General features: G+C 44.9%; 6 protein-coding genes and 3 long non-coding RNA genes across 13 annotated transcripts; 8 read left to right on the forward strand and 1 right to left on the reverse strand.

Moving 5' to 3' along the window:
- Positions 1–45,861: 45,861 nt before the first annotated feature.
- Positions 45,862–56,205, forward strand: LOC124647344 (probable glutathione S-transferase DHAR1, cytosolic). 3 transcript variants are annotated; one of them, XM_047187305.1, is made up of 6 exons: positions 45,862–45,953; positions 46,040–46,130; positions 54,132–54,278; positions 55,219–55,336; positions 55,575–55,715; positions 55,837–56,205. In XM_047187305.1, exons 1-6 carry the CDS (start codon positions 45,896–45,898, stop codon positions 55,921–55,923), a joined length of 642 nt encoding a protein of 213 aa, XP_047043261.1. In that variant the 5' UTR covers positions 45,862–45,895; the 3' UTR covers positions 55,924–56,205. The 3 variants fall into 3 exon arrangements, with proteins under 3 accessions (XP_047043261.1, XP_047043263.1, XP_047043262.1); XM_047187307.1 differs by lacking the exon at positions 46,040–46,130 and adding an exon at positions 52,379–52,469 and having other exon boundaries at positions 45,870–45,953; XM_047187306.1 differs by lacking the exons at positions 45,862–45,953; positions 46,040–46,130 and adding exons at positions 52,158–52,286; positions 52,379–52,469.
- Positions 56,206–57,347: 1,142 nt separating this feature from the next.
- Positions 57,348–59,834, forward strand: LOC124708146 (11S globulin seed storage protein 2-like). The gene is made up of 3 exons (XM_047239835.1): positions 57,348–57,561; positions 58,625–59,354; positions 59,444–59,834. Exons 1-3 carry the CDS (start codon positions 57,366–57,368, stop codon positions 59,592–59,594), a joined length of 1,077 nt encoding a protein of 358 aa, XP_047095791.1. The 5' UTR covers positions 57,348–57,365; the 3' UTR covers positions 59,595–59,834.
- A 6,296-nt stretch (positions 59,835–66,130) lies between these two features.
- Positions 66,131–70,133, forward strand: LOC124650523 (U-box domain-containing protein 35-like). Its single transcript, XM_047190034.1, has 9 exons — positions 66,131–66,332; positions 66,461–66,582; positions 67,026–67,144; positions 67,244–67,431; positions 67,567–67,832; positions 68,149–68,271; positions 68,355–68,717; positions 69,037–69,798; positions 69,922–70,133. The coding sequence occupies exons 1-9, from the start codon at positions 66,131–66,133 to the stop codon at positions 70,105–70,107; spliced, it is 2,331 nt and encodes a 776-aa protein (XP_047045990.1). The 3' UTR covers positions 70,108–70,133.
- Positions 70,134–76,749: 6,616 nt separating this feature from the next.
- On the forward strand, positions 76,750–82,836 carry LOC124706939 (beta-hexosaminidase 1-like). The gene is made up of 15 exons (XM_047238606.1): positions 76,750–77,094; positions 77,199–77,285; positions 78,102–78,137; positions 78,444–78,555; positions 78,671–78,741; positions 78,839–78,969; positions 79,114–79,130; positions 79,363–79,411; positions 80,443–80,543; positions 81,208–81,267; positions 81,590–81,623; positions 81,722–81,820; positions 81,960–82,019; positions 82,127–82,377; positions 82,474–82,836. The coding sequence occupies exons 1-15, from the start codon at positions 76,750–76,752 to the stop codon at positions 82,647–82,649; spliced, it is 1,629 nt and encodes a 542-aa protein (XP_047094562.1). The 3' UTR covers positions 82,650–82,836.
- Positions 82,837–85,160: 2,324 nt separating this feature from the next.
- Positions 85,161–88,399, reverse strand: LOC124706940. 2 transcript variants are annotated; one of them, XR_007004627.1, is made up of 6 exons: positions 88,202–88,398; positions 87,602–87,728; positions 86,979–87,235; positions 86,692–86,795; positions 86,225–86,531; positions 85,161–85,227 (listed from the first exon to the last, which is right to left on the reverse strand). It is a non-coding gene; the product is annotated as an uncharacterized LOC124706940 (long non-coding RNA). The 2 variants fall into 2 exon arrangements; XR_007004628.1 differs by having other exon boundaries at positions 85,216–85,248; positions 88,202–88,399.
- Positions 88,400–93,374: 4,975 nt separating this feature from the next.
- Positions 93,375–96,272, forward strand: LOC124706941. The gene is made up of 3 exons (XR_007004629.1): positions 93,375–93,815; positions 94,434–95,496; positions 95,768–96,272. It is a non-coding gene; the product is annotated as an uncharacterized LOC124706941 (long non-coding RNA).
- A 457-nt stretch (positions 96,273–96,729) lies between these two features.
- Positions 96,730–98,655, forward strand: LOC124706942. The gene is made up of 3 exons (XR_007004630.1): positions 96,730–97,009; positions 97,191–97,304; positions 98,359–98,655. It is a non-coding gene; the product is annotated as an uncharacterized LOC124706942 (long non-coding RNA).
- Positions 98,656–100,405: 1,750 nt separating this feature from the next.
- Positions 100,406–105,642, forward strand: LOC124646847 (beta-hexosaminidase 1-like). The gene is made up of 13 exons (XM_047186896.1): positions 100,406–100,496; positions 100,649–100,806; positions 101,803–101,901; positions 102,000–102,130; positions 102,275–102,291; positions 102,501–102,549; positions 103,289–103,389; positions 104,074–104,133; positions 104,472–104,505; positions 104,599–104,697; positions 104,795–104,854; positions 104,951–105,201; positions 105,284–105,642. Exons 1-13 carry the CDS (start codon positions 100,406–100,408, stop codon positions 105,457–105,459), a joined length of 1,326 nt encoding a protein of 441 aa, XP_047042852.1. The 3' UTR covers positions 105,460–105,642.
- A 2,982-nt stretch (positions 105,643–108,624) lies between these two features.
- On the forward strand, positions 108,625–116,937 carry LOC124706944 (protein-tyrosine-phosphatase MKP1-like). 2 transcript variants are annotated; one of them, XM_047238607.1, is made up of 3 exons: positions 108,625–108,640; positions 108,714–110,945; positions 116,437–116,937. In XM_047238607.1, exons 2-3 carry the CDS (start codon positions 108,735–108,737, stop codon positions 116,488–116,490), a joined length of 2,265 nt encoding a protein of 754 aa, XP_047094563.1. In that variant the 5' UTR covers positions 108,625–108,640; positions 108,714–108,734; the 3' UTR covers positions 116,491–116,937. The 2 variants fall into 2 exon arrangements, 1 of the variants encoding a protein (XP_047094563.1); XR_007004631.1 differs by lacking the exon at positions 108,625–108,640 and having other exon boundaries at positions 108,720–110,945; positions 116,437–116,598; positions 116,705–116,937.
- The last annotated feature ends 19,981 nt before the right edge of the window (positions 116,938–136,918 follow it).

Raw genomic sequence — 136,918 nt, forward strand, 5'->3', positions numbered from 1 at the left:
ACGTCACGGATGGCTGCTTGTGACGTTACCGTGACGCTTTTCAAAACGTCGAAAGCTGGGAGTCAGCAGTGAGTGCTTAAGACGTTTCACTTGAAAACGTCGTAAATCTTTGTGACGTTTTAAAATGTCACTGACGGCATGACGTTCCCAAAACGTCATGGGCACCTGTCCCCGAGTCCAGCGTGGCAATCCGACGTGGCAAAATTGTGACGAATTAGAAACGTCGTTATCTGAATTCAGCCCGGTCCATTCAGCTTCTTATGTGGGCTGAGCCCATTAGTTCTGACTATTTTTTCGGCTTTGTTGGGCCTTGGCCCGTAACTGGCCCAATTACCTCAGCCTTTTTAGCTTATTTTTTTTCAACGGCCTTTTTAGCTGCTGTACTTACTGGGCCTGGGCCAATTTTCATTGGGCCGTGGCCTTTTTAGGACCCATTACACTTTTGGGCCATGGCCTTTTTAGGACCCATTACAGTTTTGGGCCGTGCCCTTTTTAGGACCCATTACACTTTTGGGCCTTGGCCTTTTTAGGGTCCATTATGGTTTTGGGCCTTGGCCTTTTAGGGTCCATTAAGATTTTGGGCCTAAGCCTTTATAGGGTCCACAAAGGTTTTGGGCCTCAGCCTTTTTGGGGTCCATAAAGATATTGGGCCTTGGCCTTTTTGGGTCCATAAAAGTTATGGGCTTTGGCCTTTTTACTGTCCTGCAAGTTTTTTGGGCTTCGGCCTTTTTTGCCTTTTCAACTCCCATTTTTCGAAAATGCAATTAATTATTTGTTGGGCTCTAGCCTTTTAAGAGCCCATATATTTCTAGGCTACTTTGGGCCTTGGCCTTTTAAGACCCCACAATAGCCCAACAGTGCATATATTAAACTAAGAAATTTAACAGCAAAATATAAAAGACAACATTTCAAATCCGCAAATTTCACGACAGAGTGACGAGCAGCAACATGACCAGGTTCACGGATTCACCAACATGTCAAGAAAGTTCACAGATTCACGAGTAAGAAGTTCACGAGATATGACCAAGTTATTGTCACGCTGCCAGGATATGACCAAGTTCCATGGCGGGACACAAAAAGGGATGCGACCGAGCGAGCGGGAGCTAATTCGCGGATGCTCCGAAGATGGACATCATGTGAGCAAGCCTCCTATCACTTTCCTCGATCCGCTTGAGGAGCTCCATGTAGTCCTTGTCACGCTGAGCTTGTGCGGCTTCATTTGCCGCTTGCTTCTCCTTCTGGGCAGCTGCTTCTTCCATGATGGCAGCAAACTGCTGCTTCATCTGTTCAGCTTCCTCCTGGGACCTCTTCAGCTGTGCTTCCAGGTCATGAACATGCGCCGATACAGCAGCTGCGGTGGGCTTGTTGAGCTTGACAGTGGAACTGGGCTGAAGTCCAGCATTCTTCAGGAAAGTGTTGTGCTTGGCTTCCTTGCTAAGAACCTTTGCAACAACAGCGACTGCAGACCTTGGCGGTGCACCTTCTGGCACAGGAATAGCCAACTCGGCTTCCATATCAGCCTGGAGATCCATTTCCAAAAGATTCATCAATTCGAGAAACGCACAGGTCCAAGAATGGTTCACAAAAGTGAAATGAACAAGTCACTTACTATTGCAGCTAGAGCTTCCTCAGACAAACCGTCCTTCTTGCTGTGATGGGTCGCCTTAAAGATGTCGACTGCATCTAGCTCTTCACCTCTGCGCTCCTCCCTCTGGAAATGATGTTCACCAAGAATCAGAACATAAGCTTGTGGAGACAAGAGTAAGATGCAAAAGGAAATTCTGTAAGAGTGTTCTTACAGTTGCATACAGATGAGCAGCATAGCTACGAGAGCCAGTCTTTTGGCCAAATTTGACCGCAGCACGACTGTCCTTGTTCTTGGTACATGTGTTCTGCAGAAGGGCACAATCATGATATTCAGTAATGTGCACACTATAACGATGAGCATCATGTCTACCATGCAAGCACTAATGACTGCAACTGAAGCAATGTGTCTTGGGGTTACCCACAGAGCAGTTAGAGCTTCCCATTCTTCATCTGAGACATCCTTAACAGGGGACTTGATGCTGACTTCATTTGCTGGTACTTTGTCGAAGTAGTCCCTTTTCAGGATGTAGCGCCTGTTCTTCGACACTTTCCGCAGTACGTCATAGCAAGCCTTCTGGATGACTTCCGACTACGTGTCCATGTTGAAATTTGCCTACAAAGCAAACAAGGGCAAGGACGAGGTTAGTTATCATGAACTATGAACAATCAAGCAAGCACTCCTATCATCTAACAAATGAACTGGTGATGAAGAAGATTACCCCCATCTTTCCAACAAAGTCGGCCAACAAATTCTCATCCCTCTTGTACAACTTGAAATGCGGAAGGAGCGGCATATGGCCTCTTGCAAGCATTCCACCCTCCGATGCAAACTTGGCAGCAGGCAAAGGCTTCTCAGGACGTTTCAGCCCTGGAGGAATCTCAATGGTAAGCTTGACTCCCATCCCCTTGCAAATCTGCTCCAGCCCGGTGCCCTTCCTTTTACGGCCACCTGCAGCAGTGGTTCCACCTGAATAGCATACATACAAAGATCATGTCAGAAAGCAGCACCCACAACCAAAAGAGTTTATAAAGATAAACAAAAAAAGGCAGTAGATAGTGTGGACAGCTGTCCAACAAAAACTTGCCTTCATCATCCTCAAGATCAAGAAAACCATCAGAATCAAAGTGCTGATGGACCATGACATCAGATGCAGTAGGACATGTGTCCCTACGAACAGTGCTTGCTTCATCGATCCTTTCATCAATCTGCAGTGAGCTACTGCGATTGTTGCGGGGCGGAGTATCTTCATTGTTGGTTGCAGACGCTTCACTTGATGTCCTCCTGGTGGCTCTTTTGGAAGGAGCTTCAGCAACAGGTTCCAGATGCCTCTTTCTCCCTCCTGGAGCATCAGCAAACACTCTAACAGGAGGCATTGAACTTTGTTCCTTTTGCAACCTCTTACTCCTCCTCCCTGGGCTTGTCTTTCTAACAGAAGCCTTTTTCTTTCTACTCTTGGGATCCTTCAATGCCTCGCAAAAATAGCAAAACAAAATGGCATTACATCACAGGGTATAGCAAAACATAAATAAGAAAACAGATACAAGTAATGCCAGCCCTCCAAAGATGATAAGCAGAATGCACCTTCTCAATGTGTTCCCCTATACTCCCTTCAACCTCCCCATCCTCCTGGTCAACCAATTGGTCATTGCTCGGATGATAATCTGAGTTGTCGCCTTGTGTTATGGCGAGATGACTCATCATTTGAAAGTGTGGAACGACCTCCACCTCGACCACCATGTGACTTCCTAAAAATTGACACTACGGCGGGGATACCCAGGGATTGTAAGACACAGTTGTTCCGCATCATTGTCCTAGCCCTGTCCTTCTCTATCTCGGTGAGTGGCGCTTCTTTACATGTATGAGAGAAATATGTAACCATTAGATTGATGGTTGAAATGCATAGAAGCAAGCGAACTCGAACAACTAAGGTAAATTGTTTAATCATAGCAATTTTCAACTTTTAGTTTCATTTAATCCTAGGGTACGAAATATTCGAGACAGGGCCAAAAAAACCCAGCACCCGATTAAAAGCATCAATTAGACACAATGATGTTAGGATGAAGCCGCATACCAGCCAACTTGCTTCTTCCCGATCTTTGCCATGCCCGATGTTGATGGGTTGGATATGTGCTGGCACGAAAAGAATAACAATTAGTGACAGCAGATACAACATATGGATGCAATTAAAGAACCAAGCAACATAGGTTCATGTCGATCAACAATCACCTGGTTCACCTTGCTCCTTGAAGTAGGTCAGACCTTGGTATTACCTACGAAGATAACAGGTTATAATCATTAGACATATCCCTTCATACAACAATAGACATGTACACAGAAAAAGCTGTAGGCATGTACAGATAAACAGGGCTCCCAAACTTTGTTTGGGAGAAGTTTCATCAACACAGGATAGAAGGGCAATATAAATGTTCATCAACGAAATATAAAAGGGAATGCCTTGGTAAAGATCTGTACCAAGCAAGATCCGCAGACGGGTAATCATATTATGTACTAGTTGCAGCAAGAAAGATCTGTAGAAGCTAATCATATATGGACTGCAGTAAACTAGATGTACAATCTACAGAGCCCAAGCCAAGTAAAATCCCCCAACAATCACGGACTGGTTGCAGCGAGACCCACGCCAGGCAAGATCTGCATCACTAATTGACTCGGTTGGATACAGCAAGCAAGATCGGCAGCGAGGTAATCATATAGGGACTGCAGTAAACCGGATCTAAATTCTACAGAGCCTGAGCCAAGCAAGATCCGCAGCAATCATCGACTGGTTGCAGCAAGACACATGCCAATCAAGATCCGAAGCAACCATGGACTGCTTGCATATAGCAAGCAAGATCGGCTGCAGGTAATCATATAGGGACTGCAGAAAACCAAATCTAAAATCTACAGAGCCTGAGCCAGGCAAGATCCGCAGCAATCATCGACTGGTTGCTGCAAGAACATGAAAAGCAAGATCCGAAGCAACCATGGACTGGTTGCAGCAAGAACCATGACAGGCCGAGCAACCCTGACCCTGGACAAGCCAAGGAAACAAGCCATGCCACGAAATCCCTAACCCTAACCATGCCATGCCAAGCAAACCGTAACCCTAGCCATGGCCGACGAAACCCTAAGCGAGGCCAAGAAAAGGCCATAGATCGAAGAGGGGGGAGGGGTCGGGTTGAGGAGGGAACTCGCCTGAAGATCTTGTGGCGAGCGTCTACGCACGCGCGGCCGTCGTCGGCGGGTAGCTCTCCGCTCGTCCGCTCGTCGGAGCGCCGCTCGTCGGTGGTCGTCGGCGGGTGGGGATGAGCGGAGTGGGAGGGGAATTGGGGTTCGTATTGCACCTGAGTGGGAGGGGAATTGGGGAATTGAGGGAGCTCGTACGGGATTTGACTGAAATGTCCCTCCTTTCCAGCTTAGGTTAGTGGCGTTTCGGACATTTGCCCTCCTTTCCGGCTTAGGTTAGTGGCGGGCGGATTCAAAACATTTCGCTGGAGCTGGCGGGAGAAGCTGGGCGGGAGAGTTTTGGGGTTTTGGAGGGTTTTGGGGTTTTGGGGTTTTGGAGGGAATTTTTGGGGCTTTTTTGTGCAAAACAATAATAATTAAATGCGCAATAATGCATATAATTTGGTGTAGATTAAAATATTTTTAAAAACATAATATCATGTAATTAAACGTGTGTCACCTTCATTCCTTTAATGATAATAATATAGGGATATATGAAACTCCTAGAATCCTTAATAATTAAATTATTTAAAAAAAATCAGAAAATGTTTGGTTAATTAGGTCAAATAATATATGTCCCTTGCACACACTAATTATATGTTATCATAAGGCATATGCAAGCTTTATCCCATTCTATATACATCAAGATTCCGAACGTGGCAGTTCGATCGTGAAGGATTCTAGCTCCTAGCTAGAATGTACGTCGTCTCCGCTCGACTTTTTGGCTCCGTTTAATTTGCCAACTGCGCAAAAAGGGGCCGCCGGGACATGCGGTATGGCCGTACCGGGCGCGCGCGTGCACCCATCCGCCAACGCGCGAAACGGAAAACATTTAGCACATAAAATGACGCGTCCTAGACCTAAAAACATTTTTCACTCCATTTATTGAGCCAAGGAAAGTGTGGCCCCGAGTTCAAATCCTCCCGGTCGGTTTCCGGCGGATTCGGCGGGACACCGCGAGAAGCCGGAGGGATTCCTAGATGGCTACCGCGCGCATACGGCATGTGATAGGTGGTGCGTAGGAGGTATCCTGCCGCTGCGCGGAGGTCTCGCGCAATACTAAAATGCGCACCATGTAGCTCCTTCACAAAAAAAAGCCCTTCCGGCACCCCGAAAATGGAAAAACCATCGCCCGTGGTTCGGATTGGAAATCCGCGACGGGGGCCTTGCTTCCCATCCTAAGGTCCACGCACGTGCCAAATATGGCCTCGTTCCGACAAACTATGTGGTGAAACGGGCCGTTTCCTACTCATTTTCCCTAAAAGCCATAGAACTCCTGACGTGATAGCCCTACTCGCGAAGGGTTTTTCAAGATAATTGCCGTATCCCAATTCCGTCTTTTGAAGAGGTTACTAGGACACATAAAATGACGCCACGCGGCTCCGCTCGATTTTTTTGGCTCCGTTTAATTTGCCAACTGCGCAAAACGGGGCCGCGGGACATGCGGTATGGCCGTACCGGGCGCGCGCGTGCACCCGTCCGCCAACGCGCGAAACGGAAAACATTTAGCACATAAAATGACGCGTCCTAGACCTAAAAACATTTTCCCCTCCATTTATTGAGCCAAGGAAAGTGTGGCCCCAGTTCAAATCCTCCCGGTCAGTTTCCAGCGGATTCGGCGGGACACCGCCGGAAGCGGGAGGGATTCCCAGATGGCTACCGCGCGCATACGGCATGTGATAGGTGGTGCGTAGGAGGTATCCTGCCGCTGCGCGGAGGTATCGCGCAATACTAAAATGCGCACCATGTAGCTCCTTCACAAAAAAAGCCCTTCCGGCACCTCGAAAATGGAAAAACCGTCGCCCGTGGTTCGGATTGGAAATCCGCGACGGGGGCCTTGCTTCCCATCCTAAGGTCCACGCACGTGCCAAATATGGCCTCGTTCCGACAAACTATGTGGTGAAACGGGCCGTTTCCTACTCATTTCCCCTAAAAGCCATAGAACTCCGGACGTGATAGCCCTACTCGTGAAGGGTTTTTCAAGATAATTGCCGTATCCCAATTCCGTCTTTTGAAGTGGTTACTAGGACACATAAAATGACGCCACGCGGCTCCGCTCGATTTTTTGGCTCCGTTTAATTTGCCAACTGCGCAAAACGGGGCCGCCGGGACATGCGGTATGGCCGTACCGGGCGCGCGCGTGCACCCGTCCGCCAACGCGCGAAACGGAAAACATTTAGCAGATAAAATGACGCGTTCTAGACCTGAAAACATTTTCCCCTCCATTTATTGAGCCAAGGAAAGTGTGGCCCCAGTTCAAATCCGGTCAGTTTCCAGCGGATTCGGCGGGACACCGCAGGAAGCCGGAGGGATTCCCAGATGGCTACCGCGCGCATACGACATGTGATAGGTGGTGCGTAGGAGGTATCCTGCCGCTGCGCGGAGGTCTCGCGCAATACTAAAATGCGCACCATGTAGCTCCTTCACAAAAAAAAGCCCTTCCGGCACCCCGAAAATGGAAAAACCGTCGCCCGTGGTTCGGATTGGAAATCCGCGACAGGGGCCTTGCTTCCCATCCTAAGGTGCACGCACGTGCCAAATATGGCCTCGTTCCGACAAACTATGTGGTGAAACGGGCCGTTTCCTACTCATTTCCCCTAAAAGCCATAGAACTCCGGACGTGATAGCCCTACTCGCGAAGGGTTTTTCAAGATAATTGCCGTATCCCAATTCTGTCTTTTGAAGTGGTTACTAGGACACATAAAATGACGCCACGCGGCTCCGCTCGATTTTTTTGGCTCCGTTTAATTTGCCAACTGCGCAAAACGGGGCCGCGGGACATGCGGTATGGCCGTACCGGGCGCGCGCGTGCACCCGTCCGCCAACGCGCGAAACGGAAAACATTTAGCACATAAAATGACGCGTCCTAGACCTAAAAACATTTTCCCCACCATTTATTGAGCCAAGGAAAGTGTGGCCCCAGTTCAAATCCGGTCAGTTTCCAGCGGATTCGGCGGGACACCGCAGGAAGCCGGAGGGATTCCCAGATGGCTACCGCGCGCATACGTCATGTGATAGGTGGTGCGTAGGAGGTATCCTGCCGCTGCGCGGAGGTCTCGCGCAATACTAAAATGCGCACCATGTAGCTCCTTCACAAAAAAAAAGCCCTTCCGGCACCTCGAAAATGGAAAAACCGTCGCCCGTGGTTCGGATTGGAAATCCGCGACAGGGGCCTTGCTTCCCATCCTAAGGTCCACGCACGTGCCAAATATGGCCTCGTTCGGACAAACTATGTGGTGAAACGGGCCGTTTCCTACTCATTTCCCCTAAAAGCCATAGAACTCCGGACGTGATAGCCCTACTCGTGAAGGGTTTTTCAAGATAATTGTCGTATCCCAATTCTGTATTTTGAAGTGGTTACTAGGACACATAAAATGACGCCACGCGGCTCCGCTCGATTTTTTTGGCTCCGTTTAATTTGCCAACTGCGCAAAACGGGGCCGCCGGGACATGCGGTATGGCCGTACCGGGCGCGCGCGTGCACCCGTCCGCCAACGCTCGAAACGGAAAACATTTAGCACATAAAATGACGTGTCCTAGACCTAAAAACATTTTCCCCTCCATTTATTGAGCCAAGGAAAGTGTGGCCCCAGTTCAAATCCGGTCAGTTTCCAGCGGATTCGGCGGGACACCGCAGGAAGCCGAAGGGATTCCCAGATGGCTACCGCGCGCATACGGCATGTGATAGTTGGTGCGTAGGAGGTATCCTGCCGCTGCGCGGAGGTCTCGCGCAATACTAAAATGCGCACCATGTAGCTCCTTCACAAAAAAGCCCTTCGGCGCCCGAAAATGGAAAAACCGTCGCCCGTGGTTCGGATTGGAAATCCGCGACAGGGGCCTTGCTTCCCATCCTAAGGTGCATGCTCGTGCCAAATATGGCCTCGTTCCGACAAACTATGTGGTGAAACGGGTCGTTTCCTACTCATTTCCCCTAAAAGCCATAGAACTCCGGACGTGATAGCCCTATTCGTGAAGGGTTTTTCAAGATAATTGCCGTATCCCAATTCCGTCTTTTGAAGTGGTTACTAGGACACATAAAATGACGCCACGCGGCAACGCTCGATTTTTTTGGCTCCCTTTGGCACATATACCCGCAGCTAGAGCCATTATCACACGATCGAGGGTGTGCCTGTGATCTACTGGTTAGGGTTTGGTGTAGGGTTAGGGCTAGGGTTTAGGGGGTAGGGCTAGGGTTTAGGTTAAAGGTAAGTATTTATGGTTAGGTATATGTTTAGGGTATAGGGTTAGGGTTAGGGTTTATGATGCATGGTTATGCAGCTCCGGTGTCTTGGTTTAGGGTTTTAGAGGGGTTTTAGTGCTCGAAGCCTCCCCAGTTTAGGGTTTAGGGTTTAGGGGAGCTACTTTTGCACCATTAGACCTTGCACCACACTTTGACACATATCATAGGTCCACATGCAAGATTTGGTGGGGTTCCGGTGCTCCGGCGGTCGTTCTCCCCTCCTTCCCCCAAAACAGCTGAACGTGTCCCCGGCGGGTCTACCCCCTAGATTTCTCCGCGCGAGGGTGCACCAATGTAACTTTTCATTCTTTTAGGTTTGTTTAGGACATATACACATTGAGAACCAAGATTGGGACCCTTTGGCACATATACCCGCAGCTAGAGCCATTATCACACGATCGAGGGTGTGCCTGATCTACTGGTTAGGGTTTGGTGTAGGGTTAGGGCTAGGGTTTATGGGGTAGGGCTAGCGTTTAGGTTAAAGGTAAGTATTTATGGTTAGGTATATGTTTAGGGTATAGGGTTAGGGTTAGGGTTTATGATGCATGGTTCTGCAGCTCCGGTGTCGTGGTTTAGGGTTTTAGAGGGGTTTTAGTGCTCGAAGCCTCCCCAGTTTAGGGTTTAGGGTTTAGGGGAGCTAATTTTGCACCATTAGACCTTGCACCACACTTTGACACATATCATAGGTCCACATGCAAGATTTGGTGGGGTTCCGGTGCTCCGGCGGTCGTTCTCCCCCTCCTTCCCCCAAAACAGCGGAACGTGTGCCCCGGCGGGTCTACCCCCTAGATTTCTCCGCGCGAGGGTGCACCAATGTAACTTTTCATTCTTTTAGGTTTTTTTAGGACATATACACATGGAGAACCAAGATTGGGACCCTTTGGCACATATACCCGCAGCTAGAGCCATTATCACACGATCGAGGGTGTGCCTGATCTACTGGTTAGGGTTTGGTGTAGGGTTAGGGCTAGGGTTTATGGGGTAGGGCTAGGGTTTAGGTTAAAGGTAAGTATTTATGGTTAGGTATATGTTTAGGGTATAGGGTTAGGGTTAGGGTTTATGATGCATGGTTCTGCATGTCGTGGTTTAGGGTTTTAGAGGGGTTTTAGTGCTCGAAGCCTCCCGGTTTAGGGTTTAGGGTTTAGGGGAGCTACTTTTGCACCATTAGACCTTGCACCACACTTTGACACATATCATAGGTCCACATGCAAGATTTGGTGGGGTTCCGGTGCTCCGGCGGTCGTTCTCCCCCTCCTTCCCCCAAAACGGCGGAACGTGTGCCCCGGCGGGTCTACCCCCCCTAGATTTCTCCGCGCGAGGGTGCACCAATGTAACTTTTCATTCTTTTAGGTTTTTTTAGGACATATACACATGGAGAACCAAGATTGGGACCCTTTGGCACATATACCCGCAGCTAGAGCCATTATCACACGATCGAGGGTGTGCCTGATCTACTGGTTAGGGTTTGGTGTAGGGTTAGGGCTAGGGTTTAGGGGGTAGGGCTAGGGTTTAGGTTAAAGGTAAGTATTTATGGTTAGATATATGTTTAGGGTATAGGGTTAGGGTTAGGGTTTATGATGCATGGTTCTGCAGCTCCGGTGTCGTGGTTTAGGGTTTTAGAGGGGTTTTAGTGCTCGAAGCCTCCCCAGTTTGGGGTTTAGGGTTTATGGGAGCTACTTTTGCACCATTAGACCTTGCACCACACTTTGACACATATCATAGGTCCACATGCAAGATTTGGTGGGGTTCCGGTGCTCCGGCGGTCGTTCTCCCCCTCCTTCCCCCAAAACAGCGGAACGTGTGCCCCGGCGGGTCTACCCCCTAGATTTCTCCGCGAGGGTGCACCAATGTAAATTTTCATTCTTTTAGGTTTCTTTAGGACATATACACATGGAGAACCAAGATTGGGACCCTTTGTCACATATACCCGCAGCTAGAGCCATTATCACACGATCGAGGGTGTGCCTGATCTACTGGTTAGGGTTTGGTGTAGGGTTAGGGCTAGGGTTTAGGGGGTAGGGCTAGGGTTTAGGTTAAAGGTAAGTATTTATGGTTAGATATATGTTTAGGGTATAGGGTTAGGGTTAGGGTTTATTATGCATGGTTCTGCAGCTCCGGTGTCGTGGTTTAGGGTTTTAGAGGGGTTTTAGTGCTCGAAGCCTCCCCAGTTTGGGGTTTAGGGTTTAGGGGAGCTACTTTTGCACCATTAGACCTTGCACCACACTTTGACACATATCATAGGTCCACATGCAAGATTTGGTGGGGTTCCGGTGCTCCGGCGGTCGTTCTCCCCCTCCTTCCCCCAAAACAGCGGAACGTATATTATGGAGATGTACATGTAATTTTTTTTGTCAAAATCTTTCCACACTTCGAAATACGTTTTGTTGGTAGAGGTAGCATACGCACCCGGGAGCCGAATTGAATTTCCGAAGCCTGAAAAAATGACAACACACATCTATGTTATATATGCAATGCCAAAATCTGGGTGTGAAATATTCAACCAGATCTGACACTATTCACATCAGCAAAAGTGTGATTTCTCTAAGTTGATCCTATGATCCTACCTAATGGGGAGATCCTATACAAGTCTACCCCGAGCTGTGCCTCATAAACAAAGAGACGATAGAAGCAAAGTTTCTTAACAAGCAAATACAAATAATTAACTAGGCATGGATCTTGGAGAAGTCGTCAGTAATTGCCTGGCTTCGTCAGCCACGGATTATCACTCTTCGGGCTCTGCTGATCACTCTCCGTCGTCCACGGATCATCACTCCACTGATCAGCACCAGTCCACGACTTCTTCCTCAGGTCCTGCCAATAATCACTACTCTTCGGCGCATCACTACCCTCCAGCCACTGCTCATCATTCATCTTCGTCCGTTTGCCATGAGGGGGACTTGTCTGCTGGGTGTTGTCGCTGGAAGCTGGTGCCTTCAAGATTGCTAGTTCAGCCTGCGCGCTTGCAAGTTCAGCATTTAACCTTGCTATTTCAGTCGCGGCATTTCTCCGTGCATGTTCAGCTTCGATCTCTGCTGCATTGCATTTGCGACACAGACGTCCCCTCAGCTTGTCTTCCTTCTTGCAACCGGGGCAAAACACAAGGTAACGCAGGAAGAACCATATCTTAACGTAGAGCTGGTAGCTCACGTAAGCATCTTTAGCTGCATACTCCGGGTTTAAATCGGACAACGGCTGCTCTTCCCGATAATTGTGCCTGTCTCGAGGGAATTTGCTCTTCATCTCGGCTGTACGACTCGTCCAAGATGCTAGTTGCAAGACTAGCCATTCCATCCCTCATTAATTTTCCTCTCTCGTTGAGACCTTTGACGTTGACAATTTCCTGGATATCGATCCAGTTCTCCCTAGGAATTATAATCTTCTCGTAATATAACTTTATAAAATCTGTTCTCTTGTCAACGCTGCAGAACACAATTTCTTGATTTTGAAGGAATGAGCGCAGCGCCGGACATTCCCCGTTGGTCCTGAAAACAAAAATTTAGTACTTGCGAGATCAACACTTGAATAAAATTTGGGACTACGAAGCTAGTCTATATGCAATCTCATAGCTTGAATATAAAATTTGAAACTACATAAGTTTAGTAAGTTCATGATCAACAGTCTGAATATTATCTAGTCATAATTCATTTGGTACTAATAGAATGCATGAACAACACTTTTATGAAATGTGTAAGTGCAATTGTTTAGTCATTGAAATTTCATTTTGCATCATATAATTTTGAAACTAACAAAATTCTATTAAATGCAAGATCAAGACTCCGGAAATTTGCTTGTGATAATTAATTTGGTATAATGAAATCCAAGTACATGCTAGATGAGCATATGGATAGATTCAATTTGATGCAAAAATTTAGTACTTGCGAGATCAACACTTGAATAAAATTTGGGAATACGAATGTTTAGTCTATGCAATCTCATAACTTGAATAAAATTGACATAAGTTTAGTAAGTGCATGATCAAGAGTCTGAAAATTATCTAGTCATAATCCATTTGGTACTAAAAGAATGCATGACCAACACTTTTATGAAATGTGCAAGTGCAAATTTTTTAGTCATTGAAATATCATTTTGCATCATATAATTTTGAAACTAACAAAAGTCTATTAAATGCAAGATCGGGACTCCGGAAATTTGCTTTGTGATAATTAATTTGGTATAATGAAATCCAAGTACATGCTAGATGAGCATATGGATAGATTCAATCTGCAAGATCGGGACACCATGCTTTGTGGCTTTTGTTACACAAAACAAGAAACAAAACTAGTTTTGCAGCTAGCACGGTTTGTAGTTTAATTTGTTGCACCTAGCCCAATGAACCAATTTGTAACTTGCTGTTGCACGAATTCCCAGTTAGAAAACACAGAAATATGACTCGGTCTGAAACTAAATTCACAATTCAACATCATATAGCTAAGTACACGGTTCATTAACACAAGAATTCCCCTCTCCACAATTTCTTTCAATAAAATGCACAATCCCATATTCTTGAAACTGCCTTGCGAATTATGGTGCATGTGAGTTGCAATTTTCTCTCAAACAGAGAAACCAGAGCACTCGAGATTAACTAAAACAGATCAAGATTAACTAAAACAGAGCACTCGAGGGTGACTTGGTTCATCATGCACTAGCGATTAACTAAAATCTGAGCAAGATTAACAAAATCAGAGCAAGATTAAGTAAATCAGAGCAAGATTAAGGTCTACAAACCAGGAAAAGTGGCAGACGAGGACGTGGTTCCTCATGCACAGCTGAGCGACGGCGAGGTAGTTGTCTACTTCGTGATTGGGGTCCTCCCGAGTGTACTCGAGATCCAATCCTACAAATTTGTTCTCTTCTTCTTCCGCATACCACTGCGCGTACATCTTCAGGTACTTGCTCATCGTCTCCTCCTCGTTTGTGTAGACCACTTCGATCTCCTTGCCGCCATGGACGGTGAAGGTCCTGATCTGAGTAATGGGCTGCAGCGGAACAGAGGAAGAGGAAGAAGAAGCGGCGTCCATGGCGCGGAGGAGGCGAAGCGGCGGAGGAGGAAGCGGCGGAGGAGGAAGCGGCGGAGGAGGCGAGCGGCGAGGCAGAAGCGTCTTGGCGCGGAGGAGGGTTTTTCGTGTAGTGGGAGTAGTGGAAGCGGAGTGGAACCGTCAAGAAGCGGAGAGGCGGAGGAGGGAATTTCCGATTTATTATAATTAGTAAAAACAGAGAATGAGGGTTCCATTTTACCTGCTGGCCCCTAATCCACATAAAATTACCCGAAATGGCCCAACCCAGTGGTATCTACTGCTAGATGGCCCCACACGTCAGTGGGTGCCATTTTGCCCCACCCACCCCAAAATGTCCCCATAAAATTACCAAAAGCAACTTTCTCCCCTGTCTCACTCTCTCTCTCTCCCAACCCAGCCGCCACTGCCGCCTCTTCCTCTCCCAACTCCGTCGGCCGAAGCTCCGTCAAGCTCCGTCGGCCGAAGCTCCACTGCCTCGATCCGTCGGCCGAAGCTCAGGTTAATTTGGGGGATGAGCGGGGGATTTTCTAGGGTTAGCCGTACTTAATCTCGGGGGATTTTAATTGGTTTTTTTTGTCCGAGCGGCGATTTTCCTAGGGTTTGATCGATTCAAAGTAGATTCTAGTGCTAGAGTAGATTTTCCTGGTTTAGATTGATTCAAAACATGTGTAGTGCTTGCTAGTGCGAATGTCAATCTGAAACTAAACATCCCAACTTAGTTTTAATTAATGTGTAATTAATAGTTTCATAGTTCTCAAATTGATCACCGCTTGTTATTAGGTCGACACCATGGACCCCTATGACTATGAAGTTGCCATTTTGGTCCCATCCAAGAAGGCCGTGGAGACCATCGACATCAGCTCATCCTCCGAAGGTGAGGATGGTGCTCTAGATAGGGTTCATGTCAAGCAAGAGAAAGCTGATGATGCTTTGCAGCAATGGATTGTGCAGGCTGATCATGAGGAAGTTGCTCCTCCTCCTCGCTGCGATGTCCATCCGACTCGTCGAGGTAAAATATATATATAGTAGTTATAGATGCGGGATATAGGTCAAATGCTTAATTAGTCTCGGTTTGGCATAATAGCTAGTCAATTTGTAGCATTCAAGGAATACTTCGGTTTCTATAAATACTTGTTGGTTTGATATATACTTCAGTTTTAGGAAAACTTTAAACTAGGCCTTATTCCCTGGTTTCTTTATATGTAGGTCCCGAGGATAGAGGCGGGTGAGGAATGGGATGACTTTTGCATGTATCCCAATCTAGTGGAAATGAATCCTACACAAGTTGAAACCCTGAGATATCTTGTTGACCAAAAGCGCCCCGCAATTCCTTTTTATGTGTGCACTATAAAGAGTGCAAGTTCCGTGGAAGGCAGTTCCTCCAGAATGGTAAATAATTACTCCATCTCAAGGATGTTTTTGCATCTTTATATGTTGACAATTACTTCATCTGAACGAAGTTTTGCATCTTATAATCTGCAGTACTTCAACCGGAAGTTTACCCAGCAGTACATCTCGACGAATATGCAGCTTCCAGACAATGACTTTCTTGTCTCTTACAGTGAGAGACATGGTGTGAAAGTGAGGATTTTCCAGGGCAAAGGGAAGTGTGACGGTGCAGTGATCACAACAAACTGGAGTGTTGTGGTGCGGAAGAGCAAGATGAAGGCAAATGATATCTTTGTGTTTTGGTTCCGCATTCGCGCCGGGGCGGTCTCAAGTTGTATGTCAGGAAGCTCGAGAAATGAGCTAGCAGGCTGAACCTCTCTAATTAAGCTAGTAGTACTATATATATGTGTGTATGAGCTCAAGTAATATGAGCGTTGAACCTCTTATCGATCGATCTGGTACTATCTAATGGCCTGTTGGTCGATGTAATGTGCTCAAGTAAATGAGCGTTGAACCTCCTCGGTAGTATCTACAATTAACGTGTCCTTTTGGTACTATGTTATTGAGCTCAAGGCTGCACTATATATGTGTAATATAATGTGCTTTTGGTGGTCTATATATGCTGGAGTATATATAGATATATATAGTTTGCTAGCCGTAATTAATTATTAGTCATATATTAGCCTGTTGCTTAGCTAATGCTCCTGTACAAATTAACTGTTGTCCTAAATCAGTATCCCCTCTGATAGATTATGTAACAAGATCATATCCATAACTATAAAAAAAAGAAGTTGCCTTAGTTCCACTATGTAAAGGATAAAGGATGGTAAGCTGACAAGATCTCTCCAATAGCTCCACTGGTTAACTGGCACGTTGACACATCTAGAGGTGCTGGGTTCGACTCCCAGCCCTCACACTTTTTGATTTTTTTTTGGCGCCCAGGAGAGGCCCAAATATCCCTTCCGAATCCAACTCCCTCCGATAACCTAGCAGAAATTCGAATCCAACTCCCTCCGCAACTCGGCGGCGGCGGTGGCGGTGGCGGCGGCGGCGGCGGCGGTGGCCCTCTCCGACGACGAGCCCTCTGGTGGGGCATCTCCCAGTCTGCACCCCTCTCATCTCTCCCCTCTCGATCTGTTCTTCTTCGTCAGTTCACAATATCGAATCTCTGTGATCCGAGGTGACGGCGGTGGTGGGTGTGCCAGCGCTGCGTCCGAGCAAGGGATCTGCTGTCCATCTGGCTCGCCGACGACGAGCCCCTCGCCCTCGCCGACGACGAGCCCCTCGCCCTCTCCAGGACGAGCCCCGTCCCTCTCCAGGACGAGCCCCGGCCCTCTCCCACGACGAGCCCCTCCGCATCTCCCGGTCTGCACCCCTCTCATCTCTCCCCTCTCGATCTGTTCTTCTTCATCAGTTCACAAAATCGAATTGAACTGCTGTGCATTGCTTGAAATTGGAACTCGCTGTGCGGTTAGGTGTGTGCTAATTGCATCATTTTGTTCTTCCGCGAGATGGACGGACGCTGGATTACAACAAGAATTAGAAGGCTTTCCCCTGAACACACAAAGGGAGTGGCGAGTTTATGCGGTTTGTTCGCTTGAGTGCTTGCCAATGATGATCGGGTCTTGTGCCCATGTCGTAGGCTGTCTTAACCGGTGCACAAAACCTCTAGATGTAGTAGAGGCTCATTTGCTTCTTTTTGGAATGGCAAGCACTTATGACCGATGGGTCTTCCATGGAGAACCATTACATCCTGTACTGAAGCTGGACATGGAGGACAAGGAGGTGCACACGAAGCCGGACATGGACATGGAGGTGAACTCGAGGTCTGGACATGGAGGTGAACTCGAGGCTGGACATGGAGGTGATGCGGGGGCACACCATGTTGGTGGAGGTGATGCAGAGGCACACTATTTTGGTTTGCAAGAGGAAGATGGTTACGAAGATGATAGAATTCCTGATCTGCTTGCTGATTTGTACAAGTCAGAACCGCAAGGTGCTGGAAAGGACACTATATTTGCTGAGTTGATAGAGGAAGCCAAGCGCGCAGCCAGCGATGGGGGTACAATGTCAAGGTTTTCACTCACGGTCAAGTTACTTCAGGCCAAGTCGTACTACCGGATTAGCAACGTTGCATTCAACGCGATACTCCTGATTTTGGCCTTGCAATACCCTACTAGCTCAATACCAAAGTCATACGAGGAGGCACTTAGCATAATCGGCAGGTTGGGACTTGGTTATGATAGTATCCATGTGTGCCCGAATAACTGTGTATTGTTCGGAAGGATTATGCCAAGGAGAATAATTGCCCCAAGTGCAAAGCCTCCGGATGGAAAGATGCTGATGGTAGGAGACAGATCCCGAGAGAAGGTGCTTGAGGCACTTCCCATTGATTCCAAGGTCTGCAAAGAATGTTTCTTTCAAAGGAGCAATCAAAGGAAGTACGAGTGGCACAAGCCGAAGCGGCAAGACGTGGAGAATGATCTCGGTCATCCGGCAGACGGGGGATGCATGGAAGGATTTTGAATATTCATAAAGACTTTGCCGCCGATGCCGGGAACATAAGGCTTGGACTTGCCACGGATGGTTTTAATCCCTACGGGAATATGAGCAACTCCTACAGCATGTGGCCTGTATTCGTGGTGCCATACAACCTTCCGCCGTGGGCATGTATGGATCAGTCCAACTTCATGCTTGCATTGCTAATCCCTGGTCCATCCTCTCCAGGAAAAGATTTTGATGTCTTCATGGAGCCTTTGATGGAAGAGCTGCAGGAGCTGCGGAAAGGTGTAAAATCATATGATGCCAATAGTACGGACAAGTTTGATCTCCGTGCTGCAATCTTATGGTGTATTCATGATTATCCGACACTGCACACATTGTCAGGGAGGGCCACAGCTGGTTACCAGGCATGTGTGCGTTGTGACAAAGAGAATTGCTCCAAGAAATTAAGGAACAAAATCTGCTTTATTGGGCACCGCCGTTGGCTACCTCGGCACCATCCTTGGAGAAATAGCAAAGAATTCGATGGTGCTTCTGAAAGCCGTGAGAAGCCAGCGGAATTCACTCCGGAAGAGTCGAAGCAACGGCTTGATAGGGTTAGAGATGTGATACCGAGGCAAGCTTCGAAGAAAAGGAAACGTGAGGACGGTCGGTGTTGGAGCCGTAGATCATATTTGTGGGACTTGCCATATCGGGAAGATCTAAAGCTGAGGCATAATCTCGATGTAATGCACATCGAGAAAAACATCTGTGACAATTTGATTGGTACTTTCATGAACATACAAGGCAAGACCAAAGACACTGTCAATTCAAGGCTTGATTTGGAAGACATGGGCATAAGACGTGACTTGCATTTGCAGCCTATTTCAGCTGACTCTTTTGAGATGCCACAGGCGTGGTATACAATGAGTAAACAAGAAAAAATTGCTTTTTGTGAATTCATAAAAGTCTGTGAGGTTTCCGGATGGGTACGCGTCTAACATATCCAAGTGTGTTGCTTCGATAAGTGCAAGCTTCAAGGGCTGAAGACCCATGATCTGTCATATATTGCTTCAAAGGATCTTACCGGCTGGCCTTCGAGGAACAATCCATGAAGACATATATGAAGCGGTTGCTCGAGCTTGGAAATTTCTTCGAGAGAGTCGTGTCTGCAAAACACCGAAGAGAGACGTTCGGACGGACTTGAAAAGGAAATCGTAGTTATTCTTTGCAAACTTGAGAAGATCTTCCCCCATCTTTCTTCGACGTGATGGTGCATTTGGCCATCCATTTACCAAAAGAGGCAAGGCTTAGAGGCCCGAGTGCATTACGGTTGGATGTACCCGATCGAAAGAAGGTTGCTAACATTGAAGCGTTATGTCCGGAACAATGCCGGGCCGGAGGGATCGATTGCCGAAGCATATATTGTTGATGAGTGCCTGACATTTTGCTCGAGATACTTCGACGATGTTGAAACAAGATTCAACCGTCCAAGTAGAAATCCGGAGCGGGATGATTCACATATTGGTGATCTGTCTGTTTTCAAACACGGTGTGAAATTTATTGGAGCCTCTCAATATGTGTATGCAGGTGAGGACTATGACAACATGGTGTGGTATGTGCTCCGAAGTTGCCCTGAGGTTGATCCATACATCGAGTACGTTTCTCTTCATCCCCATATATAGATAGGTTATTGCAGCATGTCCAAATAATAATTAGGATCTATTTTCTGTTGCCATTCCAGCCTGTGCAAACAAGAGTTGAACCAATGATATATCTCCAACGTATCGATAATTTCTTATGTTCCATGCTACTTTATTGATGATACCTACATGTTTTATGCACATTATATGCCATATTTATGCATTTTCTGGAACTAACCTATTAACAAGATGCCGAAGAGCCGATTCTTGTTTTCTGCTGTTTTTGGTTTCAGAAATCCTAGTAAAGAAATATTCTCGGAATTGGACGAAACTTTCGCCCGGGGTCCTATTTTTGCACGAAGCTTCCGGAAGACCGAAGACCTAACGAAGTGGGGCCACGAGGCGGCCGGAGGGAGGCCGGCGCGGCCCGGGCCCCGGCCGCGCCGACCTACCCCCTGGGCCCCTCGTGTGGCCCCCGCGTTGACCCTCCGCCTACTTAAAGCTTCCGTCGCGAAACCCCCGATGCCGAGAGCCACGATACGGAAAACCTTACGGAGACGCCGCCGCCGCGAATCCCATCTCGGGGGATTCCGGAGATCGCCTCCGGCACCCTGCCGGAGAGGGGATTCATCTCCCGGGAGGACTCTACACCGCCATGGTCGCCTCCGGAGTGATGAGTGAGTAGTTCACCCCTGGACCATGGGTCCATAGCGGTAGCTAGATGGTCGTCTTCTCCTTGTTGTGCTTCATTGTTAGATCTTGTGAGCTGCCTAACATGATCAAGATCATCTATATGTAATTCTATATGTTGTGTTTGTCGGGATCCGATGGATAGAGAGTACTATGATTATGGTGATTATCAATCTATTGTTCATGTGTTGTTTATGATCTTGCATGCTCTCCGTTACTAGTAGAGGCTGCGGCCAAGTTTTTACTCTTAACTCCAAGAGGGAGTATTTATGCTCGATAGTGGGTTCATGCCTCCATTGAATGCAGGACGGTGACGGAAAGTTCTAAGGTTGTGGATGTCTTGTTGCCACTAGGGATAAAACATTGATGCTATGTCTAAGGATGTAGTTGTTGATTACATTACGCACCATACTTAATGCAATTGTCTGTTGCTTTGCAACTTAATATCGGAGGGGTTCGGATGATAACTCTGAAGGTGGACTTTTTAGGCATAGATGCGGTTGGATGGCGGTCTATGTACTTTGTCGTAATGCCCAATTAAATCTCACTATATTTATCATATCATGTATATGCATTGTTATGCCTTTCTCTATTTGTCAATTGCCCGACTGTAATTTGTTCACCCAACATGCTTTATCTTATGGGAGAGACACCTCTAGTGAACTGTGGACCCCGGTCCTATTCTTTACATAGCATACAATCTACTGCAATTGTGTTTACTGTTTTCTTTGCAAACATCTTCCACTCGATACGTTTAATCCTTTGTTACGGCAAGCCGGTGAGATTGACAACCTCAGCATGTTTCGTTGGGACAAAGTACTTGGGTTGTGTTGTGCGGGTTCCGCGTTGGCGCCGGAATCCCTGGTGTTGCGCCGCATCACATTTCGCGACCATCAACCTTCAACGTGCTTCTTGGCTCCTACTGGTGATTAAACCTTGGTTTCATACTGAGGGAAACTTGCTTCTATACGCATCATACCTTCCACTTGGGGTTCCCAACGGACGTGTGCATCTACGCGTATCAAGCTAAATTTCTGGCGCCGTTGCCGGGGAGGGAAGGTAAACGACACTCACACATTGGCAAGCCCGGCAACTAAGCACTTTTCCTCCCTCGTCAACTACGCGCCAAGCACTTTTCTGGCGCCGTTGCCGGGGAGGAAAGGTAAAAGGCACTCATACTTCGGTTCCAGGTAACAATACTTTTCTGGCGCCATTGTGTGTGTACTCGAAGCTATTTCCTTTAGACTCTGCAATTGCGACATTTGGTTTCTTGTTTACACTAGTTAGGCATAATGGAAAACAACAAAAATATGAGAGATCTTTATGAACTTTATCTTGAATTAGGACATGATGTGTTTAAAGAGAGAATTAAAAAACCCATGGAACTTTATATGCATGATAATGGGAATGTTATTAGTATGAATGCTTTGAACACCATTGTTGCTAATGCTATGGAAAATTCTAAGCTTGGGGAAGCTGGCTTTGATGAGCATGATATTTTTAGTCCCCCAAGCATTGAGGAGAAAATTTACTTTGATGATACTTTGCCTCCCATTTATGATGATTATAATGATAGTAGTCTTTTGTTACCACCTGTTATGGAGGAAAATTTTGATTATGATTACAATATGCCTCCTATATTTGATGATGAGAATAATAATGATAGCTACTTTGTTGAATTTGCTCCCACTACAACTAATAAAATTGATTATGCCTATGTGGAGAGTAATAATTTTATGCATGAGACTCATGATAAGAATGCTTTATGTGATAGTTATATTGTTGAGTTTGCTCATGATGCTACTGAAAGTTATTATGAGAGAGGAAAATATGGTTGTAGAAATTTTCATGTTACTAAAACACCTCTCTATGTGCTGAAATTTTTGAAGCTACACTTGTTTTATCTTCCTATGCTTGTTACTTTGCTCTTCATGAACTTGTTTATTTACAAGATTCCTATGCATAGGAAGCATGTTAGACTTAAATTTGTTTTGAATTTGCCTCTTGGTGTTCTCTTTTGCTTCAACTTTTATTTCTTACGAGTGCATCATTAAAACTGCTGAGTCCATCTTAATGGCTATAAAGAAAGAACTTCTTGGGAGATAACCCATGTGTTATTTTGCTACAGTACTTTGTTTTATATTTGTGTCTTGGAAGTTGTTTACTACTGTAGCAACCTCTCCTTATCATGTTTTTGTGCCAAGTAAAGTTTCTATGTCAAAGTTGATGTTATATTTGGGATCGCTGCGCAGAAACAGCATTGCTGTCTGTCACGAATCTGGGCACAGGCCTCTGTAGAAAATTCGAAAAAATCTGCCAATTTACGAGCGTGATCCTCAGATATGTACGCAACTTTCATTAGTTTTGAGTTTTTCCATTTGAGCAAGTCTGGTGCCAGCTTTAAATTCGTCTTTACGGACTGTTCTGTTTTTGACAGATTCTGCCTTTTATTTCGCATTGCCGCTTTTGTTAAGTTGAATGAGTTTCTTTGTTCCATTAACTTTCAGAAGTTTTGTGCAATGTCTAGAAGTATTGAGAATGATTGTGTCACCTCTGAACATGTGAATTTTGATTGTGCACTAACCCTCTAATGAGTTTGCTTGAAGTTTGGTGTGAAGGAAGTTTTCAAGGGTCAATAGAAGAGGGTGATATAATGTGATCGAGAAGAGTGAAAGGTCTAAGCTTGGGGATGCCCCGGTGGTTCATCCCTGCATATTTTAAGAAGACTCAAGCGTCTAAGCTTGGGGATGCCCAAGGCATCCCCTTCTTCATCGACAACATCATCAGGTTCCTCCCCGAAACTATATTTTTATTCAATCACATCTTGTGTTCTTTACTTGGAGCGTCGGTTTGTTTTCGTTTTTGTTTTTGTTTGAATAAGATGGATCCTAGCATTCACTTTGTGGGAGAGAGACACGCTCCGCTGTTGCATATGGACACATGTGTCCTTAGGCTTTATTCATAATGTTCATGGCGAAGTTTCTTCTTCGTTAAATTGTTATATGGTTGGAATTGGAAAATGCTACATGTAGTAATTCTAAACTGTCTTGGATAATGTGATACTTGGCAATTGTTGTGCTCATGATTAAGCTCTTGCATCATATGCTTTGCACCCATTAATGAAGAAATACATAGAGCTTGCTAAAATTTGATTTGCATATTTGGTTTCTCTAAGGTCTAGATAATATCTAGTATTGAGTTTTGAACAACAAGGAAGACGAGTGTAGAGTCTTATAATGTTTACAATATGTCTTTTATGTGAGTCTTGCTGCACTTGTTCATCCTTGAGTTTGCTTCAAATAACCTTGCTAGCCTAAACCTTGTATCGAGAGGGAATACTTCTCATGCATCCAAAATCCTTGAGCCAACTACTATGCCATTTGTGTCCACCATACCTACCTACTACATGGTATTTCTCCGCCATTCCAAAGTAAATTTCTTGAGTGCTACCTTTAAAATTCCATCATTCACCTTTGCAATATATAGCTCATGGGACAAAATAGCCTTAAAAACTATCGTAGTATTGAATATGTACTTATGCACTTTATATTTTATTAAGTTGCTTGTTGCGCGATAACCATGCTTCGGGGAACGCCATCAACTATTGTTGAATATCATGTGAGTTGCTATGCATGTCCGTCTTGTCCGAAGGTCTATCATTTTAGTGGTTGGAGCATGCAAAATTGTTAGAGAAGAACATTGGGCCGCTAACTAAAGCCATGAACCATGGTGGAAGTTTCAGTTTTGGACATATATCCTCAATCTCATATGAGAACAATAATCATTGCTACATGCTTATGCATTTAAGAGGAGTCCATTATCTGTTGTCCATGTTGTCCCGGTATGGATGTCTAAGTTGAGAATAATCAAAAGCGAGAAATCCGAAATGCGAGCATTCTCCTTAGACCTTTGTACATGCGGCATGGAGGTACCCTTTGTGACACTTGGTTGAAACATGGCATGCAAAGATCCGGTAGTCCAAGTTAAGTAGGACGAGATGCGGGCACTATTAGTATACTATGCATGAGGCTTGCAACTTGTAAGATATAATTTTCATAACTCATATGCTTTATTACTACCGTTGACAAAATTGTTTCATGTTTTCAAAATAAAAGCTCTAGCACAAATACGAGCAATCGATGCTTTCCTCTTGAAGGACCTTTCTTTTACTTTTATTGTTGAGTCAGTTTACCTATCTCCTTCCACCTTAAGAAGCAAACACTTGTGTGAAGCTGTGCATTGATTCCTACATACTTGCATATTGCACTTGTTATATTACTTTATGTTGACAATATCCATGAGATATACATGTTATAAGTTGAAAGCAACCGCTGAAACTTAATCTTCCTATGTGTTGCTTCAACACCTTTACTTTGATTTATTGCTTTATGAGTTAACTCTTATGCAAGACTTATTGATGCTTGTCTTGAAGTACTATTCATGAAAAGTCTTTGCTTTATGATTCAGTTGTTTACTCATGTCATTACCTTTGCTTTGATCGCTGCATTCATTACATATGTTTACAAATAGTATGATCAAGATTATGATGGCATGTCACTTCAGAAATTATCTTTGTTATCGTTTTACCTGCTCGGGACGAGCGAGAACTAAGCTTGGGGATGCTGATACGTCTCCAACGTATCGATAATTTCTTATGTTCCATGCTACTTTATTGATGATACCTACATGTTTTATGCACATTATATGCCATATTTATGCATTTTACTGGAACTAACCTATTAACAAGATGCCGAAGAGCCGATTCTTTGTTTTCTCGCTGTTTTTGGTTTCAGAAATCCTAGTAAAGAAATATTCTCGGAATTGGACGAAACTTTCGCCCGGGGTCCTATTTTTGCACGAAGCTTCCGAGAAGACCGAAGACCTAACGAAGTGGGGCCACGAGGCGGCCGGAGGGGAGGCCGGCGCGGCCCGGGCCCCGGCCGCGCCGACCTACCCCCTGGGCCCCTCGTGTGGCCCCCGCGTTGACCCTCCGCCTACTTAAAGCTTCCGTCGCGAAACCCCCGATGCCGAGAGCCACGATACGGAAAACCTTACGGAGACGCCGCCGCCGCGAATCCCATCTCGGGGGATTACGGAGATCGCCTCCGGCACCCTGCCGGAGAGGGGATTCATCTCCCGGAGGACTCTACACCGCCATGGTCGCCTCCGGAGTGATGAGTGAGTAGTTCACCCCTGGACCATGGGTCCATAGCTGTAGCTAGATGGTCGTCTTCTCCTTGTTGTGCTTCATTGTTAGATCTTGTGAGCTGCCTAACATGATCAAGATCATCTATATGTAATTCTATATGTTGTGTTTGTCGGGATCCGATGGATAGAGAGTACTATGATTATGGTGATTATCAATCTATTGTTCATGTGTTGTTTATGATCTTGCATGCTCTCCGTTACTAGTAGAGGCTCGGCCAAGTTTTTACTCTTAACTCCAAGAGGGAGTATTTATGCTCGATAGTGGGTTCATGCCTCCATTGAATGCAGGACGAGTGACGAGAAAGTTCTAAGGTTGTGGATGTGCTTGTTGCCACTAGGGATAAAACATTGATGCTATGTCTAAGGATGTAGTTGTTGATTACATTACGCACCATACTTAATGCAATTGTCCGTTGCTTTGCAACTTAATACTGGAGGGGTTCGGATGATAACTCTGAAGGTGGACTTTTTAGGCATAGATGCGGTTGGATGGCGGTCTATGTACTTTGTCGTAATGCCCAATTAAATCTCACTATATTTATCATATCATGTATATGCATTGTTATGCCTTTCTCTATTTGTCAATTGCCCGACTGTAATTTGTTCACCCAACATGCTTTATCTTATGGGAGAGACACCTCTAGTGAGCTGTGGACCCCGGTCCTATTCTTTACATAGCATACAATCTCATTGCAATTGTGTTTACTGTTTTCTTTGCAAACATCTTCCACTCGATACGTTTAATCCTTTGTTACAGCAAGCCGGTGAGATTGACAACCTCACTGTTTCGTTGGGACAAAGTACTTGGGTTGTGTTGTGCGAGGTTCCGCGTTGGCGCCGGAATCCCTGGTGTTGCGCCGCATCACATTTCGCGACCATCAACCTTCAACGTGCTTCTTGGCTCCTACTGGTTCGATTAAACCTTGGTTTCATACTGAGGGAAACTTGCTTCTATACGCATCATACCTTCCACTTGGGGTTCCCAACGGACGTGTGCATCTACGCGTATCAACCAACGAGGTGGTCAGATCAATGTTGATAGATGGCTTGCCAAGAACTTTGCTAGATGGTTTCAGACTCATGTGAGATCTTTAGCTGGTTTATTTCTGAAGATTGGAAAAGTTCATGATATAAATTTTACGTGTGTGTTACTCACCCCCTGGTTGATTTTTTGCAGATTGGAAAAATGCGAAATGATGTACTGTCACGATCTCTATGCTTTGGCGTGCAAACCAGATTTTAGAGTGAGACTATATTCGGCATGTGTTGTTGACGGTGTTCGGTACCATACTTGTTGACCGCGAGAAGAACGAGTGAGACACAAAATAGTGGAATCGTTTCGAGGGAGATCATGATGGCAACGGCATTGACTTCTTTGGTCGGCTGAAATCCATCATCGGATTGCAATACAACTCCGGCGGTGGCATCCATCGGTCGGTTGTCCTCTTCCGGTGTGATTGGTTTGACCTTGGTGGTAGGAAACCCGGATTCGACGATGATGGACACTTCAAGAGTGTTAACACGAGAAAAGTTTTGGTACAAGACTGATCCTTTCATTCGACATCACAAGCAACCAAGGTCTTTTATGTGCCGGACACTAAGTTGAAAGGAAAATGGCAAGTTGTGCAGAAATTTCACCATAGACATCTATGGAGTGTAAAAGAAAATGAACGGGGACCCGGTGTTCTTTGTACTATCATATCAAGATGAAGATTCCAGTCAAGTTCCTGTGCAAGAAAAAGAAGGCACTGCACGGAGTAGGACGAGAAGTGACCAGGAACGTGTGCTACTTGAAAAAGTCATTGTGGACAAACTGAAGAAACGGAGCAAGGAGGTTGTGCCTGAAGAAATCGAGGAGGTTGATCAGACAATGTACCAATATTGCAGTGATGATGGTGATGATGGAGGAAATAGGACTAGGAATCGTCCAGTTTCCGAAGAAGATGAATAGCAGTTTGAATCTGTAGTTTGTGTAATGGATGAATAGCAGTTTGAATCTGTAGTTTGTGTAATGTCAGTTTATTTCAGATTATGTGTCAGGTTGTTTGGCCCAGAATTTATGTTGAACATGCCAGCTTGTTTTCCCCAGAATTTATGTTGAATATGTCAGCTTTTTGTTCCCAGAATTTGTGCCCAATTTTTTTGGGGAATCCATGCCCAATTTTTAGGGGAATCCATGCCCAATTTTTTCAATACATGGCTGACGCCGGCGACCATATATGGGCGGCGCCGCCGTGAATGGCTGACGCCGGCAACCATATATGGGCGGCGCCGCCGTACACATTTTCAACAGAACTCATTTTCAACAGAACACATTTTCAACTGAACAGAATTGCACACATACATAGACATGGTTCAAATTCAGGAACTAAACATTGTGGCACGAACAGACAAATGTTTGGAATTACAACACAATAACTCTAGCATATACTCTAGCTTCTTCTCCTCCTAACCAACATATCACTGAATTCACCCTAATTTCAGTTTGTACACATCACCCAGGTACAACAGATGACAAAAGCTACATATAGCACCCAAACCATGAAGCCTCTCATTTTCTTTGGTTCAGGGTTGCTCTGTTTCCTTGCAGCAAGCAGAAACTTTTCTTCCTGGAGCCTCTCAATTTCTACCGGAGCCTCTCAATTTCTTCATCTCGATCCCAAACGAGCATCACGCAGATCACGAACTAACTCTTTGTGACGTGCATCCAGCGGATCATCAATCCACTTAAACACTTTACACCCTATTCCACCAGCAATCTGACAGATGAAGAACAAAAGAGGATAAGTAAGGCATAGTAGAAAAGAAACTTCAGAAGACGGCGGGCTCCAGGAAATTCAGAATGGGGGCTCGAAGACTAACCGAGCGAATTTTGCAGTTCCGGTATCTTCTCCCAGGATTCGGATCACTCCAAGAAATCCATTGCGGCATCTTCTCGCCACAGTCACATACGTCGGCGGGCTCATAATCGAATGGCCGCTGCCGATACGGAATGGGCGTGCCCGGCCGCCGCCGGCGACGCGACGACGCTCCTGACCTAGAAGAACCGCCCGAGCAGGCCGGGAAGCTGCGCCGCCATGCAACAGATGCACCTGGTCGGAGGGATTTTGGTCGGAGGAGGAACCCTAGCTAGATGCACCTGGTCGGAGGGATTTTGGTCGAGGTGGAGGGATTTTGAAGACAACTGATTAGTCTATCATGTCTATATACATGGACAACCATACTTTTGTCAACAACACTATTGTAGCAAAGCGGTAGGGAGTGGTAGTGCGGCAGCGCCGAGTCGAGGGTTCGAGTCCCCGCAAACGCAATTTTTGCCAGTTATTTCCATCGGGAGCCACTCCAACCCCGGATGGGCCGTCGGGCCAGCAATTCAACCCCCGGATGGGCCGTCGGGCCAGCAATTCAACCACCGGATGGGCCGTCGTGGGGTAGGCCAGCAGCCAGCAGCCCAAAATGGTGGACGGCACAGAGAAAAAAAATAACAAGACGCCTTTGTCCCACAAGTATCAGTTGGTCCTACATGTCAGTTAGTTCAAGCCAGTTGCTTCCAGTGACACGTGTGAGGCGCGTGGGACCCGAAAAGGGACACATAGGCAAAATGGATGACATGGCAGCCAAACACATACCATTGTATTGAGCCAAATGCCAATGACGCTATTGATTTGTCGCAATCGGCATCGGGAAAACGTCGTAGGCCACTTAATTTTGCTAATGACATTTTGACCTAAATTGCCAATGACGTTTTTGCCCAATAACGTCACGATTTTCTAGGGTTTTGCCCCCCCCCCCGGAGTGGCCAAGGACGGTCAAAGCTAGGAACGTCATAAAGCTATGACATTTTGATTTCCAGTCATAAAAAAACGTCATATTATGGCAGATTTCTTGTAGTGTTAGAGCTAGGTCACCATAGCATTTAGCTTCTCGACGAGATCTTAGCCGAACTATTCGGCACCCCATTGTAACCTAATATCTTCATAATCAAGAACAGACAGGCAGGACGTAAGGGTTTTACCTCATCGAGGGCCCCGAACCTGGGTCAATCGCTCTCCCCGCTTGTCCGTGAACCGATGTCTCGTGTCAGCTTGCAGGATTCCATCAACCCTAAGCCCCAGAAAAACTTCGGCAGAGCAAAACGTTCGAGTGGTACAACTTGAGTCTACGCACGGATTGCAAGCATCTGTACCTGGACTCGGGGGCTACTCCCATCGGGAGCGCTGACGCGCACCCGACAGAAGAAGATGATGTTGATACAAGATGGACAAAAACAATCAAGGAGAAGAACTTTAGGTGGAGGCATGTTTTAGTCTCTACCCGAACTATCTTCGGCTAGACACTCGGGGGCTACTGACATGGGCATTACCTTGCGGGTAACCGATGTTGTTCTACCCTGTACGGTCTAGCTGGAGGCCCATGAAGGTACCCGACGGCAAAGTGGGCCACTAGGTCGGTGCATCAGAAGAAATCCTTGGTGGGTGATACGTCTCCAACGTATCGATAATTTCTTATGTTCCATGCTACTTTATTATGATACCTACATGTTTTATGCACACTTTATGTCATATTTGTGCATTTTCTAGAACTAACCTATTAACAAGATGCCGAAGTGCCAGTTCCTGTTTTCTGCTGTTTTTGGTTTCAGAAATCCTAGTAACGAAATATTCTCGGAATTGGACGAAATCAACGCCCGGGTTCCTATTTTGCCCGGAAGCATCCAGAACACCCGAGAGCCGCCGGAGGAGGGCCCTGTGGGCCCTGGATGATAGGGTGGCGCGGCCTGGGCCCTGGCCGCGCCAGCCTATGGTGTCGCCGCCCCTTCGACCTTCTGACGCTGCCCTTTCGCCTATATAAAGCCCCTGCATCGAAAACCCTTACGGAGGAAGCCACGATACGGAAAACCTTCCAGAGCCGCCGCCATCGCGAAGCCAAGATCTGGGGGACAAGAGTCTCTGTTCCGGCACCCTGCCGGAGCAGGGAAGTGCCCCCGGAAGGCTTCTCCATCGACACCGCTGCCATCTCCACCGCCATCTTCATCACCGCTGCTGCTCCCATGAGGAGGGAGTAGTTCTCCATCGAGGCTCGGGGCTGTACCGGTAGCTATGTGGTTCATCTCTCTCCTATGTACTTCAATACAATAATCTCATGAGCTGCCTTACATGATTGAGATTCATATGATGATGCTTGTAATCTAGATGTCATTGTGCTAGTCAAGTGAGTTTTACTTATGTGATCTCCGGAGACTCCTTGTCCCACGTGTGTAAAGGTGACGGTATGTGCACCGTGTGGGTCTCTTAGGCTATATTTCACGGAATACTTATTCACTCGTTATGAATGGCATAGTGAAGTGCTTATTTATATCTCTTTATGATTGCAATGTGTTTTGTATCACAATTTATCTATGTGCTACTCTAGCAATGTTATTAAAGTAGTTTTATTCCTCCTGCACGATGTAATGGTGACAGGTGTGTGCATCCGTGTTAGTACTTGGTTTATGCTATGATCATGATCTCTTGTAGATTGCGAAGTTAACTATTGCTATGATAGTATTGATGTGTATTATTCCTCCTACATAAGCATGAAGGTGACGAGTGTGCATGCTATGTTAGTACTTGGTTTAGTCGTATCGATCTTTCATGCACTCTAAGGTTATTTAAATATGAACATTGAATTGTGGAGCTTGTTAACTCCGGCATTGAGGGTTCGTGTAATCCTACGCAATGTGTTCATCATCCAACAAGAGAGTGTAGAGTATGCATTTATCTATTCTGTTATGTGATCAATGTTGAGAGTGTCCACTAGTGAAAGTCTAATCCCTAGGCCTTGTTCCTAAATATCGCTATCGCTTGTTTGTTACTTGTTTTACTTGCGTTACTACTGCATGTTTACTTCCTGCAATATTACTACCATCAACCGCACGCCGGCGAGCTATTTTACGGCGCCGTACTACTGCTCATATTCATTCATACCACTTGTATTTCACTATCTCTTCGCCGAACTAGTACACCTATTAGGTGTGTTGGGGACACAAGAGACTTCTTGCTTTGTGGTTGCGGGGTTGCATGAGAGGGATATCTTTGACCTCTTCCTCCCTGAGTTCGATAAACCTTGGGTAATCCACTTAAGGGAAACTTGCTTGCTGTTCTACAAACCTCTGCTCTTGGAGGCCCAACACTTGTCTACAAGAATAGAAGCACCCGTAGACATCAAGCACTTTTACAGGCGCCGTTGCCGGGGAGGAAAGGTAAAAGGCACTCATACTTCGGTTCCTGGTAACAGTACTTTTCTGGCGCCATTGTGTGTGTGCTCGAAGCTATTTCCTTTAGACTCTGCAATTGCGACATTTGGTTTCTTGTTTACACTAGTGAGGCATAATGGACAACAATGACCTTTTTATTCTATTTCCTGATTTAAGACATGGATGGTTTGATGCGAAAATTAAAAAACCCATGGAACATATTAATATGAATGCTTTGGACACTATTGTTGCTAATGCTATGGAAAATTCTAAGCTTGGGGAAGCTGGCTTTGATGAGCATGATATTTTTAGTCCCCCAAGCATTGAGGAGAAAATTTACTTTGATGATACTTTGCCTCCCATTTATGATGATTATAATGATAGTAGTCTTTTGTTACCACCTGTTATGGAGGATAAATTTGATTATGATTACAATATACCTCCTATATTTGATAGCTACTTTGTTGAATTTGCTCCCACTACAATTAATAAGAATGACTATGCTTATGTTGGGAGTAGTAATTATTTTATGCATGAGACTCATGATAAGAATGCTTTATGTGATAGTTATATTGTTGAGTTTGCTCATGATGCTACTGAAAGCTATTATGAGAGAGGAAAATATGATTGTAGAAATTTTCATGTTACTAAAACACCTCTCTATGTGCTGAAATTTTTGAAGCTACACTTGTTTTATCTTCCTATGCTTGTTACTTTGCTCTTCATGAACTTGTTTATTTACAAGATTCCTATGCATAGGAAGCATGTTAGGCTTAAATGTGTTTTGAATTTGCTTCTTGATGCTCTCTTTTGCTTCAAATACTATTTCTTGCGAGTGCATCATTAAAATTGCTGAGCCCATCTTAATGGCTATAAAGAAAGAACTTCTTGGGAGATAACCCATGTGTTATTTTGCTACAGTACTTTGTTTTATATTTGTGTCTTGGAAGTTGTTTACTACTGTAGCAACCTCTCCTTATCTTAGTTTTGTGATTTGTTGTGCCAAGTGAAGCCTCTAATCGAAGGTTGATACTAGATTTGGATTTCTGCGCAGAAACAGATTTCTATCTGTCACGAATCTGGGCTGTTTTCTCTGTAAGTAACTCAGAAAAATATGCCAATTTACGTGCGTGTTCCTCAGATATGTACGCAACTTTCATTAGTTTTGAGTTTTTCCGTTTGAGCAAGTCTGGTGCCATTTTAAAATTCGTCTTTACGGACTCTTCTGTTTTTGACAGATTCTTCCTTTTATTTCGCATTGCCGCTTTTGTTAAGTTGAATGAGTTTCTTTGTTCCATTAACTTTCAGAAGTTTTGTGCAATGTCCAGAAGTGTAAAGAATGATTGTGTCACCTCTGAATGTGTAAATTTTTAATTATGCACTAACCCTCTAATGAGTTTGCTTGAAGTTTGGTGTGAATGAAGTTTTCAAGGGTCAAGAGAGGAGTATGATATACTATGATCAAGAGGAGTGAAAGCTCTAAGCTTGGGGATGCCCCCGTGGTTCACCCCTGCATATTCTAAGAAGACTCAAGCGTCTAAGCTTGGGGATGCCCAAGGCATCCCCTTCTTCATCGACAAAGTATCGGGTTCCTTCTCTTGAAACTATATTTTTATTCGGTCACATCTTATGTACTTTACTTGGAGCGTCCGTGTGTGCTTTTATTTTTGTTTTGTTATTTTCATTCTCTGAATAAGTTCATCCTTGTGTGGGAGAGAGACACGCTCCGCTGGTTCGTATGAACACATGTGTTCTTAGCTCATAATATTCATGGCGAAGTTTCCTCTTCGTTAAATTGTTATATGGTTGGAATTGGAAAATGCTACATGTAGTAATTGGTAAAATATCTTGGATAATGTGATACTTGGCAATTGTTGTGCTCATGTTTAAGCTCTTGCATCATATACTTTGCACCCATTAATGAAGAAATACATAGAGCTTGCTAAAATTTGGTTTGCATATTTGGTCTCTCTAAGGTCTAGATAATTTCTAGTATTGACTTTGAACAACAAGGAAGACGGTGTAAAGTCTTATAATGTTTACAATATGTCTTTTATGTGAGTTTTGCTGCACCGGTTCATCCTTGAGTTTGCTTCAAATAACCTTGCTAGCCTAAACCTTGTATCGAGAGGGAATACTTCTCATGCATCCAAAATCCTTGAGCCAACCACTATGCCATTTGTGTCCACCATACCTACCTACTACATGGTATTTCTCCGCCATTCCAAAGTAAATTGCTTGAGTGCTACCTTTAAATAATTCAAAATTTATCACCTCTTATTTGTGTCAATGTTTTATAGCTCATGAGGAAGTATGTGGTGTTTTATCTTTCGATCTTGTCATTTACTTTTGACGAGACTTTCACAATGGACTAGTGGCACATCCGCTTATCCAATAATTTTGCAAAAAGAGCTGGCAATGGGGTTCCCAGCCCCAATTAATTAACTTTCATTAATAATTCTCTTCACATGTTTTGCTCTGATTCATCTGTAAGCAACTTAATTTTGCAAATAGACACTCCTCCATGGTATGTGAATGTTGGAAGGCACCCGAGGATTCGGTTAGCCATGGCTTGTGTAAGCAAAAGGTTGGGAGGAGTGTCATCCATAAATAAAGAAAAACTAAACTAAAATACATGTGTAAACAAAAGAGAAGAGGGATGATCTACCTTGTTGGTAGAGATAACGTCCTTCATGGGAGCCGCTCTTGAAAGTCTGGTTGATGAGGTAGTTAGAGTGCCCACTACCATTCGTTGACAACAACAAACACCTCTCAAAATTTTACTTTTATGCTCTCTTTATGTTTTCAAAACCAAAGCTCTAGCACAAATATAGCAATCGATGCTTTCCTCTTTGAAGGACCATTCTTTTACCTTTATGTTGAGTCAGTTCACCTATTTCTCTCCATCCCAAGAAGCAAACACTTGTGTGAACTGTGCATTGATTCTTACATACTTGCTTATTGCATTTTTTATATTACTCTATGTTGACAATTATCCATGAGATATACATGTTACAAGTTGAAAGCAACCGCTGAAACTTAATCTTCCATTGTGTTGCTTCAATGTCTATACTTTAAATTATTGCTTTATGAGTTAACTCTTATGCAAGACTTATTGATGCTTGTCTTGAAAGTGCTATTCATGAAAAGTCTTTGCTTTATGATTCAGTTGTTTACTCATGTCATTACCATTGTTTTGATCGCTGCATTCATTACATATGTTTACAATATGATCAAGTTTATGATGGCATGTCACTTCAGAAATTATCTTTGTTATCGTTTTACCTGCTCGGGACGAGCGAGAACTAAGCTTAGGGATGCTGATACGTCTCCAACGTATCGATAATTTCTTATGTTCCATGCTACTTTATTGATGATACCTACATGTTTTATGCACACTTTATGTCATATTTGTGCATTTTCTGGAACTAACCTATTAACAAGATGCCGAAGTGCCAGTTCTTGTTTTCTGCTGTTTTTGGTTTCAGAAATCCTAGTAACGAAATATTCTCGGAATTGGACGAAATCAACGCCCGGGTTCCTATTTTGCCCGGAAGCATCCAGAACACCCGAGAGCCGCCAGAGGAGGGCCCTGTGGGCCCCAGATGATAGGGTGGCGCGGCCTGGGCCCTGGCCGCGCCAGCCTATGGTGTCGCCGCCCCTTCGACCTTCTGACGCTGCCCTTTCGCCTATATAAAGCCCCTGCATCGAAAACCCTTACGGAGGAAGCCACGATACGGAAAACCTTCCAGAGCCGCCGCCATCGCGAAGCCAAGATCTGGGGGACAGGAGTCTCGTTCCGGCACCCTGCCGGAGCGGGGAAGTGCCCCGGAAGGCTTCTCCATCGACACCGCTGCCATCTCCACCGCCATCTTCATCACCGCTGCTGCTCCCATGAGGAGGGAGTAGTTCTCCATCGAGGCTCGGGGCTGTACCGGTAGCTATGTGGTTCATCTCTCTCCTATGTACTTCAATACAATAATTTCATGAGCTGCCTTACATGATTGAGATTCATATGATGATGCTTGTAATCTAGATGTCATTGTGCTAGTCAAGTGAGTTTTACTTATGTGATCTCCAGGAGACTCCTTGTCCCACGTGTGTAAAGGTGACAGGTGTGTGCACCGTGTGGGTCTCTTAGGCTATATTTCACAGAATACTTATTCACTGTTATGAATGGCATAGTGAAGTGCTTATTTATATCTCTTTATGATTGCAATGTGTTTTGTATCACAATTTATCTATGTGCTACTCTAGCAATATTATTAAAGTAGTTTTATTCCTCCTGCAAGATGTAATGGTGACAGTGTGTGCATCCGTGTTAGTACTTGGTTTATGCTATGATCATGATCTCTTGTAGATTGCGAAGTTAACTATTGCTATGATAGTATTGATGTGTATTATTCCTCCTACATAAGCATGAAGGTGACGAGTGTGCATGCTATGTTAGTACTTGGTTTAGTCGTATCGATCTTTCATGCACTCTAAGGTTATTTAAATATGAACATTGAATTGTGGAGCTTGTTAACTCCGGCATTGAGGGTTCGTGTAATCCTACGCAATGTGTTCATCATCCAACAAGAGAGTGTAGAGTATGCATTTATCTATTCCGTTATGTGATCAATGTTGAGAGTGTCCACTAGTGAAAGTCTAATCCCTAGGCCTTGTTCCTAAATACGCTATCGCTGTTTATTCTTGTTTTACTTGCGTTACTACTGCTGAGTTACTACTTGCATGTTTACTTCTGCAATATTACTACCATCAATCGCACGCCGGCGAAGCTATTTTACGGCGCCGTACTACTGCTCATATTCATTCATACCACTTGTATTTCACTATCTCTTCGCCGAACTAGTACACCTATTAGGTGTGTTGGGGACACAAGAGACTTCTTGCTTTGTGGTTGCGAGGGTTGCATGAGAGGGATATCTTTGACCTCTTCCTCCCTGAGTTCGATAAACCTTGGGTAATCCACTTAAGGGAAACTTGCTGCTGTTCTACAAACCTCTGCTCTTGGAGGCTCAACACTGTCTACAAGAATAGAAGCACCCGTAGACATCAGTGGGCAAGACAAGCAGGCAACCGAACAAGGAAAGATTAGATTTAAAACTATTGTAAACCTAGTCGTACTCGGTGAGACCTCTTGAGACATGGCCACCTATATAAAGGCCAGGAGAGGGGCTGCCGAGACACAATGAATCTTAGCAAACCTTAGCCACCTAAAGCTTAGAGCTAGGTCACCATAGCATTTAACTTCTCGACGAGATCTCAGCCGAACTATTCGGCACCCCATTGTAACCTAATATCTTCATAATCAAGAACAGACAGGCAGGACGTAAGGGTTTTACCTCATCGAGGGCCCCGAACCTGGGTAAATCGCTCTCCCCGCTTGTCCGTGAACCGATGTCTCGTGTCAGCTTGCAGGATTCCATCAACCCTAAGCCCCTATCGGAGGGCATTGTCGAGGAGCACCCTCGACAAGTGGCGTTGCCAAGTAGGAACGGTCGCTGGCAATACATTTGGCTTGAATTACTGCTTGTCCCCAAGCAGGAGCTCGAGGAAATTATTGACGGGGCGAGTCGAGCATCTAACGCAACCAATATGTATTTAAATCTCATCGACCACCAAGTGAAGAGTATATTGCCAAGAAGTAAGGATAGCTTTCAGATCTTGCAACTATAATCACCCTTCGCATGTGCATGCACAACTAAAATCATATCCTAACTACTAGGATTGCTTTCTCGGCGGCAGAACAATTGACATATTGACTTTCAAGGGTCACAACCAGGATCTTATTCACCCCCTCTAGAGCGATGATGCGAACTCCCATTTCCTCTATAATGTTTTCCAACTGAGAAATGTACTCTTTGTGAAGCTTGTTAGTTTCTTCAAGGGTTGCAATTACACGCATGCCCATGTGCAAGTTACCATATGTGTTCATTGCAATATTCTTATCGAGGTGATCAAGAATCTAGCAAAAGTAAGTTCATATGATTAGTTGACCGAGGGGCATGTAGTTCAAACCTTTTTACTCATTCCTCGAGGGCGTTGATCGTGGTTTGAAATTTCTTATTGCGAAGTTTGTACTCTTCATCTTCAGCGGCATCCCCTTTCCTATGTGGCACATACCTAATCTCCCCGGTAGCTTTGTTTGTGAAATTGATAATGTCGTTTTCCTCCTTTTCGTTCACAACTTGGGAAAACATTTCGCGTCCATTCTCCGCCATCTCCAGCAAGGCGCACCCGTCCTTCTCGAGGTTTGTCATGGCTCAGGGAAGCTTCCCGTCTAGGTTTGATATTGTTCGAAGAAGAGACCTATCACATGCCCATGCTTGATGAGATTAGGTCTGAAGTTATGAACAAAAGAGAGCCCCTTGGTGTGTATATAAAGGGGCACGTCAAGAGTCACTTAATATTTGTGCCTGACTTGTCCAAGATAAAAATCTCAGCAATTTTGGAAAGAAATAAACATATTCGCGGTCGTCAGAGACGGTAATGATCATTGGTACGGTCATGGCTAGGAGGATTTGCCTAGCTGTGCGGATCGCCTGATTAGAGTTGTCATCGAGCCTTCTGCTACTAGGTCGGTGAGTTAACATGGATCTAATCTCGTTGTTGATTGTCCACAGGTAGATCTTGGTGGTTCGTGTATGATAATTTTTTTTTGTTTTTATGCATGTAAGCCAACAACGTTAGCCTCTTTGGCAATGTACGTCGATGTTGGTGCTTCTTGGTCGATTGCTTCCTCTGGACTGGCCGGTCTGATCCCGCCGTCCACTCACAGACTCCTATTGGCGCTTATGAGTGTGAGTACTTCATGTGGTGTTGAGTTAAGTTATAGCCATTCATCGAGTTGTATCCATCGGTCTAGACTTTTTCTATACGATTAATACACGTTTTAGGATAATTCTCGAAAAGCATTGCACTGGCGAGAAAGAGATTCCAATAGCAGGTAAACCTTTTTTTACGAAACACAATACAGACGCATGCACTCACAAAAACATACATACACTCACCCTTACGAACGCACGCACACACAACCTACTCTATAAGCATCTTCGAGAGATCAAGTCCAAAAAAACTAATCCGAATGATCTTAAGATTGATGAAGTCACCACGAAGGTTTCACTGTGTTGACGGAACATCACCTACCACTAAAATGTATTCCACCCTTTAATAAAACATCAAAGTATCAAATCTGAAATTTAAACTCCGGTGGACTGGGTTGCCCTCGTAAGCATCAGGTTGGTTCTCGGTAAACTTTTATTTATTTATAGGGCCACTTTCACCGTGAGCATGGACACACATCCAAATATCGCAAGGCACACTCAACCGGGAGTTATTCTAGCAGGGCCAAATCGGAAGCAAATTTGGTGCACATGAGCACCAGTGCTCTCAGTTTTAAAAATATTTTAAAATTATATTTCTGTGTTTCAAAAAATCATCACATTTATTCCATAAATACATACACTTGTTCTGAATATTCGTGCGAAGTTTCGGTAGAAATTACATTGTATTTTGAGCTACAGGAAAAAGACAAATTTGTGGCTACGTATAGCGGTATATATTTGTCAGAAATTTGTCTTTTTTGTATAGCTTAAAATATAACATATTTTTCTCCAATTTTTTTACCGTACCTTCAGAATGTTTTTATGTATGTGGGTATTAAATTTTATATTTTTTGAAATCCAAAAAATATGATTTTTAGAAATCAGGAGCACTGGTGCTCATGTGCCAAAATACTTTTTGGGCCAAATCATGCTTGAAAATAACTAAACAAAATACGTACGTCAGCAAACACCAAATCCTTGTTCTCTCGCGCTTTTCACCAGCAGCCGAAAGCAGCACGATTACTCCAAACCATGTACAGTACGTGTGCTGCGTCTGCCGCTCCGGTCCCGGATCCCGAAGCCTCCAGAGAAACGAATCGATGCTGCCTCCCACCACGCGGATCATGTCTCCCTTCCTCGCTAGATAGATAAATAATCATCCCCCGCAACCTACCCCTCACTATCCCCCATCGCCCCAACCTCGCCGCGGATCAACTCTCAGCACCACCAGCATTCCGCCGCTGTCGTCGTCGCCATGACTGTGGAGGTGTGCGTCAAGGCCGCCGTCGGCCACCCCGACACGCTCGTCGACTGTGAGTTAAGAGAGAGAGAGAGAGAGACGGAGGCTTTTGTGAGATTTACATCGATTCCTTCATAAAACACTAATTAAATGTGAGATTCGTAGAGCAAGCTGCAGCTTGCAAAAGGAACAGTCAAAAAACCTGGATCAATAGCCAAGTCCACGTCTTGGTTGTCAGGCTTCACTGAAGTACATTGGCGAAGTACCCAGGAGTACTCCTAGCTCACAACTGGGAAAATGGGCATGTACTATGACCGAGCCACGGATATGTAGATAGTATGATCTCATTTGGCATTGCAGCTCGGATTACAAAAGCAATCAGAAATAATACAATTCATTCAGTTCAGATTAGAAAACACTCCCAGTAGAAGAACAAAAAAGTCACCAGACTGGAAGCAATTGCCAGACTTGCAACATTCCTAGAAGGACAAAAAAATATAACAGTTCTATTTATTTGGCTCGCAATCGCCAGAAGAGGTGTCTGTTCGCTGCATCGGTCGGTTTTGGTGTTATATCCTAGTCTATCGAAATGGCGTACACCATGGTACGCTTTCACCGAGTAAGAGCCTTTGGAGACCTTTTTGGTTCAGGTCTTTCAAAGTTTGCCAATGTATGGTGTCCTTCCTTCCAGCCGTGTAAACCCGCCTGAAACGCGTCCTAGTGTCCAGTAAGTATTTCACCTCTTCCTTTCGAACACTGAACACTTTCACCTTTGCATATTCATTACATACTGGTTCCAAGCGTCTTGCTAACAACTCGGACAAACTCATCGCTCTCCTCATAGCTAGCGCCTTCACCAAGTCTGAAAATTGATAAGAGTAAGATTCATGCTAGTAATTTGAGTTTTAAAGAAATTAAACAGAGCTACTTTTTTCATGCCATACAAGAGTAATAATGTGACATTATTTTCAGTAATTGTAACAAGGCACAGAGGCTAGCTCTAGAATTCAGTAGCATAATGAAACAGAAGAGTTTCAGCATAGAGTATATCAGTATAAGTTCATTTTGCGGGGATGTTTGTTGATATCAGGCAAGAATAATAAATCTTTTCAATGTAAGATACTACACCGAGAGGTCACAATCTCTTGTACATGGGTTGATTCTGTGATGCGGCACACCTGCAACCTATTTTGAGCATTGGAAAGAAGTTGCAGAGCATAAATCTTGTAGTACTAAGATATAATCTAGTCATAGGGAGGTGGCGTGGGCGGTATCGGTTGATTTAACACTACTATCACGAACAGTATCGGGTTGATTTAACACGGCACATAGGCTAATTATTTGAATCACAAGTGCAAAGTACAGGGATTCAGCAACTGATATAGGTTCAGAAAATCAGCAGATTCGTCTTCTCAACATCACACATGCCTCGTGGTGACAAAATTACCTGCTATTGGGAGGTGGCGTCGGCGGCGGCTCCGTCGTCCTTGTCGGCCTCCATCCTCTTGTGGGCGCATGGGATGTGGAGGAGGCGGCGACGTCTAGGAGGAGGAGGCGGTGACGTCTAGGAGGAGGAGATGGTGGCAGCATCTAGGAGGTGCAGGCGGCGGCGTCTACATGCCGGCGGCTCGTATAGTTGGCGGCGGCGGGTAGAGTTGATTGTTCTGATCTATGTAACAGAAAAGCAACCGTGTGATTTGCCTTCAAAGCAAATCAAGAGCAAAAATCTCACGAGCGTATATGGAATAGCATAGAGGTGGAAGAGCATGGTGTGTTGGACTTCGGAAAGGCCAGGTTAACTGAACCGAACCACACAAATGTATGGTCGACAGGTTGACTGTACACATGGTTCTGCCCCTTTGATGCTAGAATTGTTGGTTTTCTCATCGTGTGGTATGTTGATGACCACTTGAGTGCAAAACTCATTCAATTCGAAGGTTTGCTTAGCTTCTATGCCGTCACCTCCATCACCATTGGTAACGGGTGCAAGACGCCTTTTTGGACCGCCTCTTGGTTAGGGGCCGAAAACCTATCGCCATCGCCCCCCCTCATCTACAAAATTTCCAAGAGAAGGACTTGGAAGGTTTTCCATGCGCTCAAAGAGAATGCTTGGGTGCACAAAATCACTTTGGATGAGAACTTCAGTATGAACCACCTATCTCAATTTATTGACCTTTGGACTATGCTTCTTGAGGTGCACCTTGACGAGGATGTGGAAGATTCCATCTCGTGGAAGCTTACGGAAAATGGGCTCTATTAGGCAAAGTCCGCTTACGAGGTGTAATTCCTTGGCTCCACCTTTTCTATTATGCAAGACGATGTACGTGGAAGGTTTGGGCCACTCCTAAAGCAAAGTTTTCCGCTTGGCTCTTAACAAAAAACCATATTTGAACCGCCGATCGACTTCAAAAACATGGTTGGCCAAATTGTGGGTTGTGCCCTCTTTGCAAGCAGACGACAGTGTGCCATCTCTTCGTTGAGTGCTGCTACACGATGCGGCTTTGGACCTACATACGGACGTGGCTTGCCATCCCTGACTTTCAATTGTCCCAATGGGGGGGCCTATCGATCAAGCATTGGTGGTCCAACATGACTAGTGGTTCCACGTCAAACCGCAAAGCCGCCGCCTCTCTCACACTCCTCGTCACTTGGGAAATTTAGAATGAGCGGAATGCGCGAGTTTTCCGCAACGAACATACACCTCCTTTAGCCTTGCTAGATAAGATCAAGAAAGAAGTCCGGTTATGGGTGTATGCGAGCGCTAAACGCTTGGGTGAAATTATACCGGGAGAGTGAGACATTGTATTTTCTTGTTTGTATGGACTATCGTGTCCAAACAATTTTTTTAATTAATTGAATGGGGCAAAGCTTTTGCCTCCGTTAAAAAAAACTTATAGGGTATTACCTCTGCTCTAAAATATAAGCCTTTGTAAAAGCTAAACTAGCTTTTTTTAAAGTTCATATTTCGGAAATGGGGTAATATTTTAGTGTACAATCATCTTTAAGATAAAGAAATGATAAATTATTATGACCGTTGTGACGCGAAGAGAAGCGATCAACCATATGCTCTCTTGCACATAGCCAACAAAAAAGTACTGAACCGATGATGCGTCATCATTTTCCATTTAACTCTCAGCATTCAATTACGATTTTATTTGTTGAACACTAGTATGCCCAAGCCCATCCAAGCGCAAACTGTCATAAAAGGGGGCTGAAACCAAACACGATGGAGACTAGCGCGAGTGGGGAAGGAAGGAAGAAAGAGAGACACATGTTCATTTACCATGATCCGAACATGATTTGGACATGCCATCCTGAGGTTGAGAGGCATCAGGAACTCAGCCGTTGTATCGGTGAATATAGATAGCAGCAATTGGGGAAGGACAAGCCGATCCCTAGATCTAGCCTACCGCCCAAGCACCCTCACAGCTGAATCTAACGGTTTCGATGTTTCTTTCGTCCATTACGAGCCAAGTTTCTCCCTAGCACAAACCTCGCTTAAATGACCCTTGATGCTGGTACAACTTACATGACCTAGTTTGGGCTGGTCATCTAGGCTGGAGCCTTCTTGCTTATCCTGGGTCTTGGTGCATTGGCATTACCATCGCCTGTAGCCTCGGTTGTCGATAGAGTAGTGGCGTTGCAAGGTAGAGCACGGTCGCTGGCAATCCCTCCGGCATGAATTCCTACTTGTCCAAAGCAAAGCAGGAGCTCAAGGAAGCTGTTGACGGGGCGAGTCGAGCATATAACACAGCCAGTATATATTGAAAGCTCATCAAGTATTACCAAGTACAATGGATAGCTTTCGGATCCCGCAACTACAATTTTCCTTCACACGTGTAGGCACAACTAAAATCAAATTGGTTAGAATCTGGCTACCAGGATTGCTTTCTCAGAGGCATAACGATTGACATGTGTTGACGTTCAAAGGTTGCAAAACAGTATCTTGTTCACCCCGTCCAAAGCTATGATGCGAACTCTCCCTACCTCGATAAGGTTTTCCAACTAAGAGATGTACTCTTTATGGAGCTTGTTGGTCTCTTCAAGGGTTGCAATTGCACGCATGCTCATGCGGAAGTTGGCATCTGTGTTCATTGCAATCAAGATATACTATCAAAGTAAGTTAATATGATTAGTTGAGGAGTGTCATTTAACGAGTTCTCCATCTTTGGGTGTGACGTGTCCATGGGGGCCATGTGCCCTATCCCCTCGCCATTCTCTGTATGTGACCGTGCAATGCGAGCCTTCGTGGTCGTGTTTCTTTGATTTGCGTTGTAAGCTGTCTATCATGTGGTGTTAAGTTCTAGCCATTCTTCGAGTTGTACCCACAGTCTAGATTTTTTTTTTGTACGATTAATACATGTTTCAGCAAAAAAAAGTGTTTTTGGCGCATGAACACCAGCTCTTGATTAAAAAAAACATATTTTTACATTTCTAAAAAAAATGTAAAAATAAATGTGCACATACATATAAAAATTCTGAAGGCACGGTGTAAATTTCGGATGAAAATATGTTGTACTTTTATCTATACTAAAAAGACAAATTTTTGACAAATATTGAAATTTTCCATCCCTATACATGGCCACCAATTTGTGATTTTTCTAGAGCTCAAAATACAATGTAATTTGTACCGAAAGTTTGCATGTGTATTTAAAACGTGTGTATTCATGAAATAAAATTCATGATTTTTTAAAATGTAAAATTATTTTTTCTAAATATTACGAAAATTTGAAGTGCTGAAGCTCTGTTGCACCAAATCTCTATCAAATATTAGGATGTATTCTCAAAAAACATTGGACCGGCCAGAAAGAGATTCCAATAGCAGGCAAACCTTTATTTGTAGTGTCACTTTCACCGTGAGCATGGACACACATCCAAATCGCAAAGGCACACTCAACCGTGAGTATTCTATCAAAGTCAATCATGCTTGAAAATAAATGAAACAAAATCCGCACGTCAGCAAGCACCAAATCCTTGTTCTCTCGCGCTTTCCACCAGCAGCCGAAAGCAACACCGTTACTGCAAAATCCAAATCATATAGGGTGTGTTTGGCAGCCCGTATCAACCCAGAATTTCCCATCTCAACAGAGATTTTTGGCCATACCTATGTTTGTTAGCCCGGGTGAACACAGATGAGCTATGCCCACCTCATACAGAAAATGCCCCTCGGCTGGCCCGGTTGTGAAGCTCAAATCGAGCTTCACAATCCAGCTCGAGCTGAGTCCATCCCGCAAACCTCCTCGGGGCCCCGCCGCGAACCCCCGGACCACGGCCGGCCTCGTCATTTGCTCTCGAACGAAAGGAACGGAAAGTGGTCTCGGCTCCGTACCCGTCCCCGAGCCGTCGCCCGTCACCACGCCACTGGCCGCCCGCCGGCCGCCGGCCGCCGCCCGCCACCACCCCCGGCCGCCGCCCGCCGCCACCCCTTCCACGGCCTCCCCGGACGCCGCTCGCCGCCCGCCGCTGCTCCCTGGTCGGCGCCTGCCATGCCGGACGCCGCCTGCCGCCCCGGACGCGCGCTCCCGCAAGAAAGCCCGCCGCCGACGAGCCACCGCCCCACGGCCCTACTCCCGCAACCGCCGGCGCCCCACGGCCCTCCGAGCCACCACCACTGGCGCCCCACGGCCCGCCATGGCCGGCGATCTGCTCCCAGCACGGCTGAGGACCTGATTGCTTTTTAGTTGTTTTGTTTAAGGTCCTTAGTGCAAGAGTTTGGACCTCTTTGTTATTTCTTAGGTCTTGGGCAAAATCTCCACCCATCCGGTTGCCAAACAAAGTATCACTTCGAATTCTCTCAACACATACAAGCTAACAAACACATCACAAAATTCCAAATCAGCTTGTATGGGTTGAGATATCTCAAGTGGTAAAGTAAATCTGAAGTGACACGGGCTACCAAACACACCCATACAGTACGTGCTGCACCTGCCGCTACGGTCCCGGATCCCGAAGCCTCCAGAGAAACGAATCGATGCTGCCTCCCACCACGCGGATCATGTCTCCTTCCTCACTGGATAAATAATCGCCCGCAACCTACCTCCTCACTATCCCCCATCGCTCTCAACCTCGCCGTGGATCCCTCAGCACCACCACCAGCATTCCGCCGTCGTCGCCATGACTGTGGAGGTGTGCGTCAAGGCCGCCGTCGGCCACCCCGACACGCTCGGCGACTGTGAGTGCCCCCGCGCCCCGCCCCGTCGCTCGTGCCCTCGCCGGCCCTGGGTGGATTCGGTGCTGATCTGTTCCGATTTTGGCCAGGTCCCTTCTCCCAGAGGGTGCTGCTCACGCTGGAGGAGAAGAAGGTGGCCTACCAGATGAAGCTCATCGACGTCAGCAACAAGCCCAAGTGGTGCGTCACTCTCTCACCCCCTCCCGCTCCTCACCAAATTGTTCCACCCACAAAAGTCCAAAACCCTTCCATGAGTGGTTGACGGATTACTAGTCGGCCGGTGGCTGATTTCTGAATTGTTTGAGCCACCTCTGCACAAATCGTTTCTAGTAGTTGGTTCGCCTTTGGTGAAGCGGGAATTGAACTGCGAGGCTGAGATTTTTTTGGTTGTTGATATGGATGAGAGAGGCTTGTGGCGCTGGCTAGATAGATACTTTCTCCGCTGTGGTGGATTTGGTAGATCCGATGCGGAATGTAGCCGTCTCTGAACTGGGACTGAGGTTGATACTTGGTACTAGGTTCAGTCGTTCTACAGTTTCTGCAATTTTGGATGCAGAAGAAAATCACACATGAAGTGGTGGCTTCTCCTAGCAGATCTGTCCACTGTGATGTTTGGAGCACAGTTAAATCCCAGCCTGCTTCAGAAATCATATACTAGTTTCTCTTGGTGGTTTTGGTTTACTTCAGCAGAAATGGGGCTTCAGCTTCAGTATTTTGGTTTTACTCCACGGGAAACAGAGCTTCATAGCATCATCATGGGTTTGAAATCTGATTCTTGGGCTACTACATTCCCAAAAGAATTTTATCTACCCCAATGCACTACAAGTTCCAGTGAAGCGTACAAGAATGATATCTAGAACTAACTAGCAATCGATATAGTATAATACTACAAGTATTAGTAGTCTGATTTAAAATGCTTGGATTTGTTTTTTTTTTTGTGGGGAAACATTGCGGCCTCTCGTCAATTGAGTAGCAGCAAGCCTTTACAAAAATTGTACTGCCAGATCACTGTTCTGCTGCAGTGTGTCCGTGAGTGCAGCGTCGAGTCTGAACACATGTCACATGGGTTTTGTACCAAGATGATAGGCGGGCCCTATGATGCAGATGCTTGATTGTGCATTTGATGCACTCTATCATGGAGCTGCTCTGTAATCGCACGACTGGAGACTGGACCTAAAAAAAGACTGGAGACTGGACCTGCTCTTTAACACCGTTCTCTTTCCAAGTGTTAGACATTTCAGAGAAACTGCACACCTCGCAGACTTCTCACGTTAAAAATTATCACCGCGGTAGATCTGCAGTTGAGACTGTGAGAGTGTGAGATGAGTTCTTGTTATCTACTCCGTGTGTGACATAGTGTCATCATAATCCCCTCGTGTGGATGTTCTACAGTGCATGTACAGTTGTTTAATTGCTGGGATTGCTCCTCGCCTTAAGCAAGGCACGCAGCGCCTTGAGGCACCAGATCAGCCGCTGAAGCCCCATCCAACGGACAACAGCTTAAACTATCTGGTCAGCAGCAAGTCAACAGCTCTCACGGGAAAAAGAACGAGACTCACGCGCGCGCAAGACAGAGCAGCTCCGCGGGAAAAACGAAGAGCGCGGGCGGCTCTTCCCGGGCAGAGCAGCGCCGCCGCCCGTCGGCCGCTCGTCGCCGCCCGCCGCCGCGCCGCCGTCGCCGCCGCCACCTCCGCCGCCCGGCCCTCGCCTCCTCTCGCTCGCTCGCATCGGCTGGTCCTCCGCCACATCCGGCTAGCTACGCCTTCCGCCGGCCGCCGGCCGCCGGCCACCGGCGAGAGCCCTCCGCCGGCTTCGCTTTGCTCCTCCGCCGTCTCCGGACTCCACGTCGGCGGGGGACCGTCGGCGGGCGCCATCAAAATCGTCGGATTACGACGGGTAGTTGAGCTGCAGGTGTATTTTCGTATTTCTTTACATACATACTTCACGATTGTCCTTGTTAGTATTTGTTAGTTTACGTTTAGTTGCGGCTTATCGGTGATCTGTATTGTTTAGCTCTGTACTATACGGTTCTTACGAAATTTTTCTATGTCATATGGATTGTTCTTTAAGCTCCTATTGTCTTATTTGTAATTGATTGATATGGTTACTTGTCAAGACTGAAATCTTGCTGATTGAAGGGTTGTGTTATGCAGTGTGAGTGTTACGCATTTGCAAGTGTTGTGCAATGGGAGAAATTGACAAGGGGATGCCTCAAGTTGGTATGAAATTTAGAAATCCGGATGAAGCTTGGACGTTTTGGGTTGCATATGGGGGTCGTGCGAGGATTTGATGTGAGGAAGAGAAACAAACATACAAGCAAGATGGATGGTCAAGTGACCTCATGCACATTTGTTTGCGCCAATGAAGGCATACGGAAAAAAGGGATAACAATGGACCATGTGCCAAAGCGTATCGAAGCTGAAACAAGAACAAATTGCAAAGCTCGGATGACTATATCATTGGATCGAGTGCTAAAAAATTACGAAGTCACGGATTTTGTGCTTGAACACAATCATTATCTTCAATTGCCACAAACCTGCCACTTGATGGCATCGCAAAGGAAGATTTACGAAGTACAAGCTTTTGAAATAGAAGCGCAGAGGATTCCGGAATCATGCCCAAAGTTGCACATGAGTTAGCTTGTCGTCGAGTTGGTGGACCATTTAACCTCGGCTACACTTGTCGTGACCAAAAGAATCATTTGCGAGGCAAACGGCGGCGAGAGTTGGCTTTTGGACGGGCGGGTAGTATGTTGAAGTATTTCCATGACAAGATCCAGGAGAACCCATCTTTCCAATATGACTTGCGGTATGATTGTGAGGAGCATATATCCAACATATTACGGGCTGATGCTAAAATGGTTCTAGACTATGCACACTTTGGAGATGTTGTCACATTTGATACAACTTTTGGCACAAACAAAGAATATAGGCCCTTTGGTGTTTTTCTTGGGCTTAATCGGTTTAGAGAAACCACCATTTTTGGTGCTGCACTTCTATTTGATGAAACATGTGACTCATTTGTATGGTCTGTTTGAGACATTTCTAGCTACACATAATGGGAGGCGGCCTAGAACTATTTATACGAGATCAAGATGCCGCAATGGGGAAAGCTATAGGGAAAGTCTTCACGGAATCATATCATGGTTTGTGCACCTTCCATATAATGCAAAATGCCGTCAAACATTTATCTTCACGGAAAGAGAAAGATGAAGAGAAAGAGGAAGAGGAAGAAGAGGAGGAAGAGTCTCATATTCTCACAGATTTTAGTGAATGCATGTATGGCTATGAGGACAAAGCAGAATTTCAAGAAGCATTTGATAATATGAGACATAAAGTGCACAAGCAAACTTGGTTAGATAGTATCTACAAGTTGAAAGAAAAGTGGGCCGAATGTTATATGAGAGAAGTGTTCAGTTTGGGAGTCCGAAGTACACAACTTAGTGAGAGCTTCAACAATTCTTTGAAAAATCATTTGAAATCAGATTTTCATATTGTTCGGTTCTTGATGCATTTTGAGAGGACAGTGGAGGTAAAAAGAACACAAGAATTGCAATCTGAATTTGATGCAAGGAAGAATGTACCAAGAATCAAGATGCACACACCTATGTTGGTGCAAGCAAGCAAAGAGTACACTCCAATTATTTTTGAAGCTTTCCAAGGTGAGTATGAAAGATCCATGGTCAGCGTGTACTAGAGTTTTGGATGAAGATAACAAGTTTGCGGTTTCTATTGCAAGTTTCCATGGTGATTTAAAATTTGAGGAGGAGCGCATAGTGATTGGTGATCCTTTGACTAAAGCTGCTTCATGTAGTTGTGCAATGTTCAATAGGACGAGAATATTGTGTGGACATGGTATCAAAGTTCTTGATTTGATGAATATAAAGACATTGCCAACACACTATATCTTAAAGAGATGGACTAGAGAAGCACGCAATGGAAGCATACAAGATAGAAATGGAAGAAATGTGGTAGAAAATCCAAAGTTGGAAGCTCAACTCCGGTACAAGAATATATCTCACAAATTTCATAGTTTGGCACGTAAAGTAGCCAACTCCGTGGAGTGTTGTTTGATGTTAGAAAATGCACTTGATTGTGTTGGTCCCCAAATAGAAGATAAACTCAATGCAACTAACAATGCTATGGATAGGCCATGCAATGATCAAGAAAATAATGATCCAAATGTGCAACAAACAAATGAGTTTCTTAGTGCCGCAAAGCTAAAGAAAAAAGAAGTTCCGTCAAAGAATTTGAGAAGAAAGAAAACTTGGCTTGACAAGTTACTCAAGGGGAAGCGCAAGCCAACTAGAGTTTCCGCATCTAAAAACAAAGGAGCAAAGGTACATAGCAATTTGTACATGATATGTTCTTACCATTCATTCCGAAAGTGCTTACTATAATTTTCGTTGCAGCAAGAAAAGAAATATGATGGTGTAGAGCCTCAAGTAGGAGTGGAGAAGAAAGATGGCAGCGGTAAAGGAGCAAATGTGGAGCTTCATCAGTGTAACCCGATTATGAGTTTCACGGAACTCATGACAGCTCCCTCCTATGGTGTTTATGGTGAAGATATGTTCTAGCTTGTCCAAATTTGCTAGATAGCGTATTGGACATGGTTGACCTTAGTATAGTATTTTGGACAGGGTGACTATAGTATTTTGGATTTTGGGGCTAACTATAGTCTTTTGTGGCCTAAATGTACAAGTAGATTGGCCAAGTTTATGCACTTCAAGGAGTATGTAACAGCAGATTGTTGTGGGATTTCGAAGTGAAATTCCACAAAGTTTGTCTATTGTTCAATTTATATAATGTATGCATCAGGTTCCTGCTAAAACATGAGTTGAGCTCTGCCTTTTTCAGTTCATTTTTCAGTATTATATGTAGTTGTCTGTAGTTCATTTGCCTCTACATAACTGAAATTGCAATTCCTGTGTAAAACTTGCTGCTTCTCCTTGCCTTGTTCCTGTGAACTGCGGGATTGATGAACGGAGCGAGAGGAGGAGGGAGGATGGGGCCGGCGCGGCGGCCGGAGGGCGAGCGGCTCGGATGGGATTCGGCGGAGTGAGCCGGAGGTGCCAGCCATCGGCGCCGGATGGGAAACGCGGAGCGAGCACTGGATGAAGGGAGGCAGGTCGGAAAGAACCGCGCGCTCTCACGGCGGCAGCGGGCGGCGGGAGCGGGCGACGGCGGCGGGCGTCGGGAGCGGCCGACGGCGGCGGGCGGCGGCGGCGAGCGGCGAGCGGAGGCAGTGCTCTGCCCTGGAGGAGCCGCGCGTCGTTCTTTTTTCCCGTGAGGAGATGAAGTGGGCTGTTGGCCTGTTGACTTGAGTGCTGACCTGCTTCGTCCGTTGGATGGGGCTTGAACGGCTGATCCGGTGCCTCAAGGCGCTGTGTGCCTTGCTTAAGGCGAGGCACCGGATCTCAGTCCGCTATAGAAGGTTCTGAAAGTAGTTTCCTGTTTTTTTAGACCCAAACTGTGCATTGTTTTCTTTGCTAACTTTTTCCTTGTACAAATATCTGTTTCTTCTCCTTGTGCTGCTCTGTCTATGCTGTTTTATAAGCGCGTTATGTCTTCCCAGAAACACCTTGATTAGTAATTTAGCCAACAAAAGATTCCAACACTATAATTTGTATAACATATCTCTCATATTTTGTTGATCAAACTAATGTTTTAAAAAATTCCCAGGTACGAAATTGATTTATAAACCGGTATGGAGTCAGAAAAAATTAAACAAATCTAAAATTATACTCCCTCGACCCAATTACATTCTCAGATTTAGGCAAAATATTTTTAAAAAACTTTTGTTCATTTAAACCTTTGACTAGTAAATTTGGATCGGAGGGAGTTGCCTGGTTTGCATCCAAATCACAATTGCGCAATGGACACCCAAATCATACGCAAGGAAGCACGTCAACCGCTGGGTAAGCAGGCACCCAAAACCTGTTGACTTGCACAGCAGCGGAGAGCAACACGATTGGTCCCGATCATCCTGTCACACGCGGCTCACGCGCGCCCGCAAAATCTAACCAATCCCACACGCCGCACCCACCCGGCTCTCCGGTCCGGTGCAGAGCCCCGGATCCCGAAGATTCCAGAACCGAATCAATGCGTCAGGGGTCACGATCTCCGCCGCCCCGCCCGTCGGTCTCCGGCGAGCCACCACGCAGCCCCGATAAATACGCACGCACCCGCAACCCCATTCATCTTCCCCATCGCCCCAACCTTGCCGCAGATCAGCAGCACTCACTCTCTCAGGACCACTAGTAATCCGTCGTCGTCGCCATGACTGTGGAGGTGTTGGTCAAGGCCGCCGCCGGGAGCCCGGACACGCTCGGCGACTGTGAGTACTGCGTCGTGCCCATTCCGTACCGTGCTCTCATTCTTTGGCGCAGCCGCGCACAAGGCCCTGACTATTTTGGGGGGCGTGTCCAGGTCCCTTCGCACAGAGGGTGCTCCTCACGCTGGAGGAGAAGAAGGAGCCCTACCAGACGAAGCTCGTCGACCTGAGCAACAAGCCCGAGTGGTTCGTCCGTCTCCGACCCCCCTCCCCATCTCTAAATGTCCCACACACACGCACACACTGAAACCAAACGCCCTCTTACAAGTGCTTGGCGGATTTCCAGCCGGTAGATATCTGATCTTCAAAATTGTTTGAGACGTTTCTGCACTAACTGACTTAAATTGCTGGTGGGTTCGTGTATGGTGGAGTAGGAACAGTGCTGGGCTGAGAGTTATGGGTGAGGATTCGTGGCGTTGTCTAGATACCTTCTGATTCGGTAGATCCATTGCGGAATATATAGCCCTGGAACTGGGACTGAGGTTGATGCTTCGTAATGGTAGGCTTGGGGCTCTGCACGCTATAGCTGTCGTTTTGGATTGTGAAAACCAAATACATATGGGACTTCATCTGATCCAAGTTACACATATCCTTAATTCTGTGCCTACACACCATAGTAAATTATATGCTAATCTGAGTGGATTTTCTTCATCTTAGACATGTGCTGTATACCATAGTATAACCCTCTCAGAGGTGGTCTGCATATGGTGCATGCGTAGGAAAAATGCGATTAAATAGCTCAAGACAGAAAACAGAGATAAGAGTTAAATTCGTTTCTGGTAAACTGGGAGACGAGTCCACCAACATATCTGTAGCACATCAAATCCCAGAAGGCTTTGGGAATTAGATATGCTCTTGGTTTATTCATGCACACATGCGTCAGTGTTTTGAATTTACTCTGCTGGATACAAGTTGCAGGATAACTTTTTCAGCCTGATTATTTGGGCCACATTTTAAATGCGGTGTACTCAATGCACTAAGAATACAGTTTTGTAACTAACTAGCAATAGACAATATACTGTAATTATAAAATGCCCGCCTGGATTAACTTTTTTGGGGTAAAATGGGTCAACATTAGTTGCCAGATATTGCAATATCCTGTCTTGGACACTAAAGCTGTATAGAACTGGTATCATAGCATTTTTCTGCAACTGTGAGTACGTGTCCTATGTTAGCACACGTCACAGTTGTTTGCATTTTAGCATGTAACCAGAGGATGGCCCTATAATTCCAAAAAAAAAAAGGATAGCCCTGCAATGAAAATACTTGATTATGCACAGACAAGCTACCACGAAGCTTATTCTGCATGCATAAGCCACACTGGACCTCATCTTCAACACAAATCTCTATTTCCAAGTTCTAAACATGCTGGAGAAACTGCACTGGGATAACAAGACTTCTCAGGTTTAAATTAATCACCATTTTAGTTTGTCAATTGTGAGGTAGATTGATTATAAGAGATAGTTTAGTGTGTTCCCCTCATGTAGATAGTTCTTCTACCGGGCTTATCGATGTACATGTTCTTCTTGGGATAGCTTTGTATGCTGTAAGGTGTTGAGGTGATTCTGAAAGTATATTTTCTTAGTTTCTTAAACCAAAACAGTTTCGACGTTTCAAAACCATTAGAGATGTAAGATGGACCATATGGTCTGAGCAAAAGCATTTGAATTTAGATTATCAATCAGATTTGTGTAGTAGTTTGGAATTTCTTTGTTTTACTATTTCTAGAGTTTTTCCCTTTATATGCATTTCTGAGTTGTATTTTGAAAAATTGTTGGAGCCTGCGTCTTTGGGGGTTGGAGCTTATCCCTGTTTGATAACTTCTTGAACTAACCTGACTGTTTTCAGGTTTCTGGAGATCAACCCAGAGGGGAAGGTGCCTGTGTTTAACAGTGGTGATGGTAAATGGATTGCTGATTCCGACGTAATCACTCAGATCATTGAGGACAAGTACCCAACTCCATCACTTGTCACCCCTCCTGAGTATGCATCAGTGTAAGTTTTCCCAATGGCATATCACTTTATTTATCCAGAGATTAAAAGCTTTGTTATTTCTTGCATTTTGGGATCCTTGTTATATCGATGGTCTTCTAAGCAGAAAGGCGCAGCTGTTTCAGTTACTCTCATTTTTATACTGTTTACTTTGTACGTTCAGCAGATTATAATACTCATCAATTATACTTCTAGAGATCTTTTGGTCTCGAAATTGTGCAATTATTAGTTTCGCGGATGGTTTGAGCATGATCACCTATAAAAATAACTGAATTAGGCATTCCTCTGGATCACTTGATTGTGATAGCACAGTGAAATAGTACAGTGCCTTGATATCGCCCCGTAAATATACTTCTAGAAACCTGTGGATTCGAAACTTGCCACTGGTAGTTTCATGAACAATTTTGGCACAATGTGCTCCTACAGTAAGATAGTTATGCTTTGTCAAGTTGAAATACTTGATTTTGATACTAGTGAAATGATAATAATAATTTGGCCTGTCTACGGTTTGTATTTTGTTTATTTAGTATCTCATCTTTTATATCAAGGGTTTTGGGCATTTCTCTGCAGTTGGCTACAATAGGAACTGTATTACTTCATTGTCAGCTCAGTGAAATGCTAGTACTGACTAGATATCTTCTTGCATAAGATCTTTTTTTGAGTCATTTGGCTTTGACACTGGCAATTGTTATTTCCATGGACACTTTGGGCTTGATGTCCTCTTACAGGAAGGTAGTTCTGCATTTGTGGGAGTTAGCTAAATAGCACATGTCAAGCACTAAATGACTGTAATAACTTGATTTCCTTCCCTAAAAAAAGCACATCTTCACTTTCAATGTTGTCTCCTCTCACAAAAAAAGAAGCAGTTTCTTTGTTTGCCATACCATTTTTTTAATCATGTTCTATTTGTGTATGATGCCTTTGGTTGGACTTATGATAACAGGGGCTCAAAGATCTTCTCAACCTTCATTGCGTTCTTGAAGAGCAAGGATGCTACTGATGGCACAGAGAAAGCACTTGTTGACGAGCTGGAGGCACTGGATGCGCACCTAAAAGCTCATGTAAGTCAGCTGACTTCGAAGTCGATGTTCCATCCGCTTGCACAACCATTCCATTATATCCAAGCTCCACTATCTAAGCACTAGACCTGCCTGGATATGACATACTGCAATAGTTTCATTGTCTCGGTAGTGCCTTAGCGTGCAAGACGTGTGCCTTAGTTCAGTCTTAGCATCTGTCTGGCTTGATCTTGCTCGAACCAAACTTGTGCTAACACCATGACCCAAACTGTGCTTGCAGGGCCCCTACATCAACGGGGAGAACGTCTCGGCTGCAGATCTGAGCCTGGGCCCGAAGCTGTTCCATCTCCAGGTCGCCCTGGATCATTTCAAAGGCTGGAAGATCCCCGAGACCCTGACTAGCGTCCATGCCTACACCGAGGTACACAATTGGATAACTGAATTCGGCAGAATGGTTGCATTATCCCCAAAACTCGTGCCATTTCCAGAACTTATTCATAGCCGTTAAGTTGCTGAGCTTTGCGCTATGTTTGTTTGTGCAGGCTCTCTTCAGCCGGGAGTCTTTCGTGAAGACAAAGCCAGCGAGGGAGCACCTGATCGCCGGATGGGCGCCGAAGGTGAACCCGTAAGCTCCTGCTGCTCAGAGACCACCGTTCGTGTCTGTCAAGTCCTTATCAGTAGTGGTAGTGATGGGCGGTAGGCCTCCTACCTAGCCTGATCGCCTGATCTGGGTTGGAATAATGCGAAGCCTTGCTGGCTGTGGTTGTCGTAACGTGCACTTTCTGCGTGAACTTGTCTCCCTTCCTGTTCTGGTGCTACTAGAGTGCATGTATTGTGGCGTGAACCTGTTTTCGTGTCAATAATCGAGCTGCGGCTGTGAGCCTCTTCCTGCATAAAATTGAGATTTGTCATGTCTAAGAATATCAGTAGTAGTTCTTATGTAAAGAATAGGAGCAACTCCTCTTAGGTAGTAACGTAGCAAACAACTGCTTCTTCAGGGCAATGGTGCTGTCTCTGATGTGAGGAGGAGATGGGGCCATTTCAGTGTTCGCTGTATTCCGGCGACGACGATGTGTGAGCCGTTCCATTGCTGCGTCACAAGATGAAATGAACTGTTCTTAGGGTCATCGTCATTGCTGCGTGTGTCTAATTAATCATGTGGATTCCTCCTAACCAATCTCTGTCAGAAAAAGGTGAACGATGTGTGTATGTTTTATAGGTTTGTCGCGTCCCTGAACTATTCACAGATGCAAAGTACTGAACCGATATACTCCATCTTCTAGGATTTCAGAACAAGAGAAATACTCCTATTATCCTCTCGTTACTTTGGAGTCGGACTCATTCGAGAGGTGTGCGCTGAGACGATTCCTCACGGGTTCGCGGACGTGCACTTCAGTTCCCCGCGGCCACGCCAGTGCACGCCGTTCTCGTGTCGCACTTTCTTTTCCAGCGAGATTCGCCTCGTATAAAAATTCCGTTCGTTTTGCACGATGATTTTTCTTTAATTTTCTGCGTTCAAGAATAATTCCTCCACATCTGATCGTTACAAAAATCATCTCTATATCTACTCGTAAACAAATGAACAATTATTGAGCGGTTGGCCAGACTTTCGTCAGAAGAAATAGCGATCTTATCTAGTAGAAATTTTTAGCTTCTACAACAACAGCTACAAACCGATCAAAAATTTCTTTTTCTTCAAACAAAAGCCAACGGACGAACCATTTATAAAACACCAAACAGAAAGAGGATAACCCTCTGCCACGTGGGTCCACAAGCTCAATAATCTCCTCCCCGCTCGGGTGGGCCAGGCCAGTCAGCGAGCCATCTCCCAACATACTCCCGTGGTGAAAAGCGGAAATTAGTTACCGCGGATAAGATCATCACCCGGCAACCCCGGCCAACCCGATAAACCTTACCACGGTTAATCTAATCTAACCTTAATCCTGATCCAAACCACGGTTAGCACCTATAAATACCCAGCAACCCGAGCCCTGCTCTCCTCATCACGCCCTCCTCCTCCTCCCGGCACCTCCTTCCAGAACCTTCCGTCGTCCTCCAGCTCTCGCGCGCCATGGCCGTCGATCTGACCCCGAGGCAGCCCACCAAGGCCTACGGCGGCGAGGGCGGCGCCTACTACGAGTGGAGCCCCGCCGAGCTGCCCATGCTCGGCGTCGCCTCCATCGGCGCCGCCAAGCTCTCGCTCGCCGCCGGCGGCATGTCCCTACCCAGCTACTCCGACTCCGCCAAGGTCGCCTACGTCCTCCAAGGTACCGCCGCGCCGCCGATCCGCTCCCCTCGCCCCCGCGATCGCGGTTCTGTTTGCTTGCTGTTCTGTTCCGTTCCGTTCCGAGTGCGATCGATCCCATGTATTCCATGCGGGACCCGAATTTTGGTAGTTCGTTCACATCCGCGGATTATTCTGTTAAATTTATGGTTTTAGTTTGTAATTTAGATCGAATGTAGTAGTGGAGCTGCCGCTCTGCAATTATCTGTCGACTGCATGATAAGATCAGTTCTCAAGTCGTAGCTGTTTTGTTTCGTCAGGTTAGGCGTCTGTTTCAGATCCCACTTTTTTCATTCAATATTCACAACTGTTCGATACTGATTTCTGGGGGACTCGATATTTGGTAGTATCCCTGAAAAAAAAAGATCGAATGCAGTAGTAGGTTGCACTTGAACTGAGTTGTGGCTCTCCAGTTTTGTTTCGACTAGTGTTGTCGGTTCTGAACTCGTAGTTGTTTACAGTTTAGTTTCGTCAGGTTATCTGTCTGCGTCGTGTCCCACTTATTTGGATTAATAAAAACATTAGTTCTGAGCTGAATATTACTTTACTGAATTAGTTTAGTTTCGTCAGGCTAGGTGTCTGTTTCAGATCCCACTGTTTTTTTCTGTATTTATTCACAACTGTTCGATGATGTTCTGTGGGTGACTCCATCTTTGCTTCGTAGATTGCCATAGATTACTTGAATTAATTAGTTCGTTTCATTTTTTTGTTTGACTTGAGATGCACTTGAACAGAGTTGTCGCTCTCCAGTTATCTGTCGACTGGTCTATGTTGTCGGTTCTGAACTCGTGGTTGTTTACGGTTTCGTTTCGTCAGCGTATCTGTTTCAGATCCCACTTACTTGGATTAATAATAACGTAGTTGCGAGCTAAATATTTGTTTACTGAATTGTTATTGAAATTATTTTGATTATTAAATCTCTTTTCTCTCTGAGAGGTCGTGATCGCTATGTGTTTTATCAAATCAACGCACACTACTGTGTCCCAGCCTGTATATAATTTGTTTACAGAATTGTTATTGAAATTGCCCGTTGCTGGTTTTGACAGGCAAGGGAACCGTCGGCATTGTTCTGCCTGAGGCCACCAAGGAGAAGGTGGTTGCCATCAAGGAGGGTGACGCTCTGGCGCTCCCCTTCGGCGTTACCACCTGGTGGCACAACACCCCCGAGGCGTCGACCGAGCTGGTCGTCCTCTTCCTCGGCGACACTTCCAAGGGCCACAAGCCCGGCCAGTTCACCAACTTCCAGCTCACTGGCTCTAGCGGCATCTTCACCGGCTTCTCCACGGAGTTTGTCGGCCGTGCCTGGGACCTCAAGCAGGATGACGCCGCAAAGCTCGTCTCCAGCCAGCCTGCCTCCGGCATCGTCAAGCTCACAGCCGGGAAGAAGCTCCCGGAGCCCGTCCCTGAGGACCGCAAGGGCATGGCACTCAACTGCCTGGAGGCCAAGCTGGACGTGGACATCCCCAACGGTGGCCGCGTGGTGGTGCTCAACACCGTGAACCTGCCGCTGGTGAAGGAGGTCGGCCTTGGTGCTGACCTTGTCAGGATCGATGCCCACTCCATGTGCTCGCCTGGGTTCTCCTGCGATTCTGCCTATCAGGTGACTTACATCGTCCGTGGCAGTGGCCGTGTTCAGGTCGTTGGCCCTGATGGCAAGCGTGTTCTGGAGACCCGCATTGAGGGAGGCTCCCTTTTCATCGTGCCCCGCTTCCACGTCGTGTCCAAGATCGCTGATGAATCAGGCATGGAGTGGTTCTCCATCATCACCACCCCCAAGTAAGTAAAAGAAACCATCTGATTCTGACTTTGTTGGCATTGCATAAATCCATGATTGGTGAGCTAATTACAATGCTATGTTTGTGCAGCCCGATCTTCAGCCACCTTGCTGGGAAGACCTCGGTCTGGAAGGCCATCTCGCCGGAGGTGCTGGAGGCGTCCTTCAACACGACGCCTGAGATGGAGAAGCTCTTCCGGTCCAAGAGGCTCGACTCCGAGATCTTCTTCGCCCCCAACTAGAGTCAGCCATTCGTCCGGCGCACATCTGCGGCCGTCAATAGGAAATAAATAAATTTAGGAGATTGAAACTCGTTTGGTGCTTCGTAGCGTCTGAGTCTGTCAGTTAATCTTTTGCGAAACGAATGTTATTGTCAGACTGTCGTTGGTTAATTGAGCTGCATCGTGATGTGGCTGTAAACCTCTTCCTGAAACTGCGATCCTGCAGAAAAATATCGTATTTGCCATGCCAAGTTGTTCTTATGGAATGAATGTGAGTGCCTACGAGGAAGTAATATACAGTAGCTAAAATGCAGCTTCAGGCCCATGGCGAACAGGAGTGCCGCAGCTTAGTGGGGTCAGTAGCTTCTTTTGGCGAACACGCATTAGCTTTCTTTTCTTTTCTTTTTGAGAATTCAGTGGCCTCTTTATATTGATCTAAAATGTTCAAGGGGGTACAAGCCAACTCTGACGTCCCAAATTATTAGACAGGGAACCACGGGCCGTGGTTCAGAGTTTGAAAATCAACTCTCATGTGTAAACGAAACATCAAACTTGGGATCGACAGATCCAAGTATCTCTTGATGAAGATATGAGTAGAGAGCGGCCTCTGAAACTCGCCGGCCATGCATTACGATCGCCCTAACCTCAACATTAGCAAAACCTTCCTATTGCAGAAAAGCCAGTTCTATGCCGGTAATTCCTCAGAGCTGATCACATATTTAATCAGGGAGTGCCTCCATGAGTCTTCCTCCCCGCATATCGAACACACGCTTGACACTGCCATTTGTCTGTGACAGCGGATGTCTCCCATTGGTAAATACTGGTTTGCTAGACGCCATAAGAACCTGCACCTTCCACATCTTCGTGCACAACCTGCCTTATCTCTCTGAATTAGAGCCAGCAGGTTTTCCTTCTAGCCAGTCCACGTTTTTTTTGTTTGAACTATTAGTCCGTACATTGACTAATTTTACGCCCATGCGTCATCCATCCTTCGAGTGCTCAACGAGATGTACCATATTATTTCAGCATTTGTAGGGGACAGAGATGTGGTGCACATGGGCACCACTGATCTCTTTGCTCAAAAAATTGAAAATAATATTTGTAACTTTCAAAAAATTCTGAAAATATATCATGATGTAGTCAGTAATGTATCTCACAAATGAGTAAATTTTAATAAAAAAAATTATATTTTGGGCTACATAAAAAATGACAAAAGTGTAGATCTAAGCATAGTGATTTCAAATCTCTAAAAAAAGACATATTTTGTTATTTTTGTGTAGCTCGGAATATAAAACATTTGAAATTGAGATTTTACAAGTTAGTGGAATATATCGTTAGCTACATTTAGAAAAAAATCATAATTTTTAAAACTTTAAATTTAAAATTTTGAATTTTCTAACATGCCGAGAGCGCTGGTGCTCGGTAGCCAAAACGGATTTTCAATTTGTAGGAAGCAAATTCTCCGCTATAAGATCATACCTCCAAGTGGTGCTTGTTGCTTCGGTCAAAGACGATACAAGCATGGGAGGCCCATCCTTGCAGCACACGATCGGTCTGAGCATGAAATCACAAGCAAGCCAGTTTTAGTTCCGCATGTTAGTTGACTCATTTCTGACAATCCGCTGTATCATGACCTGCTGCATTGTGGCACGACCTTCCACGAGGTCCATCCACACTTGTGAAGGGAATGATTTTTTTTTTGGGAAAATACATAACTTTAGAACCCTAGAACTCATAGCTTCCGGATTCTGCAGAATACGCCACACTTGTCAAGCGAGCATCGACAAATTGAATAACTCGATATCACAAAAGCCCAAACCTCCATCATATTTTGTCAAAAACATGATTTGCCAAGAGAGCCACATAGGTTTTTGACTCCCAACCTTGCTCCCCCCCACCACACCAAAATTTTCGCAGAATAGAGGTAATCGTGTGGCATAAACACCTTGGCAACTTGAGGCAAGACAAAAGGAGAAAATCGGTATCGCTCGAGAGCCACTGCTTTGATCAAAACTTCTTTTCCTCCCAAGCAAGTGATTTTTCAATCCACCCTTTGACACTGTTCTAGATAGGTCCTTGAGGTATTTAAAAGCTCAATTTTCGGATTTTTTCGCATAACAAGGGCATTTCCAGATACTTCTCGTCCAATGTCTCATTGGGAACATTAATCATTCCCTTCACCGATTATCTCCGTTCTTCAAAACATCCATTGCTGAAAAATAAAAAAGGCTTTGCAAAATTTACACTTTGACCATATGCATTTCCTCGTATTTCTCCAACAGTTCATTGACAACATTTTCTCCTAGTTCCTTTCATGAACAACAAGCTATGGCGAAAAGGAGATGGTTCACTGCGGAGGTGGTGGTGGCCACCTTGATACATTCTAAGTGTGATGATTAATGGCTTTGTTTTAGTCCTCTACTGCAAGTAGAAACATGTAGGGGATATAGGATAATCACCTTGGCCTAGACCCCTGCATGGTTGAAACTCTTCTAATGGAGTACCATTCAAAAGAAGTGAAAGTGGTAAAGAATAGACTAATCTCATAATCAAGTCTACCCAAAGTATGTGAAGACTCATATGAAGCATGATAGCTCAGACATAAATCCATTCGACACAATCATAGACTTTCCGCATGTACAACTGCAAGGTGCAAATGTGCAATGCTGATGTTTTTACCCATTTTCTTCATAAAATGCATGCACGGCGTACGCTTAATGATATTACATGTCATTAATCTTCGAGGAACAAAATTAAATTTCTCCTCCAAGATAGTCTTTTGGTAGAATAACTTCCAGCCTATTTGCAAGGACCTTAGATGTAACCTTGTAAATCGCATTAGAAATGCTGATACGGATTAACTGCCTAAACACTTTCCGCCCTGCAACTTTGGGAATCAACACCACACAAAAATTGTCCATACCTGCAGGGTTATGTTCAGTAGCTCCCAAGAATTCTCAACACCACTTCAATAACTTCTTACCCACATAAATCCCAGTGTTTCTAAAAAAATGCGATGGGAAACCATCAGCCAATGCATTATTATTTTTAACCCCATGAATATTTTTTGAACCCTTCAAAGTTCTTCTGATTCCCCGTTAATATTATAATACCTCCCACAACACAAAAAAACATTTTGTACTATAAAAATAGAAAAATAAAAAAGTACACAAATGGGTCTCTACTAGGGCCACTGTCATCATTATCTCGACCTCGACCTCCAAAAGCCCCCCATGCTTACAAGCAAAACCTCATCCACACAAAGTTTCCCAAACGGCTTTAAGCCAATACTGTAGGGATTCGTAGCATAGAAAACAAAAAAATCCTACCATAAGAACGAATAACAATCCAAGATCTAATCTAGTAGATGGTAGCAACGAGATGAGATCATCATACCCTCGAAGATCGCTAAGCATTAACGAGATAAATCTCGTGGATGATGTAGTCGATCACTTGCCGCTTTCAAATGTGCGTAAAAGATCTTGACAGTGCCACAATCGGGCAGCACCTCCGCACTCGGTCACACATACAGTGTCAATGAAGACGTCCTTCTCCCCGGTCCAGTGGGCAGTAGAAGTAGTAGATCCTCCTCAGAATCCCGGCAGCATGAGGGCGTGGTGACGGTGGTGGTGGAGACCTCCAGCAGGGCTTCGCTGTAAGCCATGCGGGAGATAAATGGAGGAGTTGCTAGGGTTTAGAGAGAGGGGCTAGGGCCTCGGCTCTTGGTGCCCTTGGTGGTGCGGCCAAGTAGTGGCCAACCCCTCCCCTCCTCTCCCCTTTAAATAGGTGGAAAACCTAGGGTTCACCCAAAAACCACATTGAAGTCCAACTCCAAAACATACCAAATTTGTAAACCTAGATCAAGAGGGATTCATCCCTTTCCTTCTCATGTGGCCGGCCATGAAGGTGGAGTCCACCCACTGGGTGGGTCGAGCACCTTTTCGGCTGAACCTTCAAGATCTACTTTCCCTCTTCTTTCTACGAAACCCTAAGTCTACAATCCATAGGCATTGACAAGTTAATCCCATATATGAATCTTATTCTCCGGACCATTCCGGAACTCCTCATGATGTCCTGGATCCCATACGAGACTCCGAACAATATTCGAACTCCATTCCATATTCCACATCTACTTAAAACGACATCGAACCTTAAGTGTGTCACCCTACGGTTCGTGAACTATGCAGACATGATCGAGACACTTCTTCGATCAATAATCAACAGCGGGACCTGGAGATCCATAATGGCTCCCACATATTCAACGATGACTTCGTGATCGAAAGAACCATTAACATACGATACTGATTCCCTTCGTGATCGAAAGAACCATTACTTATCTGAGGTTTAATTGCCAGTATCTCTATACCTAGTTCAACCTCGTTACCGATAAGTGCTCTTTACTCGTACCGTGATATGACATCCCTTGTGAGCTAGTCACATGCTTGCAAGCTATATGGATGACATTCCACCGAGAGGGCCCAGAGTATACCTATTCGTTATTTGGATGGATAAATCCCACTATTGGTCCACGCGCTTCAATCTATATTTTCCGAACACTTAATGTCACCTTTATAACTACCCATTTACGAAGTAGTGTTTGATGTCATCAAAGCATTCATCCGGTGTAGGTGATTAACATGATCTCATGGTCGAAGGATTAGGTTACTATGTATGTTAAAGCTTGAAGCAAAACAAACTTAATGACTTGACCATATGCTATGCTTACTATGGGTGTATGTCCATCACATCATTCACCTAATGATATGATCTTGTTATTAATAACATTCAATGTTCATGATCATGAAACTATTATCATCTATTAATCAACAAGCTAGTTTAACACGAGGCTTACTAGGGATTCTTTTATGTTTATAAAACACACAAGTATTAATGTTTCCGGCTAATACAATTATAGCATGGGATGCAACATTTATCATAAACACAAAGATACAATAATAACCATTTTATTATTGCTTATTGGGCATATCTCCAACAAATACCCCCCATTCCCCACTTGAGTTTGTCCTCGTTGTGTTATGTGTTCCCCTATCCACACTGTAGGTGGGTATGACCAAGGAAGCCGCATGTACCACAAAACCTAGGTATTCTTTTTTCGAACTTGACTTGATAGAATTTCCCCTAACCCCCTCTTGATATTGTCAACCCGCGACCAAGAGTTTCCCGACATCTAATTTCGCCCTAACTCGTACAAAGTTGCCCACACCTTGCACAATTTGTAGCTATATCACTAATGAATTCAACTCTATTGTCTCCACGGCTGCCAAGCCATCATAAGGTTCGATGATAATAAAATTTTCTAAAACAACCATGGTCTGCCCTGATCTACATTTAACCAATAACCATGGAAGAAACACTATATGTAAACATATTATCTTCGAGGGGAGTAAATTTCACCTCCTTGGCCAGACTCCAAGCCGTCTTCATATGTTATTCGAAAGTTTGTGAGCTGAAGTAGTTCAAAGTGTGAAGCCTAGACAACTACATCCACTTGATACCATCTTTCAGAGCATCTGGTTCGTCCTCGGTCTTCCCCGGTTCCCAAGTGAAGGAGCATGTCATTCAGATTCTAAGATGTCTTGCATCAAGATCCGCTTGCTTGATCTGCCGTGGTTGATGCATAACCCGACAGCATCTTTCCCCACAATCTCTCAAAACTCTAGAAGCCTCTAACGACAAGGGATCTCGATCTTAAGGATAAGGAAACCACCTATCTGATCTGGAGAGGAAGGGATATGAAAGGGAGAAACCCAGCCAGAGATGGGTAGAACTCCTCACCGGAACAGATTATGGCGATGGAGGCTGAAAACCCTAGTCGCCTGCGCAAGGTCATTCCGTTTGCAACGGAAAATGAAAATATGAAAGAAACAAAAAGGGAAAAAAGAAACAGAAAAAAAACAAAAAAAAAGAAAGAAGTCGAACTGGCCGGCCCATATTCCTGGTGATGCGCGGGCCCCACGAACGTCCATACGAAGTGGGCCGATGTCGGTGCTGGCCCATCTCAGAAACTACTAGAACCTCCTCGGTGCCCGCCCGTCGCAACTCCGCATATCCTCCTCCTCCTCCCTGCCAAAACCAAACCAGAAACAATAGCTCTTCCTCTTTCGTAACGGCCGCGCACCGCCCGTACCCAGCGAAGCTCCGGTGGCCTCGCCGGCGGAAGGGAACCACCACCGCGCTCGCCGACGCGGGTAAGCTCCGCTCCATCCTCCACCGAACGCACGCGCGCGCGCGCAACTCCCCGCCCGCGCGCGCGCACCACGCCGACTAGCTAGCCTAGCGTACGCCGCGCGCGCGCCGGCCCGCGAGAAGGAGAAACCCTAACCTCGCTAGCGGAGGCGCCGGCGCGGTCAATCCGCGGGCGTACCGAGCGAGCGTCCGCGACGGAGCGGCGCCCTCGCGCGCGCGCGCTCCTCTCCTCTTCTTCTCCGACCAACGCCATCGGTAATTAATTAATCAACGTCTTCCGCCATTGCTGACTGCCCTGCCCCTCTTCTTCTCCGAACCAGGCACGCGCGCGCGCGCGCGGTGATCGAGCGATGGCCACCCAAGACGGAGCGGCGCGGGCCGGAGCGGGCGCGCCTCCCACGGTCGGGCTGGCGCTCAGCGGCTCCACATCCAGCGCCAACGTCCTCCGCTGGGCTCTCGCCAGGTTCGCCAACGACAACCCCGCCGCCCCCGCCGCTGCCGCCTTCAGGCTCATCCACGTGCTCACCCCGGTCCTGGCTGTGCCCACACAACGTACGCTCTTCTACACCCTCGATTCCCGTCTCCTTGCTCTTCTTGCTTACACGCGCTTCAGAGTTTCTCGCCGCGTTGCTTCCCACGTGTTTGTTGAAATGCCTCTTCGTTCTGTGGCGTAGCTCCAGTGGGGAACTACCTCCCGATCGACCAAGTGCGCCCCGAAATCGCAGAGGCCTACGTCCAGGAAGTGTGGGTCAAGGCGCAGAAAATGCTTGCCGGCTGCAAGGAAACCTGTGACGAAAACAAGGTGCGCGCGCGCCTGGTTCATTCGAGTTACCTTTTTTTATATCGATCCTAGCAAGTGCATTTCTGTTTCCTGTTCTCGACTGGTTTGAGTCAGTCCCCTTATCTGTTGGTTAAATCTGTGTTACTGATTACTTACAAGGTGCCTGGTTCATTCGAGTTGCCTTTTTTTACATATCCTAGCAAGTGCATTTCTGTTTCCTATTCTCGACTGATTGAGTCAGTCCCCTGATCTGTTGGTTAATTCTGGTTTACTGATTGCTTGGCCCAGGCTGAAGCTCAAGTAGTGCTTGTTATTGATCTCTGTTTCCTATTCTTGACTAATTGAGTCAGTTCCCTTATCTGTTGGTTGAATCTGTGTTACTGATCTCTGTTTCCTATTCTTGACTGATTGAGTCAGTCCCCTAATCTGTTGGTTAAACCTGCGTTACTGATTGCTTGGCACAGGTTGAAGCTCAAGTACTGCTTGTTAACGGGAACGATGTCGCGGATACCATTTCCAGTCTTGTTGCTCAGCACCAGATACAGATCCTCGTCGTCGGTGCCAGCAGGGGCTTCTTCAATAGGTAGGCAGCAGCTCATCATGCTTGTGCTGTACGGATTCATGCCCATGAATGTGCACGCTTCGGTTTGATCACAATGGATGACATGTCTTATGTATGTAGGACGTCCTCCAAAATCTGTAAGGGTGTCCCCAGCTTTTGCACAGCGTATATTGTTTCAAAGGATGGATCGTCTTCGGTTTACGCTCCTGGATCAGGGATTGACGCGACAACTGGCTCTGGGGTACCAAAAGGCAACTCCAGCAGCTCCGACACCGAAGTATTTTCAGAGGATTCGTCCCTGGTATCAGGTATGGCGTCCCCAGTTGTCAAGCTAACACCAAATATTTGCTCCGTTTTAATCTGAAACGCAAAGATAAGTTGGAGTTCCTTATCTCCCCTTCTCATTCATCATCTGAATGTTACTTGTTCCCTTGTCTCGTCAGATCTGAATGACAACAGTTCAGCACGAGGTCTCTCTGGTTTTCCAAGCCTGCCACACTCCAACTTGGCATCAGGGAATCTCCAAAGTACTGCATCTTCTGAAAGTCATGTCTCGTTTACTCTATATGATCATCTCACTGGAAGGGCAACAGCATACAACGACAATGACAGAATTGCTGAAAGCTCTATCGCAAGTAAATTGCGGGGTTCGGGCAAGGTGCCAGCACAAGATAACTCACTGCGGCAGTTAATGCTTTCAGACAACAAGGTTAGTGGTGCAATTTCTTGGCTACTGGTACAATTTTAATGATATGCATGTCTTCACTGAAAACTGTATTTAGACGTCCAACAGAAAGCTTCTGATCTGATAATTTTTTTCACAGTAATCCAGTTAAATGGGCTACAGTACTTTGCATGATAACGAGTTACCGTCAAGTTTATATGGGCCTTATGGTTCTTGAATTATTATAGTAGATGCATTCCTTGATTTGGTAAATTATCTGTTGCTCTGGAAATAAAGGTGAATGAAACATGGATGTCTTTGGAGATTGCATACTAACTCTGCTGAGACCGTTCCAATGCAGGATGCTGTCAATACAGAGCAGTTTAATTTCGATACAGAGCTCGAAAAGCTGAGGCTTGAACTGAGAGAAATACGGGGGGCATACAAACTCGAGTCTGTCGATGCATCTCATCAGGCAAGTCAGTGGTATTGCTGCTGTCAAAAAGGATGAATTTACCAATTCAGCACAAATGTTTAAACGATCTTACCTCTGATCCTTATTGATATCAGGTGGTTGAATCAACTGCAAGTGGCGTGGAAGGGGAAGGCCAATTAAGAGAGATACAGTCCAGGGTTGATAAGGCCAATAACGACACACAGGAAGAGATGGAACATAGGCTGCTGGCACAGACATCCAAAGACGCTGATAAGAAGCTGAGATTGGAGCAGCGCTCTGTACTTCAAGGCAACTCATACTTGACGTTCACTTGGGAGGAGATTGATAACGCCACATCATCATTCTCAGAGTCACGCAAGATCGGAACTGGATCTAATGGAACAGTTTACAGGGGTCATCTCAATGACCTAGAAGTAGCAATAAAGGTCCTCCATTCTAATGACAAGACCAGTACCAAGCATTTCAACCAAGAGGTATTGCCTACATTTTGTGCTTCTTCTAGTAAACAGTTTATTAAGCAACACTGTATTTTAACTGACTTTTCATAGCATAGTGGAACTGTGTGCCATCTTGTGAAGGTCATTCATTTTGGTGAAAAGAGAAACAACCACTTGGATAGATAAGGTGGTGTTCCCCGTATTTTTTGCTGAATGTTGCCTGTTTTGGCCTCTGTGTATTTCATTTAATTTGCTGAGAACCTGTCCATGTCTGATGTCTGTACTATTAAGCAAGAATTTTTATCTCAAGTGAAGTTAGATGTTCAAATGTTTAAACAAGTGACTATTTCTGCAGCTCGAAGTTCTGAGCAGGATACGCCATCCACACCTGTTGATGCTCCTCGGGGCCTGTCCGGACCGGGGCTGCTTGGTGTACGAGTATATGGAGAACGGCAGCCTCGCGGACCGTCTGCAACGCATAAATGACACACCACCAATCGCATGGTTCCACCGCTTCCGCATCGCCCAGGAAATCGTGTCAGCCCTTCTGTTCCTTCACAGCACGAAGCCCAACCCGATCATCCACCGTGACCTGAAGCCTGAAAACGTGCTCCTCGACACCAACCTAGTCAGCAAGATTGGCGATGTTGGCCTGTCAACACTAGTCCCACTGAAGGATACTTTGTCAAGCCTCACGGTGTACAAGAAGACCGGTGTGGCAGGCACACTGTTCTACCTAGACCCAGAGTACCAGAGAACTGGGCAGGTGTCCGTGAAGTCTGACACATACTCTTTTGGCATGGTGATCCTTCAGCTGCTGACGGCAAGGCCACCGATTGGGTTGCCTGAAGTAATGGAGCGAGCAGTGGAAGATGCCGAACTTTCAAGTGTGCTGGATGAGAGTGCAGGGAGCTGGCCCTTGAAAGAAGCGTATGATCTAGCTAACCTGGGCCTAAGCTGTCTAGAAATGCGGAGCAAGAGCCGGCCTGACCTCAGGAGCAAGGTGGCGGTAGAGCTGGAACGGCTGAATAATCTTGTGGCTGCTCTGTTCGAGCCAGTGCAGGCCGTGCCAGAGTTGCCCCAGCCGCCCAGCCACTTCATGTGCCCAATACTCAAGGTAACAATAGAATAGATGTGTGACTGAGATTATGTATGTGTTCAATGTTCCGTTGATAGATAGGTCATTTGATAAAAACAACACGCACGGATTTGTGACTGATAGTTTGTATGCTTGGTGCAGAGGATGATGAAGGACCCGTGCCTCGCCGCGGACGGGCACTCGTACGAGCGCAACGCGATGGAGATGTACCTGTGCGATAACGACGTGTCCCCAGTGACGAAAGCGCGGCTGCCTAACAAGACGCTGGTGTCTAACCTGCGGCTTCTGAGTGAGATCACGAACTGGAGGGCCCAGGCAGGCATTTGATTGAGGCTAATGGTAAATATAAGTGCACATATCATCGGGGTCGGGGGAGAAGGTTGGTTAACCCATGGTATACAAGAGGGAGTATAGCTGTTTTTGTCTCTATGTGTGTTAGTCTTGCCTGCCTTAGGCAGTGTCAGCCTCTGTGTAAAGTGAAGGAGCATTTTTTGCAACTATAATCACCATCCTGGGTAAGTAGTGGTGTTAGTCTCCAGGAGAGGATAAAACGGTGATTGAAAGGGCGATGATGCCTAGCTCGGCTCGTCGGTTTTGGGGTTTGCATTTGTGCAGTGCCAGGTTTATTCTTTGAGTTGGTTTACATAGTAATAACAATAGGATGAATCATGCAGAAATCTTTGTTGGCTTGGATGCTGAGGTTGTGTTGTGGCAATGTGAAAAAAAAACAGAGGTTATGTCCAGGTAGTGTGATAGTGTCAGCATTGGAACTTGGATGGTCTTATTTGCTGGTTGTCATGTGAATCAAGATTGAGATGTGATGAATGAAATTTTGGTACGAATGTACGCATATGAATGTGATTGCAGCTGGGTAAAGGAAACGGCCCAGCACACAGAGAATATGTACAAAAGACACAAAAAAAGAGGGAATAAAAAAACTTCAGATGGCTTAAATTTTTGGAGTTGCTAGAGAATAAATCGATAAATTGACTGCATCATCAGCAAAGACCAATCGATAAATTGATGTGTTGCAAGCTCGGTTTAGCCATTGTTTGAGGTCCTCTACCTATTTCAGGGCAAGAAATCCCTCACCGATATCATGATGACACGTGTGATTCTACACAACATAATCATCGAGGATGAGAAATAGATTTGGTCTTAGATTTCTTTTTCTATGATAATGCTTGTATCCATGTCAAACCTCGTAGCAACCCGGACTAGATCCAAGCTTTTATTGAAATGTACCTGCAGATTGAATACCTGGCTTCGCATATCAGCTTCATGATGATCCCATTGAGTATCAATGTTAGTTATTTGGGAGATAGTCTCCCAACTTACTCGTGTTTATTCACTTTTATTCATGCGTGATTTGAACCATTCTTTTAATTCGGAGCCATTTTCTATTTGTTTAATTATTTGAATGCAAATTATTATTGTAATTTGGATTGTTGTTCTATTGTGTGATGTTAAAATTAATAATTTTAATTTATGTTGCTCTTATATTGATATTGTTCTATCCAAAATCACAAATATTGGATAAGCCACTTTTACGGTATGGCATGAGCACCGCCAGAAAAGATCCCACAAGCTATATTGTAAAAGCAGTTTGTTATTTTTTCCGTATATAGCTTTTACAGTAGCGAAATCTTGGGATCTACTAGCGATGATCTTAGTTTTTTTACGTTACTTGCACATTTTTGAGATTCTATATTAATTGGAAATATGTAAATAAAACCATGAAAAACAATGTTATAACCTTAGACGGGTTCTAATTAGTTTGCATGTTACAGACACTTATGTTGTGTGCACAATACATGTTTCGGAACAAGTTATAAACTCTAGAGCAGCCCATTTGACCTCATAAAGAACAAATAATAGACAATGACTACCGTTGGGGCTTGGATAAGAGTATTCAAGAATGAACTAGTTGTTGGCAATCGCATACACTCTAGATTCTTTGAACCGATATAGTTGAACTAGACAATCATGGGGTACAGATAATCCTTACTAAGATTTTTTGTTGTTGTACTCACTCTTTCTAGTAGACTAAAATATTTAGAGATAGATGACGTGGGCATAGCTCAATGGTTGGGGTCGCAGTGGTGCACCCCAACGACCCGAGTTTGATCCATATTTAGAGATACCGGAATGGTAGAAAACACATATAAACATATTATTACATATAAATGTAAATTGTGATCTTGTCCTATTTCTATGTTTTGTTTAGTTTCAGAAGAAATACCGCAGACTTTGAAAAACATCATATAATTCCCACTAAAATTAATTATATATCTGTACATGTTCATTTTTGCAACGACGGACGTTCACATCATATAAAGATGAATTTTGGGTTTACATTACAAACATAGTTATGTCGGTAAGCTTTTAATTTGACTTAACAAATATATCTTCACCGTCGAGAGTAACAATCAGTTGAAGAACATCACGGGTGTTGAGGGCCCATATTGACTCTCTCTCGTTATTAAGTCTTGGATTAATTCTAGTGCACCACAGAGACACTCCGGATAACACCAGAATGACTTCGATACTCCATCGAAACTATTTCGATGTTGTTGAAACTATTCTGGACACTTTTCTCAATCACACATACCATATTTAGGAACTCTCCCAACAGATTGATAGACCTGAAGCGTGTGACTTAGCATGTTTGGTAATATGCGGGCATGGCTCCAAAACTTTTTTTTCCCATACACCACGGATAATATTGGTGACGTAGCGCCTTTTGGTGCGTCACTGGTATTGTCCTACCAACAACGTGGAAATGTAAGGGCCACGCCACTGGTATGTGGGACCCATACATCCACCCGGGAGAAATACACTTGTGGCGTTGAACATTTGCAACACACCACATGTGTATTGACATCCGGGCATATCTCCCCCAAGTACCGCTAGCTAGTGGCATGTCGTTATTTTGATACACCGCAAGTATTTCTGCGTTTGGCCTAGTTCGTGGGCTCCGTTTACCTATGGCATGTAATTTTTCTCTTAGATTGTCAAGCCTTAAATTGTAAAAGAACTAAAAACTTGTCAATGCCTATTCACCCTCCTCTAGTCGGCCATACGAACCTTTCATTATGCCCATGATCAGAAAAGTATGATCATCAAACAACAAATGAGTTAGTCCTAGAGGCGGGACTAGGAAACTTTATATACTTGTTTAACTCTTTACAATGCATATGGGATTTCCTTCGAATCTCATATTCGAGAACCATAGTAGTTATAACATAAAGAATAAAACATTAATCTTCGGACATGAGACTAGAATCTTCAGACACTCGGGCCGAGTCTCATGTGTCTCAGGCCGGAATCTCTGGACATAGGAATTCCAGCTCATGGTTGCGCCAAGTTGCAGCCCGCACAGAAGCCATGCCGGAAGTAGGCCGGAGCATTCAGGCCAGGCCAGAATCTCCGGTCCACTAGGCTGGAATCTCCGCCACTTAGGACAGAGTGTTTCTCGGGGTAAGTTACGTTGCAACGGCTATATTTTTGGGGACCCTATAAATACCACACTTCTGCTTCCTTTGAAGGTTGTGGCTTACATGCTCTCTCTTCCAATACTCCAAACCTTAAATCTCACAAATCTAACTCCCTAGCTAGCCACTTAATGTTGTTGCCCTTCAAGAGAGGAACCTTAGATCTACACTTCCACCAAAGAGATTTGAATATACCACCCATTCTATCGAGGAACTTGTTATTCGTAGGCTCTTGGAACCCTAGTTGGAATAAGTCGCCGACGAAGTTTGATTAGTGTTGTAAAAGCTTCGTGCTCGGTTGTTGGGAGCCTCGCCATTTGAGTTCAGGAGATTTCGCCAACCTTGTGTTAAGTGTTCATTTAGCACCTTGAAGGCCACCACTTAGTGGAGTGCGAGTTCTCCTTTGTGGCTTGCTCACGGGAGAATAGGGTGAGGCCTTTCTGGCGTTGGTTGACCTTCGTGGCATCACACTCCTCCAACGTAGACGTACCCCCCCCCCCAAGGAAGGAACTACGGGAATTTTAATCTCATGTACGTCTCTGTGTGCTTCCTATCGGCTACTTCTGTACTTTGCCATCATTTATTACTTGTATCTTGTTGTTTACTTGCTTGCTTTGCCATATAGGATTGCCAACAAAGTTTCATATCTACACAATCTATATTCTTGTCAAGCCTTAAATTGAAGAAGAACAAAAAAAAAAATTAGCACATATTTACCCCCTTTAGCCGCCCATATGATACTTTCATTATGACCATGATTAGAAAAATGTGATCATCAAACAACAAACGAGCTAGTCCTAGAGGCGGGACTAGGAACCTTTATATACTTTTTTTTCACTCTCTACACATGCATTTGGGATTTCATTCGAATCTCATATTTGAGAACCATAAATAGCATAAAGAACAAAACATTAACAATAAACATGGAGTTATTAATAAATAATCATATTAATTATGTTATTGCCTCTAGGGCATAACTCCTTCGCATTGACACCTAAGAATCCGAGTTGTAATCTTCCTCCTACTATTCCTTTGACAAGGACGAGTCAAAATCCAGGACGGCCAGTGTAGGCGGCATCGGGAGAGAAGGACAACTGAGTGACTCCTGCGTGAGCCAGCGCAAATGGCTTTGGGGATGCCACGACGATGGCTTGGGCCGGCAGAAGAGGCGGCAACGTCTTGTGGACTGACTATGGAATTAGCGTCCCCGTTCCACAAAAGAGGCCATGGAGTCATTGTTAGACCGTGAGTGAGAGGGAAGGTGTTGTGACCGAGCATAGCACCGCATGTTACTCCTACACCGAGTAGCATCAATCTTCTATAAGTAAATGGGCAGCTGGGATTTATTGTACATGTACCGTTGTGTATCCACGGTATGCGTTTATCTGTCTAGTTGAAATAAACAAACTAATCAGAAGAGGTGTCACCAATACTAATATATAGTAAACTTTATTTGGATAGTTATAAATGACACAATTCTTACGGTATGCGTTATCCGTCTAGCCAGAAGTACTCTTTCGATTCATATTAGTTGACTTAACTTTATCATGTATCTAAACGCTTCTAGATATATCTATACATAGACAAAGTTAAATTTAAATTAAATCAGATGGAGTACCATTTTCCAGAAAATAAATGGCCGCACATGCCAGTTGTTGTATTGTATGTACTATACTGAACTACTCGGAAGACTAGAGCAAGATAAACTAACACAAGAATAATGCTGGTGTTGTGTCGCTGCCACGAATGTCAACTCACTCTAGTCTTCACTCCAAAGGATGATCCAGCTTCGATGTAGATCTTGGGTGGGTAGACTCGAGATGCAAGGTCGTTCGAATCGCATGTCTCCATCCCAAGCATGCACTTTTATTTGTACAGTTACGAAATTAAACCACGAACATGACGAAGCATTTTTTGACAGATCCAAAATCGAAGCTACTGACGGCAGGTGCACAGCAGGACGGCAGATGCTACTGACGCCAAAGGACAAAGGCAGAACCGGCGTGGCCATGGGACTGGCGTCGTCTCCCACTGGCAGGTGGGGTCCGCGTGAGCTGGTGTATTCCCTGCTTCAGGCGTGCCACCACATGGGAGCCGAGGCGGAGCCAAAATTTGTTGTTAAACCGCTGTCGGGCACTTCTTTGGCGCGAAGCCCTCTGCATAGTTTGTATTCGCGGTCCACTCCATGCATTGTGTGTCCAGAGTTCTACTTGTCCATGTCATTAGAAACAAAATGTACATTGCTGATTTTTTTAGCAGACTTGTCCATGTCATTAGAAACAAAATGTACATTGCTGATTTTTTTAGCAGACGCCGGTGATCGAAAGATTTACTTCTCTTTTGATTGTGGCTAGGAGACTAGTCGGCAGGCGGGAGGATTTGTTGTGAAACACTTTCGCATTGCACCCGATTCTAAATCGTTCGAAATACCTAATCCTATGTTGCATCGTGGCACTTGCTCTAACATGATAAAATGCCTAGTCCTCCTACTATATTTCTTATTTGATCCACCCGGTGTCGTCTCTCCTTTGCAATACCCATTGTTTGCTCTCTTTTTTTCTTAAAAAAGCTGAGACCACACAAGCACAACATTTTTAGCCGTGTAGGACAACACCTCTCTTATAGAAATATATGATCATCCTTGTGCAATGCCCATACGCGAGGCAGACATGGTTACTAGCAACCGATCTGAACATTACGGAGCCAACGCAAGCAAGTAACTTCGAGGAATGGTGGGGTGCACCAAGGGCTTTGATGGCCTCCAAGGACAGACGAGGTTTCGATACGCTCATGCTTCTAACGGCTTAGTCAATCTAGAAGCAAAGGAATGCAAGAGCTTTCAACAATCGGAATCAACAGCTGAGCAATTATCAATTGATTGAGAGGATAAAGGAGGAGTTCAATCTTTGGAGGTTGGCTAGAATAGGAGGGAGTGATCCCATGACGCGAGAGTAGGCTTTGGGTTTTGGGGTGCGTGAGTTGGAGGGTGCTGACACATCTGTTAGCAGATGTTGTTTGGCTATCTTGTAAAACTATCGCTTTCTTCTATAAAGTTTTGGTACGGTGTTGGTGTGCCCTCGGAAAAAAGAAATATATGATCATCGGGTCGTCTAACTTCTCGCCTTTGCGCGTGGTTTCCGTAGCAAGGCATGAGAATTAATACATCATGCTAGTGAAGAAGAAAAAATCCAACAAAATGTGGCCTTGATGATTGCCAAATTTCTCAAGTTATTCCAAGTTTGGATCACAAAAGTTCCTAGTGTGTTAAACCTCACTTGGGCCATGAGAACTGTTCTTGTTTCGAATGTCGATCATGACATTAACTTCTGAACAACAAGATAAATTAACAACTAACAATAGACTGTATTGTAATACATGGAACTATTAGAGGGTCTAGACAACAAATGGTCACTCTCGCGCCACATATAAGTTGTTAGCTCAATGATTCTCCCACCCACCACATACGCTTCCGAAAATGCCCCCAACACTTCTCACCTATCTTCTCCTGGCCGTCGTCGCCGGCTCCGGCGCCGCGTCGGCCCGGCGCCACCGGTCTCCGGCGAACCTCACCGCCTCCGGGAACCACGTCTACATCTGGCCGCTGCCCAAGAACTTCACCTCCGGGACGCAGACCCTGGCCGTTGACCCCGACCTCGCGCTCGACGCTCAGGGCCCCGGCGGCGGCGCCGCGGCCGTCGCGGAGGCGTTCGGGAGGTACAGGTCCCTCATCTTCTCCCCGTGGGCCCACGCGGCCCGCCCCGTGTCGGGGGCATACGACGTGTCCACGCTCACCGTCGTCGTCGCCTCCGCCGATGAGACGGTACAGGCTGTTTTGTCTCCGTAGTGTCTTTGGTTGTCACTTCAGCTGCTTCGTCTGGGCAAGTGCGGGAGTGTGATTTTTTTTCTTCATCTTCTTGGATGCAGCTGGAGCTGGGAGTGGACGAGAGCTACAGGATCTACATCGCGGCTGCGGGTGGCGTCAATTCCATCGTCGGTGGAGCAACCATAGAGGTGGTGCTTTTTCTCCCACCAGATATTTTTTTGGCTTAATTTTTCGTGAGCTCAGGTAATTGGTTTTTGCTAGTGTTACTGTGGAATTGGTGCTTTTATTGGTGAACTGGGTAGGTTTTCAGTGAAAAATGCCAATGTGGTGCAGATGTGTAACTCTAGAACGCAGTTTGTCTTTGGATGAACTTATTTTGTGTTAGGATTTGAGCTGAAGGTTGCAGTTACTTCTGTGTCTGTGTAATCAATGTCTTTTGCTGGACTATGAAATGATGAATTGTCCATTGACGGTTACCGCCGCTATGGCGTGTGGAGCTTTGCTAGTCAGATACTCAGATGCATGTAATGCACTCTGGCCACATAAGTACAAAACACTAAACTTTGGGTCATTTGCTCTATCAACAGCCATCGGCAATGCTCAGATTGCTACGCACTGTATTAATTAAATTATGGTTAGTGCTTCTGGATCATATGCCATTCGGATCAAAACATCATCTCTGGATATCCTTAGGTCTTAATAACTATGCTATGCTTAGTGTGTGTGTAGAACGAGTAGGGGCAATTGAGTGCATAACTTTATCTAAGCTACTTATTTTCTCTATCATGTACAATTTAGCTTTTACAAATTGTGCAATGACAGCTGTGTGCATTTTAAACTAATCTTTATACATATGACAGCTAATTTTCAGATAAAAGATATTGCAGACAGTAGATACTATTATTTTAACTTTATCAGGACTAATGTAACCTAAAAACTTGCTCCACCTTTCTCTTTTGTGCACAAGGTACTGTAGCTGAAGCTATATTTGTCTGTCCTTGTAGGCTAATACAATATATGGAGCTATTCGCGGATTAGAGGTATCATCATGCTCATTTTCCAACTTTTTTATGTCAATAACCCTGCTAGTTGTACACATGTTGTTCATATTGGAAGAGCTGGCTATAGAGCTCATAAAGTGCTCTCTGTAAGATTCTTGAGAATAAGCACTTGCTTGATGATACCTTTGATTTGATGTGTCCATTCACTAATCAGTGTTATGCTGCTTTTGTAATTATTTTCTATTGTGTTATGGCTTCATGATTTACGTTCTCTCCTTCTATTTGTAGTATATAGGTGTTTAGCTGTTTTCCAGAAAATAATTTCCTCGTTGAATGGTTTGACAGACATTCAGTCAGCTATGTGTTTTTAACTACGATACAAAAAATGTCGAAGTGCGCTATGCACCATGGTACATTCAAGATGAACCACGCTTTGCTTTTCGTGGCTTGCTACTAGGTAATCAACAATAACTTGGAGGCTTATGATAATGTGACTGGATAATCCCCTGCTATGTAAAATTGTAAATACAGCCAAGCTGATTAGCCTTCCCTCTGTCATATCTGTATCGCAGATACCTCAAGGCATTACTACCCTGTTGATGTGATTAAGGAAGTGATTGACTCCATGTCATTTGCTAAGCTGGTAACATATTATCTTTTGGATCATGCTAGTTATTTTACCTGAATTACTTCCCTTCACTCCATAGCGATATAATTTAACTTGGAGTTATGTCCAGTAGAACGTTCTTCATTGGCATATCATCGATGAACAATCTTTTCCGTTGGAGATACCATCATATCCAAATCTATGGAAGGGTTCATATTCAAGATCAGAGCGTTACACTGTGGAAGATGCACAATATGTTGTCAGGTATGTTAAGTTTGTCATTTAGCTTTTGTACTTTATAATCTTCTTCATATTCTTTTGTCAAGTTTCTTCATTCTTATTTTTCTGACTGATCTTCTCTAATTGTTTGTACTGTGACATCTCATGTGAAAATTCACAATGCTAAAGCTATGCTAAGAAAAGAGGTATGCTTGCTTCCAGTTGATATATTTTCCTTCATCTGACTGAGTGTTTCTTTTCTCTTTTCTGTTTTACTAAGAATAGAAAGTTAGAGACATGCTGAGAAATTCAGACTATTTTAGTCGGAATTCACACCGGACCTTCTTTTGCATATCATTACATATTTACTGAACACCTGTACGTTTCCTTACTGCTTGCCTGGGAAGACTGCATTCTTACTATTCTTTACTTCTCTAGGTATCCATGTCATGGCAGAAATTGACGTACCTGGTCATGGAGAATCCTGGTGAGTTTTCTGTAGACTTTCTTACCTATTAGGTTTGGATACCTAGACTTCTTGAGAACTTCACCTCAGTTGTTTTGAGGTCTCTCCTTGTGCTCGACCTTGCTGCCGTCTCTTAGCACTCTACATCAGATTATTGTGTAAGTAGCATAGAATTAATGGGGAGAGAGGATAAAACCGTCTCTTGCCTTAGATGCCATCTCTACAGACAATCCAATACATAAATCATTAAATATTGTACCTACTCCCTCCATCCACAAATAAGTGTACATTTGGGTTTTTGGATAAGTCAAACTTTAACAATTTTGACCATTTTTTTACCAAAAAGTAGCAACATGTGTGACATCAAATTACTATATTATGAGACTGTATTTTGAGATGAATCTAGTGATGGTAGTTTAGTGTCATAAATGTTGTTACTTTTCCCTAAAAAGTTGGTCGAAGTTAATAAAGTTTGACTTATCTAAAAACCCAAATGTACACTTATTTATGGACGGAGGGAGTATCATCCAATTAGACTCACCATAACTTAATAAAAGTGGGGTCTACTGTAATAAATGCTTGGCCTATTTAAAGTACAATGCATTGGGATAATTGTTTTTGAACATCTAGCATGGACTAGGAGATGGTGTTAAACCGATTCATTTGGAGTGGTCTATGTAAAACCTAGTTACTCGTGCGCAAATAAACAAATCAGCGGTTGTTGTTTTTTTGTAATGTCGCGTAGTTTCAATAGCGAAGTACTGAGTAATGAAACAGGTGGTTGCTCCTGGATCCAATATTTGTCCCATGATGGGTACAACAATATACGTCATCACTATTTGTGCTATCTGATTCAGTAATTGCACATTGTACATTACATACTTGCACACATAGCCAACTACCCAAGCAAACGTAGATTTAGTAAATAGGTTATCTGACTAGGAAATCAACTATTGCAGAATAAGTGTTGTTATTTCCCATGGTTCTCATTATATGATGTACCAATTGTCATCTGCTCTGTGAAAGTTATGCACACAGCTATACATCTACAGGGGAAATGGATATCCGAAGCTGTGGCCTTCTCCTAGCTGTACAGAGCCATTAGATGTTTCTAGTAATTTCACGTTTGAAGTAATATCTGGAATATTGTCTGGTTAGTTCCTTTCTTACCTTTTTTTTTATAAAATTCAATCAACCCATTTAAGCAATTCAGTATTATTACTACAGCACACACTCATCTCCTTTGCTATGTTTGATCTTGAATGTTATTATTCTTGGAAAATACAAAAGAAGCTATTAAATTATGCAATATTAAATGTTAAATTGGCACATGCATATTTTACATTTACGATGTCCAGCATAGACATCGCAATTCGCATATGTATTTGGTGCTCTGCCTAGTAGTGGTCCTTCACAAATGAGTACTTACATGGACTGCTCAACTCTTTTTTCCCTTAATTCTGACCATTATAAGCTCACTCTGTCACTCATGAAGGTAATTAATAAAGATAATTCCGTGAACCAGTTATTTGCTAGAAAATCATGACCTGCCTTCTGTAGGGTCACGCCAATAATTGCGTGTCCTAGAATTAATCAGATATTTCAGTCCCGTAGAAGCACACATTGACCACTGATATAAGTGCAAGGTGTACGCAACTCTCTCTAGCTCCTGTACAATATATCAATATCTGCCAACAATATAATTATAACTAATGTTAGACAATAATTACCTGGCTGGCAATGGCAGCTCGGGAACATTATTCTTCCTGCAATATAAACGACCTGCTGACTTAAATTTTACTTTACCATTTCTTCAGATATGAGAAAGATCTTCCCATTTGGGCTGTTTCACTTGGGTGGCGATGAAGTATATACAGGTTAGTCTGCTTCTGATTCTTAGTAGGGGGACAGTTTGTTAGCAAGAACTTAGGATGTTGCAACCTCTGAAAGTGGAGCACACATCTTCAAATTAAACTGCTACATACAAGATAACCTCCTACCTATAGGAACACAATCTTGTGTGCTTGTACCAAACAGACCTACCTCGGACCCAGTTAAGCTGCCACATAGATAGGTGTATATGGATTCTGCATTTTTTCTGATACAGTATAATGCTAAGACAGATCTACTATTTTCTTATCGAGTGATTATTTTTTCTTTATACTGAAACTTTTCTGCATTTTCTGATATTTATCCCAGGTTGTTGGAATGTAACACCCCATGTGAAGCAGTGGTATGAAATGTTATCTGCGAACTAGGTTTCACGATTGATTTATTAAACTTCTGTTAGATGCTCTTTTCCTTTTAATTGCTGAACACGACCTATTCCAGGCTTGATGAACGCAACATGACTACAAAGGATGCTTACAAATACTTTGTGCTGAAGGCCCAGGAGATAGCAATTCATCTTAACTGGATTCCTGTAAACTGGTTCGGGCTTTACATACTTCCATAACTTTTTTTTTGAGGAACCATACTTCCATAACTTCTTCGGGTTTTTTTTTAATTAAGAGGGAAACAAATGATATTTATCTTTTGTTTGTGACATGCCAAACTTGTTGTCCTGCAGGGAGGAAACCTTCAACTCATTTGGGGAGAACCTCAACCCTCTGACTGTTGTGCATAACTGGTAATCCATAAGTCTGCTTTGAGCAATTGGATCAGTTTGTGCCAACCATCTCTGCTACCCACTATTCATGCTAATTTGCACATAAGCTGAATCTTCACATATTTCAGGTTGGGTCCTGGGGTCTGCCCTAAAGTTGTTGCAAAGGGTTTGAGATGTATAGTAAGTAACCAAGGTGCATGGTACCTTGATCATCTCGATGTTCCGTGGGAAGAAGTCTACGCCGAAGAGCCACTCGCAGGAATAAGCGACGCCGCACAGCAAAAGCTGGTACTGGGTGGAGAGGTTTGCATGTGGGGTGAGACAGCAGACACATCTGATGCTCTTCAAACAATATGGCCTCGAGCAGCTGCAGCTGCAGGTAAGAACTATACAAGCTTGGAACCTTTTGTTGTATCCCCCCTTTTCTTTCAATTATTTCTCGTGGAACTTACTGATCGTCGTCAAATCACTACAGAGCGTATGTGGAGTCCATTGGAGGCCATATCTGCCCAAGACCTGGAAACGACCGTCCTGTCTCGGCTACACTACTTCAGATGCCTGCTGAATCACCGTGGAATCGCGGCAGCTCCAGTCACAAACTTCTATGCTCGGCGACCTCCAATCGGCCCTGGCTCATGTTTTATCCAGTGAACAGGTAGTGAAAGTGTAGAGACACATGAGGGGGTTTGGCCTCAGCACATCTCCCATAATACTGTACCAAGATAGCATCGTCACTTGTACTGTATCAGGTCTGCAAGTTCACTTGACAATAAAATTCCATAATCCTCCCCTATGTATTTCTCCTTGAAACTCTAATAAAACCGCAGCTTTCGTTCAATCTGACCATCGAAAAAGACGGTCACCGATGTAACAGTATTGTTAGTTGCACGCCGTTCAGCAGTCCTGTTGTTGAACAGATGGTATCTGGATCAACATTTGCAACTGGCCAACATGGCCAGTCTCGGTTGGACTGGTAGAAGAGAGAGGTGATCTGAACCTCAGCGTGGATATTCCAGTTGTCTTTTGCTTACTCTAGTTGCATTTGGATATTTTGGACCCCATCACTGTCAGCCGTCACTGCTTTCCTGAATTTGTCTTTGACCTGAAAATCCTTGCCGGTCCAATGTGCACATTTATGGTGGCGCGTGTAATCTACGATGACACGTTAGCTTCGGAAAATATCTAGTGGTACCATCTTTCACATAATACCAGTTCTCAAAATTTAAATTTTCAAGTGTCTAATATTTCTACAAAAATATGTGAATGCACATAAGATGCATGGGAACCAAATTTGAAATACACATAGAGAAACAAAAAGACAAATCTAACATAAATAGTGCCACGAAAAGACCAAACATACAAATAATGCTATTCACATATCAAATTTGTCTTTTATTTTTCTTTATGTGAACACTCACAATATGTTTTCTAATTGTGGTTCCGGAAATTCAAGGGATTATAAAGACACATCTAGTGAAGACTCAAAATATTTTCTAATTTTATAGAAATTTGTACATTTATATTTTGAGGAGTGGTATCATGGTACCGTTTGAAGAAGTGTAGTGTCACTAGATATTTTGCAACGTTAGCTGTTGGTGCCTGGATATGAGAACAAGTTTTGTCCATTTATTCATCTTTAGAAAGGAAGGAAAATCATTCAGGAAGTAGAAGGAAGTTTTGGTCATCTGTTACAGGTCGCTGTCCTCCCATCCCATGTCACCATCCTTTGGCCTTATATGCGCTGCCTTTTTTCTTCTCTATCACCTGTTGAGTTAGCAGTGAAGGCGAAGTTAGGAATCAATGAATCATGCTAAAATGAATATAAGATAACGTGTGTAGATTTTTCTACGCACCAGAAATGAGAGAAAGATTGGCTCTTCTTGGACTGGTGATACTGACTGAATTTTTTTGGTTTGATTAGTGGTGCATTTTACTATCGTATTCCACTCAACCCACATCACTCAACAGTTGAAGTAGAACTCTATAATTATTTATGTATCCTGGTATGTGCTTCCAGAAATAAATAAAACACCCAAAAAGAAATATGGTCACTGGGTGTGGAGTGAATGTCACACCCGTAACTGCGTGCGCAAGAGACAAGTGACCTTACGTTATTGACCCGAATTGGTAGTATTATTTCAGAGTAGTAGACAAAACAAAAACAAACAAGAGTAGGCTGCCGCAGTGCCGCCATCCAATTGTCGAAAGAGCAGAGCAGGTGCAGCTAACATTTGCGGAGGGGGCAACCCAACTTGTCCCCTTTTCTTTTCTCTCGTGTCCAAGACCAGTCAACGCCATGTTCCCCGTCAACACGCCCGCCTCTTCACACGCCATGCGGACGGAAATAATAAATAATCCAGCGCCAGCGTGGCTCATCCGCGTCCGCCTCTTCACACGCCCGCGTGTGGTGGTCCCGCTCCCGAGTCGATGTCTGCCCAGAAATCCATCCACCGCCTGCCTGGCTCCGTCACGACTGCGTCTTCCTTGTTGTTGACTCTTGTTGGCTGCGCGCGTGATTCCTCCTCTCCCTGCTCTTGGATGGATCCAAATAAACAACGCTTCGTTCCTTGGTCCACACTAATACAAGTCTCCAAAACAAGGGACAAGAAAAGGAAAAAAAAAAAAAGTTTGCCAAAATAACGAGAATCCATCAACTTTTTAGCGTCTTAGCCATGCATCACCAAAAATAACGCCAATCCTCTCCACCAGCTCAAGCTGCAAGTGCTCATCTCCGGCATTCAGAAAAACACCCTGCAGTCAACGATACCATGTAAGGTAAGCGTCCGCTGACGGCGTGGAGCCAGCCATGAAAATATATATATATACAAATACGCATCTTCGTCCACGTCCGGCGGCGCCACCCCGCTTCATCTCGCGCGCGTACGTCTTCCTCCGCTGCAACATCCTCTTTGCTGCGGACCCCGAGCTCGTCGTCGTCCTGCCTGCGGCGCGCCGCCACGACCAATTCTTTGGTAGTTGTGTAACCAGGACATCTCTTTGGTAGTTGTGTAACCAGGACATGGTCCTGACGCTAAGCGTTTTTCTAACCAATTCTTTGGTTGACGTGTTCATAGCTGCATCATCTCCTCGATGGCCGGATCACACTTTAACCATGGCTCTAGATGCCATTGTATATCACAACAGGGATACTCACCTAAACCACCGAGAAGTAGAGGAAGAAGGCCACCACCGCTACCTCCTCTGACCACCTCCAGCTCCGCTTCCCAGTCTTGCAAATAGAATGTGTCACCTAATTAGTGCCAGCAATTACATGTTCACAGGCATGCCAATGAAATATCAAGAAATATTCAGAGCAGCAGCTAGCGGTGAAAATTTGTGATGTTGAATATTCTGGGAAGGCGAGTAAATTGCAGTTGATGGCAACTGTCAACTTGGCCAAAAAAATTGTACTGGCACACTGCAAAGTAATTTAATGGTTGCTGTCATGTTTTACTAGATATATGGATAAGTAACAATGGCAAATATCAAGATAATTACAGTATGTAATCGCTAGCAGCAGCAAACCTGAAACTATACAATGAAACCTGACACTATTTCATCACCAGCAGCAGCCAAATACTATCAATTCACAGCTGCTAAGAGTTAGATGCAAGTTTAGTTAGCAAGTGTTCAAAATTTTGCCATGATCTTTGGCCTTTTCTGGACACCCAGACCACAATTCAAATGAGAGTACAAGTTTATACAGCATGACTCTAGAGATATTCAAATATACAATCCAATTCAACTAGTATGTTAACCGTTGGCAAGATCAACTACACCTGCAACCCCACATTCAATCAGTACCACTAAAGCACCCAAAAACTTCTAACAGTCCAACAACTCAATGGCCCTAAACAGGGCACTGACTCCATGGCTAAAGCAGCTATTATTGGAAATCAAGTTCATGATCAACTATACATATTTGTAGTCATGCAATTGCTAAAATATGAGCAAGCATTAAGTTCTTAAGCCCATGTACATTAAAGAAAACAGGAAAAATGCGAGATGATCACAAACAACAGAACATCCCAGAGGTCATAAACAGACCTACCAATATCCAGAAAAGCAAATAGAAAGTGACCTAGAAGACAGAATTTCAAATTGCTGTAACATTAATGCAAGCAAGCCAAGGAAACATATAGAAAAGGCACTGATTTCCAATCAAGGATAGCCAAAAAAGAAACAAATAGAGGTACGAATCTGCAGAGAAGTAAATGATGATATACCTCAGTTTTGGCTCAATGTAACCATACTGCAAACAAATGTGAACATCACCACCATCACGGTTTGTATAGTCACTGATCCCAGCAGGAGAAACAATCTCCATATCACCATCATTATCTTCTGCTGTAGCCAGTTTCTCCAAATCGATCATACCGTCATAACCAGACCTCCCGCAACCACCAAGACTAGGTCAGCACCTAAGGTACCCAAATTCTCTGCAATTTCAGCACCACATCGAAAGGCCTGCTTGCCTAGCTCATAACAACCAACCAAAACAACCAGATGTTCTTCAACACAATCCAAATCGATCTGTGACAGCAGACAGGCTAATTTAGCAGCCTTAAAATAGAGTAGAAGTCAACTTTATTCGCTGGCTATTTTTATTTTTTAACCACCCAGAACTACATGAGCAGCTGCCAGCTGGTAAGAAATAAAAGGAGAATTTTATGGGGAGAAGGTAATACACAACCTGGAGGAGGGAGGCATTTTCTTGGCGGAGCATTAAGTCCTTGAGGTGGGCGGCTTTAGAGAGCAGTTGTGATCCAAATCCATGGCCATGGCCATGATCTCTACCTGTATATGGCCAGCATCAACCAACAGAAAAGTACTAATAATTCAGATCAAACAAATAGGCTAACAGAAGAAGAAGAAAAAAAGAAAGGACCACGCAAACATTCTCACTTGCTTAATTTTCCCTAGCTTATCCCTCTCATTTGGCAAGACCACAATGCACAGAGAACACCATATGCAAATTACCTTGAACCTGAACTTGATGGTGATGCCAGGGAGCATGTCCATCCTGGAGACCTCGTGCTCGAGGTCGTCCACGGCCAAGAAGCAGGACAGCGGCATCCTCTCTGGTTTCAGACTCGTCGGTGCTGAACACAGGCAGCGAGGGCGCCACACAAGAACCAACCAACAGGCGAGCCCTACTTCCTTCTCGAAGTAGAGGTCCTACTAGTAGCATGATAACAACGGTAGTAGCGAGATCTGCCACAAGTTGCTTCATTCACCTACATCAATAATATAGCAAATATGAGTGCTTGGTAGAAAAGCGAAATAGACAGCATACATAAAAATCTGTTACGCTTAAATCTGAAGATGTGTGATGGACATCCCTTGGATGTTGCACTCTGAAGATTGACATATAATACACACTAGGAGAAGACTGGCCATGCTAGATTTTAAGACAAAGACTAGTTCAATGGCGAAGCAAATTAAAGTGAGCCAGAAGCATCACAAACTGTCCGTAAACTCGTGTATATACACACACATCAGGATTCTACTCCAGAATTAATGCAAGTGAAGATAACAAAATCAAGATGGCCTGTCCATTCATCACAACACACACACACACATGCTGATTGCACAAGTATTACCTTCCTTGAAGATGTAGACAGCCAGCATGGCGAAAGTCGGTCAGTGAGCACGCACTACTGCTCCAGCGTGCAAGCCGGCCAGAAGCAGCCAATGTTGTATGATGGAGACAAGTGACTTCAAGATCACCTAATCAGTAAAATACGTGAGAATGGGCACAGCTTATTCAAGATCAACAATTATAGAAATTCCTAATAAATCGTGACCATTTCGGGATCTGCCATGCACCCATAGGTTAGCAGATTGGGACTGAATCTAACCACATTGAAGCAGTAAAACAAGAAAGCATAGGAGTAAAACAGGGGCTTAGTTCTGCTGCTGCCCACGATGAACAACTGGACAAGAGTAAAAACGTCCATGTCCTCCCTCAAATGGGATCTTGATTCCTCACTGGATACAACTAATGGCGCAGCTAGTGTCAACTACTAATCCAAGATACAGGTGTACAGGTATAAATTTCAATCGATCCAGCAGAGCAAACTTGATGAAACAATTTGCATCAAATTTGTTGCACATGGATGAACGCACGGTTTCTCAAGTGCTAGCATACAAAGATTCAATTTTTTGCAAGAGCAGAGGGAGGATGAGGAGAGGGGCCTCACCGGCAGGCAGCAGCTAGTCGTGCAGGTGGTCGGCAGCAGGTGCTCGGGGACGTGCTCGCTGGCAGCAACACCACGGGCAGGAGAGCACCAGCATCAGTTCGGGGAGGCAGGGGATGCAGAACGAGGCGCCGGCGAGCTCGCGTCATCGAGGAAGAGTTGCAGAGGGGCGAGGCCGTACAGGTCGTGGGCGCGTCCCATCCGGCGCTCACGGCCGCGCCCATGGCGTGGGGCGGCCCTGGGAAGATGCTGGCGAGGCAGGGGTGCCGGAGCTCGCTCGCGGCCTTGGAGACGCACTTGTCCCGCGGAAGAGCAGCGGCACCCACGGCCGGCAAATCGACGGCGAGGCCCCCCGTCGTGCTCGATGCCGCTATGGTTTGCGCGGCGTCGTGATTGGGGGCGCTGGAGGGCTGCATGGGTGGGGCGGGAGCGAGCGAGGAGCCCGCGCCGGAGCTTGGCCGGCGATCGCGGGGGCATGGTGGGTGGCCGGGGGGACTGAGATCCAGTGCCCTGCAAGAGACAAGGCACGGATCAACAGTACCGTGCCCTGCCTCCTTTTCTGGCTGTTGGATCTAGAACCGATGGCTAGATGAACGTGAACAGTCACACTGCTACAGGAACTTCTACAGTACATATGCTACAGGATTTTGCTACAGTATCCATCCACAGTATCTGGTGCAGCAGTTGTCCACAGTGCCATGCTACAGTAACAAATCATGTCTATTCACTTTTAATCCAACGGTCGAGAGAGCAGGGCACGGTACTGTTCCTCCGTGCCTTGCCTCTAGCGGGGCACCGGATCTCAGTCCGGCCGGGACTGAGATCCAGTGCCCTGCAAGAGACAAGGCACGGATCAACGGTACCGTGCCCTGCCTCCTTTTCCGGCTGTTGGATCTAGAACCGATGGCTAGATGAACGTGAACAGTCACACTGCTACAGGAACTTCTACAGTACATATGCTACAGGATTTTGCTACAGTATCCATCCACAGTATCTGGTGCAGCAGTTGTCCACAGTGCCATGCTACAGTAACAAATCATGTCTATTCACTTTTAATCCAACGGTCGAGAGAGCAGGGCACGGTACTGTTCCTCCGTGCCTTGCCTCTAGCGGGGCACCGGATCTCAGTCCGGCCGGGGGAGGTTGTCGTGAGAGAAGGGGGAATGGAGAGTGACTGGTGAGTTGAGTGAGGATTTCTTTTTCTTTCTCTTTTGTTTTTGACGCATGCGTTGGGTTGGGTGTGACCCCTAAAATTCGTCCACGATTAATTACATACAGTATATATTATACATGCCATAACTACAAACCCACGAAAATTGTGCCGCCACCCACAATCACAGGTAGGCAACCCATCGTTTAGAGAAGGGGGAATGGAGAGTGACTGGTGAGTTGAGTGAGGATTTCTTTTTCTCTCTCTTTTTTCTTTGACCCATGCGTTGGGTGTGACCCCTAAAATTCGTCCACGATTAATTACATACAGTATATATTATACATGCCATAACTACAAACTCACGAAAATTGTGCCGCCACCCACAATCGCAGGCAACCCCTCGTTTAGAGCGCGTCTCATACTCTCATTGGTGATCCAAATATTATTGGAGAGAACGAGATTATATATAGCTCATGCCTCTCCATGCGTGTTTTTTGTTTACCGTGTAGTCCACGTATTGTATTCTCTTCGTCCATGAAATGGTGGCGAAGGTTTCGCCTAGAACCATGAGAGGAAATGGGCATATTAAGTGCGACAATGAGTTCAAAAAGAATCTACATCGATGTATTGGCATCTCGTTCGCAAATATGACTATCTAAAGGAGGAAATCAAACTCATAGTGTAAAACTCCCATTTTGAGGACACCGACCAAACTCCTGTAAGAACTTGGCATTTTTTGGCAGTTTTGATGTTCCTATTATCTACACTAATAAAAAAAAGATTCACATGGAATGTCCACTTCAAAAGCAAAGGTAGGGGTAGAGATTGTGGGGGCCATGAAATAGAGTTTCTACGGAAACTCGAAGAGGAAGGGTAGGAAACAACCCATGTTGCGTAGGGATCTAATATAGGTATATAAGTGTGTTGTGAAGATAAAAAAGAAATAAACATCTCTGAAGCGGAACCTCCTTAGCAAACAATACTACCCGCGAGGAATATTTCACACTTGTAGTGCAAAACTAACTCCCACTTCGAGGCCACTGGCTCAACTCTTGTAAGCACATGGCCTCCTTTTGAGTATTTCATGTTCTTAGGACGTATACTAACACAAAAAGGGTAGAGTCAAATGGAATCACCACTTTGGAAGGAAAGTTAGGTCGGTGACCCCGATGCGGGAGTTTCACACTCTAAGTCCTAAACCTCTTGAGGGATAGTTATGTTTTGAAACAAGTTCCACTTCACATAAGTGTATTAGCTATTCCACTTTACACATATATCTCATGCCAAAGTGGCGACCCCACGCGACTTTAATCCTTGGTGGTGTTAGGATATGTCATATGGTCGTAAGCAACCCCATAAAGATCCCTATTTCTTGTACGAGTTGGGACCGTGGCCTTGGTATTCCAAGTGTCGCACTAAAATTCCACTAGTGAGTCTATACGACAACCCCACCCTTGTGTTTACTAGTGAGTAATAATAGTAATTCACATGATCTATCTTCTTTCCATTTACAATGGTAGCGATGTGTTGACCACCGATACCAAAGTTATCATCGGGGTGTGGGAGTGTGCCCATGCACGCCCCGGTCGCCCCATCCCCTTGACGTATCAAGGAGCCATCGTGGGGTGGAAAGCTAGACGATGCACACCCTAGTGGCCACTCTATCCAACATGGAGTTGTCATCAATACACGTTAGGTAATAAAAAATGTACCGTCATTGGTGGCACCTGGGTCACGACATAAGAGCAAGTACAATAAGGTACAGTCAGCTGGCTATAAGAGATAAAATATTATAAATTTGCTTAGTTGGAGGAGAGAGATTAGGAGAGAGAAGAGGAGTGGGCTCTTATCTTATAGCCAGCTCTAGCACGTGCTCCTAGGCACTATGTGAGATTAAAATGTGGGCCATGTATTGTAAAAGTACTAAACTTTTATAGCTCACTATTGTACATGTTGGCTCTAAGTGAGCTATAGATGACATGGCACTTGGCTACACTATTGGAATTGCTCTAACAAGGGCGAATTACTTCCCTTTGTATACTACCAATGTAAATTAAGCACAACCCGTCACAGCTAAGACTGCTCATAGTGGAAGTAACATAGCTAGTAACATCACACATCTCAAGGTATTTTGGTGACATGGCATGCTAATAAATGAAGAAAGAGAGTGAGGTGGTAACTAGCTATGTTACCATAACATCACACACCCCAAGACAAAATGAGTCTACAATATAATAAATAACACAATGCATGACACCACATATAAGTTACTACCCACTATGAATGTAGTAACCTAGACTAGTAACATGGCATATGTTACTAGTCTAAGTTACTCTCCACTATGACCAGCCTAAGACTTGGTTCAATATTGGACCACCGTCATTGGTGGCGGTGGCGATGCATGCATAGGCGGAGTTAGGGCTGGTGCTACCAGTGTTGTAGCACTGGACTAGCAGCTGCAATCTAACAAGCATTCATAAAATTTCAATGCTATAATATGGAAATACTAGGTAACTAGCACCACTAAACCACTTTTAATTAGCACCAACCAAGTGTTTTACTTCTTCTATTTTTTCATAAATCATTCTACTACTTTTAAAATATGTACATGTTAGCTTGCGACGTGCTCCGATGCTTAGAGCATCTCAAGTCGCGTCCCCCAAAGCAATTTGGGGCGCGCCGGATAAAAAAACGTTCCCAGCCGCGTCCCCCAAAGCCGTTTTTTTGTCCGGCACGGCCCGATACGCCTGCGCCCGAGCCCGTCCCCGCCCCACAGGGGCGCTCCGGGCACGCCCGACACAACGAAAAACGAGGCGGGGAGTGGCGGGGCCGACGCATGAGCGACTCATTCAAGTTTAGACCTAACCTTCGCCTACCCCGCGGCGGAAGTTATTCGCGCGCAGTGATACACGACGGCGTCTTTGCCTTAATGGCGACGGAGGGGCAGGCGAGACGTCTCGTCGGTGCTGCGCAGCCTCCACGCGTCGCCGGCGTTCGCACGCCACCGCATGTTCCCGCGCTTTCTTCCCGCCTCTTCTCGCCTCTTCCGTGCTTTCTTCCCAACGCCGGCGTCTATAAAAGGCCCTCCTGGCTCAATGGCAGCCACCACAGTCGCCGGCACCCCTTTCTCCGTCAGAAGCACATCCCTCGTCGCTCCACCGCCGTCTCCTCCACCACCAGTGCGCAATGATGAACCGCCCCAGCGATGGCCAGTTCCCTCCACCGTCATCTCCTCCACCACCACCTCCACCACCGGATTAGCAGTTCGACATTGCCGCCGCCGCCCAGGAAGAGCGGCGGCGCGGGGCGGAGCTTTGGCGTGGAATGCGTCGGCAGCGGCGGGAGGCAATCGAGCAGCAGGCCCGCCAGCAGCGTGAGGCGGCGCACGCGGCAGATGTGGCGGCGTTCTACGCCCTGGCCCCGCAGCTGACGAGAGCGCGGCGGCAGCAACGTGGCAGGAGGAGGCGCTGGCAGACACCATTGCGGCGTTCGACGCCTCTGCGGCAGAAGAGGCGCGGCGACGCCGGACGGAGGAGATGGACCAACGGTGGGCTGATGAGCGCCGGCGCCAGCGCTAGGAGCGGGAGGCGTAGTACCGTGAACGACATATGAAATTAGAGCCTAATGTGCAACATTTGCCCATGCATAGATTGATGTATTATTATAGTCTAATGATCGTCCCATGGAGCAAAGACTTTAGCTGAGCATGATCAATGGCTGATCGAGTAGTACTGCCGATCATCGTATACACGAATGCTTGACGTAGTTCAAATTCTGGAGCATGTGACTCGTAGCTGCATGCTGGATTAATTGTTTACATGCGGAGTGGATTTAATAATACGGCGGGAAACGAGTTATTTATTAGGCACGCGGGAGAAACAATTTTACTCCAGCCAAACACCGCGCATAGTTTCGAGGAAATTATGGACGCAATAATTCGCTGGTGAATTCTATGGGGCGGACTCGCGTATAGTTTCGAGGAAATTAGGATAGATCACTGCTGCAGGTACAAATATCACCATGTCTAGTGCTGCACTTCAGCTCGCCCGCGACACCCACTGCGCTGCCACTGTCACAGCCCGATTCCGGCCGTCTCCGGCGAGGCCTCGCGCAGCCAGCCTCCGTCCCAACACCCCAGCTCCTAATCCTATACCGAACCCGCGGCGCTGAGCCGTCAATCTGCAGCACCCGTGACGAACCCTAGACGAGCGAGAGCAAGATCCCGTATCACCGGCGCCGCTGCGTGGTTCCATCCCATCTCCTGGCCGGCCACCCACGGGAGCAAGCTCGCCGCGGCACTGGATTGGCGGCGGGGAGGCTCGGACTAAGAGATGGTGGTCATCTGCAAGAAGCTGCTGGGACTACCACCCTGACCGCTGCAACCACCGGCGACGTCCCCGATTACCTGCCGCCGGCCACCTCTCCGGCATGCTGTTGTCGGTCTCCTCCCCAGCGGTCCGCTGCCCAGTGAGCACCATCGCCCTTCCTGCATCTAATTCAATTTTGCGAACAAAAAGTCTCTGTTTTGTTGTGAAAGAGAATGAAACTGTGTGCATAGTGAACTGATTCATTTCTGCGTCTAATCTGTGAAAGAGAATGAATAGTGAACTGATTCACTTCTTCATTCTTTGTTTTCAAATTCGATTCTGAAATTGTGAAAGAGAATGGATGATGAATTTGCATCTAATTTTGGGATTCTGAAAATTTAAAGAGATTTTGAACTCATCATGTGGTTCACTTGCTGCCACTTGGGGATTGTATTCGTATATTTGTACCTGCAGCAGTGATCTATCCTAAATATGACTTGTATAAGGCTTCAGGTTAGCAGCCTCAGCCTGTGGCATGTCTCGGACTTAAGTTTTATGTAGTTTATGAAAGGGGGATCCAGACCAGGTTGATACCATGCTCTTACTTAGGCACTTGGTCTCCATTGAGTGCATAAGTTTGTTGTTACAACATATATGTATCGGCTATAGCTATTTTACTTTGCTGCTAATTAACGTGCAGTACTGTTACTGTATGAAAAAGGTAAGGTTCAGTAGTTGTTTCCTCACATGATTAATATGTTCTTGCATTTCTGTGTAGGCACGGCTGTGGTTGTGGCTCCTCGGTTCTCCTCACAAGGCCCTGTGAATCCTTCTCCATCTCCTTCCTGTTGGTGGTCGCCACCGTTGCCGTGGTTCAGATACAAGTAAATCCAGTTCGTGTACGATGAGTACAACCTGTATATACAATAAAAAAATCCCGCGAGGGTGCTTGATGGATTCCACAAGAATTATATTATCCCACTGAAAACTTTCCCATCTTGCTTCGTGGGCATCATCCATCCACCAAATACATGATTTAAGAAGGTTCACCTTTTTGTGTTTTGTTAGATATAGGCAGCAGCCAAGTGCGGCATCCATTGCTGGCCATTTTCTAGTAATGCTAGGTGCGGTTAGAGTGATCAATCCATAGCATGCAACTTAGACTACTAAACTACTGCATGTGTGCCAGTAATTTGCACTACTATGCATTATCTAGTCTGCAAGACTAGTTAAATGGCCATTGTTGTGTACTTAGTTTTTTTACTGTCTTATTGTTGGATCCTCGTAGCTGCATTTTGAGGCGTACTCAATTTAGTACAGTTGTTGTATAGCTTAGTTCAGATTGAGATACTACTTCTGCCGACCTCCTATCCTTGTGGCAGCATGTGGTACTCAATTAAGTGGAGGACTACTAGATTTTAGATCCTACTCATCATGTGTTTCTCAGCATGAAATAACTCGCTGTGCATATTAATGTTCTGCAATTCAGTGGAGAAGTGTAGTTTATCATATGTTTAATATCAGTTGTTCTGTTGTTTAGCAAATTTAACAAACACTACCGGTTGGCTGTACCTAATTAGTATTTAATACCTGGTTGCCTGTTAGGTTGGTGAGGTTTAATAGTGAGGTGGATAGTGCAATGCTATCTGCCTGACTTCTTTCAATAGAATGATAGGAGCTACTTTATTAGCTTTAATTTTATCATATTACAAAGTTGCTATTGATTCTTTTTTGGCAACTGGAGGAGTTATGGGTCGGATAAATCGGGGGAGAAGGTGATGGAGCAGTATGTTCGCTGGTCCAACTCTTTCTTCTACTTCATCACTGGCGTTGTTGTCAAGGTCATTTTCCGGTTTCGATGCCTCTTCTGTGCACCTAGAATTATGGTCTCATGTACATCTCTAGCTGCAACACCGCCAATTTGTGAAATAAATTGACCCATTAACTAGTTCTTATCCATTAACTTGCTATATTATCATATGGATTAGTGCTGAATTACGGCAAAATAGTACTTGTTATTGGATCAGCACTGCCATATTCTCATATGTGTTGCTGAATTACTCTAAATATTGCCAGCAAACACTATCTAATTACACGCTATCTTCTTGTTAGGTTGCAGGAATTCTGTATTTGGGAAAACTCTCATGTTCAAAATTTTCATTAACAATAGGAAGTGGGGCCGAAGTGTCGAAAATTGACATGTAAATTCTATTGGATTGGTTGCACCAGACCGCGAGCTCACCCTAATGGATTGGTGGCACAGCGCGAAGCAAGACACGCCAACGCCGCTTCGCAAAGGCCTATCATCTGCCTCCCTCCTAATCCCCTGGAAGACCTGGAAACACAGAAATGATTGCATCTTCGAAGGAGCCCAACCCTCTATACCGCTGCTGCTGCAAAACATCAAGGACGAGCTTAGGCTTTGGGCTCGGGCAGGGGCCCAGGGGTTACAAGTAGTGCTGCCATCCAGTTGGGATGTGCACTGATAGCTCCTCTCCATTATCTGTAATCTGCCTCCTAGGAGGATGTAAACAAATTTCTATCTTTTCAATGAAATGAAACGCAATGGTCCTTTGCGTTTTCTCAACAAAAAAAAAATCTATTTCAGAGTGTATAGTAGGTTGATCGTGCTGTGTACGTCCGATATTTTCTCCTTGACACAGGTGAATCTTATTGGTGTAGGTCTGATATTTTCTCCTGTGTAGGTCTATTTGGCTTCGGTCTCGGTTCTTTCGGTTCGGGTGTTCAGTCATCAGTTAATATGCCCACCCATAGAGCCAACACATAGACATATTGCCTCTAAGGAATTTTTGAGATAAAAACCTTATGAACTAGAATTTCTGTCTTGTGGCCACCCCTAGAGCCAACACATAGACATATTCCCTTGAATTTTTGATCAATTCATATACTGGAAAAGGATGTGGATCTTCATTCTTTTACGAACTAGAATTTCTGTCTTGTGCCCTTTACACTTCTCAAATTATGGCATCTTTGCATTTCGCAGATGGGATAAAGTGACCTCACAGGTTGCAAATGGCATGGCGATGGAAAGCAATGTTGTCGGGAGAGGTGCTGTTGTTTTCCTCTCTGCTTGTCCAGATAGTAATAACTCTATCTCGTTTTCTAATCCGCGTTCGTGTCTTCTTCAATTTTGCCAGGGAAAGTTGGAGAAGTTGGCCAAGGCTGAATCCGAACTCAGCAATCATGTATTTTTTTGTGTTATGTCGATGGTATCAACAATGGTTTCGGTGAGACCAACACCTAAGTGGTTGATGCTGTGGCGATGACGATGCCAACCTAATCTAGATGGTGTTGGTGTTACGTCGGTGGTATCAACAATGCTATCATCAACAGGTACTACACATGCTGCTAGTAAACCTCTCTGTTTTGTTTACATGGTGATGTTAAGCTTGCGCTCTCTTGCTAACTAGTACTATTATTATCAGTTCATGTCAGTAGAACTTATGGTGGTGTTAGTAGAATAATCTGAACTCCAGCTGACCACAAATATGTGTTCTTGTCGGATGATAACAAGGAGGTAGCTGAAACCTGCAGAGCCTGATGCATCCATCACTTGGAAGGAAACAAGGAAATATATATGGAGGAGGGTAATAGACTCGGAAGCATGTCAGAACTTTCATCATGTGATGTAAGTAACTGGCCCATGCTATGATATTATTGAGAAAACTTTCATCATGTGCATTAGCTTTGCCTTGCCGGTTGTTTGTTGTCTGGTGGTGCGGTAATTAAGATTGATTGTGTGTCACATGGGTTGTGACTATTGTTTTAGTTGTAGTATATTGTTGGTTGTGCAGGTTTGGATGTCCCCAAAACAGGCAAGGCCATGCCAAAAAATAACACTCGCATGCCCTTTTCTTTCTTTTATTCAAGTTAATTAATGCCACCACTGCACTTCGCGCTAAATAGTCTAGGAGGTTTAGCCAAGTTAATCATGGTCCTTATAGCTGCGCACTTCCATCTGAGATCGTAATCTTTTTGTTAATTTCCACTTCATCCAACATATAAGCAATACTCGTATATCTAGTGGTCATATAAGATTTTCTATTTATTACTCATTCCCTTGATATCTATATGTATTTGGTACTTTCATGTAGTTCAAGGGCTACCTTATTGCGAGGCATATTTTTCTTTATCGTGAAGTAGTATTATTATTGTGTTTGTTTTTATTTTTATGCGTGCTTATAATTACCATTTCCTTTTCATGTCATTTATCGGAGCGGTCAGTTTCTACCATCCTATATCTGATGTTAGAGTCTAGAGTCATCATCTCCAAGACATGCCTTGAAATAAAATATATTTCTGTAGCTGAGATATGTAGGACATAAGTACATTATATTCTGTACAAGTCGTGTTTTTGACATGCTGATCCGTGACACCATCAAGCCATTTTTGTATTGCTATTTTGCAATTCCAGCATCATGTTAGGCCAATTTCGAAATATGATATTTGTTGTGCAGGTTTATCTTTATGACACTTGCCTTAAATATCTTTGTACTTTGGAAATCATCAATCATAGTTTCATTGTCCTTGGTGTTAAACCAACAATCATGTAGGAACTCACTGTTAGAACTTCCAAATCCGCAAACTTTTCGCTCCATTCATCAAACCAATAATCAATAATTCATGTGCGCTTGTTTTTATTGATTTCAAATCCATTTTCAGTGTTGGTTCTCTTTTTACAGGACGTGATGGCGCTCCACCGGACTCACTTGCCGACTGGCCTATGTTGCCGCTTTGGAGTCTAGTGCAACCTGAGAAGCTGTGTTGGCTCTGGCGTTGCATGCTGGCCATAGGCGGCCTTATGTGTGATTTAAGTTGCTTATAATGCTGAGTGGTGGTTGACGTTTGTTTCATCCATTTTTTTGTGGTGGGAGTGTCTTTGGTTAGACCAGCGATTCTGTTTGAACTGTCACATGAGCTGCTGTGATGTGTGCATTATATTGTAACATCCATTTGATATGTGACTGAATGGCCAAATAATAGAGAGATGTCATGCTGGTTTTTTTGATACTGCTGCTAATTAACCTGCGATTTGTAGTTCATCAAGGCGGTTGTTGCCTTGAGCCATGTTGTGGAGGATCTCTTCCATCCCTCTCGCATGCAACAGTTGTGGTATTAAGCCGCTGGCATGCATGAGATTAGGAAATCAAGGAGTCTGCGTGTGATCAGAAAATCAAGGAGTCATTAGCTATCCACATGTCAGCTATCCGCGCGATAAAGGAGTGCTCCGTTTGACTTGTTGGAGACCAGAGTCGAAGAAGACAGTACAAGGGAGGATGTCAATGACTATGGTAATCCCCGTCTTTGTTTTCGCCGGTGCCGCACTTGATGGATGCTGGAGTCGAGTCCATCCTTTACAACGCCTGAGCCATGTTTTCAAGTTTGGCGAGCTCTCGTGGTGTTAGGAGACGGAAGGGGAAAAGGGGAGCTCAAAATGTCTAGTTGGCATGAAAAATTACACTTACACCGGTGCTTCCCCTCGACCGAAAGAGAGAGTAGAGACTCAATGTCAATTGGACTGCTGGACAATCGGAGAAGGAGGTTGCTGCAGGCCAACCATGGCCTTCTTTTATGGATGGATGGAGGAAGGTTTGAATTTGTGAGAGGGAGAGCGGGAAACAATTTCTTAGTTCTTGGTAAAGGTTTTGATTTGTGAGAGGAAGGTTTGGATTTGTGCTACGCCGAGGGCCGGCGGCATCTCGCCAGATTCCTGTAGTGAAACAAATTGATTTGCGCTACGCTCGATAATCTGCAGCGGGGTGGACGGCCGTGATATTTGAAGCCACGGGTCGGTGACATGGAGTGACAAAACATTTGGTAAATGGATAGAAGGAGTGCGACGTGCTGGTGCCGAGCAGATAGATTGCGGGATGCGGTGCGACGATTAATAAATGGCATGCACAATTTCCCTGATGTTTGTTATGAGCTTTAGACCGGTTACCTTTATATTGCTGAGGTTTGTTATGAGCTTTAGACCGGTTACCTTTATATTGCTGAGAAATTAATGTCGTAGCCTGGTAGACATACTATAAAGAATGTTTTCGGAATCGCGGTGTGATATACTGATGTTGCAGCCAGGAAAACCATTCATCGGGAAGAAATTTTTCTGATGTTGCAGATATTTGTTTTGTTCAAAGAGAGGGAAAATAATAGAAGAGGTCCGTCCGTGTGGGTCACTTCATCGATAGAGAGAGCACATCATATCACCCGTGCGAGCGTGTTTTACGGTTTCACCTAAAACACGCATCTACGCGTGACCGGAAAAGCAAACATGGAAACGTAATAACTGAATGGGTCCTGATTATTTTAGACGAAACTAAGCTACAGATCGACCGATCTCTTCCATCTCTCTGGCATGCTACAGCTGTGGTATTTACTATTTAGCCGCTGGCATGCATGAGATTAGGAAATCAAGGAGCCTAGGTGAGATTAGAAAATCAAGGAGTCATTAGCTATCCACATGTCAGCTATCCCCGCGACAGCTCAGGCATCCATCCAGCGCTATGCTAGCTGCTAATAACCACCAAGGAAGCGAGATGACAGAACCAAAATAAATTTCATCTTTTTCCCGGCATACCTATGTTCCCTCTCCCAAAATTCAAACTTTCAACCTTGGCATCCTGCAGCCTATAAGTAATAGGAGGGATGGAGCCAACGCGTGCGTCGTGTGTGACGACTTAGACTTTGACTCTTTACTCGTCGAGGAGAGGAGAGGAGAGGAGAGCCACCATGGCCGGAGAAGACGACGAGCGGCGGCATGCCAATGTGTGCGAGCAGTCACCATGGCCGGGCGTCATGAAAGAGTGGGGATGGTGTGCGAGTAGTTGAACTGTCCGCCGACAATACGTCCTTGAGTTCTTCTTCTCCAGATCGATGCCACCTACCAGGTAATCATCCGTACGACCTAACCTTTTTTCATCCAAAGGCAAATGCGGGAATTTGATTTCTTTTCTTCCATTTTCTTGGATGCAGCTGGAGCTGGGAGTCTTCACTCTGTTATATCTGTACTGCAGACACCTCAAGTCAATACAGTGCAGATTGATTTCGATACAGAGCTTGAAAAGCTGAGGCTTGAACTGAGAGAAATACGGGGGGCATACAAACTCGAGTCTGTCGATGCATCTCATCAGGCAAGTCAGTGGTATTGCTTTTTTTTTAGACATAGGAGCATAGCCCCGGCCTCTGCATCAATCGATGCATATAGCCATTTATTAATAATATAACGTAAACGTCAAGTACTTATTACATGTAGGTAGTCTGATAAAACAAGGAGACTAAATAAAAACTAGAAGCGACCAAAAAAAGATGGAAAGTCGAACACAAAACTATCCATCCAGAATTCTACTAATGTGTCGCCATCCAGTAGCCTGGAAAAAGCAGTCCTGAGTGACCTCCAGGAGCCGGTTGCATCCAGTAGCCATAGTATCCCGCTGGTCCGCCGGGAGCAAACATGCCCATGTTTGTAGCCAATGCACCGCACGAAGAATAACCTGCAAGAAATTTGTTCCCTTTTGTTTATTAAAGATCATATCATTCCGGCTAGTCCAAATCGACCAACAGATTGCCGAAACACCAATTCTAATATAAACTTTATCCTTCTTATTCACACCATTTAGCCAATTACCAAACATATTAATTACATTAGACGGAGGTGGAATATTGTATGTAAAGAATATCATTCGCCATATAATTTTTGCAAAAGGACAATGAAGAAACAGATGATCAACAGTTTCATTGTTGTTACAAAAACAACATTTCTGAGAACCTGTCCATTTTCTCTTCGCCAAATTATCCTTAGTAAGCAGTACTCTATTACTTAAAAACCACATAAAAATCTTTATTTTTAGAGGAACCTTAATCTTCCAAAGGTATTTCCGCAAAAATCTAGTATGACCATTCATAAGATCAAGATACATGGATTTAACAGTAAATACACCAGATTCATTTAAGTTCCATACAAAATTGTCAGGTTCATTAGTTAATTGAACAGACATTAATCGCTGGCACAGATGTAACCACAAATTGTATTTATAAACATTGAGAGTTCTTCTAAATCCAATATTAAGCGGTGGGTGTGCCAATACCGTAGAAACCAACTCATTTTAGTCTTCACTCTGCTAAATTAGTCTTCACTCTGCTATATCTCTACTGCAGACACCTCAAGGCATTACTACCCAGTTGACGTGATTAAGCAAGTCATTGACTCCATGTCATTTGCTAAGCTGGTAACATATTATCTTTTGGATCATGCTAGTTATTTTACTTGAATTACCTCTCTTTCCCTCCATAGCAATATGCTTAAACCTAGAGTTATGTCCAGTAGAACGTTCTTCATTGGCATATCATCGACGAACAATCTTTTCCGTTGGAGATACCATCATATCCAAATCTATGGAAGGGTTCATATTCAAAATTGGAGCGTTACACTGTGGAAGATGCACAATATATTGTTAGGTATGTTAATTTTGTCATTTATATTTTGTATCTTATAATCTTCCTTATATTCTATTGTGAAGTTTCTTCATTCACGCGTTCCTGACCGTTGTTCTCTAATTGCTTGCACCATGACCTCTCATGTGAAACTTCATAATGCTAAAGCTATGCTAAGAAAAGAGGTATGCTTACTTCCAGTTGATATATTTTCCCTCATGTAGCTGAATGTTTTTCTTTATTTTGTATTTTTGCTAAGAACAGTGACATGCTGAGATATTCACACTATTTTAGTTGGAATTCACACAGGATCAATTTTTTTACTGAACTCTTCATCCGGTTTAATTTTTTATCTACAAAGACTTTGAATTCTTACTATTGTTTACTCTCTCAGGTATTCATGTCATGGCAGAAATTGATGTACCTGGTCATGCAGAATCATGGTGAGTTTTCATATAGACTTACCTGTTATGTTTGGATGCCTAGGCTTCTTGAGAGAACTTTTTGTCAGGCCACTCCTAGTGCTCCACCTTGCTGCCGTCTCTTAGAACTCTACATCAGATTATTGTCTATGTGGTGCATGATTAATGAGGATAGAGGATACAGCCATCTATTACCTCAGATATCATCCCTACATGTAATCCAATACTTAGATCATTAAACCTTGTACTGATCATGGACATAGACTCACCACCTGAGGTCTACTATAATAAATACTTGGCGTATATTAAGTACATTGCATTGGGATATTTGTACTAAAACATCTAACATGCAGTAGGAGGCGGTGCTAAGAGAAGATGCACTGGAGTTACCTATGCAAAACCTAGTTACTCTTGTGCAAATAAACAAATCAGCAGCCACTGTGTTTTGTAGTGTCATGTACTTGCATTTCGTGAAGTTCTGAGTAACGAAACAACAAAACAGGTGGTTGCCCCAGGCTACAGTATTTGTCCCATGATGCATATGATAATATATTTTACCACTCTCTGTGCTATCTGATTCAGTATTTGGACAGAATACATCACATATTTGTGCACGTAGCCGACTTCCCAAAAAAGATTATCCCACTAGGAAAGCAAACGTTGCAGACTAAGTGTTTGTTATTTCCCATGGTTCTTCTTATATGAAGTACCCATTGTCTTCTGCACTGCCAAACTTATGCACAAATTTATATATCCACAGGGGAAATGGATATCCGAAGCTTTGGCCTTCTCCTAGCTGTACAGAACCTTTAGATGTATCTAGTAACTTCACATTCGAAGTCATATCTGGAATTTTGTCTGGTTAGTTCCTTTCTTACCTTTTCGTTAAATTCAGTTACCCATTTAAGCAATTCAATATTATCACTGTGGCACTCACTCATCTCCCTTTCTAGTTTTGATCTTGACCGTTATTTTTCTTGGACAGTGAAAAGTAAATATTAAAATAATGCAATACGAAATGTGAAAAGGCAAAGGTGTATTATACATTTGTGCTGTCCATCATAGACATCTTTTGTGTGTGGCAACTTCCATTATAGACATGGCAGTTCATATTTATTTGGTGCTTTGCCTAGTAGTGGTCCTTCACAATGAGTACTGACATGGACCGGTCAACTCTTGCTCTGTTATTCATGAAGGTAATTAGTAAATTAGATAATTTCATGAACCAGTAATTTTTTAGAAACCGGTAATTTCATGAACCAGTAAATTAGATAATTTCATGTAGGGTCTAGCCAATAATTATATGTCCTAGGTTGGATTGAACATTTCAGTTTGGTAGGACCATCAACAGGATATATTGACCACTGATTAGCAGTGCAAGGTGTATATTATACTATCTAGCTATAGTAGGACCATCATCCTGTACAATATCTGTTGGCAGATAATCATAATAATGTTACACAATAATTACCTGGCTGGTAATGGCAGTTCTGAAACATTATGTTTTCTGCAATATGATTGACCTGCTGACTGCTTTACGTTCAGATATGAGAAAGATCTTCCCATTTGGGATGTTTCACTTGGGTGGAGATGAAGTATATACAGGTTGGTCTTCTTCTCTTGCCTAATAAGAGGCAATTTGTTAGTATGAACTTAGGATGCTGGCATGTTGCAACATCTACAAGTGGAGCATGTATCCTCCAGTTAAACTGCTACATAAAAGATAACCTCTTACTTATAGGAAGACAATCTTGTGTGCTTGTACCTAAAAGACCTAACCCAGATCCGGTGAAACTGCCACATAGATAGGTCTATATGGATTCTGCTTTTTTTTCTTTCTGATACAGTATGATGCTAAAATAGATGTTGATACATAATATTCTGCTGTCTTATTCAATGTTTTTTTTAATTTCTACTGAAACTTTTCCACCTCTTCGTCCCAGGTTGCTGGAATGTTACACCCCATGTGAAGCAGTGGTATGAAATGTTGTCTGTGCACTAGGTTTCATGAATGGTTTATTAAGCTTATGTTGGATGTTCTTTTCCTCCACTGAACTCGACCTATTCCAGGCTTGATGAACGTAACATGACTACAAAGGATGCTTACAAATACTTTGTGCTGAGGGCCCAGGAGATAGCAATTCATCTTAACTGGACTCCTGTAAACTGGTTTGTGCTTTACTTCCTTTGTTCGTTTTTTTAATAAAGAACTAAAGAAATGGTATTTATATTTTGTTTGTGGCATGCCATGCTCATTATCCTGCAGGGAGGAAACCTTCAACTCATTTGGGGAAAACCTCAATCCTCTGACCGTTGTGCATAACTGGTAATTCATAAGTCAGTTTTAAGCAATCGAATCAGTTTGTGCCAACCATATTCTATACCCATTATGCAACATAAGCTGAATCTTTACATATTTCAGGTTGGGTCCCGGGGTCTGCCCCAAAGTAGTTGCAAAGGGACTGAGATGCATAATGAGTAACCAAGGAGCATGGTACCTTGATCATCTCGATGTTCCGTGGGAAGAAGTCTACGCCGAAGAGCCACTCGCAGGAATAAGCGACGCCGCGCAGCAAAAGCTGGTACTGGGTGGAGAGGTTTGCATGTGGGGTGAGACAGCAGACACATCTGATGCTCTACAAACAATATGGCCCCGAGCGGCCGCAGCTGCAGGTATCGACTTTACAACTTCAGAAGCTTCTTTTGTTTCAGTTATTTCTGTAGGAGCTTATTTATGGCTGTCAAATCACCACAGAGCGTATGTGGAGTCCATTGGAGGCCATATCCGACCAAGACCTGGAAACGACCGTCCTGTCTCGGCTACACTACTTCAGATGCCTGCTGAATCACCGTGGAATCGCGGCAGCTCCAGTCACAAACTTCTATGCCCGGCGACCTCCAATCGGTCCTGGCTCATGTTTTATCCAGTAAACAAGTAGTGAAAGTGTAGAGACACATGAGGGGGTTTGGCCTCAGCACATCTCCCATAATACTGTACCAAGATAGCATCGTCACTTGTACTGTATCAGTTCTGTAAGTTCACTCGACAATAAAACTCCATAATCCTCCCCTATGTATTTCTCCTTGAAACTCTAATAAAACCGCAGCTTTCGTTCAATCTGACCATCGAAAAAGACGGTCACCGATGTAACAGTATTGTTAGTTGCACGCCGTTCAGCAGTCCTGTTGTTGAACAGATGGTATCTGGATCAACATTTGCAACTGGCCAATATGGCCAGTCTCGGTTGGACTGGTATAAGAGAGAGGTGATCTGAACCTCAGCGTGGATATTCCAGTTGTCTTTTGCTTACTCTAGTTGCATTTGGATATTTTGGACCCCAATCACTGTCAGCCGTCACTCCTTTCCTGAATTTGTCTTTGACCTGAAAATCCTTGCCGGTCCAAGGTGCGCATTTATGGCGGCGCGTGTGATCTACGATGACACGTTAGCTTGGGAAAATATCTAGTGGTACCATCTTTCGCATGGTACCAGCTCTCAAAATTTAAATTTACAAGTGTCTAATTTTTCTACAAAAATATGTGAATGCACATAAGATGCATGTTCACAATCCCTTGATTCCTGAACCAAATTCGAAATACACACAGTGAAACAAAAAAATGAAAAATCTAACATAAATAGTGCCACAAAAAGACAAAACATACAAATAACACTACTCAGATATCAATTATTATTATTTCTCTGTGTGAACACTCACAATATTTTGTCTAATTTTGGTTTCGGAAATTCTAGGGATTTGAAGGCACATGTAGTGAACACTCACAATATTTTTCTAATTTTATAGAAATTTGTAGATTTAAATCTTGAGGAGTGGTATCATGATGGTATCATCGGAAGAAGTGTAGTGTCACTAGATATTTTGCCACGTTAGCTGTTGGTGCCTGGATATGAGAACAAGTTTTGTCCATTTATTCATCTTTAGAAAGGAAGGAAAATCATTCAGGAAGTAGAAGGAAGTTTTGGTCATCTGTTACAGGTCGCTGTCCTCCCATCCCATGTCACCATCTGTTGGCCTTATATGCGCTGCCTTTTTTCTTCTCTATCACCTGTTGAGTTAGCAGTGAAGGTGAAGTTAGGAATCATGCTAAAATGAAGTATAAGATAACGTGTGTAGATTTTTCTACGCACCAAAATGAGAGAAAGATTGGCTCTGCTTGGACTGGTGATACTGACTGAAAATTTAGTGGTGCATTTTCTTGGTCTTCGACTCTGACGTGTATCTACTATCGTATTCCACTCACCCCACATCACTCGACAGTTGAAGTAGAACTCTATAATTATTTATGTATCCTGGTATGTGTGCTTCCAAAAATAAAACACCCAAAAAGAATATGGTCACTGGGTGTGGAGTGAATGGCACACCCGTAACTGCGTGCACAAGAGACAAGTGACCTTACGTTATTGACCCGAATTGGTAGTATTATTTCAGAGTAGTAGACAAAACAAAGGGTAGTGGTACGTCAATTTTGGTTATTGGCCTTGACCAGCTGACCACATTATAACAAACAAGAGTACGCTGCCGCAGTGTCGCCATCCAAACGCTTGAAACATTGTATAAATTGTACGTGTACTAGTGATCTGTAGTCATAAAAAGAAGCAGTTTGTTAGTTTTTTTAGGTAATGCAATGACAAGTCTCCCGAGCCGATAACGTAACCACGATTTATTGCAAACATCACCAAACAAATCAAAATTAGACAATTCAAACAGCGGAGCTCATGAAACCGAAGTGAGAATGCGTGCCTTCTCATACACCAAGTCTCCGACGGAAGCGGAAATCGCTGAATACATTATGGAATGAATTAATATAGAGAGTACGATGCGATAGTGAGAAATTGTCCTGACGCAATAGTGGTATAACAAAAAAGGCAAACATAAAGAAGCATACACCAAGATAAAGTATTGTTCACAATTTCACTCAAGGTGTAGCATTAAGACAAAATCCTCTAACAACCACCGCACGGATGGATAATCGAGTCACTATTATGGTAGTAGAATTAATTAGCATGCACATTTTGGAGCTCGCCTGGCACCACTCATTTTGTTTTATTTGACAATAATGAAATGAAAGGCTATAATTTGATTTGTACAGTTTGAAATTCCAAGCTCGGAAATCATGTTTAGCCGCCACAGGATTTGTAAAATTTAGTGATGTGTAGGAGAATGGCACGCTCAGGGATAGAAATATTAACTTGATGTACCGGGTCCACTCGTTGGAATTTCCAATTAAAATTGTGGGTGCAATCCCATGACAACCAAATACATTGGATATGTATTTCGATGTAAATTTCACGATTTTAACACGAAATGATGGCTGCCAAAAAGTTATATTAGGGAAATTAGTACATAGTTATGGCTCTAGGGAAGTCGGATGAGAGAGCACTCATCTTGGGTGGGGTTACTACTTATATGCTTTCAGCAGCTTATACTCTCCCGGTTTTAGAATTTTCTCTTTGTTTTCTTTACCGTTTCCTTCCCTTTTTTTGCTAATACCATTTCCGTTCCCCGTTTTGATCTCCGTTTCCTTTTCCGGTGGAATTTGCTCTTCCGTTTCCTTTACCGTTTCGGTTTCTTTTCCGCAAATACTGTTACCGTTTTCCTTTTTTACTCTCCATTTTTTTTTTGAGAGATGACTAACTCAATGTTCAATCCTAACCTAGAGAGACAAATCCCAAATAGATGGAACTTTATGTTCAAAAAAAAAAATCGAGCTTGGGCACTAGCAAAACAAAAGTAGCGGTTTTGGTTGCAATTGTCCAAAGAGCAGGTGCACCTAACATTTGCGGAGGGGGCAACCCAACTTGTCCCCTTTTCTTTTCTTTTCTTTCGTGTCCAAGACCAGTCAACGCCATGTTCCCCGTCAACACAGGGCCCCACCTCAAAACCGTCCGATCCTCGCGCGCACGAATCTCGAAGCACATCGGACGCTCTCCTCCTCAAAACCCTCACCCACTTTACCTTCTCTCCTCCTTCCCTTCCGCTTTCTCTTCCCCGAGACCGCCGGTGATCTCCATCCCGATCTGCGAGCCCCCGCGCGCTCCGCCCCGCCGCGCCGCCCGCGGATTCGAGCCTCGGTTCGCCGGACCGCGAATCAGGTACGGATTTGTTTTTGGAGCTTTTTTGGGCCAGGAATGGCGTCTGAATCCCGCGGTTTCTTGGTTGCAGCAGGGGTGGTGATTCTTGCGGCCCATGGCCAACCCCGACGACGGCACCGCCGCCGCCGCCGCCGGCCGCAAGTTCTGGCGCTCCGCGTCCTGGTCGGCGTCCCGGGCCGCCGAGGCGGGTCCCGAGCCGTCAGCGGCGCTCCCGCCGCGCCTCGCGCCGCCGCCGCTCACCCCGCGGTCCAAGGGCCGCGCCTGCCTCCCGCCGCTGCAGCCGCTGGCCATCACCCGCCGCAGCCTGGACGAGTGGCCCAAGGCGGGGTCCGACGACGTGGGCGAGTGGCCCAACCCCACCACCCCCGGCGCGGCCCGGCCGGGCTCCGCCCGGCCCGGCGAGGGCCTCCGCCTCGACCTCTCCGCGCTCCGCTCGCAGGGCCGCAAGGACCAGATCGCCTTCTTCGACAAGGAGTGCTCCAAGGTCGCCAACCACGTCTACCTCGGCGGCGACGCCGTCGCCAAGAACCGCGACATCCTCCGCAACCACGGCATCACCCACGTCCTCAACTGCGTCGGCTTCGTCTGCCCCGAGTACTTCAAGTCCGACCTCGTCTACCGCACGCTCTGGCTGCAGGACAGCCCCACCGAGGACATCACCAGCATCCTCTACGACGTCTTCGACTACTTCGAGGATGTCAGGGAGCAGTCGGGGCGCGTGTTTGTGCATTGCTGCCAGGGGGTGTCCCGCTCCACGTCGCTCGTCATAGCGTATTTGATGTGGAGGGAAGGGCAGAGCTTCGACGACGCCTTCCAGTTTGTCAAGGCGGCCAGGGGAATCGCGAATCCGAACATGGGGTTCGCGTGCCAGCTACTCCAGTGCCAGAAGCGGGTGCACGCCATCCCGCTCTCGCCAAACTCGGTGCTGCGGATGTATCGGCTAGCACCACACTCGTCCTACGCGCCGCTGCATTTGGTGCCCAAAATGCTGAATGAGCCTTCCCCTGCCGCCCTGGACTCTAGGGGCGCATTCATAGTCCACGTGCTCTCGTCCATCTATGTGTGGGTTGGAGCGAAATGTCATTCGGTAATGGAGAAGGACGCCAAAGCGGCGGCGTTTCAGGTGGTCAGGTACGAGAAGGTGCAGGGGCAGATCAAAGTTGTCAGAGAAGGGCTGGAGCAACCTGAATTCTGGGATGCCTTTTCAAGTGCATCTTTCAACTCGGACAGCAACGCGAAACTTGGCAAGGATCAGATTGATTCATTATCCAGGGCCAGCCTGGGAAGCAGGAAAGTGGAATCTTACGATTCGGATTTTGACCTCGTCTACAAAGCGATAGCTGGTGGTGTCATTCCAGCATTCTCATCTTCTGGGACTGGAGATGAGACCCATCTTCCTGCAAGAGAAAGTAGCTGGAGCGTACTAAGGTGCAAGTTTATCTCGAGATCGCTGTCTCGGGTTTATTCAGATTCTGCTCTCATAAGGGATTTGGATCCACGGGTACAGCACTTGACAGCAGAGGCATCAATATCACCACCTTTCCTTTCCCCGAGCTCTTTTTCATCGGATTCAACAATCAGTTCCAAGTATAGTTCAGACTCACCCTCCCTGTCACCTTCAAATAGCTCCCCACCGTCACTTGGTCTTTCACCTGCTTCATCTAATTTGCCACACGCTTTGGTGCCGTCATCTAGGTCTCCTCTTCGTCAGTCATCTAATGAGGAACGTTCAAAGCCTGTCCTAGGATCGATACGCTCTCCTTCCAAGGTCTCATCTATAGCAGAAAGAAGAGGAGGATTTTCAGCTCTGAAGCTACCATCACTCCCCAAGGATCTAGTATTACCACCAAGGGTACCGTCTAGTGTTCACACAGCAGCGGAAGTTGCGGATAAAAGTAATGCCAATGGCGTGAAACAGCTTACAGGTGTTTCTTGCCCAGATGAATGCACCCTAACTAGCTCAACAGCTACTGACAGTAAATCAGAGACTACTGCCCATAGTGAGACTAGATTAATTGAGCATACTGACAGTAACTCAGAGGCTTGTAGTTATGTACAAGTGCTAGTCTACCGGTGGCCCTGCATGGAAAAGCTAACTGCATTCGGTCGCAAGGATCTTGACCCGAAAACAGTTTTTATTTTTGTTGCTCCTAATGCCAGCGTAAGTGCAGAAGCAGCCAAAACTGTATGCATATGGGTAGGAGGTGAATATGACTGCAGCAAAGGTGTTGACACTATTGATTGGCAGCAAGTTGCTGGTGATTTTCTTAATCAAAAGGGGTTCAGCAACATTCTTCCTGTTAAGGTAAGTGCATACTATGCACATCTATATTTTGTGTATTCTGATCTGCTTGTTAACTTGTATATTTAGGTGGCACTTAATATTTGTAATACTAACTAGTGTAGGAGATAGAAGACAACTTTTTAGGTCCTAATAATTTTGAAGGACTAATTGACTATGACTATTGAATGCCAACATGCTTGGATAGGTTTTCCAAACTGCAAAACTTTTGGCAAGTTGCAATATTGAGCTAACTGTGGGTTTGTAGTGGGGCTGGGCACAGAAACAAAGCTGAAGCAGAAATAGAGTTAACCAAACTCTTAGTTTATTTGATTTCTGATTTATTTTTCCATTGTTGTTTGTGAGAAACTGAATTATATTTGCTGTATAAATTCGTTTTTTACTACCTGAAAACTGAATTAAGCCCGTCCATTCCAGAACATAAGGCCCAAAAATTTGGGCACGTTGACTAAGGGTGTTTTCCTATTGGCAAATCTTTCCATGTTTGCCCCTAATTAAACGGTAGGCCTCCTTACTCGAGAAAAAAAGCTAGACCTCCTTAAATCTCTCCCCCTTTTCCTTTTTTTTTTTGCCAATTCTCTCTCCCATTTACTGCTATGACTCCTCGTTCCTGGCAACTCCTGGCTCGCACGTACGTCTCAGTAACTCTCCTTCTCCCATCGTGTCCTCTCTATGCATGCACCGTCATCTCCTACCTCTGGTTCATCCTCAAGGCATGGCAAATTTGACCTAAACGAGGCAATGAACTGGAATGAGCTGGATGCGGCCATGCTGATCATCCAGGAGTGCTGGATGTGGTACAGCCGGTGCTGGGATAAATTGGGATGAGCTGTGAAGAGGTTGTGCTGGACGTGGTGCCCTACACACAGCACCCTTCACGTCCTTGTGCTGGTTCAGCACCACGGGTAGTCTGTCTCCCTCGCCCAACACTTGAACGCTGCCGCTGGAAAACCATGCAGGCCATTGTTCGAGTCCAGGAGCACGGCGAGGACTACGTGTTTGTCCATAACTTGACGCCAACCATGCCATCGTGGTCATCCAGTACTACGTGAACACTGCCGCGCTTGCCTAGCTGCATGGAAACGACGCTGGGCTCGCGCACCATCGTGCACACGATGCCACGCTCGTCTGAAGTTCACAGCCGTGCTCGGCCAGAACTGGAAGGGCGGCGCCGTCGCCAGGCATGCCGCCGCGGTTGGCCAGTACCACACGAACACCGCCGCGCTCGCGAACCATCGCACGCACGAGGCTGCGAGGGGAGGGGCAGTTTAGCGAGATTAGCTATTAATCCAGCTCCTGCCATCGCCGCGCCTTCCTGCCTTCCTTTTAGACAGAAGAATCGAAAAAAAATTAATGCCTTATGCCCAGGAACGGAGGGAGAAAAAATCATAAAACCGACATGTACAGACCAGGGAAATTCACAACCAACATCACACATGAGCTAACACCACCAAGTGGCAAGCCTCTGTTCTCCAGCTAGCCTCCTACTTAAGCACATCACACATGGCGCAACCCACCAAGTGGCAAGTGTTTGAGCCTAACCAAATTCTAGATGTGAGTCCTACTTGAGCTAACGCATTGAGTGCCTGCCACTAGCCAAAGACACACCCAACATAAGTTGTTTGCTCATTGCATTAGGGCCAGCAGAGGCTCTCCTTGCCAGATGACCAACTTCCACTCTCGAGCATGCATAGTGGCATGGGCAAAGCGGAAAAACAGCAGCAAGCTGTGGTCTCAACCTCCATCTAAGAAAAAAAATGACATAATTCCCAACCCATTCCATATAGAATTGTTTTCATTCCTTCACAAAATAACATAAAAACAAACAAACACATTTGATTCTTCCCCTTTGTTCGATAGGGTCCTCGTTCTATTAGAATTCAAAACCCATTGTCGTCCACAGTTTCCTTGTCGACGCGAAGGGGCAAGCAGCCCCCCCAAGTCTGAGATCAGTATCATTGGATACCGCGGTTGTGGCTTGAAGGCCGCATGCAAGTTCTGAGGTTACTCTATGCACCCAACGGAAGCAGCTCGCATGTGGGCCCTATTTCTCCCTACACTAGCTACCTTCTCCATTCCGATCTAAATCCATCTCTTCCAATCTCTCGCTTCCGTCCATCGAAAAAGTCTCAACATCCAGGACACCAGATGGACGACACCACCATTCAGCCTTTGTCGACCATTTCCAAAAAAAGCCTCCATAGACAATGTCCATCTGCTATTTCTCCCGTGCCACTCCTGCCTCAGCTGTCAAGTGGTGCGGGACGGCCCGCTACGCCGCAAGGCCGCCCCGCGAAATTCGCCCGCGCGGCGCCGCAACTTCGACCGCGTTGGTAGGTGCGGGATAAAGCGGTCAGCCCGCTAGGCCTGCACTGTCCCGCACTGTCTCCCCACGCCGCGTGCTGTACGTCTCCCCACGCCGCGCGCTGTACAGAGCGCGTACACGCACGAAAACGATGCAGCAATCAGTACTTGCCCCGCGGTTCAATTCTAGCAACCATGCACACATGTATTGTTCAGATTTTTTTTTTGCGAAACATGTATTGTTCAGATTAAACTAGAAAGTACATTGTAATATAAGTACGTGAGTACAAAAATCAAACTACTTTTAAGTGAAAATCCGAGTACAGTACAACATAAGAGTACACTTATAGATCGACTACATAAGTTACATAGAACAGACGAGTACAACTACATATAAGAGCATCTCCACCGACGGCTCTTTTTTTTTTTTGAGAAGCACCAACGGCTCTTAAATAGGCACCAGCACTGCAGTATGGGGTGCCGACGAAGCATCCTCTATTTGGGATGCTGCTCCCACACGGCTGCGCCCATACACCAGCCCGATAGAAATTTAAACTTAGAATGACATTAAAAACCGAAATTCATACAAAATTCATACAAAAGTTACTCGAATTTAAACCTAAATAAAACTTAAACTTAGCCCTAATCTACTGGCCATCAGTTGGAGCGCGCGACGCGCCTGCCTCGTCGTTGTTCTTCCCCTTTGCCGCCTGCGTCCGTGCCCACCTCTCCGCCCTTGCTTCGCGCATATGGCGGTGGAATATGGCGGCCGACGTCGCAGGAGCTTGCCGGCGGCGCTGTCCCCGCGCTGCCAGCCTTTGCCGAGAAGCCTCGTTCTGGGCGAGCCTCGCTTGCTCGCGGGCGAACGCCTCAGCGTGGCGATGAGCGTTCAGTTCGATGAGCTTATGTCGCTCCGCCGCCAAGAGGAGGCGTCCCGCCTCCTCCGTGGCCGCTCGTTGGCGCAAGATCTCGAGGGCGTGCTCGAGATTCGCGGCGTTGATGAACTCCCGCTCCTCCTCCTTCAACCTCCGGAAGCGCTGCACGTTCAACGACGCCAGGATCGCCGCCTGCTCTGGGTCGTTGGGGGCCTGCGGCTGGTCGCCCAACTGCGCCGCCTCAGCTTCTGCGTCTACGATGTAAGCCTCGTCCCACACCGCGAACCGTGGGTCGACTTCGTCGTCGGAGCTGTCGTCGATGTCGGGCTGCGGCGGCTCCGGCTGCGGTGGTGGTTGAGGCACCGCAGGCAACGCGGTCGTTGAGGCCAAGCATGAAGTACGTCGTTTTAAGACGACGGGACATTTTTGAGGTGGAGAGAAGAGATTGGCGCGGCGGCGGTGGTGGAGACGAGAGAGGACCCCACCCGCGAAAATCGTCGTGCCGCGAGGCACCGGCGCGCCCGATTCGCGCCCTTCGAGAAGGGGCCGGCACAGGGTTGCCGATACTTCTATTGGGCTCAAAAAGTTTCTCGAAACCTATTAACATGAGATCTAGTTTTTGAAAAATGTTTTATATATAGTTATTTGGGTCAATTTTTTATCACACAAGCAGTAAAAACTAAAAATTATGGAAGTATGCCCACCATGCAGTATATTTGTGCGACAATACCTGGAAAAAGTGTAGGTGCTATGAATCGATCGGCGGCGTGGCAGGATAAAATTAGCCGGCCGAAAAATTCAACAGCGCATGGTGGGCCAACGATAGTTGCCCAAAGAATGCTCTGCCCAGAGTCACATCGGCCACGACGGTCAACTAGCTAGCTACTGCTCTAAATCTCTAATCATGCCCATGCGCCATGCGGGATAATGCGGGATGACACCGATTGCCGCAGTGCCCGCGCTATGTCTAGCGGTTAGTTGCGGCAAGCCGCGTGCTTCCGCAAAGCTAGTGTCATCCCGCTTTGCTCTTTGGCGGTTGGCCGCGACCCGCCCCGCTTGCAACCTGACTCCTGCCCAATCTTCTTGCCAAACAACTGCTGCCGACCCCTCAAATTGATCCATCTACATTTGCCAGATCAGGCAGTGCTACTTTGTTTTTTTTTGTCTCATGTCACTGTTGAGCTTGTCCAGGTGAAGAAGCACAAGGCCCTCCCACAACATCCACTCATGTCCCATTCCCACTCTCTCTCTCTCTCTCCCACTTTTTGAGCCCTTTTCAGTGAGGAAGCAGGCTCTTCTGCAGGAGGCTGTTTTGCTTTGCAAGAGTGGTTTGTGTTCTTGCCTCTCCCCTCTGACGTGGACCTGAGGGGTAGTAGTCTTTGCTGGAGCGCACATGAGCAACTTGAGCACCAAATGCCTGGCTGAGTGGGTGTGCTGCCGCGGCCTCCAGATCTAAAGCTCTGAGCTCCTCCTGGTCTTTTTGTCCCAGATGGTAGTCATCGTGCGCACTGTCCGCGGTTAGACTCAATTGTCGTGTTCTTCTCGATCCATGGTTTCTTCTGTTTTTTTTTTTAGATATTTCTGTTCCTGCATATTTTGGTTTCATTTGGTTCAACCAAAAACCAAAACCGAATTCCTGGTTAACTGAAGTGTTGATTTTCTGAATTTGCACATCAATTTTGGTTGCTATGATTTGAAAACCGAATTGTCGAAAAACTGAAAATTCGATTAAAAAGAATGCCCACCCCTGATTAGTGATCACTGTTATCCTATCTTGAAATGTCACCATTTATACTTTGTGATTATTGGGTTGTAACATAAATGTCTGTTCTCCCATGCTATTATCGTGTAGTACAATTGTAGCTAGGCGCATCCTTTTATGGCATATAGCTCAAATGTAATTCTGTAATCATTTGAAATTGCATAAATACCCACACTTTGAAATCCAATACTTGGTAATAGTACTTCTAGTCTCACCACCTTATTGATCTTTGTGTGTTGTGTACTTGTGTAATCCAGAAATTATTTCAAAAAACCAACTGCTTTTCTTTATTAGCACAAATATACAATGTTAATGACTTTTTGGAGCTACTTTTATGTGCTTTGCAAGACCACTGATTGAAAGTAATTATTGGACAGAGATGTTCTGTATGTTTATTTATGGTTATAGATCACACAATTCATAACCTCAATAGAAATAGAATGTTGGGGCATCTTAGTGAGAAGTCCTGTCAGTTTGACATTTGTAGCTTGTATGCGTAATTAGCTGTTATACAATTATGGTCATAACCTCTGCTGAACTTGGACGAATGCAGGTTTTCAAGGAGCATGAAACCAATGATCTTTTGGAGGTGCTGGATGCTTGTTAACAGTAGGTCAGGGTACTTTACTAGCTTTAACAAACTCAGCCGCGAATTATCGATTCAATCAAGGCATCTCCTCCAACATCGCTCCATGAACTGGCGACTGTCAGCGAGGTACAAGCCATGACAACCGTTTCCTCCTGAACATATAGGCTACAGATTCCATTTAGTAGAACAGATGGCTTAGCAATTTGTGCTTTTGCTTGTGTCGAAATGGCAGGAGGCTGCCAGAGTGTTGTATCTGTGAATTAACACACATGGATCGGGTTTTGGCGCAACTGGGTGTATATTATCCGCTCCACTGTAATGTAAGCCTGTAAGTTGGGCGAATGCTGTTGTCGTTCTTACCCCTGAAAAATCCGTGTACATCTCAGGAAGAACAGATTTGTAATCCTCTTGGCCAGCAAGTGTCTCCATTGGCCGTAACTTTTAACTTGGAACTCTTTGCCGTTCTGTTCTGCTCATGTTCTTATTAGCAGTGTAATTCTTGCTGTGCTACTCATGATCTTCCAGTTCCATACTCGCTGCTTATCATCATACATGTACCTGCTTTTGTAATCTTATGCCGAACTTCTGAAGTTCTCAATTTTCCGAAAGGGGCCAGGACACAGCCGAATAATTGGCGCGGTTGTGATATTCTTTGAGGAGCTGAAAACCCTATCGCCCCAACTCCCTGACGCCACCCACCCCGCCTCCCCCCTGCCGCCGCGCGGGCTTTCCCCCCTAGCTGGAGGGAGTCCTCTCCTCGCGTCCCCCCCCTAGCTGGAGGTTTCCCGCGGGGATCTCGCCCGGCGGCTGCGCGCGGTGTGCCGGCAGCGCTCCTCCCTGCTTGGCGTCGTGGTATTCGTCCCCGTGCCAGTGACGGGTGCTTGGCCTCCCCCCCGTCTCAGTCCCCCTATCCCCTCCGTGCTCTGCTGCACCGGAGATCTTCCCGCGGCGGCTGCTCGCATCGGCGCCGGTCACTGCTGCGTCGCTCTTCCCTTGGCGGCTGCTCGCATCGGCGCCGGTCACAAAATTCATTAAAGACGGAGCCTTTTCTCTGGAAAACCACTTCTGAACCCGAGCTCATATGCTTCTGCTTAAATAAAAAATCAATAAACTAGGAAAAAAATAAAAAAATATTTTTTTTACAATAAACATGAACAAGTGTTCTAACTGCACAGAAAAAATCTCCAAGAAAAGACATATGTAGTGTTCTGTGTAAAAAAAGATAAAATACGGTGCTATTTGGAACATCTAGATTTGTTACTTACATCACTCCGACTTGTCTTTTGTTGCACAAAGCACTGCATATGTTTTTTCTCGGAGATTTTTCGTGTGCAGTTAGAACACTTATTCATGTTCATAGTACAAAAGTTCTAGATTTTTTAAAGTTTATGTGCTATTTTTTATATGTTTTAGTCAACCAGAAACATATAAGCTCGGGTTCAGAAACACCGTGTCCTGCTTTCTCTTTGTTAAAAGAGGCAGCAGCCAGAATGAAAGATAGCTCACAGTTGCTTCAGCAACCGATAGAAATCTCACCAAGAACTTCTTTAAAGAGGGGATGGAAGCAGTCCAACCATGTTAGAATTTCTTTCGTAATGGATATAAAACTGGGCAACAAAGGTTTGCCACACCAATAGGGTTTTGGTCTAGGTTTAGGGGGCATTGAGGAAGGCAACAACACAATGCATCCATACCACGTTCTTTTCTTCTCTTTTCGCTAAATAAATATAAATATATTAATTAAATCCTTATAACCTGCTGACTAGTTAGATCTTACTGCACTTGTTCTCATCGTAGTGCCTATGGTGTTGCTTGCGGACCGCGGCTTGCTGCGCTCTCAGCACACCTGTCTTCACATGGAGTTTCTGTTTGGAAATGTTGCACAACATAGATGAAGACAAATATTCTGTATCACTATTTTCTATTCTTTTCCCGTGGGGAACTGGAAGCTGATCTGTTTGCCTTTTAATTAAGCTTGATAGGAGAAACGGAACATTGTTCGGTGGTTAATTACACATGTGAAAAAGCACCTCCAACACTAAAGGACACATCGATTAGCACTAATAATTAAAGAAATTCAAGAGTAGAAAGTGTTACTCCCTCCATACCGGTTTACAGGGCAACTACGCATTTTGAGAAAAAAGTTTGCCTATAAATTTAGTCAACAAAACACAAGATATATGTCACAAAAAATATACCATTGAATTTATATTCAAAAGAAGTTTTCAATAGTATAATTTTTATGATATATATCTTATATTTTGTTAACCAAATTAGTAGTTAAAATTCTTTCTTAAAATGCGTAATTGCCCTGTAAACCAGTATGGAGGGAGTTTGAGTTCATCGTCGTCCTCAATGGTGACCCACTCGGCATCCATAGGCCGCCGAACAAGTTTGTCGAGTTCGTCGCCGGCAACGAGCCGGCCGCGCTGCCGCTGTGGGAGGCTAGCTGTGGCTTTTGCCGGTGGTTGGTGAACGTGCTCTTCGATGGGCGCAACAAGATGTACCTCCACACCAGTTGAGACAAGTTCGCGTGCTCCCACGACTTCCAAGCCGACTGTGTGCTCACATTCTGGTACCAAGGCGGCGAGGATATGAGCGTGAAGGTGTTCGACGACACGTCCTGCCGCCGGCACTACCACAACGACGACAATGATTGAACATGGCGAGTGTTCTTTCTTTGCAGTGAAGATGGCCGCCGGATGATTGAAGCCACTAGTGTAGGTTTCTGGATGTTCTTCGTGCGCATAGAAGAACAACAACCGGGCACTCTCAGAGCCAGCTGGATTTTTCAGTTTGGGTGACTTGTGCCTGAGTGTGTTCTTTCTTGACAGCAAATACACGAAATCTACGAGGACAACACTAGTTAGGTTTTCTCATTTCGCAATGTTTTAACCATGTTCCAAACTACTTATTAGTTTGTGTAATGTTCCTTCTCTATATTAAAATGAATATGCAAAAAAAGAGTTATATATTTTAATGTAAAAAAAAGTTTGGGGGACGCGTTTGGGGGCCTCGGCTGGGGAACAACACGCCCCAAACATGGCACAAAGTGGAGGCATCCCAAAAAAAATCGATCCGGCACCGTTTAGGAGGCGCTTCGGAGGACGCGACTAGAGATGCTCTAAGCTGTGCACGTGGTGGTTGTGTGCCTGAAGATTGGTGCATTGCAGCAGTGATTTATGCTGCTGCGAGCTGTTGATCGCTTAGGTATGGTCATATTATTATGCTTTCTTGATAAGGCTGTGTGCATTATTTTATTTTGTTGTTGCAGAAATCGTGTAATTTGTATCATCCTAATCGTCTTAATATATTGCTCTTTTTTTTTGGGCTAGCTTATTGTTAGGATAGAATCTGGAGTCATTTTGGCTAGGAAAATTAAGGGTCTTTCCTTTTTCTCCAAGGATAGATCCAAAACCGCTTCAAGCAGATTGGTGGTAAAATAGTACTTTCTCCGTCCTGAAAAGAATGTCCCAGTTTTTTTCTAAATTTAAACGTATCATCTATGCACTATTTAATGTTTAGATATATTCTAATTTAAACAAATTTAAGACATCTTTTACATGGCAGATGGAGTGCATCTTTATTAGGGCACATTAACTTATGCATCCATGGCACAATGCTTGGTTGTTGCGCTAGAATAAGACAATGCCCTTTCTTCTTTCTTAAAAGGAGCAGCAGCTGGAAGAAAACACAGATGATTTAGTAATCGAGAGAAACCTCAACATGAACTTGGGCAAAGAAGAGATAGATGCATACCGACCATGCTTATTATAGATTTTTTTGGATGATGTATGTGAAACTAGAAAATCACTGCACAATACTATTCGGAGCAGACATGCAAGGTCTGGGTTTGGAAGGCATCGGGAAATGCAGCAATACATTATGCCTTTGATGCGCAGTAAGTTGACTCAAGTAGTGTCTAGCGTGTAGCACACTGCTTGTCTCCTGTCGCGCCAATGGATGAGGCCACGCCGGAGGAGCTGATCTGGCCGGTCCTGGGGGCGGTGTTCCGGGCGATTATCATGATCAAATCGGACGTAGGAGTGATTGCACGAGCAGTGCAGCTCCACGCCAGCAGCAAGGTAGTATGCAGCAAGAAACTAGTTCTCCCCGGTGCAATGCGATGCTCCTGTATCTGAACTCACAATCCAAAACGAAGTAGCTATGTTGTAACGCGGTCAGGCGAGGCACCCCACTTGAACCAGCATCATCGTTCCTTCTGGCAACATGATCCATGGCAAGGTTGAGCAGCACATCTGCTCCTTGTTGCAATTGCGAGGCGTTAGCTGAACTGTGTAAACCTGCCCAATATTTCATAAAAGCCTCAGATTGATAGATGAGTTGAACATGATTTTTAGGGATTTTTTTTCTCAAAGCAAGCTTTGTTATGCGATTTCCAAATAGCCCAGCAGATCGCGGCTAGGCCAGCAATTTTAACATTGCGGCTAGCCCGAAAATATTGCGGCATCCACCAAAAGAACTGAGCAAAATACCCAGGGCGAGTTTGGGCACCGACGGCAGTCCTCACCATGCTCCACATGTATTTGGATGCAAGACAAGAGAAAAAAAGATGCAAAAATAGATTCACGGGCAAAGCAAAGTTGGCAAAGGGGATCCCCAGTCCAGTTTCTCTTCAACAGGTTGTCCTTTGTAGCTATGGCACTGTGCCAGATCAACCACAACCACACCTTGATCTTCAACGGAATCTTATTTTTTCATAAGTGTTTGAATGTTCTATCAATGCCATTCCTGTACAGCTGCTTGTACAAGATCTTGACAGTAAAATGTCCATTTTTTGTCCACTTCCATTTCGGTCTATCCACTGAATCTTTCAAAGTCCCCTGATTAAGAATATTGATTAAGCCACACCATTGTTCCTGAAGATTAGTAGACAGCCATCTCCTTAAAAGTTAGTCTCTAGCCTAGATTTTCTACTACTGCCACAGTAATGTTTTGTTCATTGCAATTTCATAGATTTCAGGAAATTTATCCTTTAAGGGAGAGTGACCACACCAAGCATCTCCAAAAGCTGGTTCTACAGCCATTTCCAACAATCATTCTTCTGCCACACAAATAGATGTCACTAACATGTAACAGGTCAGACCACAAGGGAGGATCTCCACTTCTATGTTTGGCAAAATATACTCCAGAGTCCCCCAGGTATTTTTTCTCATGAAATCCTGCCAAGGTCCTTCATCATTCTCCAGTTTCCACCACCACTTACACATCAAACTGATATTGAATTTATTCAAATCCTTCACACCAATGCCTCCTTTACATTTGGGCTTACATATCCATCTTCATTTGACAAAATGATATTTTCTTTTGTCAGCACTTCCAGCCTAAAAGGAAGCTTTGATTGGTCTTCATATGTTTTCAGTATCTATTTTATGAAGTAGCCTCATAGACATTTGGTACATATCAATATTGGACAATCATGCTTCAGTTTTAATTAATCTGCCACCAATAGACATAGTGCCACCCATCTAACCTCCCATACTTTTCTTCACTTTTTTCTCAATGAACTGTAATTCAGCAACTGTCACACAGGAGTGCCCAGATATTTAGTAGGCCATTTCCGTTTCTGGCAATTGAAGAGATCCACATACTCTTGCAATTTGTCAGGATCATCAAGTATCAGCATAATTTCCCTTTTTTCATAGTTTATTTTCAGTCCAGACATAATCTCAAATATATACATGAGTAGCTTTAAGTTACTGGCTCCCTCAACATCATTCTGAATCAAAAGAATTGTGTCATTTGCATATTACAGAATAGCAACCCCATTCACCACTAAGTTTTCAGCCAAACCTTTGATCAAGCCACTCCTTTGTGCATTAACAATAATTTGGACAAACTATTGGCAGCCATGTTGACAGGAAAGGGGCAAAAGAATCTTCCTATCTAACACCTTTGAAACTGCCAAAGTATGGACCCACCATATCATTAAATTTTACACCGAGAGTCCCTTTTGTAACTGCTTCTTTGATCCAGACAATCCATCTTTCATTGAAACATTTTTGCTTGCAACAGTCTATCAGGAAATTTAAGTTAATTTTGTCATAAGCTTTTTCAAAATCAATTTTCAACACAATCCCTGCTTCTTCTTGCTTTTAGCTTCTCTCACTATTTCTTGCAGCAACATCACCCCATCAGTTATATATCTCCCTTTAATAAAAGCATTCTGACAAGGATGAATCAACTTTCCTATCATAGGTTCAGCCTTGACAATCATTGCCTTGGTAAATTTTTTGAACAAGACTTACAGTATCTCTGCAAGTCCACGTCTGATGCATTAAGCCCGTTAAAAGCATGTTTAAAAATTTATTAAAAGCATGTTTAACTGCAATTTTAATAACTAACAGAGTGGCCCTCGCAAATGTGAGGATAACATCTAAGTATTTCTAGAAAAGATAACTAAGATTCTATAGCCCGTTATTAAGCTGTGGAATCTCATGGTAAACTAGTACTCCACCGGTTCACAGTTAACGAGTGTTTTGGTTTAGTCAAAATCAAACTTTATTAAGTTTGACCAAATACTTAGGAAAAAATATTACATCCGTAATATAATTTGTTATATTAGAATCACGATAAAGTGTATGTATTTAATATGATGAATGTTAATATTTTCTCTTCTATTTTTAGTCAAATTTTATAAATTTTGACTTTAACTTAGCCTAGAACGTGAGACAATCGTGAATGTAGAAAGTACTACATCTTTCTTCGATGGCGCATTAACTTCTGCAGCTGTGGCATGGTGCATGGTTGTTGCACTCGACTAAGACCATGCCCTTTGGCTTTCTTAAAAGGAGCAGCAGCATCAGCTGGAAGAAAACATTGATACTTAAGTAATCGAGAGTGTTAAGGAGTATTAGTATTGGTCTACGTCTCTATGAGTCCATATTTGTCTAGGTTTACTATTCTTGTGCCTCAAGTCTTTTGTGCTATATATTGTGGCCTTTGGCCCCCTGGTAATATAAGTTGCTATTTGTCTAACAGAGAGAACCTCACCATGAGCTTGGGCAAACAAGAGATGGATGCATATCCACCTGGCTCATCAACCATATATATGAAAGTTAATATAGAAATTCTTTGTTAATTTATGTGAAACTAGCCAGCCACTACACAATACTATTCGGAACACACATGTAAGGTCTACTATTGAGAGGAATCAAGAAATGCAGCAGCAAAATGTACCTTTGTTGCACTCTCAGTTGATTCATGTAGTGTCTAGCGTGTTGCACATTGCTTGTCTCCTGTCGCGCTGACGGATGAGGCCACCTCGGAGGAGAAGATATGTCCGGTCATGGAGGCGGTGCTCCGGGTGTCTCAATATGGGGCAGCACACCACATAGAGGCAACACCGGTGGCATCGACAACTCAACCTTAGCATTTATAATAATCTATATCTACTAAATTTAATGTTGGTGATCATAAGTCCAACTATAGATCGATCTCGGGATTTTCATCCCTAAACTAGAGCTTCGAGCTACCAACCTTGAACAAGGACACGACAAAAGCGCGCGTCGGTATTGCTAGATCGTAATCAAGTGTTTCCAATAGAATGTGTAATCTTGATGTTCTATTTCTAGCATCATCACTTGTCTAGCTAGCGGCTCCTCGCTAACTGGATGCCACTGGATGAGATGGAACTAGCGCACCACCTTCTGTCGAGCAGCATGCATGATTTGAAATAGCGAGAAGAGAGATCATGCGTAGACTTGCCAAGGTCGAGACTTGATGCCTCCTCATGCCACGCCGTGCATAGCCACCACCGGCATGGCATGACTTGACACCTCTGCCGCAAACATCGTCTGTAGGATCTGCTGAGTCCAATCGAACCTAATCTCCCTATGGAAGGAACATCACATACCGCCTATGGCCTCGAGCTCCGCTGTCTCAGAAGATGACGTCTACTTCTATTGACTTCAACATATGAGGCTCCAGACGATCACCAAGACAAAGATCTAGCCATTGGGTCATCCATATGACCAAGACGTCCGGCGTTGTAGAAGGACCAAAGCCTCCGACCCTAGAGCAAAACTCATGTACCACCCGTCGGCAGGGCCGGCTCTAGGATTTGGAGGGCCCCAGGGCTAAATTTATAAATGGGCCCAATTTAGGCTGCATGCTTGCTAAATGGGCCTAATTTTTTTTCTTCTACCTTTCTCTATATGCACTGTGCCAGAAATAATGGGCCCCTGTTTTGGTTGGGTCCCGGGCCGTCGCACTTCTTGCCCTGGGCCAGAGCCGGCCCTGCCCGTCGGCTGACGTCAAAGCGAGAAAATTGCGGCCATATCACCCCCGATAGACTGATTGTCGGCTGTGGCGCCAGTACCATGCAGTACCAACCGCCGTCAGCCTCTCTCGCCACAGACCGCTACAAACCCTGCATCGTAGGCACTATAGCCCGAGGAAGCATGTCGTAGATGTCTCAGCGCCGCTGCCGCGGATATCTGTCTCCGCCTCACACATCCACAATCAGGGGCCTGTGGCTGCACTTGAGCCGGAGGTCCCCTAGAATTAGAAGTGGCAGGGAGACGAAGACCCGCTATTTTGCCGCGGGGTGCTTTTGCCATCGGCTTTCTCCGACGATGAGATGAAGGTTAAGGTGGGGGCGGTAGTGGCTAAGGTTTCTCCATAGCCACACTTGGGAGCAACACCAATGTAATTTAGTCAAGTGTTAGATCATGTATAGTAGGTCACCTTGTATATAATACCATATCGGAAATTCAATTCAGCTCCCGGGTGCGTATGCTTCTCTACCAAAAAAATCATATTTTGAAATGTCGAAAAATTTGGACACAAAATTTTACATGTACATCTCCATAATATATGTGGGTTCGTCAAGTTTCACAAAAAGCCAGCATTTTTTGTGATCTGTGTAAAAATGATAAAGTTTATCTTGTGAAAAAATATTATTTTTAGCACTGAATTTTGTCTTTTTTTACACACGTCACATGATAAGTCGATTTTTATGAAATGATTTTGTGAGCGCGTAGCACACGTGAAGATGTACGTGCACATTTTTTGTTTCAATTTTGGTAAATTTAAAATGTGTGTAAGATACATTCCAAAATATAGGAAGCATATGCACCCATGTTTCAGAACACCACTCCCCGTACCGGATTGGTATTATCCTTGTATTGTACTTTGTACTCTTCTATAAGTATATGAGATAGGCCACCCCTAGAGGGTTGAGCCGGTTCCCCCAAACACATACGTCTAATATCAAGGAATGTGCTTAATGCATTTCCGAATGGAAGGGAATTTCTAAAATGTGTTACATTTTAATTTCAAAATATTTCCATGATAACATTAAATTTAAAACTGTTTGCAACAAACATAACCCAAATGAAGATTGTCGGTGTCCCTTTAAGGAGAACCAGCGGGATAGTGCGCCGGCAGCCCGTCACTTATTCGATTCCACCATACATAAACGAAGGAAATTTAGGAGCAAAATGGTGGCCGTCATTGGAGTTATTACACTTAACACGGGCGTGGCTTGGGTTAGACTACCCGCAATAGGAGTATCATAGGTAGTATTATGCATCACATGTTTGCAAAAAAGCTGATGTGGCAGTGCAATTAAAGATGAGAGAGATGATAGTAGTATCATATGTAGTAGATACTGTATCATAGCACGTAGTACTAGGAAATTTAATGGCAAATAAATGTTCTACATATATTTGCATTGAGATTTTACAAATCAATTAATATAAAAAAATTATGATACTAGCATATGATACCATGCATTGTGGATATAATAATATATAGTAGTATCATATACATGATACTTCTATATGACACTATACATTATGACTAGTCTTAGTATTAGCTACAGTAGCTTTCTGGCTGTGCTCTGTTGCGCAGGACAGATGTGCGGGCCACGAGGCAACCTAGGAGTAGTATGCAGCAAGGCGGAGCACCACCATGCCAGCAGCACCAAATAGCAAAGTGTGGCGGGATTGAGTACGCAGCAAGGAACTACAAGCCCTGGGAGATGAGCGAGGCGCTGCTCCCGCCCGAACTATATATAAGTTCATTTTACAACCAAATTAATGTGATGCATTAAGCCCGTTAAAAGCATGTTTTAATCATTAAGAATGGTTGGGTCACTTAGCCGGAACAAGCGATTCTGGGCAGCTCGGCCAAGTGAGAGTAGTTAGCTAGACACAAGAAGGAAAACAGCTCGGGGTAGTATGTTTTCTAGTGAGTCTTGGTGAAGAAGGAACGCACGCCTGTGACTCGAGGACCAGTACTGCAGGTTAAGTCAAGTCGCTCCTGACGCTCACTACATGGTCCCACTCCCGAGCTTCTCCTCTCCCCGTGCATTGTTCAACACGCCTCCGCATGGCGCGAAACGCGTCTACAAAAGGCCACCTCTCTGTGTCCATTAATCAATCCGCGTCCTCTCTGCCTCTCCTCCCTCTCCAGCAACCAATCTCAGCAAGTGCAGAGCAGAAGGCCATGGCGACGGCGGACGAGGGGCCGAGCTGGCTGGGGCAGACGGTGGACGACGAGGAGGTGCACGCCAGGCTGGAGGCGCTGGACGAGGTTACTTCCACCACAGAGGCGGCCATCCGTGGTATGTATGCTTCAGTCCCTGCACTCTGCGGACGAGATATACGTAGACATTTCTCTACTTGTGTAAACCCCTAACGGACATCGACTTTTGCCTCTACTCTGTACGTCCGCAGGTCTGATGGAGCAGCTGTCCCTCCGTTCGGAGTCGGTCGTGCATTTCCCACGCACGCTCCAGGTCGTCGACGCCGCGGTGGAGCGCTTCCAGCGCCTGCGCACCGACATCAGCCAGCGCCACGCCAAGCTCCTCCACGAGGAGGCTGTTCTGACCGCGGCCCCGCGGAAGGCACGCAAGGCCAAGCCAGGGCCTAGGGTCTCTCGCACACCAAAATGATGATGCTGATGCATGCCTAGTGTCTAGTGTAGTGTAGTGCAAGAAGAACAAGCTAGGTTTAGTTTGGGGTGTCTCCTAGCTAGCTGTGTCACCACTTAGCTTTTCATGTAGTAGTAGTGATGCTGAAACGCTTCCATCTGTGCTTCTATAGTGCAGCTTCCGTGAGAATTCAGAGATCCAGTTAGCATCTCAAGCGCTGGTAATGATATAGTCGTTGTCTCTGTATGTTCTTTGGACTCCTTTCTGCTAGGAAGCAATATGTCCGAAACTGGCTTAAAATCAATGCAACGCCTAGGTAAAACAATAGTAGATCTGTCTTTCGTCGCATTAAGTATTGCATCCATCCCACGGTTGCTGCAATGGAGTAGATTCAGTTAAAGAAGATGCCTTTTCTCTTTCTTAAAAGGAGCAGCAGCTCCAAGAAAACATAGATGCTTTAGTAACCGAGAGAAACCACGCCATGAAAATTTGTAAATAAGAGATAGATACATATCCCTGTACCATGCATATCAAGTTATCAACCATACATATGCAGGTCAATATAGAATTTCCTTGGTAACGCATGTGAAACTAAGCAACCGGTGCATAGTACTGGTAGGAGCGGACGCTTAAAGCAGGCCAGGTTTGGGAGGCATCAAGAAATTCAGCAACACAGTGGCTCCTATACAGATTAGCATGTCGCTCGTTTGTTGTCCCCTGTCGTGCTCTGGACGCAAGTTCCTGCAGGGCTGCTTTGCCTTCCTCTCCCACAATGGCCAGCTCTTCTCAAACAAGAGATGAGAAGTAAACACAGGCACCAGTATTTCGATGACATCGAGGAATCTGCCAAATTAAAGGAGAACGCTCAGTAAAAATGCAACTCTAAGAGAACACTATCAATTTTCCAATTGTTAGCAGCAACGTCTCAGAGATTAGCAAGCAAGTTGAGTCATACTCATACCAGTAGGTGAATATAGCAGGCCGGGTAACGATCTCTTAGAGGACAAGATCAACACGCATTTTTTTAAATTAGAGTGCCATCTTCCTAAGAAGACCAAATCCACATGCATCATTAACTTGAAAGATTAAAAGAATAGCCTCCTTTCCCAAAAGCTTAAAAGAGAAGCTTGAAGAAAATGTAGGTCATGTTTGATTACCACACTCGTTCATGCCTAAGATTAAGCGATCAAAACGTGTCCCACTTATCGCGTTTGAGGGAAGCTTGCTACAACTATCCTATTTAGTTACCGTGGGCCCTAGGTTAGGCAAAAAGTTTCTTGCCACAAATTTGGCTACGAACCAACTAAGTGATCAATTTGAGCAAAATTGCTTAACTTGAATTTGTAAATGAATTGAACTGGAATTAGAAACATGAATTTAAAATGGAATGCCAACCCCTAATATGTAGGAATCCATCACATGCTAGTATTGCTTAGTGATGACAAACGATTTTTTCCTCGGTCACATTTTTATACCGGAGGACACTGGAAAATTCGGTTAGCGCGAAATCTCGGAAATGTCAGGAATTTTTCGTACGAGTTTATTCAAACGAAATTTGAATTCAAAATCTTTTTTAGCATGAAACAAAGTGATTTCTACCATATATTGACACAATTGCGCTTATGCAATGCATTCGTAAGACCATCCTGTCAAACAGAAGTAGGTTGAGTGTTCGAATGACACTTGTGTCACATTTTTTTAAAGTAAAAATTAAGAATAAACTGATTAAAACTAGATTTTGTGGGATCTACATACAACATATGAGCTTTTTTAATCATAGACTGTAGTTTAAATTCAAATCTAGCCAAAAAAATTTGGCTGGTATGGGTAATGGAATTTTTGGTTTTCGGCGAGATTTCAGATATTCCGGTCGAGAAAAAAAATCCCTGCTGATGACTGTGCTCCTATCTTGAGCTCTTGCCTCTAATCTTTCCATTGTGCTTATTTAGTGCAACGTTAATGTTTGTCCTTCTATGCTATTATAGTTTCATATGGTTGAAGGTAGGCGACTCATTCTATGGAACATGCTAGAGATGTTATTGGCTGCCATGCAGGTCCCACTGCTACCTAGTCATGCCAACACATCACCAACAAAGACCTTATTGTATGGTCATAGACGTCATGACCATTTAAATTGGTCAAAATTAAGGTCGTGAAAAGATTGTTGTTAACCCTACGACCAATTCATGTAATGCGAGTGTGACCTTTCTGACAAAATTTGGTCATACTGTTTCAGGGTTTAGACCCTCGCAAACGCCTGACGACCATTTGCCGCGACATGGTCATAGTTCCATGACAAAAAGACCGATGGTCTTTATGAAAAGGTCACCAGTGAGCACATTTCTTGTAGTGTACGGAGGTTGTTTGTTCTTGTTGACGTCAGAAACCCACTGGCGGGCAGTGACTGGTCAACACCGTAGAGCCGGGAACAACTAGGGCTGCGGCTGGCCCCAGTCCCTCAGAGCGACGGCCCGCAAAGCCTCCTGGTCGCGCGCCGATGCAAATTGCAAGGGCGTGCCACCCGACCTATACCCGGTCGGGAAGGTGTGGATGATGCCTCGCTTAGTTTCCTGCAGTGGCACTCACGTACACGTTAAATACGAGCCTCGATCGGCTCTCAAAGTTGTCTCGTGAATCGGCTCATGGAGCCGATTCACCCATGATTCGTCCAAGGTGGCCGAATATATGGTGGTCCCGCTTGATCAAGATAAAGCGTATGAGATCCACGACGATCCGGGGTTTTCACCGCATAATCGGATCATCCTACTCACGATTGGGCCTCGCGCTCACGCACGGTGATCGTAAGCCAGCCCTAGACAAGGCCTAAAAACCAACACTAGGTTGATCCTCGAACGTCCCGTCTAGGGGCAGCAAACTACACCCTACATGCCGCTGGATCCTCCAACCCTTTGTAAGGCCTAACTATTGCAGATATTAAACTAATCCTTGATGAATCAAGGAGCGACCGTAACGGATCAGATCTACTAAACGATGATCAAGCGGGGTGCCGTCCCTGCACCCATGATGAGGCACAAGGACGGCTAGATGCGCAAGGGTTGCACTACGAAAGCATATGATACTGAGAACAATGCTAACCCTAACACATCTATGATAACTACGTTGCTCGCCATCAAAAAGGCTTCAACGACGAGCAACGCATGAACAACTAGGTAAGCTCGTGCTGCCTAGACCGCGAGATGCGATCTAGGCGACATGGTGCTTACCGGAGGAACCCTCGAGACGAAGGAGTTGGCGATGCGCCGAGATTGGTTTGTGTTGAACGTTGGTTGTTGTTTATTCCATAAACCCTAGATACATATTTATAGTCCAGGGGACTTTCTAATTGAGGCGTGCACCTAACCGTGCACGGGTAAAACTCTAACTTCTAAATTAAGATGCGATCTACTATAATACGTATACAGGGGCAATTTAGCCCAAACTTGGTACACAAGGCCGATTCACGTATTTCTTCCATGTATATTCTTCAAACCCATCTTGATCGCGGCCCACCTCTCGATCCGGTCAAATTCTCGGTGATAACACATGCCCCCTGGTTTTGGAAATGACATTTCCAAAATCATTATGCTTTTCCTTCGTCGGGTCATGTCGTGGCAGAGCAGAAACCGCCGATTGTTAGTCGGATCGACGCCCAATGAGCCGATAGCAACGCATTGGTCTCTCATAATCTGTCCTTCATCTTCTTCGACCGATGACTCCGAGACCCGGTGACACTCCTCTCGCAAAATTCACCATCCTCGAAGAAGGTTGCTACACAGGACCAGCCGATGATACTCCAATTGGCTTCTAGAAACAGAACATTTACTGGGTCGGTTGCCCCTCGAGTCTCAGTCAAGGCGAAACAGAGACGAGGATACACAAATTAGCCGAATGGACCTGGGCTTGATCATGTCTGAGGGCACTATCATGCAGAGCCAGCCGATTTGAACGAAATCGGCTCTCCAGAGGAGAGGACCTTCGGGGTGAGCTGCCCCCGAGTTTCTTCAGTCCAAATGTCATAACTACATATTCAAACAAGCCCATTGAACCTGGTACTCTGAATGCAGTCTTGTGTATATCTTCTGGATATTGTCAACATAAAGTAATATAACAAGTGCAATATGCAAGTATGTAGGAATCAATGCACAGTTAACACAAGTGTTTGCTTTTTAGATAGAAGGAAATGGGTAAACTGACTCAACAATAAAAGTAGAAAAAAGGCCCTTCGCAGAGGGAAGCATGGATTGCTATATTTGTGCTAGAGCTTTTATTTTGAAAACATGAAACAATTTTGTCAACGGTAGTAATAAAGCATATGAGTTATGAAAGTTATATCTTACAAGTTGCAAGCCTCATGCATAGTATACTAATAGTGCCCGCACCTTGCCCTAATTAGCTCGGTGACAAAGGATTAACTTGTCAATGCCTACAGATTGTAGACTAGGGTTTTGCTAGAAGTAGAGGGCAAGTAGATCTCGAAGGTTTAGGCGAAAAGTACTCGGCGATTATGAAAACTAGGGTTATGTTGACAATGAGATTCGATCCCTTTTTGTCCCTCGACTCCCCCTTATATAGGAGGTGGAGCCGAGGGTTTCGTATTGTACAAGTTACGTAGTCCGGGATGGTTTCTAACTCATCCCGCCGGATTACAAATAACATTTCCTATTACAACTCTATGTTTCCTTAATATATCTTGGGCTCCCGAATCTTCTTATTCTTCTGATGATGGGCCTTCGAGAAATCCCGGTACCATCTATGGCAGGCCCATTTGGGATGCCTATGTCAGTAGCCCCCGAGATTTTGCTTGAATCGCAGAGTCAAGGGAAATCTCATCTGTTTATATTTTTTCGAGTACTCTTATTTATGCTTCTTCACATAAAATTCTATATTGTACAGGGATAACGGTAGTTGGGGCTAGTTCATCTGACGGATCAGGTACTAGTTAACCGCTCTAGTGGCAATCCGCAAAAACCTACTTCAAGATCACGTCCCCGGACATGATCTCGGGATACTGGTGTAAACTTCGACAGGTGCCGCTTAAGGTCTTACCATTCCGTCGAGTCCCGATCAAATTTATCGGGTACCTAACGCGTCCGTTAGGATTTTTCTTCGTATCCGTTGATACGGATAAAAGTAGCAGAGCGCAGTCTTTGGCGATGCCACGCCCAGCAGAACGGATCCGGGTCTTACCTTCGCAAATTTGCGGCATTCAGAAATTGATCGCAACTTTGGCGTTCCGAGAATATATTGTCGAGTGCTTTTCGCCTTTGGAATAGCACATTTTATTGAGTCATATTTGATGACTTTATTTTGTCTTCCCGATGGGAGTATATGTAGAGTTATCTGGGTAACTCGAAATATACTCACTTCTGTGTCTCTATTTTTGAAAAAATTCATCGGGCACGCGAACAGCGTTCCCGATGGGAGTAGCCCCCGAGGCTACAGCCAAGAACTTGTGCTTGGGTGTAGGCTCCACAGATTAGTATCCCTTGCCGCTATATTTATAATCCTTCTCTATATTTTTATATTTTATCGGGTGCGCGACCAGCGCTCCCGATGGGAGTAGCCCCCGAGGCTATGAACAAATTCTTGAATTTGGTCATAGGCTCTCGCCATTGCTATATTGTCATACTCGAAATTTTCTATTTTTTCAAAGTAGCCCCCGAGCATTTGGGCAAAAACTTTGTATTTGATCAAAGGCTCCAGTAGTAGTCGAATAATTTACCCCGTCGCCATTCTCTTTTTGTTTTGCGTGTCGACAAACTTTCCCTTGTCAAAATCTCTTCACCTCTATGAATAGCCGAAATTTTTTCTGCTTCGTGGGTCCATTTTTCTCACCACGTTGTCACGTCGTGCAAGTGGGGGACACACGTCCTCCACTTTTCCTGGCGCACGTTCTGTAACCTCGTCAATGTTGAAATACTAATTTGCCCTTGTTGCCACGTGGTAATCATCTCCTTCATTCTTTCTTCATCCAACGGTTCCGTCGGTTCACCGCACCTCTATATAAGATCTCCTTCTTCTTCCTCGAGCACTTCCGCTCGCGCCGTTCTCTCGCTCTCCGCCGCAAAATCTCCCCTTGCGCTCCACCGCTGCCAAAGCTCTTCTCTTCGCAGCTGCTCGCCATTGCCACCGTTGATGCCACCGCGTCGCTTAACCAGGCACAAGACTCCCGATTCTTCCATGGCCGCCGCGGATCTAGGAACCGCGGAGTGGGAGAGGTCCAAGATCACAAACCAAGACCTGAACCTCCCGAAGAAACCGGGAATCACCGCGAAACCCAAAGCGGTTTGCTTCCCCAGACGAAGAAAGCTACCCGAGCCCCCCAATGGGGTACCGGGTAAGTTTTGTCGACCATCTCATCCGTGGTTTATCCACCCCCATCCATCCTTTTCTCCGTGGGCTACTCTTTGTCTACGGACTCCAGCTTCACCACCTCACGCCAAACTCAATCCTCCACATTTCTATTTTCATCACACTTTGTGAAGCCTTCCTTGGCGTCTCACCTAATTGGGCGCTGTGGAAGCGCATTTTCTTCTGTCGCCGCAATGGCTCTCCCAATGTCGCCTATAATATAGGCGGCGTTGTTATTTCTATTCGTTCTACTGCTGATTACTTCGACGTCAAGCTCCCTGACTCCGTTCAAGGTTGGCGCAAGAGGTGGCTATACATTCGGGAAGAAAACAATGGCTGCCTCGAGGATAATATTCCTCCTTTTGACGGTGCCGAAAAAATTCTTCGTCGCCGTTCTTGGGATGCGGAGGCTACCGAGGAAGAAAGAACTTCGACCGAAGCCCCGATGACTCGCATCCATGAGTTGCAAAATACTCGTGGCAAAGAATTGTCGTGTATCCAGCATTATAGTGTATTTCCTTAAGAGTAGAGTTCAGCCTCTTCAAGCTCGCAAATTTCCTCTCTGGAAATATACTGGCAACGAAGACGTGGATCGGCTGTCGGTGGATTTGGAAGTCAAGGACCTGGAGAGGCTTGTCCGAAAAATCACCTCCCTCAGCAAAAAAGATTCCATCCCTTCTTCTTGTCGCGTAAAACCATACAGCGCCACCCACGCACTTCCTAAGGTAAACATTGTCGCGCAATTTTTACTGCCTTGCTTTTTTGCATTGTTTGCTTCGTTCTGATATCCTTCCCTCTTTTTGGACAGAATCATCCAAATCTTGTTTCACTTCCTCCTCTTCCTGAAGGTGGGGAAGTCGAAGAAAGGGCCGTTATCTCTAATGATAACCAAGAGGCCTCCTCTTTAGTGAATGAACCCGCAGATTCTCGAAAATCTGCGGGATCCGCTGAAAAAGATGTCTGCTTCGAAGACACTACATCGGCCCAATCTCCTCCTCCCGCTGATTCTCCAAAGAACAAAAGGAAGAGGGGTGATGTCGAAGATTCCGGGACTTCTAAACCCGAAGAAGCTGCTCCTTTACCGCAAAAGGCAGCTTATGACCCATATCTTGCGAGTATCATCAGTTCGTAAGTTCCCTCTTTTATTTTCCTATTCGAAGAATTTTTGCTTGCCTTGCTTTTTACACTGCCACCCTTTTGCAATAGTGATGATGACGAGGAAACGCCAACTGCGGATGTGGCTGCTCGAACGAGTATGTCACATACCCTAGTTATTTCAGAGCCACGAGTTGAAGGAGAGGAATCCTCGCCTCCTCAACAAAACATCGGCGCTTCTACTCCTCCTTCTAGCCTCCGAGCCCCTTCACCGAAAAGGGCAAGGAAGGAGATTGTCTCGGAGCCTACTCTCCAATTGAGTAGCTCTTCGAACCTTCTCATGGAAGATGTAAGTTCTTTACTTTCTTTCTCAGTGTTTATGTTTTCTTTGTTTGCTTCTGCGTATCTCTATATTTTTCTCATACCCCCATTCTCTCTTTGTCCTCTTGCTTTTATAGCCTCGTGATCAAGGATCTTCTTCGCATCGGTGCCCAATTTGTTGGGTACCGTGAATATGCAAATAAAGCTGAAGGTAATGCTCGCTCCTTCTTTTTGCCTCTCGTTCTTTTGTTCCCTCTTTGTTGTCGAGATTTGTAACTATATTTATTTTCCATTGTAGAAAAACTGGCGGAAGCCAATGATCGTGCCAATACACTTGCTCAACAATTAGAGCAAAGTGAAAAGGCTCGCAAAAGGCTGAGTCGATGCTATTGATGCACGAGCAGAGGCCGATAAAGCCAAGGCTGACGCCGCCGGTGTCGAAGATCTCGTGAAAGAGGCTTCACACCGCTGAAACTTCCCTGAGCGATCACATAGCCGCCCAATCTGCTCGCGAGGAGGCGATCCGTAAGCGTTTAACGACGCAGAGTCGCCGCTTCGTAGGTAAGTACCACGCATTATTCTTTTGTATTTTCTTCTCTGCACTCGTTTGTTGCTCAATTTTTCTTTCTTGACAGCTAGAACAGCTCAAGAATTTCAACTTGATGAACCCGCCAATGATTCTCTTCTCGACGCCCTTTCACTCCTTGAAGTTCATGGATCAGAGGCACGCGAAGGCATTGATCAGGCTAAAGCGGGGTTGTCGCGGCTTTTCCCTTATTTCTTCCCCAAGAAAGAGGAACCCGCAACTTTCGTTGACCTCGCCAAGTGCTTCAATCCATCAGAAGATCTTGGGCTAAGGGTGCGTCATGAAAATATGAAGGTTGCCGTGGAGAATACCGTCGCCTTGGTTGCTCACAGCCAGCAGTCTATCGATTGGTCGAAAGTTGGCGACACTGATCAGATAGAACAGTCAAGGTGGAGGTCTTTGATCAAGGCAGCTAAGCCCAACACGAGGAAAATCCTGGCTTATATCGGGATCAAGCCATCTTCGACTCCTAGCTCATCAAAGCCGGAGGTCTAGTTAAATGCCTCTTTGCTTTTTCTTTTAGCATACCTCTTTCTTTTGGCCTTGTCGCCGTAGTGTTATTGGCGAGAACCGCTTCGTGCCCCTCTAGAAGGTCCTTCTTTTGTAATAGACATGTATATATTATGGAGATGAATGGAAATCTATCTTTGCTCAATGATTGATGTCGAAATATTTCTTTTCCAGCTTAATTTTTGACAATTATACGCCAGCTCTCCGGTTCCTCCAATATTTTACCTTCTCCCCCAAGGAGAACTCCCGCCGATGCTTCGACCGTCGAGGATTCCTTGCCGCAAGAATTAGACGAACTTCGACATCAACTTCAGTTCGTGAAGAAGCAATCACTTGTGCCGATGGAGAAGGCTCGTAAGTCATCCGAAGCCGAGGAAATTGCACTCCAACAAGCACAAACCGCTATTGCTGAAAAGGAATCGGCCGTTGCTGAAACCACCGCAGCCTACGTCTCGAGAAAATTCCATGCTCCAACTGTTAATAGATGCTAGCTTGGATATGGCGGGTATGTTTGATTATCTTTTGTCGCGCTTCATTTTTCTTTGATGCTTGCCTCATTGTCTACCGACCTTTGCGAGAAACAATAGGTGCTTTTTTGGATACTCGCTGCTGAAGATGAACGTGTCGAGGCTCGCTCCAATGTGCTTCTTCGGCTTGCGCGTGATCATGGGTCGACTTTTGGG

Source organism: Lolium rigidum, chromosome 4 (assembly GCF_022539505.1).
Source record: "Lolium rigidum isolate FL_2022 chromosome 4, APGP_CSIRO_Lrig_0.1, whole genome shotgun sequence".
Taxonomy (NCBI): Eukaryota; Viridiplantae; Streptophyta; class Magnoliopsida; order Poales; family Poaceae; genus Lolium; species Lolium rigidum.

What these genes read in the sequence shown, in the direction of transcription:
- LOC124706939 (XM_047238606.1), top strand. Translation starts at nt 76,750, where the DNA reads ATGCCCCCAACACTTCTCACCTATCTTCTCCTGGCCGTCGTCGCCGGC. An exon ending in TCGCCTCCGCCGATGAGACG is followed by an intron (nt 77,095 to 77,198) that starts GTACAGGCTGTT and finishes TCTTGGATGCAG; the next exon opens with CTGGAGCTGGGAGTGGACGA. An exon ending in CTGACTGTTGTGCATAACTG is followed by an intron (nt 82,020 to 82,126) that starts GTAATCCATAAG and finishes CACATATTTCAG; the next exon opens with GTTGGGTCCTGGGGTCTGCC.
- LOC124706944 (XM_047238607.1), top strand. Translation starts at nt 108,735, where the DNA reads ATGGCCAACCCCGACGACGGCACCGCCGCCGCCGCCGCCGGCCGCAAG. An exon ending in GCAACATTCTTCCTGTTAAG is followed by an intron (nt 110,946 to 116,436) that starts GTAAGTGCATAC and finishes GGACGAATGCAG; the next exon opens with GTTTTCAAGGAGCATGAAAC.
- LOC124650523 (XM_047190034.1), top strand. Translation starts at nt 66,131, where the DNA reads ATGGCCACCCAAGACGGAGCGGCGCGGGCCGGAGCGGGCGCGCCTCCC. An exon ending in AAACCTGTGACGAAAACAAG is followed by an intron (nt 66,583 to 67,025) that starts GTGCGCGCGCGC and finishes TGCTTGGCACAG; the next exon opens with GTTGAAGCTCAAGTACTGCT. An exon ending in AGCAGGGGCTTCTTCAATAG is followed by an intron (nt 67,145 to 67,243) that starts GTAGGCAGCAGC and finishes TTATGTATGTAG; the next exon opens with GACGTCCTCCAAAATCTGTA.
- LOC124646847 (XM_047186896.1), top strand. Translation starts at nt 100,406, where the DNA reads ATGGCCGGAGAAGACGACGAGCGGCGGCATGCCAATGTGTGCGAGCAG. An exon ending in CCATGTCATTTGCTAAGCTG is followed by an intron (nt 101,902 to 101,999) that starts GTAACATATTAT and finishes TATGTCCAGTAG; the next exon opens with AACGTTCTTCATTGGCATAT. An exon ending in CCGAGCGGCCGCAGCTGCAG is followed by an intron (nt 105,202 to 105,283) that starts GTATCGACTTTA and finishes AAATCACCACAG; the next exon opens with AGCGTATGTGGAGTCCATTG.
- LOC124647344 (XM_047187305.1), top strand. Translation starts at nt 45,896, where the DNA reads ATGACTGTGGAGGTGTGCGTCAAGGCCGCCGTCGGCCACCCCGACACG. An exon ending in GTCAGCAACAAGCCCAAGTG is followed by an intron (nt 46,131 to 54,131) that starts GTGCGTCACTCT and finishes GACTGTTTTCAG; the next exon opens with GTTTCTGGAGATCAACCCAG. An exon ending in GCGTCCATGCCTACACCGAG is followed by an intron (nt 55,716 to 55,836) that starts GTACACAATTGG and finishes TTGTTTGTGCAG; the next exon opens with GCTCTCTTCAGCCGGGAGTC.
- LOC124708146 (XM_047239835.1), top strand. Translation starts at nt 57,366, where the DNA reads ATGGCCGTCGATCTGACCCCGAGGCAGCCCACCAAGGCCTACGGCGGC. An exon ending in GGTCGCCTACGTCCTCCAAG is followed by an intron (nt 57,562 to 58,624) that starts GTACCGCCGCGC and finishes TGGTTTTGACAG; the next exon opens with GCAAGGGAACCGTCGGCATT. An exon ending in TCCATCATCACCACCCCCAA is followed by an intron (nt 59,355 to 59,443) that starts GTAAGTAAAAGA and finishes ATGTTTGTGCAG; the next exon opens with CCCGATCTTCAGCCACCTTG.